This window comes from Engraulis encrasicolus, chromosome 8 (genome assembly GCF_034702125.1).
Source record: "Engraulis encrasicolus isolate BLACKSEA-1 chromosome 8, IST_EnEncr_1.0, whole genome shotgun sequence".
Lineage (NCBI taxonomy): Eukaryota > Metazoa > Chordata > Actinopteri > Clupeiformes > Engraulidae > Engraulis > Engraulis encrasicolus.
In genome coordinates this window covers 17150752-17294930 of record NC_085864.1, presented here as the reverse complement: position 1 = coordinate 17294930, position 144179 = coordinate 17150752, and the positions used below count along the sequence as shown (strand labels likewise).

General features: G+C 42.6%; 5 protein-coding genes and 2 long non-coding RNA genes across 10 annotated transcripts in view; 3 read left to right on the top strand and 4 right to left on the bottom strand.

The window, feature by feature from the left end:
- Positions 1–2284: 2284 nt before the first annotated feature.
- On the top strand, positions 2285–22645 carry siae (sialic acid acetylesterase). Of its 2 annotated transcripts, XM_063205074.1 has the most exons (11): positions 2285–2459; positions 2919–3080; positions 3683–3846; positions 7715–7853; positions 8677–8860; positions 9790–9902; positions 10064–10197; positions 14652–14806; positions 18554–18740; positions 20926–21123; positions 21858–22645. In XM_063205074.1, exons 1-11 carry the CDS (start codon positions 2393–2395, stop codon positions 21972–21974), a joined length of 1620 nt encoding a protein of 539 aa, XP_063061144.1. In that variant the 5' UTR covers positions 2285–2392; the 3' UTR covers positions 21975–22645. The 2 variants fall into 2 exon arrangements, with proteins under 2 accessions (XP_063061144.1, XP_063061145.1); XM_063205075.1 differs by having other exon boundaries at positions 20926–22060.
- An 8460-nt stretch (positions 22646–31105) lies between these two features.
- Positions 31106–65851, bottom strand: tbrg1 (transforming growth factor beta regulator 1). Of its 2 annotated transcripts, XM_063205070.1 has the most exons (14): positions 65193–65851; positions 65047–65104; positions 61507–61589; positions 60992–61028; positions 59810–59872; positions 59192–59419; positions 54350–54420; positions 53375–53628; positions 52262–52401; positions 50397–50543; positions 38797–38894; positions 36328–36438; positions 35869–36035; positions 31106–32002 (listed from the first exon to the last, which is right to left on the bottom strand). In XM_063205070.1, the coding sequence occupies exons 1-14, from the start codon at positions 65318–65320 to the stop codon at positions 31923–31925; spliced, it is 1665 nt and encodes a 554-aa protein (XP_063061140.1). In that variant the 5' UTR covers positions 65321–65851; the 3' UTR covers positions 31106–31922. The 2 variants fall into 2 exon arrangements, with proteins under 2 accessions (XP_063061140.1, XP_063061141.1); XM_063205071.1 differs by lacking the exon at positions 65047–65104 and having other exon boundaries at positions 65193–65279.
- A 532-nt stretch (positions 65852–66383) lies between these two features.
- On the bottom strand, positions 66384–93083 carry cfap45 (cilia and flagella associated protein 45). Of its 2 annotated transcripts, none has more exons than XM_063205072.1 (12): positions 92879–93083; positions 92655–92783; positions 92014–92120; positions 91271–91415; positions 90502–90672; positions 84691–84869; positions 80384–80513; positions 76542–76688; positions 74143–74256; positions 72490–72683; positions 71464–71688; positions 66384–66638 (listed from the first exon to the last, which is right to left on the bottom strand). In XM_063205072.1, the coding sequence occupies exons 1-12, from the start codon at positions 92879–92881 to the stop codon at positions 66563–66565; spliced, it is 1620 nt and encodes a 539-aa protein (XP_063061142.1). In that variant the 5' UTR covers positions 92882–93083; the 3' UTR covers positions 66384–66562. The 2 variants fall into 2 exon arrangements, with proteins under 2 accessions (XP_063061142.1, XP_063061143.1); XM_063205073.1 differs by having other exon boundaries at positions 92014–92117.
- Positions 82064–83668, top strand: LOC134454220 (uncharacterized). The gene is made up of 3 exons (XR_010035809.1): positions 82064–82442; positions 83049–83134; positions 83309–83668. It is a non-coding gene; the product is annotated as an uncharacterized LOC134454220 (long non-coding RNA).
- A 1197-nt stretch (positions 93084–94280) lies between the features above and the next one.
- On the bottom strand, positions 94281–95301 carry LOC134453559 (uncharacterized). The gene is made up of 2 exons (XR_010035653.1): positions 94754–95301; positions 94281–94513 (listed from the first exon to the last, which is right to left on the bottom strand). It is a non-coding gene; the product is annotated as an uncharacterized LOC134453559 (long non-coding RNA).
- Positions 95302–99781: 4480 nt separating this feature from the next.
- On the bottom strand, positions 99782–140704 carry si:ch211-195m9.3 (uncharacterized). The gene is made up of 8 exons (XM_063205978.1): positions 140560–140704; positions 123624–123698; positions 122892–123068; positions 118966–119087; positions 112356–112594; positions 105167–105303; positions 102407–102460; positions 99782–101823 (listed from the first exon to the last, which is right to left on the bottom strand). Exons 1-8 carry the CDS (start codon positions 140702–140704, stop codon positions 101522–101524), a joined length of 1251 nt encoding a protein of 416 aa, XP_063062048.1. The 3' UTR covers positions 99782–101521.
- Positions 140705–142604: 1900 nt separating this feature from the next.
- The window catches only part of gemin7 (gem (nuclear organelle) associated protein 7), a 5453-nt gene continuing 3878 nt past the window's right edge, over positions 142605–144179 (top strand). The window contains exon 1 of the mRNA XM_063204341.1: positions 142605–142695. The gene's annotated coding sequence lies outside the window, so the exon portion shown is untranslated. The remainder of the gene's footprint in view (positions 142696–144179) is intronic.

Below are 144179 nucleotides of genomic sequence, written 5' to 3'. Positions count from 1 at the left end.
ATATAGAGAGGATGAGACAGAGGCATGGCTCTTCCTCATTCTTACCCATAGGATTTGCATCAGCCAATTCAATAAACCTAATTAATAAACAGCATTGCAGTCACTTTGGTGAGCCTGCGTCCAGAGCACAGATTTAATGTAAATAAGGACAGTCATGGGTAAGCAGTTAGAGCGTCAGACTTGTAGCCCAAAGGTTGCCGGTTCGACTCCCGACCCGCCAGGTTGGTGGGGGTAGTAATCAACCAGTGCTCTCCCCCATCCTCCTCCATGACTGAGGTACCCTGAGCATGGTACCGTCCTGCCGCACTGCTCCCCAGGGGCGCCATTGAGGGCTGCCCCCTTGCACGGGTGAGGCATAAATGCAATTTCGTTGTGTGCAGTGTGCTGTGGAGTGCTATGCCACAACGACAATGGGAGTTATTATAATAATTATTATTATTATTATTAATAAAATCTAAGAAGGACTTCTTCTGAATTCAGTTTTTTTCAAAACCATGCCCAAAACCACATGACCGCCCAGTTAGATGTACAGTTCTGTAAGTAGGCCTATTTTTCAGTGTCAGGACCATTCTGAGATCTGTTGTCTCTTTGGCATCCATTGCCAGTGAAATCTGTGTATTTGTAATTATAGGCCTGTAATACTTCCATCCATACATTGTTGATGCAATGGAACACCCTCTGCTGGACAGGTTCAGATGCTTGTGCTTGTCATTCTACTGCAGCACACGGTAAGGACAGGTGAGTGAATTCACTGCTGCAACTTTTTTCAAAATGTAAATTTATACTAACACCTGATTTTATTGCAAGAAAAATGAAGAAAGGCCAGCGGGAAATGTTTAATGTTATTGTTGTTTATATGCATTATTTCCCATAGTTCCCATACTTGCTTCTCATAACATGCTAAGGTGCAAACATGATATTTATTTGGACATGAAGACCATACGGCTCTACATTTGGTTTACATGCCATGGTCATTCATACAAAGACCAGATTAATATACTATACTGCCCTACAATATCAGAACGCAGTATCTTGAAATGGTCGAAAATGGGTTTAGACCGGAAATTGGCTTTAAAATACCTTCTTTTTCTTGTGTTAAAATGTTTTGGTCCAACTTGGTCCCGTTTTAGAAAAAAAAAGATAAAAACTGATTATACTGCGCTTTTTTGTTTTAGGAGGTTATGTCGTACTAGCCAAGAACGCAGTATATCACACAATATACAGCACTTCTCCATTGAAACTGTGGTTTTGCTGTAGACAGTAATACCACAACAGAATGTAGTATCTTGATTTTTCAGCTAATAAGTAATGAGAATGTTGTTTTTTTGCTTTTTTCTTGTGTGCATAAATTTCCACCATTAAAAAGTATTATATGGAAGTGTCATCACCGCTTTACCTCCAACACAGTTGCGTGGCCAGAAAGGAAACTTTAAAGCCTTTTTTCTCAGTTTGCCAGTTTGTCACTGTTCATGTAAAGCAGTTGACTGCTATGCAGAACTATCCATCCATCCACACAGGCTGATGCATACTGTAGCTACATAGGCAGTGTTGGGGAGTATCTGATTACATGTATCCAGATTACAGCATTGAGAAACAAATTATCAGTAACTTTGTATTCTCGTTACTGTTTCTATCAGTGGTAATCGGAATACACTTACTGTGCTAAAAATGCACAGATTACAATGTGGTAGATTCCTGTTTGACGTGTGAAGTGCAAGTCTGCCTCAATACTAGCAGAATAGACGAAGGAAGGCAAAAAATACATAATGCTTGAACACATAGGCATAAACCTTATGTAGACATCCTTGATATAAACACATCAACACTTACAGTTCTACAAACTTTTTTCCCCCAGTTCTACAAACAAGTAAGTAAGTAAGTAAGTAACAAATAAGCTCCCAAAGTATTCAGATTGCCTTAATCACATATACTATATATTGGGAATTTTACAAGTAACCTTCCCGACACTGGCAGGTCAGAAGGTCAAAACGGCAAAGATGCTGAGACGTAGGCCCATGGCCCGCTTTGACAGATACAACCACAAGATGGCGCACGTCTCCCAGATGTTTACCTGATGGTAGTTGAAAATAAATGTCTATCGAATTAATCTAATTTTTTACACGCCTTCTCCAAACACATCCTCGGAATGACAGATAAACTCCAAAATTCGCTAATTAACGCCTTATCATGCAAACTGAAATGCAGACACATACAAAAATACATTTCTGTCATCATGTATGACATGTAAATCATGTGATCACACCCCAGGCTGCACTTCCTTGTTTTGAACCGCGTTTTTTTGGACCGGTTGAACAAGTGAAGGTGAATCAAAATGCTTTTGTCAGCCAATTTAGAAGTCCTCGTTAGGCGTTGGTAATGCATTGAAACAGCTATGCAGCTGCCTTGGCTTGCATGTGTTGTACTTATTCTCAATCTCTTGACAGCTACTTCTGTCGCTGGTGAGTTATCACTTCATTGCCAGCTTTTGAAACATTGTGACACTTTCGCGTGTCATAGAATGAAAAGTAACCATGTTGAGAAACAGTCGTAACAGTTTAGTTAAGCTACTACTACAGTTCAGTAGTAACATTCGTTAGGCTATTTAGTAGATGGGTTAGCACTCAGTGTCGAGATTGGCAAGTGACTATCACTGAACCGACAGGTTCGAATTTATTTGGGCATCTTGCCCGTTTGTTGTTCTGAATCATGAGGTTCTTACTGAAAGTTGAATGAGGGTTGTCGTCACTGGAATTTATCATCCCACAGGCTAGGCGTTCACTTGTTTTTACATACAGCTGAGGAGCCTATTCACATTTACGTCAAACCCTCTTCCCCCTCATCCCCTATGAAGCAGTGTGTGTGTGTGTCTGTGTGTGTGTGTGTTTAACACAATGATAATCTCATATTGTTCTCTTCAGGCAATGATTTCCGTTTTGCTTCATACTACGGCGACCACATGGTGTTGCAGAAAGCCCCAGAGAGAGCCGTCTTGTGGGGCTATGGAACAGAGAATTCCACCGTCGTGGTCGTTCTGCACGGGCTGTCCATAGCAAGGGAATACAGTAGCCACGTAAGCGAAGGTCAGCAATCCCGTCGTTCAGCTAGGGCTGCCACTAACCCTGTCCCAAAAAGGAAATTTCAATAATAATTCACACAATCGGGGAAACCTGGGAAACCACCAATGAGTAGCCTAAGCTGTGAGTCACGAGGAACCCCAAAGCCCATGGGATGCCAAATGAAAGTTGCCTTCATCAGAAAAGATGTTCCCTAAGCAGGTGTTTCCTCAAAATGCATCATATTGGCTGCTGTAATGTGTTTGCGTCATACGTTTTGTGGCTCCCAAACGCTGATGTTGTTTCAAGCTATGTTGTATCTAAGGGGATTGTTAGTCCACAAGGATGTTCCCCAAGCAGATGTTTTCTCAGAAGACATCGTGTTGGCTGCTGTAATGTTAATGTGTTTACATCATGGTACTTTGGTGTACCCCAAACGCTGACTATGTTGTTTCAAGCAATGTCATCATTGACTAAATGCAGCATCATCATGATTAACAACCCCCACACGTGACCTGAGGAAGGCCGACAGGCCGAAACGTTGTCACATTAAAAACAATGTTTTTTTAACTCGAGAGTGTGCAGCACTTCTCTCCTCTAACAACCCCATTTTATCATGATCATCACAGGGGTCTGGAGGGTGATGCTTGGCCCAGTGAAGGCAGGGGGGCCCTACAAGGTGACCGCTGTTCAGATGGGCATTAACACGACGGTGGTCACCCTCAGCGATGTGCTGTTTGGGGACGTGTGGCTGTGTGGGGGACAGAGCAACATGGCCTTCACCGTCTCCCAGGTGAGGATCGAGAGCCACAACTACCTCACAACAGTTTTGTCCTGAAATGAAAAACCAATAATACCAGAGGGGTATGAAATAGACCTGGAAGAAAAATAAAGACCGTCATGAGATGCTCAGTAGGTACATTGGACTAAATGGTGTAACTGCAAGTAACAACTATGTAATATCATGTACCAGTATTAGTGTTGTACTTGCATCACACATTTACTTCTATTTCTACACCTCTGAATAATACTGTTATTCATACTGAAATGAATAACCATGATATTAGTGAAATTTAAGTGCGAAGTGAAAGCCCAACTGGGAAACTCCAACTCCCATTGTCATTGTGACCCAGCACTCCACAGCACACAGCACAGCAAGTGAACACTGCACTCAACGATAGCATTTATGCCTGACCCGTGCAAGGGGCCAGCCCCTAATGACGCCCCAAGGGAGCACCTCAGTCATGGAGGAGGATGAGGGAGAGTTCTGGTTAATTACCCGCCAACACCACCACCAACCTGACGGGTCGGGAGTCGAACCAGCAACTTTTGGGCTACAAGTCTGACACCCTAACCGCTTACCCATGACTGCCCTGTAACAGTGGGTCCGTCCCAGGCCATATGACCTTGTGTGGCCTGATAAGATAAACAAGACAAGTTGTCTGTCGGAGTTCAACTTCTGTCTCAGAGGTCAGCCACATACAAGGATACAAGGCGTTTTATTTGTCACATGCATATAATTACTAAAAGTAAAACATTCAGTGAAGTACAGTTCAGTACAATACAGTTGTGTGTGTGCGTGTGCGTGCGTGCATGCGCACGTTCAAGTGTGATGAGAGCAACAACAAGCAGAAGATTGATGATTCATGAAGTATAGTTAGAAGCAGACCTTATTTTTAGAGCTTGAACATGTTCAGCTTCAAACTAAAGTTCTGAGGGAACTGGGGGCTATCAAACTCTGCTTTCCTTCTACGTATCTCTGCTATGAGAAGTTTACAGACTCTTCACCATTAAGCTTAGAACAGTTTCAGAAATGTGACATGTGACTACAGCAACACTCACTCAAATTCACACCTTGACATACCTCACACCTTGACATCCCATGACATCTTTTGTCATCTCAGGAGGGGTGTGGTCTAATAACTGTATGGTGTGCTCATACACACTGATCTCTTAGGCGAAGCTCCTGGTTGCTTCTTCCACCTGGCCTCCCGGAAGGGATTGGGCCAGGTATTGCAATGACCCTGTCTGTCTGCCTGTCCACCCGTCTGTCTGTCTGTTTGTCCGCCCGTCTGTCTGTCTGTCTGCCTGTCTGTCTGTCTAACTGACTGTTTATCCTTCCTTCTGTCTGTCCGTCTGTCTGCCTGTCCTTCTGTCTCTCGCTCTCTCTGTCTGTCTGTCTTTCTGTCGGTCGGTCGGTCGGCCTGTCTGTCTGTGTTGGTCCGCCTTGTCTTCTACACATACACACTCCCACAGTCACACAACAGCTCTGTAGGCTGCAGCACGGCACCAGTTGTTTGTGTGAGAAAATGCGCACACACACATACGCGCACAACAGCAAGACTACTCTGAAAGTCACCGTGACATGATAGCATAATTTCATAACATCAAGACTTGGCTTACTATGATGATTCACATGTACAGTATAAATGGCTCGGAACATCACTTGCATCTGGCATCTGGTGTTGGCCAGGGGCACAGGTTGCCACCTTTTTATTTATTGCTCTTGTTTTCTCCCGTAATCAAGATGATTTAAAAAAATAACGACTGTGTGTATTCGCTTTTGTGTGGTCTTAGATAAACTGAAGGAGAGCACAAACTCTCTTTCCAAGGCAGTGACCTATTAAAACAAAGTTCCAGTCTGGACCCTTCGTGTAAAGTTTTCTGTTCAGTTTATCTACAAGCACACATCCTGTGAACTAGTGACCAACTTCTCGAAAAAGTACTTCCCTATGTGTTCCCTATGTGGTGTAGACTAAACATCAGTGTAAACTAAAACAGAACATATATGTATAGCTAAGGCACAGCAGACATAATATTGACAAAACTTGGGCAAAACGTGTTTGTATACAAAGTTAATTAAAAGATATGTGTATATCGAACTCAGCTGAAGATGGTACTTAAGCAGCTGTGGGATGGGGTTCACGTACGCAGTAAAAAATACTGGTGTTAACATAACTAAAAGCTAATATAACACAGTTGGAATTCATTCTGGGGGTCATTTATTCCGGGCCCTGGTATAGAGGTGGCCCAAAATTGGGTTTCCATTATATTGCATTTATTGGATAGGGGGCCCTTTCAGATTATTTTGTCCTGGGCCCAACAAAAGCTGTCAGCGACCCTGCTCACACGCACGCCCTGCATAAGCCAACACATGCTCTATAATAATAGTATTTCCCATTGTATACACTGTGTGCAGAATTATTAGGCAAACATGTTTTTTGACCATTTTGTCTTTTTTATGCATATTTTCCAACAGCAATCTATATGAACATGAAAACCTATTTGATTTAAGCATTCCAGGTCATGTATATTTGTATAATAAGATGGGGGTGCGGTCGAAGGTGCCCAACACCTTATATCAGGTGTGCATAATTATTAGGCAACTTTGTTTTCTTCTGGGAAAATGGGCCACAAAATAGATCTAACAAACTCTGAAATGTCTATAAACAATTTTGAAGTGTTCTAGAGGGATGTGGCTGTCTTGAAATTTGCAAGATTTTGGTCAAGTTCGCACAGAACTATCAGATGCACCGTTACAAAGTCATCAGTCTCTTAAGAAATGTCACTGCCAAACATTGAGAAGAATTTAACGTGAAACTACAAAAAAATTATTACCCTGCAGTCCTATCATATTCCAGAACAGAAACCAACACAGAGTGTCCAGAAAAACAGGGTATTGAGCGCTCAGAGACATGGCCAAGGTAAGAAGGGATGACACCAGACAACCATTCAACAAGTTAATTAAGTCAAAACGGGGGGAAAATACCTGGGGACAGAATGTTCAAAGGTTTTATGGACTTGGGAAAGTGACTCTTGACAGACAGGGTGGATGAACCCATGGCTGGATCTTTTAGAGGGAGAAAATTGCATCTTTTACGAAGACAATGGTATTTATGCAGTAATCTGCTGGTATTTGAGTGGAACTCAGCAACTGATCTGAGTGTGCACATTACTGATCTAGCCATAGGCTCATCAACCTGGTCCATTAACAGTCACTTTCACTAGTTCATAAAACCATTGAAAAAACTGTCTAAAGACATTTCTTGACCCAGTCTTGACTTAAGTTACTTGTTGAGTGTCTTCAGGTTTCAGTCTGTTTTACCTTGGCCATGTCTCTGAGTGCTGAATACAATGTTCTTGTGGACAGTCGATGTAGGTTTCAGTTCTGGAATATAACAGCACTGCAGGGTAATAGTTTTGTGGTAGTTTCAACTTCAATTCTTCTCAATCTGGCAGTTACTTTGTGAGCACATGTCATGTGACACTGGTGGCTTGCAACGGTGCATTAGATGGATGTGACCAATATTTCAAGACAGCCACACCCCTCTAGAAGACTTCAAAATTGTTTAGAGTCTTTAGAGAGTTCATTAGATCTCTTTTGTGGCTCATTTTCCCAGAGGAAAACAAAGTTGCCTAATAATTATGCACACTAATTTTTCCCTGATATAGGGTATTGGGCTCCTTCGATCACACTGTCTATTATTATACCAATATGCATGACCTGGAATGCTTAAATCCAATAGGTGTTCATGTTCATAAAGGGTGGTGGCGGACAATATGCATAAAATGGACGATATTGTCAAAAAACGTGTTTGCCTAATAATTCTGCACACAGTGTAGTTTTATCAAGGTATATTACCATTTTCTTTTCATTTCAGATGTACAACAGCTCTGCAGAGCTGGACATGGTCCACAAGTTCCCAAACGTCCGTGTATTCCAGGCCTCTCTGGAGACCAGTGCAGTTGAGTTGATGGACCTGTCCAGGGTGGACGTGCCCTGGTCTGTACCAACCGCTGGTGAGTTTGAGTTGCCTTCACACCTGACTTGAGTGGCTGCCTGCTAGTGCTTACCAGGCAAGGTTGTGCAGGTTCAGCATGACTATTTGCTGTGTGTGTGTGTGTGTGTGTGTGTGTGTGTGTGTGTGTGTGTGTGTGTGTGTGTGTGTGTGTGTGTGTGTGTGTGTGTGTGTGTGTGTGTGTGTGTGTGTGTGTGTGTACACATACACATGTCTATACATGGCAGATTTTTTTTTTTTTTTAAATGCTACATGCTGGTCTATCCATTCAGCTGACCTCTGTGTTTTCCTTTAAAATTCAGTGCGTTTATTGCCAAGCCGGCCCTACCATGGCCTATTGGTAGGGCACTAGGTTACTATGCTGGCAACCCCGGTTAGATTTTAAGTCTGGGTCCTTTGCCAGTCCTACCCCATCTCTCTCTCTCCACTTGTTTCCTGTCCCTCTGTCACTGTCCTGTCATAAATAAAGACAGAACAGAAGAAAAAATAAAAAATAAAAGTTTATTGCCATGCCAACACAGTTGATAGGAATTTGTTTTGCACATCCCCGGCATCAAATGACAATGAGAAATACGACATATATGAAGGTCATACAGTCTTGGGTACAGGGACAAAGACAGTGAACAATAGACAGTATATCGTAGTCTTCAGACAACAGAGAATAACTGATTGGCAAGTAAAGGGCATATTAAGATTATGTCTGTCTGTCTATGTGTGTGTCTCTCTGTGTGTCTGTGTCTGTGTCTGTGTGTGTGTGTGTGTGTGTGTGTGTGTTTTGTGTATGTATGTGTGCACATCTTTGGTCACATACTGTATGTACGTAGCTCTGATAGGTGGTGGGGACTTCACCCACTTCTCGGCGGTGTGCTGGGTGTTTGGGCGTCTGCTGCACCAGGCGTTGGGGTACCCCGTGGGCCTGGTGGAGTCGTGCTGGGGGGGCACCCCTGTGGAGGCCTGGTCCTCCTCCAGACCACTGCACTCATGTGGAGTACCCCAGACGCCAGACAGGCAAGTAGCCCTCAACAGCAATCCACTGTAATAATATGAGTAAGTAAGAGTAAGAGAGTAAGAGTAATTTATTTGTCACATACACAACCAACCTTGTAGGCTAGCTTGCAGTGAAATGACTGTCTGTTTATCTTTCTGCACGATGGAGTTCACCAGACTAACAAATATAGGGTACATAGGTACATTGTCCATTGTCCAGCTGAAGAGAGGGTGGAATCCTATTTGGAGGCGTAGCAGACGGTTGTCTTTTGTCCGTAAAATCCCAGGGAAGGGAGCGCTCCTCCGGGCGAGATGAGCGGTTGTACTCACAGGGTGACAAAACGACGTCTTCGCACCGCTTGCCTTTTACCACGATGAACGCTGAAAAATAGAATTATATATTAATAATAAGTTGTAATATTTGAAATGCTAGAAAATGTTTGCAAAAAGCGTTCCAGAGAGTTCTTTCATCTCCAAGCTCATTGGAAACATTAATATCGATAATGTTTAACATTGTCCTAATGTGCGATGGCCCTTTTATCTGTGAAACGCACATGAAAAAAACAGCTATTATCGTCAACCTAATGCATGGAATTTTATTAGTGACAGCTGTGAGTATCATTCCGTGATTGTTGAAGGGCTATCTCAATTCGTAGGGGTTGCGTGTCAAGCCGTACACCTTTCAGCTTCGTTTGAAAGCACGAGGGGCATGGGGAAGGCGTAGGGTTAGGGGTAGAAATCACAAATGGGAAAGGCCCTTACAGTATTGGCTGTTAACACCGCCTGTCTGGTGGTCGACTGAAAGCCCTCCCCAGAGAAGCATAATCAGACCATTCGAGAATTACAAAGTAATTCAAAATGAATGGTCTGGCTTGTCAGACTATTTTCAATGCATTATTATATAATAAAAATGCATAATTTTAACTTTGAGTGTTGTCTCTGTTGCTCAGCTTTTTGGGTAGCCTGCCATTGTCTGGAGGTCCACAGCAAAACTCAGTGCTGTGGAATGCCATGATCCACCCCTTGCTGAACATGACCATCACAGGAGCCATCTGGTACCAAGGTGAGAACACTTTTACTTGGCTTTCAACTTGCTCTAGGAACATCAAAGGCCACCTATCCATGCATCCATGCATCCATTCATCCATTGGCTTGCACTGTTTGCTCACCCCCCTCTACCTAGATCTGCCCCTGATGTGTGACGTGCTCTCTGTTGTTCTCCAGGTGAGGCCAACGCTGGCCATAACCGTGACCTCTACAACTGCACCTTCCCTGGGATGATTAAGGACTGGCGGATGGCCTTCCACCAGGGCTCCTGGGGACAGACCGCTCCAGACTTCCCCTTTGGCTTCGTGCAGGCAAGTCAACAGGGATATAAAGATTTTATTTATCACATGCAAAGAAGTAGAACAAAATGAGAACATGTAATCACATCAGAGTGTGTGTGCGTGTGTGTGTGTAAGGTAAGGTAAGGTAAGGTAAACGGGCAGCCCAATGTGCTTCACATAAAATAAAAAACATCAGATATATGAAATAATAAAAACAGTGTAACAACTCGCATGAATAAATTAACAGAAATAATAATGATAAAACAATAAAATAATAATAATAAAATCATAGAAAAAGTTAGTCGCAGAATCAAATCAAATGTCGAAGAAAGGTCATGGTAATAAAAAGTGTAAAACATTTACAAAAAGGCATCATAGAAGAGCTTAGTCTTAAGCCTGGATTTAAAACAATCTGTGGTGGGGCATTTCTAATGTTTATTGGGCGTTGAGCTTGGTTGCATACACGCTGAAAGCTGCTTTCCCACACTGTGTGCGTGTGTGCGTGAGCGTGTGTTTTGGAACTTCTTTTTATTTTCATTTAAAAAGTGCAGTCATACATAACAATAAATCCACAGTACAGGTCAAAACTAAGCAGGTATATCCACAGGTATAAGTCTCTTTAGGTGTTCTGCAATTGTTGGAGGTTGTGGCTGTAACCATAAGGTCGTAATAACTTTATTAGCAATCAGGAGAAGCGTTCGTAATAGATCTGTATCATCATTTTCATCAAGATCATCTGGTAGTACCCCTAGGACAAAATATGATGGTTCCCCAGGTGAAAAACCCATATACTTAAAGTGTACTTTTTTTGACCGTACTTAGTACAAAGTGTACTATTTTCGGCGATTTAAAGTGCGCTTCATTGCACTATTAGTGCGCTGAAGCACTACTAAAGCAGTACTTCAGCACACTTGCAGCACACTGAGGATGCTAAATTGGCACCGCTTTTAGACAACTTTAAGTGCACTACAAGCATACTTTTGAAAGTATGCTCCAAACACGCTTTTCATGCATTCGTATGGCATTAATAGTGTGCTTGAGTACACTTCTATAACATTTTATTGTTACTAGAAGTACAATAAAAGTATATTAACTTCATGCTTCTTTGGACTACATTGGAACATTTTAAGTCTGTAAAAAGTATATCATATTAAGTATTGTAAATATATAACAGGTATGCTTGAAGTATATTTACAGTACACTCCCAAGTACATGAAATAATATAAATGTAATAGTACAATCCATGCTGGTCCTCAGAGCTTGTACATTACACACCGCCACAAATCACAGTAGTGATACAGTATGCATGCCTAGCACGACTGACATTTACAATCATTGCATTGTTACAGAGATTTCAGATACACATTTCACTTTATATTATTCTTGTTCCACCTTCCTGCAATTGATCATTTGAATTGATCACTAATGGTGACCCCTTGATTCTTTGTTTGAACAACTAGTTCCAACTTACCTCTCACCATGATGTCATGGGAAGTGTGAGCCTATATATACCAGAACATATACGTGACCATCATAATGACGGTGGGAACATGGTCATTTTTTGTGTACCACTTTAAAATTTTAAAACTCCTACAATAAACGCAGAATATAACAATGAGTAATATTTTCATGCAAACCAAAGATATTCCTTAGAGGTCAATGGCTTTCTGTTTGAGAAATTGAGCTCCAAGAAGTGCATTACATGATGGTACATGCATGATGATGCATGATGGGTAAATGCACTTTGTGTAAGCACACTTTGAATATATTTGGATGAAGCACAATCATGGTGCACTTAGAAAAAGTATACCTCCAATTTGTTAAAGTGATTTACTTTAAAGCGCACTATAGAAAATCACACTTCGAAGTCACTTGGGTGAAGTATAATCAAAGTGCACTTAAAAAAAAGTGCAATTGCAATATGTTATTAAAAAATACACTTTTAGTAAGTTCACTATTAGAACACTATTAGTATATTCCTCTAAATACACTTTAGCCAAACATCTTCTAAGTGCACTTTATGTATGGTTCGCAAAGTGTACTTTCTTTGAGAGCAACTTAATTACATCTAATTTTAAGTACACTTTAAATAAGCATATTGTAAACATACTTTTTCTTAGCACAAAAAGTGTGAGTGCGCTTTTAACATGCTAAGTACACTTCAGTTGTGCTTTTATTGTACTAAATTGAACCACTTTTTCACCTGGGTCTAGAGGCAAGTCTTTTAATAGGCATTTCTTAATTTCTTTTTTGTACATTTTGCCAGTAACCAAAGATAATCAGGCAATCCCAAAAAAAATATGTCTGTGGTCCCCCACCATACCACATCCCCTCCAGCATTGCCTTGAGGTATTGCTCGTGTGTGAGTGTTTTTGATAAGACTTTCTTAGTCCAATTGCCCACTCACTCTCCCAGGGTAGCGCTAGCCAGGGTAATGAACAAGTACCTGACTCACTGACATGCTAGGATATAAGGATACCAGGAAATTTATTTGTCACATTCACACAATTATTACAAGTAATACAGTGAAACCATGCCGTGAAATCACAGTTGTCTGCCTGTACAATGCATAGGCGTGTGTGGGTGGGAGTGGGGGTGCGGGTGGGTAGTAGTATGTGTGTGTGGGGTGGGGGTTGAAGGAACAATAGTTCTGCCATTAAGACTCAGAGAGAGGAATTCGTATTTAACAATTTAATGTTAACATAGTTGACAATGGAATTGGCATAAGTAGACAGTTTTTGGCGTAGGTCCAATCATCAGCCCGGGTCTTGCGCTGGCGTATCCAGTAGAGCCTGCCGTAGCCGTGCTGCAGGATCTGGACCTTTAACCCCCCGGACAGGAAGACTGGACCCAACTGGTGGCGGCGGGGATGGAGGAGGAGATTTCGTACCGGCCATGCCTAAAGCCAGCAAGAAAGGAGAGTTAGACACGTAGCTATAAAGGAAATGGCAGCCGCTGATTGGCTCAGCGAAATGCACAGGTGCTCTGAGTCTTCCTGGCAGAACTAACGCAGGCTACATTACAAAGAGCATGGGGAATATGTTGGTGCAGAATATTAATAATTGTATGTATCTTATAGAAATGTCACACCAAGGATGTCACACCGCAGGGCACATTTTCCCAAAAAAGGCAAAAATCAGGCGAAATTTCACGGACCACTAAGAGCTTTATTTTTTTCTATTTTTTTCCAATTTTTTGTCATCATTTTTTTTCAGGAATTGGAAAAACTTTTTTTTTTTGCGTTACGCCCTTAAATGTCAACCACCCATACGTCTCCTTGGTTAGAGAGCTGGCACTGACGGCTAAAATGACCTTATTAAATCTAGCTTAAACCTTACTGTGTTTCTCAGATTTGAACATACTTTTAACATCACCAAACACTTTCAAGCATAACAATGTAGCATCTGAACTGCACTTGCAAAAGGGCTCATAACAGTCTGATTGTTCAAGAAGCCACTTCCTAGAGCAACCTGAACAATGCAATCAGTCAGGTTCACAGGATAATTCCTGTTCTAGTTGAGAGGCACAGTAATGAATACTCAATGAGAAAAAGGAACCCACCTCGACATAAACAGAAACGGAGCAACCTAGAGCAGTTTAACCCATTTTAGGCTCATGCTGTGTATACGCTGTTTGACCTTTGGGGCCTGGAGTGACATACGCTGCATTCATGCTCTTGGGGCTAAAGGAAAATGTCCTAATGCAAGATTAGGGTTCTACGGTAGCTTTTAAATGCAACTTATTGCACGTTTTCATGTGCTTTGGAGGCTGAGCTATTTAGGTTTTAATAGGCAGAGGGCACCTTTTCCCAAAAAGGACTTAGGCATTCAGCAGGTGTTTTTTGCAGGTGCCTTAGGCTAAAATGGGTTAAATGCAGTATTGTGTACAGACAGGCATTAGGTCTCTTTGAAAACCAAACTTTTTTTTTTCGTTTGAGCTGGAAGACGTCTTCAGTATTTGCGGGAGGGGACACAGCGCAGTACTGATTTTCACGTTGTCTCTCATTCTGACACTGTCACTTCCTGTTTCTGCCATTTGTTTTCAATGGTGTTTATTGTGCATGTTGCGCAAAGGATTTATTGCCTAGGGGCAGCCAAGGAGTCTTGCCACTCATTGGAAATCTTTTTATAATGTATCTAAGGAACTAGCCATCGCAGTGTCTGACGTCTATCTTGTTATGAAATGTTTGGTGGATGTGTGTTCAGTATATTATATCCTTACATATCTTTCTGGAGTTGACACTCTGTCCATGTCTGATTACAGATGTCAGTGCCGTGTATCTGATTTATTGTTTCTGTGGCGTCATCATCACGTCACAATGTGCGCAATCGTGTAGTCTTGTAATCTTCTACTAGCAAAACCCTGTGAAGGGAGCATATCTTTAATCTCTAATGCAGTGCAACACATGCAAACACTTTTCTACCGTGACTCAACTGGCTGCTGCTTGCTGACGCATCTACTCCCCTTCTCCTCCTCCTCCACAGCTGTCCACTTATCAGAAGGGCCCAGTGGATGATGGCTTCCCAGAGATCCGCTGGCACCAGACGGCGGACGTGGGCTACGCTCCCAGCGAGCGCCTACCTCGAACCTTCATGGCCGTGGCCATGGACTTACCTGATGCGCACTCAGCCTGGGGCAGGTAACCGCTAGCCAGGCCGCACCCACCCTCCTAGTGATACAACACCTTCAGCGATGCTTCTTAGTCAGGCCAGGAGCAATACAAAATATTGTTTCCGAGCTCCAGAAAAATCGGGAACTCCTCCTACTTTGTTGGGAAGCAAACAAGCAGTATCAATCCAAGGGAGGCGGGTCATGCATGCCGTTTGGGAAATCTTAATTGTTGTGCTCTTGGTCAGACCAAGTCTCGAAGAGATTTGAAAGTCGTTGGTATGGGTAACCGCCAGAGTTGTGTAAAGCAGAAGTAGAAGTACTTTAGCAAGTGTAATTACAACACTAGTGGTATGATATTACATGGTGTCAACTTCTACTTTGTACAACTCTGGGTAACCGCGTCTTCTACAGACACACACGCGCACACACACACAGGCATATGCAAACATACATGCACATACACGGACACACACACACACACACACTACTCAACATCAGCTTCTGTGTTAAGAGAGACAGTATATGTGGAATAAGGGTGTTTTTGGACCAAACGTCACCATACTACATTACACACACCCATGTGATGTGCTAATGAGCGTCCAGCCTGCAGATATTGATTAAATGCTTAACACCATAAGACTGTTATAAATCAGTTGTTACCAGAATGGCGATGCCCAAGTTGTAATGCCTTACTAAAGGCCCTATGCACTGTTATAGTGGTGTAGTACTACGGTAGTTACGTTTTTTTCACTGTCTGGTTTTGGACCAATTGTCATTATACCCCATGTGGTGTGCTTTTGTTCAGACGATGTTGTCCAGAATGGTTTGTTGTGAAATACGAATGCATTCAATTAAGCCAGCCACTAAGCCACCACATGATTTCAAGTAAGCCCACCAACTCGCCCACATCCGACCATTTCTTGACATTTACACTCAAGGGTGTCACATCTAGAGGTTGTCTGGTGAAGAAAAGCCACACTTAAATGTTATGTATGTGTACTGTGGAAGAATACATTACCCAACTGTTCTGGTAAATGGCATTTCGAAATGCCACACATACATTTTATCTATGGTCTTCTGTGAAATACTCTAACCCTACATAACTGTTCTGTTACTACTACGGGTCAAAAGTTTTAGAACACCACACACGTCCACCACATGTTTCAGCTTATTTGGTTTCACTTTCAGTTTTAGTGTAAAATCAGTTGTATTGATGTGGCATTGCACTCTGAAGTGAATGCATGCAACAAATGAGCTATTTGTTATTGGAATAAGTACCTGTAGTCATAGAATGAATTTATAGATAATGCATAATTATATGCACATTGTTGTTCTGCACGGCTCAATAGGAAATCAAACTTTTTTTAACCTGTTGCTGTTCAGTGCTCACCTTTTTTTTATCATTTCACGATTTCAATTAGGGTGTTCTAAAACATTTGATTGGTAGAGTATATGTATTAATTGCTTCGGTGTGTTTTTGAAAGTTAGAGTGGAGCCCATTTACAACTGTCTATTTTCATAAATATTTTATGTAAGTAATAAGCTAATATTGACTGGTCTGATCAAAGTACAGTAAGTTTTGCAGCAAACAATGTCTATAACTGGTATTGCAAAATTGTGATCCAGAAAGTCAAAGAATGCGCGCACATCAGTGGCACAGGTGCTGGACCAAACGTAAGATAACTGAAAAGAAAATAAAGGTCCGCAACACTGTTAAATGCTCCCAAATATTTAATGGCATGACGTGTCAGACTAATCGTCCTTCATCACAGTGCAACACAGACCAGGTGTAAAGGGTGTGGTATATATACAGTGCCCTCCATTATTATTGGCACCCCTGGTTGAGATGTGTTTTTTAGCTTCCAATTATTATTATTTTTCTCTAAATAATATGGGACCTTAATGGAAAAAAAGAGAAAAATCCAACCTTCAATACAAGTGCATTTATTCAGTGGGGAAAAAATCCCACATAAAGAAATAATTATTTGACATCAAATAATGTGTGTCACAATTATTAGCACCCCTGTTGTTAATATTTTGTACAACCCCCTTTTGCCAACAAAACAGCACCTAATCTTCTCCTATAATGTTTCACAAGATGGGAAAAGACAGAAAGAGGGATCTTCAGCCATTCCTCTTTGCAGAATCTCTCTAAATCATCCAGAGACCTGGGTCCTCTCCTCTGTACTCTCCTCTTCAGCTCACCCCACAGGTTCTCAATGGGGTTGAGGTCTGGGGACTGAGATGGCCATGGGAGGAGCTTGATTTTGTGTCTGGTTAACCATTTCTGTGTAGATTTGGCCATATGTTTAGGGTCATTGTCTTGCTGAAAGACCCAGTGACGACCCATCTTCAGCTTTTTGGCAGAGGGCAACAGATTTTGATTTAAAATGTCCTGGTATTTCAAAGCATTCATGATGCCATGCACCCCAACAAGCATCCCAGGGCCTTTGGAAGCGAAACAGCCCCACAGCATCACTGACCCACCCCCATACTTCACAGTGGGTATGAGGTGCTTTTCAGCATGCGCATCTTTCGTGGCACGCCAGACCCACTTAGAGTGTTTGTTGCCAAAAAGCTCAATCTTGGTCTCATCTGACCAAAGCACACGGTCCCAGTTGAAGCCCCAATACCGCTGGGCGAACTCCAGACGTTTGCATTTATGATTGTGGGTGAGGAAAGGTTTTCTCCGTGCATGCCTCCCAAACAGCTTGTTGGCGTGTAGACAGCGCCTGATGGTTGATTTGGAGACTTTGTGACCCCAGGATGCTACCATTTGTTGTAATTCTGTAACAGTGAGCTTTGGAGATATTTTGATTTCTCTTACCATCCTCCTCACTGTGCGTGGTGGCAAAATAAACTTGGGTCCTCGTCCAGGCTTGTTTACCACTGTTCCAGTTGTTTTGAACTTCTTAATTATTCCTCTCACAGTAGATATGGGCAGCTGCAGTTGAGTGGCAATCTTCTTGTAACCTCTGCCTGACCTGTGAAGGTCGACGCACATCTGCCTCACTTGTATGCTGTGTTCCTTTGTCTTTCCCATGTTTAAGAGTGGATAAGAGAAATGGCCTCGGTGTCACGTCATATTTATACCCCAGGGAAACAGGAAGTGATGAATTACTAATTAAATGTTCCTACATACTCTGGTAAACTTTGTAAACTACTGTAGAAATGACAGAAATGCTTCAATTATATTTATTTCCTGGGAATTGTTAAGGGTGCTAATAATTGTGGAACAGGTGATTTAATGAAAAATAATTATTTTTTAGTCAGGGATTTTTTTTTATTTTCCTACAATTCATTTGAGTTGAAGGCTACATTTTCCTAAAATTTTCAGTGTGACAGTATTCTTCTGCAATAAACACTGAATTTATTTTAAGGCTTTTAACACATCTCAACCAGGGGTGCCAATAATTATGGAGGGCACTGTACATGGGGGGGAGGGGGGGGGGGAGTGTCACATACAAAAGTGAAGGGTAAGCTATATACAAAGTGGGCACCAGAGGGCACCTATCCCAAAACCTTATGTATAATCAGCTACAAAGGGGCTGAACAATATTTACACATATTTACTTCCAAAGTCATCATAAATATAATAATTCATCATCATTGCAAAATGGCGGACATGGAAAAGATCCACCTTTCTATGTATGAAACGTGTACATTTCAGAGTCATAATGTTATTGAATACTTATTGAAATTGATAGAGGTTGTAAATATTCATGAAAAAAACATTTTTGAAAGGGCAGCAACATATTTGTTTCCTATCCTGCAGCATCCACCCTCGCTATAAAGAGGAGGTGTCATTCAGACTGTCCCTAGGGGCGAGGGCGGTGGCCTATGGGGACAAGCAGGTGGCTCATCAGGGTCCCTTCCCGAGTGCTGTCGACGTGGAGGACACCTACCTGATGGTCACCTACGACCAAAACATCTCTGCCACCTTCTCCAAAGACATATTTGAGGTAACATTTTGATGAAACATTCATTACAATTACAATTACATTTTTTCTTAACTGTTTTTTATTTATTTATAATAAACAAGCTCCCAAGATGGGAAATAGTATCATTACAGATGATTTACCATGTGCTGGATCACTGTATCCATCTGATTCACCAGTTAACGTCTCTATAACATTTGTTTGGCTCATTTGTTTTGTCATCTATGACCACCACCATACTGCATCTCTGCCAGCTGTGGTGCCACCATTCGTTACAGTTACTGTAACATATAATACATCTGTTTTACTCCATTGCAAAACAGAATTCTGCCATATTTGAGGTTAGGTGACCTTTCGATAACATGAGTAAGCCATTACACATGTGACAGGAAGGAGTCATAACATCTAAAACATGTGTTTGACCTATGTATCACCTCTGATCAAAATATCTCCACCTGCTCAAAAAAGATACTGCATGTATTTGCATAACCTAGCTGACCTTTCCATAACCAGATCTGTGTAGTTTCCGATAACATGGTGATGAAATTGATTAAAGGTACTCACGTGACTGACCATGTTGGATAGCTGTATCAATCTGATTCACCAGTTAAAATCAAAAACATCTGTTGACTCTATTAATGGTCACAGACTACCACCTACGAGGATCTTAGCTACCTTCTGTAAAGATCATCTGAAGTGAAGTGACCTTTCGATACCATGATTACACATCAATTACACTTGCAATTTACTGGATTATTTCATCTTTTTTTTGACTCTCCGGTTAAGTTTTAAAACACCTCTTTGACTATTTAACCCTTTGAGGAGTACCATCACAAATATGTGATTAGAATTTTGCCAACATTTTGAGTTCTCTTTATGATGTCATAACGTCTTTGCGAGATATTTAACACAGACGTCTATTTGCCTGGTTAACACCAGACCTAATCACAAGTGAGATAAATTCCGTATGGGGCCGGAATACTTGGCTATTATGACACACTGCCCTGCTCTCTGATTGGGCAGAGAAACTGTTAAGGTCGGAATGCTTGGCCATTATGACAAAGATCCCATGATCTTGGATGTTATGAGTCATCCTCCCCAGACTGTCTTTCAGATCAAAACGATTGTGTAGAACTAAAGGCAGTATGGGAGTTCCCAGGCTAGACGTCTATGGGAGCTGTTGAGTGTTCCAGTAAAATTCTAGAAGAACCTCTAGAAATTCCTTACTCCTCATGGTCACCTGTGACCACCCATGATGATCTCCGCTACCTCCGCCAAAAGCATAGTCTATATGTACGTATTTGAGGTTACCTTCGATAGCATGATGAATGTAATCTCATCTGTGGCTCATTTAAAACATCTGTTTGACTCACTGGTTTAAACCACAAGCTCCATAATCAACTCCTCTGTTGCATTCGAGCTGTATTTTTAAAGACCACCACATCATTACACCAGGGCTTTTTCTGAACGGGGAAATAGGGGTGCTCCACCCTCTACCTCCGCGGGTGCACCCTCATACTTCTTTTATATATATATATATATATATATATAACTTTTTTGAGCGCCCCTTGTAAATTCCACCCTTCACCTCCCGCAACCTGCCATGATGCTCCCTCATGCCAAAAATTCCCAGAAGAAAGCCCTGATTACACCATAGCACCACTGGGGCAGAGAGTTGTGCAACACAAACCATCAGTGTCCCGAGATGAACTGCAATTCACTTAGTTATAATTCTGCTGTAGAGAGATGCGCTGCAATTTATCAGAGCGTCTTCCTACCTTTTCACGTCATGGTTTGATCAGAATTAATAACAAAAACTTAGTACGAACAAAAATAACCCCTTCAAACTTCACACTTATCTCTCTAGCACACCGGTTGTTTAAATTGAATGATCTACTGTACAGTCAGACTGATCATGGCAAAATAAAATACATGTATCTGACCAACCTCTCTTATCTTCCTGGATCATGTCTTCATAATGGCTGTCATTGTTTTACTTTCTTTCTTTTTTTTTTTGCTTTACGTAGGCTATATTTGTTGACTCAGGGCTTGCACAACAATACAATTCCAATGTGCCCGGCAACTACTAGTTTGCACGCAAACAGCAAATAAACAATTTTGACGTATTTTCCTTTTTTCCTTTGAGCTGCTACATACATTATAGCAGCATTATATTTTATGGAACTTTTTATTATCATTTGTCTTCCAGATTTGCTGCTCCATTGAACAAACGCCTTGTGACTCTGCAGCCAAGTTCTGGATGCCAGTTCCCATGGTGCCTCAAGGCCCCAGCTCGGTGGCCGTCGGCCTGGGCAGCTGCAGACGGGAGCACGTGGCCTCGCTACGCTACGCCTGGAGGGACTGGCCTTGCGACTTCAAGGCCTGCCCCATCTACAGTTCTGACCAGGTCCTGCCCGCACCACCGTTCTTTCGACATCTGGGACACTAGAGAAGTTTAGCTATTGTTATAACAATCTGTTGTTGTATCTGTGAAGATTCTCATGTCCCATCTACCGCTCCGACCCAGTCCTGTCTGCACCACCTTTCTTTCCACACCTGGGACTTCAAGTTTAGTTATGGCTCTTTTCCACTGCCAGTTTTCTGGTAGGCCTACAGCTCGACACAGTGCGACTCGGCCGCCACTTTTTGCTTTTCAAATAGGCACGTCACGACACAGCTCAATCATAAAACAAAAAGTGGTGGCTGAGTCGTGCTTTGTCGAGCTATAGGCCTACCAGAAAAATGGCAGTGGAAAAGAGACTATACTGTAATATCAGTTTCTGTGTCTGTGAAGATACCAATCAGTTTCTGTGCCTGTGAAGATTCCCATGCCCCATCTACAGCTTTGACCGGGTCCTGCCTGCACCTGGGACGCTAGAAATGTAAAGTTTAGATACTGTAATGACAATCAATCAGTCAGTTCCTGCGCCTGATTGAGAGTCTCAAGGCAATACATTTTTGGGTCTGTTAAGATTCTCATTCATCCATGCCGTGTTTTCCAAAGAGTTCAGCTGCAAGCGTACCTCTTAATCTTTGGGCTTGTGTGCGGAGTGAAATGTCTTTCAATCTCAAAGTGCAGTTGCTTATGGCTCACCATATGCCAGGGTAATCCGTTTCTGTCCTATGTGTTTTGCTTTTCAGATCGACTGTGAAGGATTTGTCCTGCCTTCTTCAGACTTGCCTAGGCCGGGAAATTACAATATAATACCTGTGTTGCTCTTGAATGTGATAATGGGGAAAGGGAAATTTGATGTATGAACACTTACTGTACATGTAGTTCAAGATGGTACATGAACACAAAGGAATCACTACCCTTCATGCAGCCCTACACACGAATGTGAAGTATACAGCTGTTAAGAATACTTGAAATTTATGGTGATGGTAAATATTAATTTAAAGGGACAAATTTTGGAAGGGTTAACATGTTTACACACTGTTCTTTTTAATTACTGCACACTTAATTGTTACAGACGCCTTGAGACCTGCCAACTTCTGAGCAAGTTGAAATTGAATGCATAATGCCTTTTTGTACGAATGTCATGTACAGTACCAATAAATATGCACAATGTTTGATTTTGCATTGCAACAAAGTTGTCAAGCCATGTCATTGTGCCCTAAGCCTCCAGCCTGGTAAGCAAAGCTATAACATGAAATGTTAAGGCTGGCACCACACAGTTCAGAAAGCTGAGAGCAGGCGCGGAGTGCCCGTCGGGAGATCGGGGACTTGTCCCGGTGGGCCGCGGCCGTGAAATGTAATATTACGTCCGCTTTGCGTTCTCAGCCGGCCCTGAAGTCTTGGAATATCACTCATATGCACTGACTAGCGACTTTCCACATACCTAGGAGTGATTCTACAAATCGACTGCGCTTTTAAGTCCATGGATTTTATTTGCCAATTCCACTAACTTTTAACTGCATCCAATGATGTTTTGGACATTAGAAAACATTTATCTTTCATATAATACAGAAAGTGTAGACATGACATTATTTCCCTCAGCAAGAATGAATATATTTAATACTGGTTTTGGGCGTTTTCATGCCGTCCCGTTTTCCAAATGTCAGATTCAGTCTTCATATTAGCATGTAAAGAAACTTGTTTTGCCCAAGACGATTGCAAATGTTGATTCACAGTAATCATCACAATATGACAAAACTGTCAGAAAGACCACTGTCCTTTCCATTATACATGAAATTTACCATTTTGTGTGTGTCCACGAAAACGGTGTTAACCGTGTCACGGTCTGAAACCCCCTCCATAAATCAGTAATGGTTTGTTCTTAGGCCATACGAATAACATCACGTGATGTCGTAACCTCTTTGGCAGGATATGGGAAGACTTTTTGGTAAGTTTTGAGCTCCATCCTTCCATAATTTAATACATTCTTTTTCATGTTCTCATAGCGGGAAAATTGCCTGTCAACTGTGTTATCAACATATTCATAAGAATCTGAATTAGAAATCACATGTAGAAAAACACAGATAAAGTCCTCAGTTAGCACAACACCATAAAAATGGCTGAAATATCAACCGTGTCACCGTCAATGGTGTTACAATTAGCTATGATAGTCAGGGTTGCCAGATGAGGCTGATGATTTCCAGCCCAAAAAATGTTCAAAAACCGCCTAGAAGCAAAAAATCCCGCCCAATTCTATTGATTTCTATGTGGGCGGGTTTTTCTGATAAATGCCATTTTTACCCGCACACGGCCATCCTAAGCAGCCCAATTGTGCGGGAACCAGCCCAATCTGGCAACACTGATGACAGTGGAGGAGGAGTATGTTTTTGCCAATTTATCTCCATATTGACAGACAAACAAACAAAATAATTTGTGTTCTAGGGAGATGGGTTCGTCTGCTCTGTTTTTTTTTCTCCTCAAAAATTGCAGACTTGTTCCCCTGCACTGTTGACCGTAACACAGTTGAGTAACACGGTTGACTGTTTTGAAAGTGTTTTTGAGCTATTGATCCCTTATGTGTTGAAAAAATCATATGAACAGACACTAGGGATTATCTCTGGAGAAGGAAGTCTTGTGTAAGGAGGGCGACTAAATTCAAATCAGACGTTACAGGGATTTATAATGGAAAATGTGTCAGTCTGTATCACAGTGAATCATAAAATCCTACTTATGAAGCTCAACAATCACATTTTCTATATCAGTTGCACAGATTAATGACAACATTATTGCTAAGGGACATAAGCACTTTCAAACGTATGTTGTTTCAACTCTGTAGTATTTATATATATGTTTGAAATGACATAGTTTTTGTCCATAACACTGTTGACAAAATAATCAAGCAAATGTTCGCTTTCATTAGAGTATTTATCAAATTTAAGCTTGGCAATTTATTTGTTTGGAAACTTAAATATATACACTATGTAAACATCTAGGTCATTTAGTTGAAAAAAAAATACTGATAATTGACATTTTGCTTTTGCCAAAAGCGTAGGGCAATTGTAGAATCACTCCTATATATAAGCATAGTTGACTAGCCAGTATTTATACCGTGTACCAGACGGCAATACCTCACTGACGGTGTCAAACAGTAAATTTGCCACACCCCTTCTCTACTGATAATTTTCATACACCGCAGATCGCGGAAGTTTACTAGATCTTGGTAACACAGTTTCGTTTTCAGTATTTGAAGAACCTGTGATATTTAGATTGGTTACCAAAGGATGGAAATATTAATAAGTTATGATTTATTTTCCGATTTCCACATGACTGTTGCAGTTTACAGTCTACACCCCAGTCCAGGGGTCCGTATCTCGAAAGCGTCTTTGCTAACGACGGTAGCAACGTCCTTCGTAAGAGCGACTCAACTCTCTCTCGACAGCGACGCTCACCACTAAATCCAAGGGAATGGTAAGACGGTCTTAAGACGGTTAGCAACGACAAAAATCGAGAAACGGACCCCAGATTCACTTGCTCTGTGGTTATTGACTTGGGTTACGAACAGACTCCACCAAGTAGTAAGGAAGAGAACTGCACCTAACAGAAGCAATGGGTTTTGTTTTGATTTGTTAGAACTACTCGTATATCTCCTTATAGTCGAAATAATATTATTATCATACACATATTTATATATGGCACATTTAGGATGTAGCCTATGTAATGTCTGAAGAAATGGAACAAAATAATTACCACACAAGATTCTGATGTGACCAGTGCTGGGTGTGTAGGCTAAACTGTGGATTAAAGTGGAGTGATTGCAAGAAACAAAAACATTTGCCGCGACGAAGACACCGTTTTAAGGTAGGCCTACACCGTTTGGTTATACATTTTGTTGACTTATGGTTGTGCTTTGAAGTAGCTAGGTTTGGCTTATTTGCTGCATGGTGGGTTTATTGCACTATGTAGACAGCCTTTTTGTAAGCTATACTATACTATATTTTGTAAGCCTACTCTTCTAAAAATCCCCACACTCAAATCTTTGTGCCCGTGCTCATCCTGTCTTCCTTAAACAATATTTCAATTTTAAACTCTCAAAATGACAGTGCAGTGCACATTTGCATGGAACAGTAGCGTGATGTAGCCTAACCTGCAACTAGTCCTATGAATGCTTTGGACTGTGATGATGGCTCCGGTGTTGTAGTCTACTTTTTGAAGTGGGTATACTGTATATTTGAGCATTTTTTGATGTGGGTACCAGTGATGCGCGGGCTGACCCAAAATCAGCGGGCGCTTGCAGTTAACTGCGGTCGACCGCAGGCACGGGTTATGAAATATTATTTTTAATGAAATTCGGGTCGGGTGCGGTCGGTCAGGACCTTTGATATGATGCCGAATTTTAAAGTAGTTTACTTTAGCAGACAGGGACATTTTTTGCAAAATAGATTTATAACGTTTATAAAGTTTATATGACTGAATAACTACGATGGTGCCACGCGCTCTGCAGGAGACTTAAAGGATAGTTCCGGCGTAAAATGAAAGTTTCACCATCGCTTTCTCATGCCACATAATGTATCTAATGATGAGCCATTCTGGGTAATGCCGCGCCGTTATGGAGTTAGCTAATTTTAAGCTTTTTGGCGAAAAACGCAGCCAATGCATCACGGCGGGGCCAATTATAGGCATATTATTTTCTGATGTTTCCCCGCTATAAACAGCTTCAAAAACGCTACACACTTCATCACAAAGGTCTCGTCAATCAAACCGAGGCACAGAGAAGATCATCGGACCACACAAGTCTTTCACTGGCCAGTGTTTTCAGAGGTGTCTCAGAGGCACAGAGAAGATCATCGGACCACACAAGTCTTTCACTGGCCAGTGTTTTCAGAGGTGTCTCACTGTTGCAACTCTCTGACTCTCTGAATTTTAAGCTTTTTGGCGAAAAACGCAGCCAATGCATCACGGCGGGGCCAATTATAGGCATATTATTTTCTGATGTTTCCCCGCTATAAACAACTTCAAAAACGCTACACACTTCATCACAAAGGTCTCGTCAATCAAACCGAGGCACAGAGAAGATCATCGGACCACACAAGTCTTTCACTGGCCAGTGTTTTCAGAGGTGTCTCAGGCACAGAGAAGATCATCGGACCACACAAGTCTTTCACTGGCCAGTGTTTTCAGAGGTGTCTCACTGTTGCAACTCTCTGACCCGGATGCAGGCTACTCAATCAGGTGGCTAGGTAGGCTAAACATGGTCCGCGGTTCTTACACCGGCTGCGACCGTAAAATGAAAAGCTGGAACCCCGACCGTTTTCACCGACTGCCACTGTCATTTGCGCTAGAAAGACAAGCGTTGCCTATAGTGGCACCAGGCGGCGCAGGTTGCGTTTGTGGTTTGTGCACACACATGTGACGCGATTATCTTTCCCAAACTCCCAAATTAACCACTTGGTCTCTGGTGAAGGAGGGGGTGGCCTTGGCACCCTGTCCCTCAACTTCGGGATAGGAAAAAGCGAAACCAATTTCAGTTCAGGAAAAGGACAGAGCAGAGGAGTAGCCTACCAAACCAAAAGAAGACAAAGTGTAGGCTACATTGCCACTATGGGTGTTTTCATAGCCTACCTGTTCCCTATCAACCATTTAAGCGAACTTATACCTGCAGCTCAGCATTTTCTGTGATGTGAAGTGTATCCAGACCCCTCGGAAGTGAACCATGCTGAGACCTTTATTGACGTGATTGCGCTTTGCCAATGACGCTAGGGTGTTCATAAAGACGCACGGCTACTATTTTCAAAGGCGGGTCGGGAAGCGGGCCGCGTCAATATTTTTCATGAATATTTCTTGCGGGCAGGGCAAGCGGGCGGACTAGGAAAAAAAGCGGTCGGGTGTGTCTTGTTTTTTCGTCGGCCCGCGCATCACTGGTGGGTCCCTCCGGGTTTTTATGTCAGTTTTGTCCACTTCTGATGCTATTAGCCATTCCCGTAATATGGCTGGTTTAGACAGTGGCAGTCGGTGAAAACGGTCGGGGTTCCAGCTTTTCATTTTACGGTCGCAGCCGGTGTAAGAACCGCGGACCTTGTTTAGCCTACCTAGCCACCTGATTGGGTAGCCTGCATCCGGGTCAGAGAGTTGCAACAGTGAGACACCTCTGAAAACAATGGCCAGTGAAAGACTGTGTGGTCCGATGATCGTCTCTGTGCCTCGGTTTGATTGACGAGACCTTTGTGATGAAGTGTGTATCGTTTTTGAAGTTGTTTATAGCGGGGAAACATCAGAAAATAATAGGCCTATAATTGGCCCCGCCGTGATGCATTGGCTGCGTTTTTCGCCAAAAAGCTTAAAATTAGCTAACTCCATAACGGCGCGACATTGCCCAGAATGGCTCATCATTAGATACATTATGTGGCATGGGAAAGCGATGGTGAAACTTTCATTTTACGTCGGAACTATCCTTTAATGGCTCCTGCGTCGGCCGAATATCTTCTGCGCGCAACTGGTGCAGCAGGTGCAACCATTGAGTGCATTTTGAAGAACACAGAGGGTGCTCTCTAAACAGTGCAGTGATGGATATAGCCTACATATTTTCTTATACAATTGTAATGGTTTCGCACTCATGTGTTGCGTACAGTTTGTTTTCATTTCCTGTGTCGTACCACGACTACGAGGCAATCCACTTGACGGCTGGCTCCGTCTGCTCACCAACCTACAGATTAATTTCCTCCACAGTTAGGGATTCGAGTGGCTATGCCTACATTGTCGAAATAGAATAGTCTACTATAGCCTATAGCCTACAATGTCCAAATTATTAGCCTATTCCCTTTGAATGCAGTGCTCATTTGAGTAATTTAGCCTACAGTGGAAGAACAATGCCCTCGCCACTTAAAATAAATAAATAGGCTAATAAATAGCCTAAATAATAAAATAGCATTGTATGAAGAGCAAACTTGGTAGTCTGGGTAACAGACAAACATATTATGATCGAAATGCTCATATTAAAAAATAATAATTTGTGAGAAAATGTTATCTAGCCTATTCAACATAGACTAGGCTACTTTTTGTTGGACAGGGCATTATAGCATCGTGAGTGCAACTGTCAATCAGTTGAGAAGGGCTCTGCAGCCTACGTGATCATGTATGGATCTTTACATTGCAGTCATCTAAGATTACGAAAGTTCACGCTTTGTGTGGGCTAAATGATCATTTGCGCTAGAAAGACAAGCGTTGCCTATAGTGGCACCAGGCGGCGCAGGTTGCGTTTGTGGTTTGTGCACACACATGTGACGCGATTATCTTTCCCAAACTCCCAAATTAACCGCTTGGTCTCTGGTGAAGGAGGGGGTGGCCTTGGCACCCTGTCCCTCAACTTCGGGATAGGAAAAAGCGAAACCAATTTCAGTTCAGGAAAAGGACAGAGCAGAGGAGTAGCCTACCAAACCAAAAGAAGACAAAGTGTAGGCTACATTGCCACTATGGGTGTTTTCATAACCTACCTGTTCCCTATCAACCATTTAAGCGAACTTATACCTGCAGCTCAGCATTTTCTGTGATGTGAAGTGTATCCAGACTCCTCAGAAGTGAACCATGCTGAGACCTTTATTGACGTGATTGCGCTTTGCCAATGACGCTAGGGTGTTCATAAAGACGCACGGCTACTATTTTCAAAGGCGGGTCGGGAAGCGGGCCGCGTCAATATTTTTCATGAATATTTCTTGCGGGCAGGGCAAGCGGGCGGACTAGGAAAAAAAGCGGTCGGGTGTGTCTTGTTTTTTCGTCGGCCCGCGCATCACTGGTGGGTACACTGTATATACAAGTATTTGTGCTATTGTAAATAATGGATCAATCAATTTTAAGTGGGTATACTGTAATCCCTGAAATTTTGAAATGGGTGCGTATACCTGCGTTTTACGTAGACTACACCACTGGCTGTGCATTTCATCAAGGTGTAGGCTACAATTCTCCACTTCAGGTTGATATTTTGACAACACTAATGTCCACATGTAGTACAACTGCAGATCTCGTGGATTTTGTCTTTTTGGTTAGGAAACCATGTTGTTCGCTTTGTTTTTTTGTTTGTTTGTTTGTTTGTTTTTTTTTTTTAAAAGAGGGCCGCCAAGGGGAAAATTGTCCCGGTGGGAAAAGGCCTCCCACTCCGCCCCTGGCTGAGAGTGAGTGTGGGACCAAACCATTTGAACTGTCTCTGTGCACACTATTGCCAGTCAGAGTATCAGTAGGTGCATTCGATTGGTTGTCGTTGTCGATCAACGTTGCTAAATATTCCATCCACGTGGGTGGCAACGCAGCGCATTTAAAGTTGACCACAAATTTGTACGAGAGTTTGACCTAATAGCACACCTCATGCAAGGTGTGGGGGGACAGGTGTGGAGGAGGAGCTGAAGTGGGGTGCAGTGCCAATTCTTTAGGGCCTGCACACACGTGAGTGAACTTGTGGCCAACCAGTTCAGTGGTGCGTCAGTGCGGAGGCGGTATGCAGAGGAGCATCAACATGGATAAGCAACTGCAGGAGTTGCAAGGTCCGTCTGCAGTCGCATTGATCGCTCAATAGTTTGACATCACGTGTCACGTCATTGTCACAACATGACTGAAATTTGGAAATTCGGTCAAGATTTCAAACCATCATGCAACATTTTCATCCAGAATGCATTGCTTTCTGCATGCGCATGCTGACGATGCAGAAAATCAAATTCACATACCAGATATGGGGACTTGAACTTGGTGACTTGGGACTTGAGTTGACTTGAGTCCCTGTTTTTATGACTTGCGACTTGACTTGACAAAAGATCAAATACTTGAGACTTGACTGGGAATTGGGAGTTTGAGACTCGGAACTTGACTTAGAGTAAGATTAGTAGGTTAGTTGTGTGTGTGTGTGTGTGAGAGAGTGAGAGTGAGAGAGAGAGAGAGATTATTGTCAATGTCTTATTTAAATGTTTTTAGTTACACACATCACCAAACTGTCCCTGAGTATGTAATTTCACTGAATGTTACCCTTTGTAGCAATAAACAATAAAAGCGTGAATAGGCTTGTGGCACAGTGTACCAGGTGTACAGTGTACAAGGTAGTTGCACCAGCGTGCGGTCAGTCAGAAACCAGAATTGTCATCAGTGCAAGGGTATGGGTTGCTGTCATGTTTAACACATTTGTTTTAGATGACATGTTGTCAAGCATGCACATTGGTAACCAAGCGACTAATATAAGTTAAATTGTCCCATGCTTACAGTCAAGCATGATAGAAGGACTGACATGGTTTTGGGCGGCATGAATGCAGTCAACACATGTGAACTGAATTTTTCACGCACGCACACACGCACATGCACACGCACACGCACACACCCCTGTGAACATGTACCATGACCATTGAGGCAGATCATGGTTCTCTCTATGGAATTTTGAGAGGGGTGTACTACTCACATTTGATTTCACAAAAAACCTGGGTCATGATTTCCCAATTGTTCCCCATCTCTCCCACTACTTTCCAGTTGCTTTCTACTATCCTACCCGAATAAAGGCAAAAGTCCCCCCCAAAATACTTTGAAATTGCTGTGGCTCTGTCAGCTAAGGTGCTGCTGATCTGACTCTGAAACAAGGTATTTACCTCATCCTTCCCTGTCTCTCTCTCCCACTAATTTCCAGTTACCATTCTCAACTTTCTCTCAATAAAGCTAAAAAAAGGGCTTAAATGCCCTGCTGAGGCAGTAGGACACTTGTCTATTATGTGGCCGACCCGGGTTCAATTCCAACCTGGTCCCTTTGCAGACCCTTCCCCGTCTTTCTCTCCCAACATCCTCCCTGTCATTGCTTCTCTGTCCTATCGTAAAAAAAGCCCCCAACATTTTTTTTTTTAAATGGCTTAAATATATTTTGAAGACCACCTAATGATTTTTTTCCTCCCAAAAGACCCACGTTGTTGCATTCAATGCCTGCCTCTTGAACAATCTGGGTTGCATTTCAAATGACCTTCCTGCCTGATGCCCCAAATTCCTCAGTACGTGTTTATTTTAGGACACAGTGCATGTTTACCACACAGAGCATGTTCAGACAGCAAACAGGATGTACCTTAACAAGCAGGATATGCGCATTTTAAGTGTGGGTGGCTCAATGATATTCCGGTAAAACTTGTCTCCTCAGGTTTGTGTGGGTGGAAAAGAAGCTGTGTCTCTGGTGCTGATTAGACCCATCCAATTTGTCTGGTTTGGACCGGATTTGTCAGCCTGGTGGTGGTGATGGTGGTGTGTGTGTGTGTGTGTGTGTGTGTGTGTGTGTGTGTGTGTGTGTGTGTGTGTGTGTGTGTGTGTGTGTGTGTGTGTGTGTGTGTGTGTGTGTGTGTGTGCGTGCATGTGTCCGTCTGTCGATGACAGATGGTTACAGTTTTTTCAGCTGCTGGTCTCAGAACTGCTGGCGAAGCGCATCATTTAAAGTTTTAAACTTGGGTTTGAACTTTACCTTAGGGTCCAGAAAGTTTAAAATCTGCCACAGTTTATTATCCAACCAGCTGTTGATCAACGGGACATTCGAGAAAAATGCTTGTTTGTTCATCCCTGATAAAATCTAAAACCGCAAATTCATTGTTGTCCATCCAACACAGCAGGCGAGCATTCCAAGCATTCCTGAATGTGATGCCAAGATTTCCTGGAATGTTTTACCGGCATTTGCATTGGCACTTCCAAGAGATCTGTCAACAAAACACCTCTGAATAACAGTGTTTGTATTTGCAGTTGTCATTCCAGATGAAATTAAACAGCCATTTCCATGTTAAAGGAGGCACTCCCTGTCTCTGCAGCGTGATGTCTTGATGTCATGTGCTGAATTGTGATAAGGAGACCGCTGATGGTAAGGGGGCTGTGTTCAAGTGATGGGAGACTGTCGATGGCTGACCTGCAAAAACAATCACATACAAACATTGTATTACATTGAGTTGATGTGTATTTTTTACGCTAAGTGTGTTATTTTGGTTTGAATTGATACCATCCCTGGAGCAATGGATGAAGACATAGGGAGTCCATACCCATCTCATATTGTTTTTTAGTGGCACTTGTGATTGCGATTTTGACTATTTCATCAGTTTTTTTTTATCGTCATCCATGTCTGTTTACTTAATCGCTACAGGAAATCTTGAGCCACATGACAGGGTTCAGATTAAGCGAGGCAATACTGTTAAACCATATTATTAATAATAGACTTAAAAAAGTGCCTTGTCAGTGGGCTTTAGAGTCCTTCTACATAACATTTCCCCCACTGCCAGCGCACATGCTCACCAGACGTGGCATTTGCGGCCAGTCATTTGTTAAGTAGACAATTATTGTATTCATAATATTATATATATTTTATAATACTGTACATACAGTATATTATGCTTTATTATGAATACGTATAATATACCATATTTGTAATATATGATATATTCTAATATTTATGGAGTGTTGTGGAGTAGGCATCCCTCACCAGTGTACTATATTTACAAACCCCAACTCCGGTGAAGTTGGGACGTTTGGTAAACAGTGAATAAAATCAAAATGCTATCATTTTCAAAACATTCAATCCATTCATTAGTTGGAGAATAGTGAAAAGACAACATATTAAGTGTTAAAACCGAGAAAAAATATTGTTTTGGGGGACATATGTACTCGTTTCTAATTTGATAAATGCAACACGTCTCAAATAAGTTGGGACGGGGATCAGTGAAATTTAGTAAACATCCAAATAAGATAAAACAACAAAGAAGAACATTTCAAAATGAATTGTACTGACGGACAATATAGGTGTCCAGGTATAAGATCATCACAGAGAGGCTGAGTCACTCAGAATTAAAGATGCAAAGGGAATAATTACCATAGTTATTACATACATTTTTGAATTCTCTTTGATTTACCACGATTGAGTGTATATAAGACATATTTTTGTTATTAAAATCATTATATGGGCTCATGACATCATGAAATATATATTGGCTGTAGTCTCACTCTAGCACTCCAGGAATTAGAGCTATTGAAAATTGACCATATTAAGAATGCTTAATGCGTGCAAATGATACAGGGGGGTAACATTCTCCTAAGCACCTGAGCTCACTTGAAATAGACCCAGAAGACATGGGAAACTGTCCTTTGCTTACAGAAGTCAGTAGAAGTTGTAGAAGTCCATTCTTTTTGACAATAATAGAGCATTGCACATCCTGTGCTACAGTGAAAATGGACCATCCAACTTGTGTTAGTGCTAACTTCAAAAGTCAGCCTCCATGATGGCATGCGGGTGCAGTAGTGCATTGGTTAACCCTCTAGCTACCATAACGGCCGTGAACGTCCGGCTGGATCTGTACCAGAACGGCCGCGGCCGGCCGGAATATTTTCATATGAAAATACAGCTGAACGGCCGTCATCATGCAGTTTTTCCAGCTTTCAAACACTTTAGCTCAATATTACAGACCCTCCTCGATATACTTTCAGTATAAAAACTATATGTTTATATTATAATATTTTTCAGTATTTTAGATTTTATTACGAGATGCGCCGCTTTATGCGATTTGGCAATCTGCCGTCAATTCACATGACGGCCGTCCGAGATTGGATGGCTACAAACACAACCATTCTGTTTCTACAACCAATATACACTAAATATGAAAACTTCCAACCCTCTCCGATCTATTTTCATGGTCAACAGCACATGTGTATGACTATTTAGGCTATTTTTAGATCATGTTGCTTTATTAAGCTTATGAGATGGTGTTCAACTGTGATGAGTTCTGCCATGGTCCTAAATAGCAAACACAACTGTCCAGCCGATGTCTACACGCTACATATTAAACATGTAAACTGTCTTCGGTGTGTTTTCAGAGTCAAACCATATGTTGGTATCCAACTATCTTATTTCCTGGAACAACTTAGAGCGACAGCTCTGCGTAACAGCGCATCGTGAAGGAAGCGCAACATGGAACAATTGGTTAGGCTACTCATTTTGCGTGTCAGCTTTGGCAAAGCAGTCAAGGACTGTTACTACTCCACGTTGTCCTTCATAAAAATGTGCGCGAAGACGTTGAGTTGAATGCTAACTTCCAATAATAGCCTACCAACGTGGTGTTTGTAGCACTTCAATTCCGGTCAAAGTCGGTGATGCCTGGCGCGTCTTACCTGTGCCAAATTGGGAGGGGAAACTTCCTAGAGCTCCATTCATGTCCTGTCTGCTATCGCGGACACTTCTCCGTTTATCCGTACATGTCTTTGGCATGGTTTAGTTCAAACATTATTAGCTAGTGTAGTCCATTACAGTTATACCGCTTGAAACCGCTTTAAAACAGGACTTTTGGGTGAACGACATTTGTTGTCGTCACATGATCATTGTTCAACTTTGACCCTGGATGGATGGATGGATAGACGGAAGGATAGATATATAGATGGATAGAGAGATCGATAGATAGATAGATAGGCCTAAATATATAGATATATAGATAGATAGGCCTAGATAATATCGCATTTTATCACATTTTTATCATTTAATCCACATCAAAGGCACTCTATGGGAATACTGAACAATTAATTATCCATAAATGATATACCATTTGAAAGTGTGTTTTCTCTACTTTAATATGAAAGTAACTTGTAATTGACACTTTTCATTTCTTTTCAAGTTATTTGACATTGTTTAGAATATGACAAAAATGTCAATTTTTCCTTAGAATTCCTGGTAGGATTCCGGCCTATTCAAAAAAAATTCTGGTAGCTAGAGGGTTAAGACGTTCTCACTCATCTGTACAGTTAAATACAGTGCTGAATGGTATAAATGGGTTGTAAACAGCATGAAAATCCACTCATGCATTATATTTTAAAGGGAGATCTTCGATTACTGCCACATAGTAAGGTCAAATTGCATTCTCTACTATGTTTTAACAGTTTGGTTCCATCATAAGGACCAGCAGGTGATAAAATGGTGGGCTTTTGGTCAAGACCTGTCACACTGTAAGCACTACAGAAAGGAAAACATTGCAAAACATGACAAGGAATACGCCCACCATTTAAGCTGGTGAAATCATGTCCAAGATAGGAATTAACACTGTTTTTTATATAAAATCATCTCATCGGTTAATGTATTTAACTGTTAAGTGTTGTCTTTTGTTTTGTTTTTAGTTTTCCTCGACATTTGCTGCCTTTTATTGTCCCCGTCCCAACTCTTTTGAGACGTGTTGCATTTATCAAATTAGAAATAAGTACATATGTCCCCCAAAACAATATTTTTTCTCGGTTTTAACACTTAATATGTTGTCTTTTCACTATTCAGAATCAAAGAAAAGGGGGGCGCACCTTGCATCAATTATTTTCTTTATTTTTCTGTGCACAGACGCGTTGCACACTGAGGAAGGCACACGCCGAAACGCGTCACAGAAAAATAAAGAAAATAATTGATGCAAGGTGCGCCCCCCTTTTCTTTGATTCTAAGTATTCATTTGGGACAGCACCCTTAAAAGTTATCAAGAAACCTGAGTGAAGCCTGCTACCTACCGTACTTGATTTAGTCTTTTCACTATTCTCCATCTAATGAATAGATTGAATGTTTTGAAAATGATAGCATTTTGATTTTATTCACTGTTTACCAAACGTCCCAACTTCACCGGAGTTGGGGTTTGTATAATACATTGTATTCATAATATGTTAGAGAGTGTTGTAGAGTAGGCTCCCGCACCAGTGGCTGTGTACTATATTTATAATACATTGTATTCATAATATGTTAGAGTGTTGTAGAGTAGGCTCCCGCACCAGTGGGTGTTGTGGCCGGTCGTTCTGGTGAGGGGTTGCCATTGTATCCCTGCTGCTGCTGCTGCCGCTGGAAGGCTTCAAAGTTGATCGATGCATCGTCCTCTGCCAGCGTGTGGGGCACCTGCCCGTCGCCCGGACGACACACCTCAAAGCGCACCCAGCGGTAGCTGCGGGGAGAGACACACACGCACGCACGCACACGCACACACACACACACACACACACAGTGCAATAAAGGATTTAATTAACGCAATAACACACACACACGCGATATATAATTTAATAAATACAATAACATACACACAGAAACAGTACATGAGGTATTTATTCTAACACACATATTACTCACACACACACACACACACACACACACACACACACACACACACACACACACACACACACACACACACACACACACACACACACACACACACACACACACACAGGCGTCCGTACTTGCTGCACTTGCGTGCTCCAGGGCAGCTCTGGATCAGGTTCTGGATGGTGGGATGGGAGTAGCCGAAGAAGTCCGCCCCGGACGGCACGATGGAGCCAAGAGACTTGCCCCTGGCGCAAGAGGTACGGAAGGAAGTAGCGTCAGCATTGTTATTTATTGATTTAGCTAGTTAGTAATTTTTTAAAAATGTATTTTTGGACTTTTATGCCTTTATTCAGATAGGGTAGTTTGAGAGTTTGACAGGAAATGAGTGGAAGAGAGAGGGAGGGAAGGTCGGGAAACGACCTCGGGTCGGATTTGAATGAAACACGGGTCACCGCTGTAACAATCAGTGCCTTAGCCGTTTGAGGCTCGGCCTGGGCCGACAATTACAGTAGCATGATTGAGTTTTAATGCCAGAAAATGAAACAATGAAACAATACAACGGTGACGGAGCCCAGAGACTTGCCTCTGATGGAAGAGAAGATGGAGTTGAGGGAATGGGGGCGTAAAGGAGGTGAGGAAGGAAGGAGATGAATTGAACTCATTGTGGAAGATGATACAAAACAAGGCCGACAGGCGGACAACAGATGCGTCCCTCTACGTCAGTTCCAACCTTTTTTCCTCCAAACGCCCCGCTGGCCTCCTCCTAACCTGTCAACGCCCACCTCCCTCTGAGGATGTGCTTTTTGTTTATTGGTCATAGCCTATTGCCCATGGAAACTCCAAATATTGTGGCAGGCAGTGAAATGACGAGACAAAGCTTTATATTTTGCAGTTTAGACTATAATAAGGTCATAATGGTTGGATTTGGAAAAGAAGCATCTAATTTAAAATTTCACATAGATCAAGTGGCTACATTACAAATTACCAGATATTATTAGTACTAGGTTATTTATCAACCTTTAGTAGGCTATCTATCACGCCATTTCAGCGTCATGTGCATGTGGGAAAGAAACTAAACATCGCCAAATAGCCTAATAAATAATAAAACCGTTTGGGTGAATCATGCGCTATGGGTTCACCCTTTGGATGCATTGTGCGCTTAATTGTCAATGCCAGCTTTTTACCGTCAAGGCACAAAGCAGTGAGCTTCAGTGGCAGAGTGTACCAAATTCATACAACTGCAAACCAATGACGAAGCAAAAGACACGTTCTGTCCCGTGCTCTCTCTGAGCGCAAGGAAAAGCACCTGTGGGGTCCACACGCCCGCCAGCAGAAAACGACTCTCCCTTGCAATATTCCAGAGAACATCAGTAACACAGCGTATGTGAAGTGCAAATGGCCCATCTGTCTACTAGTTCGAGAACACTGACCACTCACTGAAACGTAGTGGCAGAATGTTTGCAAACTCACGTTTAGAGGAAGAGCTGTAGCGCTGCTGGTCGCCTGTCAACTTATTACGGTTCCATGTCGTGGAGCGTTATGCAATGCAAACGCCCCTCTATCCGAGCACAAACATCTGTGTGAAATACTGCCTGCTGACTTCTAAATCGTTCATTTCCATTCTGATGAACCAAAATAGCTGCACAACGCGACACTATCACTATCAGCCGAAGTGTAGGCCTATCACAAGACCGTGAACATTAAGTGACACTCACAGTGGTGTTGGTGTGCTGTGGAGAAGGAACGAAGTTGCCTACCACTGTCCAAACGCAAAACAATGCCGAAAATTGAATGCACCCCTCAGTTGTCTCACAATGCAATCAGCTTAGCCTTGCCGGTTTGGTAACATATCGTATACGTTTTGACACGCATCCGCTCCAGGCCAAAATGCCTCTCTGCCTCCGCCTTGTGGACACAGGAAGGAACAATTGAAGAAATGCGTTTCAGACAGCGTTTCAGACAAGACAGCGTTTCAGACAAGACAGCGTTTCAGACAAGGAATGCGTTTCAGACGGACGGACAGCGGACGGACAGACCCTCTTATAGAGATGCTGGGACGCATCTAAAAACAATATCACATCATCGGTTTATTTACACACACAACTTGGTTAATTACACACACACGACATTCCTTAAAACAGTGGACTATTTTTACTGTAACCACTTTCAAAACCATGTTCACACACTGACTTTTCCCATGTCTGAAAAAGACTGGACTTCCATGTCCTAACACTCGTGACGTTTATGCGTGTCTCCAGAATGCGTGTCTATGCGTGTTTATGCGTGTCTGCGCAACTCCAGAAAAAAAACCCTGATAAATCATCAGATGTGTTCTTTTCATCTGTGTCCAACTATGACTAATGACTACTATGATTACCATATAGTGGTAACTCCATTAACGCAGTAGACCCTCAGTGTTGGCCTGCCAAATCACAACAATAAAATGGATTAAATGGGGGCTCAGCTGTGTGTAGTTCATCTTCACTTTGTCTTTAACACCATCATACTATTAATAGCCTCTCAGTGAGCTTATTATCCATTTCTATTTGACATATTCCACTTTGTGTGTGTGTGCGTGCGTGTGTGCGTGCGTGCGTGTTTACCGTGTGGTGGTGATGGCCTTCAGCAGGTTGGTGTGACATGCGAGGGCAGATGAGGCTACTATGGCACTCTGAGGGTCATCTTCTGGCACAATCTCAAACTAGGACAAAGGAAACACAACACATACAAACAGGGATGTCAATCTCAGGCCAATCATTTCATTTGGCCCGCCAGATCATTTCAAATGTGTATTACAGTTGGCCCACCTAAACATAAACACAAGGTATGTAGAATAAAACTAAAACACCTGTCATTTAAGTTTGGGAAGTTTCATGGATAGATTGGACCACCCAGGCGGTCGGTCATCCAAACATCCAAACATCCCTTTCACACAGCTTATGTATGTATGTATGTATGTATGTATGTATGTATGTGAGTATGTGTAAGAACGCCATCTTATGCCCTAGCCTGCTGCCATATAAGGGACCACAATGGAAATAAGTCTTCAGACTTTTTTGTGTACATCCCTGTCTATTTATCCCTTTCAATGTATGGTTATTGTTGCTGTACAATGTTTTTACATGTAATAGACTAAATACATTCATTCATCCATCCATCCATCCATCCATCCATCCATCCATCCATCCATTCATTCATTCATTCATTCATTCATTCATTCATTCATTCATTCATTCATCCTTTAGCGTCCACAGTTAATCCTGTTGGATGTGGCTCATCACTCTTGGTGGTTTGCTGACATTACCTTGGATACTGTGGCTCTTGATACATCACCAAGACTTGCTGTCTTGGTCAAAAATGCACCAGCAACATGCACACCAAGAGTTTCTCCTTTTTTGAAGTCTGATATGTCACCCATAATGTTGTGTGCATTGCAAAATTTGAGCAAAACTGTGCTCTTGCCCTGTTAATTGAACCTTCACACTCTGCTCTTACTGATGCAATGTGTAATTAATTAATTAATTAAGACTGGCCACCAGGGTGGTCCAATTTATCCATGAAACTTCCCACACTAAAATGACAGGCGTTTCAGTTTCATTGTACACCCCCTGTATATAGTAATGTGATGCAATGTGGTGTGTCTGTCACAGGACTATGAGTGGTCCCAGTGTAAAATCTCCCACTCTTTTATGACTACCATGTGAGTGTTTGGGAAATTAGCCCCAGAGTATTTATTGCGCAATTTTTATGTAATAAATGTTGAGCTTGACCAATGATTTCATTCCAGATTTTGACTTTGGCCCACTGCGTACTACATACATCAATCAATTTACCGGTAGCAGTGGAGGCAACTGGGGTACAGAGGACAAGGGGGGATCAGAATTGAGTCCTTGCTCACAACGCTTTGCTGATTTCACTTCCATGGGTCTCTCTGTTGTAACTGAGATGGCTGTCTAAAGACTCTAATGCAACCTACAGATGGAGATAACAGGCACTATTTTGATACCAAAAGGAGGACTCCAGGCTCTTTCATTACCTGATTAACCACTACCTCCAGAATTATAACATCTTGCAATTACTTACCCCCCTGGGATTTCAAATGGTTTAATTAGTGTGCTACAAGTGCTCGGTTTGAACCAATAAATTAAATATAACCCATTAAGGCTGTGTCAACTGTGAAACACAATCCTTGAGACTGTGTGTACAGCATCTATGCCTATTTAACTTCAACAGTGTGGAACATTGTCACAAATTGTTAGGTCTTAAGGGGTTTAAAAAAATAAAGAAAAAAGATTTAAGTCAGTACTTGGCCCTGTTGCTTTGAGATTACATGGTGTTGTGGTAACTGACATTCCACAACCAAAGCCATCCTCCAGAACCATCTCTAATGGCTCGAAACAAATAAATATCAACAGATGGGGAAAATGTGTGGGAGGAAAACTATGCAGCAGAACTATGCATGTAATGAAAGCTATTTATAAAGTGCATGTATCTCGTCATTGAACGCTATTTATAAAGTGCATGTGGGTGAAAGTATGAAGGGCAGTGTAAGTTACTGGAAAACATCTGTGTTTGTTTGTGCATGTGAGTGATTCTACGATTCGACTGCGCTTTTAGCAAAAGCAAAATGTCAATTATCAGTTTTTTTTCAACTAAATGACCTAGATGTTTACATAGTGTATATATTTAAGTTTCCAAACAAACAAATTGCCAAGCTTAATCTTAAATCATTTGATAAATACTCTAATGAAAGTGAACATTTGGGTGATTATTTTGTCAAAAGTGTTATGGACAAATACTATGTCATTTCAAACATATATAAAAATACTACAGTTGAAACAACATACGTTTGAAAGTGCTTATGTCCCTTAACAATAATGTTGTCATTAATCTGTGTAACTGATATGGAAAATGTGATTGTTGAGCTTCATAAGTAGGATTTTATGATTCACTGTGATACAGACTGACACATTTTTCATTATAAATCCCTGTAACGTCTGATTTGAATTTAGTCACCCTTCTTACACAAGACTTCCCTCTCCAGAGATAATCCCTACTGTCTGTTCATAGGATTTTTCCAACACATAAGGGATTAATAGCACAAAAACACTTTCAAAACAGTCAACCGTGTTACTCAACTGTGTTACGGTCAACAGTGCAGGGGAACAAGTCGGCACTTTTTTAGGAGAAAAAACAGAGCAGACAAACCTATCTCCCTAGAACACAAATTATTTTGTTTGTTTGTCTGTCAATATGGAGATAAATTGAACTGTCATAGCTGATGCATAACACCATTGACGATAACACGGCTTGACATTTCAGCCATTTTTATGGTGTTGTGTTAACTGAGGACCTCAGAGGTTCCACCACAACACCTTAATCAATTCATGTATTTGTATGCTTTATCAGTGTTTTTCTACATGTGATTTCTAATTCAGATTCTTATGAATATGTTGATAACACAGTTGACAGGCAATTTTCCTGCTATGAGAACATGAAAAAGAATGGATTAAATTATGGAAGGATGGAGCTCAAAATTTACCAAAAAGTCTTCCAATATCCTGCCAAAGAGGTTATGACATCACGTGATGTTATTCGTATGGCCTAAGATCAAACCATTACTAATTTATGAAGGGGGTTTCAGACCGTGACATGGTTAACACAGTTTTCGTGGACACACACAAAATGGCAAATTTCATGTATAATGGAAAGTACAGTGGTCTTTCTGACAGTTTTGTCATATTGTGATGATTACTGTGAATCAACATTTGCAATCGTCTTGGGCAAAACAAGTTTCTTTACATGCTAATATGAAAACTGAATCTGACATTTGGAAAACAGGACGGCATGAAAACGCCCAAAGCGTATTCATTCTTGCTGAGGGAAATAATGCCATGTCTACACTTTCTGTATTATATGAAAGATAAATGTGTGCTAATGTCCAAAACATCATTGGATGCAGTTAACACATTGACTACCAGCGGTGTTTTCAGAATCATGTCGTAGACTCCCAGCGTTCTAAACCATTTTTAGATGTTTTTTGTACAGTCATAGCATATTATGTGATAGGGCCACCGAAACATGCTATGGCTCATTTGAAAGGTGAGCCTTTCCCCTCTTAGTGCGTGAAAACCGCATGTCTCTACGTGCTTTTATTGCCGAGCTATCGTGAGTTAAACCAAGGCCGGTATCTGCCCAAATCACCATGGAAGGGAGATATCGAGGCTTTTGTCAATCATGCGCCGTTTCAGAATCTGGCGCTTCTTCTTCTTGTTATGAAATGAATCTTGCGCTTTTTCACGGAGACCAATATATACTAGACACATCTCCTGCTCTGCCACCTCCCCCTCCAAATGTATCAACCAACCAAGCGCATTTTCGCCGGAAGTACGTTTCAGTTCCTTGTGTAGGTTACAGTCTGTTCCTGCACAACTAATCTTTGCACACACCCAGGGTGTCTACAGGTTTGACCAAGTCAAAATTAAGACATTTTAAGACTTTTCAATGCCATTTTCCAAATAAAATTAAGACCAACTCGCGGCGTTTACAGGTTTTAGCAAGTCAAAATTAAGACATTTTAAGACTTTTCAATACCATTTTCCAAATGAAATTAGGACCAACTCGCAAGATCATACACAGGTTCAAATGAAGCACAAAAAACAATTGGTTATTTACATTATTGTAGCCGTTTGAAAACACAAAACAATACACAATGAAACTTTACACTAAATAAAATTCAATAATGCGTTCTAAATTACACTACATGGCTACAACTCCCGATTTCCGTCGCAAAGTTCATCACATGGCTGACATAATTATTCCTCCCTAAATTAAGCTCCACAAATTTAAGACATTTGGGTTGAAAATTTAAGACAAAATAAGACTTTTCAAGGCCTTATTTGGCGAAAATGAAATTTAAGACTTTTTAAGACTTTTTAAGGACCCGCGGCCACCCTGCACACCACACGAAACGGGTCGTAGTCACACCACCACACGCAGTAGGCAAAACATATTCAAAAACACGTCACTAAAGGCATCTAGTCCAACGTCAACAACAAAATCCGTTAATCGTATGCATTAATGTCTCCGATCCTGTGGGGAAACAGCAGTGCTGTGCGATGCATGCGTGCGATTCCCTGATTGACGCTCCCAACGCAGGACGCTCCCCTGTCGGCTCGCTCCCACTAGCCAGACTATCGGTCCCACCGCCATATAACGGAGCTAGTTATCTTTTTGATGTTAGTTTTTTGTTTCTAACCCTAAACCTAAACCTAACCCTACATTGCTTGTATGTGGCAGTGTATGATAATACGTGAAATATAATCGGGTGGGACTACACGTCCGGGAGTGATAGAAACACCTGGGACTGCACGTCCGGGAGCGATCTCAGTTGGGAGTGTCCATCTACCACCGCATGCGTGCTACTGTTTACATAGCAATGCTAGCTTCACCGACAGTAGCAGCCAGCTTCTACTGTTCACTACGGCGTCAATTTCATCATGGGGGTAATAAAAGAACAAAATGAAGAATCCAACTTATCTGGTTGCCGATCAAATCCGAGGTAAGGGTAATAATCCAATCACAGTTCACAATGTGTAGGGCAGTAGGATCTGGCCAAGGTTTGCATTATTCCCCAGGTGTGTTCAGTCGAAGTGAAAATGTTGTCTTCTGTACTAATTATTTTGTGAAGCATATTATAAAGCGCCATAGAGTGGACGCTGACTGTAGCCTATTGTAGCACTAAGGAAACAACATACAAGCACGATCCTTGTGTTTATAAAGATGACAGCATCGCAGGCACTTTTGTAGGCTACACAGAGGGCGCAACAGTGACGTAACCGACGCAGACCAACAGTTCCATACAGTAGGCTACAGTTATGAAAAATATTGTTGTGTTGGTGCCGATCCTGGAGTTGTGATTAAAATGTCCAGATGATGACACAAACTTTTGACTGTCATCTATGTCTGTTCTACTTATCACAGAGCTCCCAAAATCACACACAATAAGCATTTAAGTGTCTAGTTATGAAATATGCAATAAAAACTCAAAAACGGGTTTTCCAGTTTTGGGAGCCAACGCATGGGAAGTAAAAACGGGTTTTCCAGTGGTTTGGGAGTCAATGTGTTAATAGTTAGTGGAATTGGCAGATAAAATCCATGCGCAGTCGAATCGTAGGATCACTCTTGTGTTTGTTTGTGTGTGTTTGTATTTGGTTTTAGCACATACTCAGTCAGGGCACTCAGGTTATGATACATTTTTAAACTGTGTGTGTATGTGTGTGTGTGTGTGCGTGTGTGTGTATGTGTGTGCGTGTGTGCGTGCGTGTGCGTGTCTGTCTTTCTGTCTGTCTACCTGAGGGCCAGCTCCTCTGTCTTTGCTCTGGCTTGTGTAGACACTGCTGCTCAGGGCTGTGTGTGTGTGTGTGTGTGTGTGTGTGTGTGTGTGTGTGTGTGTGTGTGTGTGTGTGTGTGTGTGTGTGTGTGTGTGTGTGTGTGTGTGAAACAGCTCTTATCAAAGTTATGAATGACATAAGATTGAATTCTGATGCTGGCAAATCATCCGTCTTGGTACTTCTTGATTTGAGTGCTGCTTTCGACACAGTTAATCATTCTATACTACTACATAGACTGGAACACTGGGTTGGTTTTACGGGCATAGTGATCGACTGGTTAAAATCATACTTACAACAAAGAAGTTTTTTTGTCGCCATTGGAAGACATACCTCATCACCGATGTCTCTGAATTGTGGGGTCCCCCAGGGCTCCATTCTGGGACCACTACTGTTCAATCTGTATATGTTGCCACTGGGACACATTATCGAGAATAACTCCATAAATTACCATAGCTATGCGGATGATACCCAGCTCTACTTATCTATGTCCCCAAATGACTATACCCCCCTTGAATCACTCTATCATTGCATGGACCAAATTAACAAATGGATGTCTCACAATTTCCTCCAGCTGAACACAGATAAAACTGAAGTAATTATATTTGGGAAAAGAGAGGAGAGACAAAAGATTGCTACTATCCTTGAAACGAAGGGACTGAAAGCAAGGGAAACAGTTAAAAATCTTGGGGTCCTCATTGACAGTGACCTAAACTTCAACAGTCACATGAAAGCTATTACTAAGTCTGCATTTTATCACATAAAAAACGTCTCTAAATTTAGGGGCCTGATGTCTAAACATGATCTGGAGAAGCTAATACATGCCTTTATTTCTAGTAAAGTTGATTACTGTAACAGTCTTTTTACTGGCCTCCCCAATAAAACCATTAAACAGCTTCAACTTGTACAAAACGCAGCTGCAAGGGTTCTTACAAAGACAAGGAAGTTCGACCACATTACTCCAATTTTAAGATCGCTGCATTGGCTCCCAGTAAGCTACAGAATTGATTTTAAGGCTATGCTACTTGTGTTTAAATCACTAAATGGAATGGGACCCACATATCTACTGGACATGTTTCAGCTGTATGCACCAACTAGGTCACTAAGGTCAACGGAGAAGAATTTGCTGGTGATTCCAAAAGTCAAAACAAAGTGTGGAGAGGCAGCCTTTAGCTTCTATGCTTCAAAGCTTTGGAACCAGCTTCCAGATGACATAAAAAATGCACCCACTATTGATAGCTTTAAATCTAGACTCAAGACAAAGCTGTTCTCAGATGCTTTCCCCTAACTTAAATTACTTATTCTTATTATTTTTATTTTTATTTAATTTGTTTTATTTTATTTTATTTTATTATTATTTTTACCTTATGTTTTATCTTAATGTTTTTAAATGCTTTTTGACTCTAATTCATTTCCTTCTTTCTTCCCTGTTTCCTTTCATTTACATTTGTTAACTTTGTGAAGCACATTGAGTTGCACCTGTGTATGAAATGCGCTATATAAATAAACTTGCCTTGCCTTGCCTTGCCTTGTGTGTGTGTGTGTGTAAGATGACTGGTACTATATGTAAAAGTGTGTAGCCCCTAAGATCTATCAACATGTCAAATACCTTTTCCAAAATATTTGGATCTTGTACCCTGTTGCTTGTCTCTTGGATCCAAGGGAGTGTGGCGGGACCGTACCATGCTCAGGGTACCTCAGTCATGGAGGAGGACGGGGGAGAGCACTGGTTAATTACTGCCCCCCATCAACCTGGCAGGTTGGGAGTCGAACCGGCAACCTTTGGGCTACAAGTCTGACGCCCTAACTGCTTACCTACTATATGACTGCCCTGCTTACCTACTATGACTGACCCTCATTCTTTCCTCCCGCACTACTAAAATTCTAGCCTAGCGCAGCCAGACCCGTACAGCAAAAAGCTGTACCAGGGTCTAGGAGGGCTGGGCGGCAGTGTGGGCGGGATAAACCGTTGCTTCAGCACTCAACACAAAATGCCTAGCAGGCAGCTTCTGTGGCACTGCTGATGTCTGACGCCTGTCAGTCAGCTGCTAGTTAACAACTACTGGTATTAGCACAAAGCTAAATCAGTTCACCCAGCGTCCATCCTTGCCGCTGCATAAAAATCAATTTGCCGAGATTTGAGATCACGGGCTACAGGTTAATTAAACAAATTAGAAAACAAATAAGACCATGTTGTTGGGAGTCAGGGAAAATTACTACCAGTTGAGAAGTGGCTTACTACCTTTTACTACCTTTTACTGGTCATTATTTTTGACTTTTTCATTTACTACCTTTTACTACTTTTTACTACCCCGCGGGCACCCTGTCAACGTCACGCAATAGGATGGTGGAACAACCAATCCCCACACACTTCTGTGTAACGTCACAGCTGTCTTTCACAACGTACACGCGACACGCCCCTTTGTAGGTGAAGCGGCAACTTCGAGCCGTCGTAGCAGTGAATGCGTGTGATGACCACAGCCACAAACAAGTTTCCTAATAAATCGTGTTCACTTATACAGTTAAAAAATGCATCGTTTTCAACCACATGGCCCTCCTTGATCAATCAGCGAAATGTCGAGCAATTTTGGGCTTGTTAAATGGTTATATTTATGATTGTTGTCAACATGGCATGTTCGGTGTTAGCTAGCTAGCTGTATACCCATAACTAATACATGGCTGGATACGTTGGCAAGCCGCTAGCTCGGTAGACTAGGTGTCATTCCCATCTATTTAGTAAGCGACTTACAGACTTTCAAAGCTCCCAAATGTCTCGTTTTTAATGACATGGATCTTATTAGAATTTGGGGCAGGCATACAATACAAGGCTGGATACCTAGCTCTGTGTTGTTGACGACAGGTTAGCTAGCCACTAGCTTGGTAGACTAGGTGTCATTCCCATCTATTTAGTAAGCTACTCAAAGACTTTCAAAGCTCCCAAATGTCTCGTTTTTAATGGCATGTGTCTTATTAGAAATTGGGGCAGCAATTTCATTCTACTCCTACACTAGTGGTCTGATAATAGCGTGTGACTATCTGGTTCTGTAAAATGCTCAACTTAGCTTACCGAGCTAGTTTAAAACATCGAATGATCAAATGGTAATGTGTTGAGATCTATTTGTGTCCGATAAGTTCATGGTGTATTATTACATCAATCCATGTCAGCCACGAAATGTATTATCATCCAGGCTTTTTAAATTAAGTAAACACTTTCGTGCTGTACGTAGCACGGACGGACACCATGCTTCTTCTTAGAAAGTTTCCTGTTTACTAGATAGCCCGGCCCCCCTCGCGATTTGATTGGCCCTGCCATTGGATAACTTTCAGCCTCGCAAAACGACCGGGGTCCGCTAAACTGCCCCCGGGAGCAAATTCAATTTGCGGTCGCTAGGGGCGTCTAGATTTCTAGGCTACTAAAATTCTGCTTCACCTTTTTCACACAAAGAGCCCACTTTCCACCCAGCTAACCTATGACTCATCATTGGTCCCGTGCTGCGTATTAGACCAATTTATAATTACAGTGAATTCAGGTGGTGCTGCCATTTAGGCCTGACCGTCACAGAATCTCATATCAGCAATGCGGAGGAGAGGTGTTAACGGGGCTGGACAAATATGGATTCAACTTTGAAATAATCACAGGTAAGCGGGCAGGTGGGTACTGTACTCTGAGGACACGGGTGGGTGCTGGTCTTAAAAAATGGACCTGGGCAGGACTCTGACTCAAGGCCAGGGAACAGTGTCTCTCTGTAGCCTCATACTGCAGATGGGCCTGACGACGGGCCTATTCACTCTTTCACTCTATTCACAACATTGCTATGACAATGAAGAAAGTCTCGAAAAAGAGATTAAAACTTAGTCATTATCATTTTGGTGACAATAAGGTTATAATAAAGGCCCTGCACTTAAGGGTTAAAATAGCCCTCACCATCAAATATACGGTTATACAGACATTCTGACAGACATGAGTAAGATAAATATAGCTTTCCTCTCCTGTGTGTATGTGTGTGTATGTGTATGTGTGTGTGTGTACGTGTGCGTGTGTGTGTTTGCTTGTGTGTGTTTGTACGTGTGCCTGTGTGTGCTTGCACGTGTGTGTGTGTGTGTGCACGTGTGCGTGTGTGTGTTTGCTTGTGTGTGCTTGCGTGTGTGTTTGTTTGCGTGTGTATGTGTGTGTGTGTACGTGTGCGTGTGTGTGTTTGCTTGTGTGTGCTTGCGTGTGTGTTTGTTTGCGTGTGTGTGTGTACTGCTAGTGAATGGTAGCATTGGGTTATTAGAGCTGTCTCTTGTGGCCAGACGAGCCACCACAAGGCAACTGAGTGTCTACACGAGATGCACAATAGGCAAAAGACGTGTTTTGACTGTATCTGTAGTTCTTTAGTGTTTGTGATGTGTGTGTGTGTGTGTGTGCTTGTCTTGTGGCTTGTGTTTCAGCATGATGCGTTGGCTTGGTCTTTCTGGGTGGTAGAGGTGACTGTGAGTGAACTAAGCTACCTAACCGGCCCACCGCACCCCAAATCCTGTTCTCCTCCACGACTATCCCTTGCTCCTTTGCTTGAATTTCAAAATTTCCCTGAGTATCAAAATGTTTTTCTGGCTTTCACCTGGGCAAATTTTGAATAACCGCAGAAATACACCAGCGGCGATCTGAGCGAGTCGAGCGACGGAAGTAATTGACTTTGTATTGAGTCGAGAGACAAAAGCGATTCTGGAGACAAGAGCGATTTGCGCGACGAGCGCGACAATTTAAAGTTGAAATCTTTTCAACTTTCTATGACGCGGTTTGGCGACAAGCCGCGACAGCCAATGACTGCATAGAGGTCAGTGACCACAGCCAATGGGAATGCTTGAATGCTTTGCCTTCTGCCTGTACGGACATACTCTTGTCTCCTCAATCGCTTGTATCGCTTGCTGCTACACTCTGTCGCTTGAATCGCATCGCCGCTGGTGTATTTCTGCGGTAAGGTACATAGTTCACTTACGGGAACTACCAAGGAAAACCAATCGTAACCAAACTACCCGACGGCGGTCTCAAACTTTTTTCAAATTGGAACCCCGCAAATCCGACTATTTAGAGAACATGTTTTAGTTTTGCATGGCAGAGTGCAGTACAAAGCGCGCACATCCAGCAGAAAAGCATCAGCAGGTGCCAAATCAAAAAAGTGTCACATGTAGGAGCGGGAAAGGATCTGCACACTGCATGCAAAAGACTTAATTTATTTGGAGCAACGTTTCGATCAAGTGAGTGAGAGAGAGAGAGTGTGTGTGTGTGTGTGTAGGGTCAGAGCTGATGTTTTTGGCTGTGCTGGTGTTGCCATGTCAGTCCAAGGTGGGAAGACTGTGGCCACTGATTTTAGAGGGCCTGAGTACCACCTTCTCCGGATGTGGCTTATCTTGGCTGGTGGAGCTGCCATACCGGACCAAGAAGAGTACACTCTCCCTGCGGCCTAACTGTGAGGAAGGAGCCAGGGGCCGAAGTTTTTGCTCTCTATGAAAGAAATGATTGACCCCCCCCCCCCCCCCCCGCCCGAGCGGCCAGGAAAGTAACCTCGGTGTTGATTTGGTCTCTATCTCTATCTACCAGGAACTCAGGAAAGAGCGAACGAGAGAACAGAGAGAGAAAAGAGGGAGAGGGAGAGGAGAGGAAGAGAGAAGGGAGGAGAGAAGAGAGAGAGTCAGAGAGGGGGTAAAAGGAGTGGTGGCTTCTTGGGTCTGTGTGTGTGTGTGTGTGTAAGTGTGTGAGTGTGAGTGTGAGTGTGAGTGTGAGTGTGAGTGTGAGTGTGTGTGTGTGTGTGTGTGTGGTTGTGTGTGTCTACCTGAGGGCCAGCTCCTCCGTCCTTGATCTGGCATGTGTAGAGACACTGCTGCTCAGGGCTCTTCATGCTGGCGAAGATGCGCGTGCTGCAGAAACCAGCCGGGTAGATGGCACCCTCGTCATGGAAGTGCAAGCGGTCCGTGATGATCTGTCTCGCAAACACACACACACGCACGCACGCACGCACACACGCAAACACACACAATGAGGAGCCAAGCTCGTTGGCATCAGTTGACAGTCAGAGCGCATTCGCCACAATCTCTCAGTCCATCACTAAAAAAAGATTACTACAGTATTAGAGTTTAGCCAGTGTATTCTATTACACTGGTACAGATAGTGTATTCTCATTTTTCATTTTACTTCAAGAGAAAACAAATAGTAATTGGTTATTATATTATGGTCAAACACAGTGATGGGGCACTAACTTGTTTAAAACATCAATTTTGTTTTAAGCTTTGTGTATACGTCTTAACTGTGCCTGTGTTCACACACATGCTGCACATGCTATCTTGGCCAGGACTCCCTGGGAGAAGAGATTTTTATATCCTAATGGGAACCTTGAGAATAGACAAGATTCTCATCTCATCATCTCATCACATACTGTAGGGTCTCTCGTCGGCCCACACACACACACACACACACACACACACGCACACGCACACGCACACGCACACGCACACGCACACGCACACGCACACGCACACGCACACACACACTTGAAACATGACAATGTGAAGGTGGGCTTGGGGCTGATTATTTGGGTCAAAATCATAACCACGATTTTGCTGATTTAAAAAAATATATATAACAAAATGAAATATAACCAAGAGTGAATTATATACGGAATGAGCAAAATAAAATTAATTGTAATAATTATGTAAAAGGCAATAGCATGAAACTTAGGTGAACAGATTTCTGGCCAGAATATTCTCGCTTCAAGGAGGCTCTCGAAGGTAGGTCACTAATGTCACGATTAAATCCCGATTTCGATATCACGATTATATCACAATTTTCGATTATTTTCGATTAATTATGCAGCCCTAGGTGGGATGACCTTTTCCCTAAAAAAAGGCTTTCATGTGTACAAGGGCCCAGAATGGAACGTCTGATCCCCACCCCCCTAAATATCTGATTACAGCTGGACCGAAGCCGATCCAAACTTTCCAACTGTTTCCATGCACTTAATCCCAGGCCTGTGCGTCCCCAAGTGGGTGAAGGCGTTCCACTTCATTGCATTCCACTTAACTGACACACTATTATCCAAAATGGCTGACACTTATTTAAGTGAAAGGCCGATTTGTGTACAGTACCTGGAGCAAATGTATATGCTTTCTCAAGGGCACTTCAGCCATGGCGGGAATGGAATTCTAACCTGAAATCTTACAACCTCAAGACACATTCTGTAACACACTTTCGGAAAGCAAATGTGGGCGAGATAACTGAAATTTGCCCATTCCTTCCTATGAGATATGCAAAGTGGGGCAAAGGCAAGCAAAGTGGGGTAAAGGGCCTTCACACACTGGTTACGACAGCACTGGAGTTCTATCGGTACCCACAATTACGGTTACCTCCCCCGCCAACCACACACACACACACACAGACACTGGCGCAGACGTGCTATACTGTAGCAATGAAAGGTTCACTTAATCACAGCAGAGCATGGGTAAACAAGTGGCGGCAAAAATAGAGCCCTCCCCTTATCGGCAGCCAACATCCGCAGACATCGGCGCCGGTGTGCAGGGTTGTATCGAAAACAGTGAAATGGTAGTATTGAATCAGTGGAAAACAGTGGAACGGTAAACAGTGGAAACAGTGAAACGTTGGCAGAGTGTGCGGACACCCCAAGACCAGTCGCGTCTTACTTACCTCGCCGAGGCTGTAGACGGTCAGGCCACCCAGCACAATGGGGAAGACGGGCCTCCCAGTGGAGTCCAGGGCGATGGGCTGCACCAACCGCCGAGCTCCCCCCTCCGCCACCTTCCGCTTCTTGGACATCTTCCTGGGAACTGAAGGAGGGGGTGGAGTACAGAGACAATGTGTATTTTACATAAACAAATACAGAATGAATAGAAAAATGATTCTGCACAGGTGCAGACCATTTCCAACAAAATACCTCCAAGTCAAGACACATAAAAATACAGAAGGTCTTTTTTTATATATATATATTTTTAGGGGCTTTATGCCTTTATTTGATAGGGCAGTCTGAGATGGTTACAGGAATGGTGCCGGACTCGAACCGGGGTTCCCATGGGCATGCAAGCCCAAACGAGCCCAAACTAACTAGTTCCTCCCATTCTTCCCTGTTGCTTGCCTCTTACAGTAACAACAGTCGATGTCACTGATGATTGAAGTCGTGATGGACATCTTGCAAAAGCACAGTTTTAATATCATCATCTCATTTATGGGGAAAAGCCCCAAGACACTGAACTTGGCAGTCACAAGTCACAGGAGGCAAATCCGTCTGAAATGGTCAAATGGTCAACCTGAAAGGTTACAAACTCACGGAAATGTTGTTTTGATTAAACCATTATGTATTGTATGTGTGGGCGGGCGTGAATATGCACTGACGTGTGCGTGCGCACGTGTGTGTGTGTGTGTGTGTGTGTGTGTGTGTGTGTGTGTGTGTGTGTGTGTGTGTGTGTGTGTGTGTGTGTGTGTGTGTGTGTGTGTGTGTGTGTGTGTGTGTACACCCATCCATCTGCTTTGACGTAGAGAGAGGGGTGTGTGTGTGGGTGAGAATGGGTGTCTGCGCTAGCGAGTGCTGCAAAAGGAAGTGGGCTTTTCCAGCAGCTGCCTCCAAAATGCGTCTGTGTGGGTGTGTGCGACTGGGAGGTTCTACCATGACTCAGCCATTCCAATGCTGGCAAAGCACACAGACACACAGACACAGACACAGACACAGGCTCCATTACCGCCACTGTACGTCTCAAGAGGACTACTGTCGTCTGCCTCCATCCATCCATAAATCCACCCACCCACCTTCCTCTCTTCCGTTCTCCCGGCCACGTTCCTTGCGTTCCTTCTTGGGCTTTTTTGGAGTGGCTCCCGAGTCCTCGGAAGGACAGGGCCCCCCCTGGGACCCCTGGCTGTGGTGGGGCCCCGGGGCGACACTCGGGCCGGCTCCGCAGTTGGAGTTGAATGCGGCGGACAGGTGGGCAGTGCCGCCGCTGGGCATGCCGCCAAACTCAACATCCGACACGGACTGATACTGCAGCAGAGTCTTAAGCAAGAACCTGGTGGGAGCCACAGAGGTCAAATCATTATCATTGGCATCCATTAAACGGAGTTTGTAAATCATTTAGCAGACATGCATAGTTTAGTCTAGACTGCATGTTTCTGGGCAACACCTTTTCCACATTAGGACATGAAAAAGGCCACGTTTTTTTCCATCTGTGGTTCACATTTATTTGCAACAAGTCCTTAGAGATCGTTAAAGAGGATGACTTTGGTTGTGGAATGTCAGTTACCACGACCCTATGTAATCTCAAAGCAACAGGTCCATGTATTGATGCATATTTCCGTCTAGATGGCATGTTGCCGGTCAGCAATTGAATCTTATTAAAGACATGCATATCCCAGTCTAGACTGCATGTTGCCTGTCTTCGCTTTTTCCTCCCATTCTAAGGTGCCAAACAGCATTTCCCAAATGGCCTCCCTTGGTTTGCTAATGATTGTTTGCTTCCCAGCAAAGTGGGAGAAGTTCCCGTATTTACGGGAACTCAGAAAGTACTTGCATTGACTCTTGACCTGACTGGTAGCAACGCTGAAGCTGTTGCGTCACTAGGAGGGCACGGCCTGGCTACCAAACTGGGGCAATGACTTCCACACCAAAGAGCCAGGTTCGTTGGCATCAGAACACACCCAGAACTCTAGTGATGGCCACTCCATCACACTACACTGCCTTCCCCTTTGGAAAGCAGACCCGTACATTTTACACATGCACAGTGTCCTTACCTGCGCTCCTCTTTCACACGCACAAACTTCTCCTCCAGGTGTGCCACTTCGTCACACAGAGCCGCATTCTCCTGAAAACAAAACAGAAGATATGTTCCAATTAGCTTAACTACAGTCAATCCGGAAAGTATTCACAGCGCTTCACTTTTTCCACATTTTATTATCTTACAGCCTTATTCCAAATGCTACAAATGAATCTCTGTTGTCAAAATCCTACACAAATTATTCCGTTATGACCATGTGGGAAAAAAAAAGTTGTCTTGACAGTTTTGAAAATTTATAAAAAACAAAGAAATCATATTTACAAAAGTATTCACAGCCTTTGCTTAATACTTTGTAGAACCACCTTTGGCAGCAACTATTCATTTTTTCAAGGGCGGTCCTCTGTGTGTGTTTCAACCTTTCATTACATTGAAATTGTACATTTTGAGTCTGCACCTGGCTAAAATAGATGGGTGTGAGTTTTGAATGAAATCCTATGGAGAGTATCATGATCTGCTTCTGTAGTCACAGTGCATGTTGACATGCATGCTTCTTTAGGTGTAATTCAGATTTCCAATGTTGACGGCATCCATACATCCATAAACCATGTCAGTCCCACAGCCAGATGATGCACTTTTTGTGTAAAACTCACTTGTTTACCACCACACATGCTTGACGCCATCTAAAGCAAATTTGTGTATCTTGGTCTCAAGAGAGATGAACAGACCAAGGATATGGATCACCGGAACCATGTTGTGTGGTCTGATGAGACCAAGATAAACAAATTTGCTTTAGATGGTGTTAAGCATGTGACCGAGCAAAGAAGATTTAGCCCAAATCCCTCCACCCACTCTTAAGTAACCTTGTTCACATTCCATATCTGCAGGTGCATTGGCGTGGTGGTGGAGGAGGACACAGCTGCAGAGGACACAGAGGGGGCAGTTGGGGCAAAACCACAACCGCAACAGAGGAGCTAGCCACAGCTGCTTGTCTAGTGGCCAGGAGCGGGGTACCCGGCATGTTGAATAGGGCTTACAGTACGCCAAAGTTCACCACCTTATACAGAGGAAACAGTGGGGGCAGTCAAAGCAAAACCACAATATCCGTGCCCTACCAGTAATGGTAGGGCACTCGTCTATTATGTGTCCGACTCAGGTTTGATTCCCGGCCAGGGTCCTTTGCCCTTCCCCATCTCCCTCTCCTAACTCAAATCCAGTCTCTCCTCCACTGTCCTGTCTGATAATAATCAATAAAGGCTTGAAAAGCCCCCCAAAAATACACAATAAAAACACACAAAACCACAGTATCCCTGCCTCTTCTCGATGTTGTTTAATCAGACCCTCCAGGAATTCGCAACGTTGACCTTTCATCACAACTCACAACAAAGGACAGGGTCAAGCAGCTCCCTTCACCAAGGCGGAGGCAAGCTATTTTGCACACCGTGGTGTGTAACCTGGTTGTTGAGCATAAAAAAGAAGTCTTCAATCCACTAACATTTCGGAACCGCAGAGTACATGGAAAATGTATGGAAACGCAGCAAGCGGAACAGAGGATGATGAGGCAGATCGGTCACATTGGTTTGTCTGTCTGTCTGTCTGTTTGTTTGTTTGTCTCTCAGCATGATTAATGACTATGGGAGTAAAGAATTTGGTGCTAAGCCCCTGGTAAGCCCACTGGACTTTGTTTTCATTTGCAACAAAAATGTAAAAAACATCACAGCATCACTTTCACCACAATTTTCCGGAAAACTTCATGCAACATCTGGCACTTAAAAAAAAGAATTCCATGGATATCCATCCATTAATTTGATCAACTCTGAGACCCATTTATCCAGAGCCAGGTCTCTTTTCGTCAGCCAAACTACTGAAAGTGGTTTGTTTACTGCCTCATGTGCTGCCGTGTGGGCGTAAATGTGGAGGCTGGAGGCTGGAGGCTACTCGTAAATGTGCTGGTCTGCAAGCGTTTTATTCAATTGTCAACAAGCTACAAATGTATGCGTGATCAGCATGACGAAAGGAAGTTGCACAATCTGTGGGCCAGAACGGTTAACTGCATGTGAAAATGAAGGCACCCTTTCCCGGCATGTTCACTTTTAACGACACAGGACAGAAGAGGGCGTGGAAATGACTAGGAGATCTGGGAGACTTGGTAATCTCCAAAACTGACCTCCGACTTAGGTCCGACATAAATCCGCATCGCCAGATTTAATATATGGCCTGGTTTATCCAGCCTCCCCCTGATTCCCAGCAAGTAAAATATCCCTGAACTGTTAAAAGCCCTTTGAGTAACATCTATTAAATAACATTTACCAGATGTTTTCATTCAGTTCAACTCCAAAAGAGGACACAATCAGCTACAAATGTATGGAAGAAAGCAAAGCACAGTGTTAGTTTTTAGACCATTAAAGTTTAGCTAAGTGGAGAGGGGAAGCATTCTCGTAAAAGATTTGTTTTTTTTTCATGAAATGGGCTGTACAAATAATGATGATGGTTATACATGTAATTATACTATTGTTATCATTGTAGCACATCATCCTGGAGTCAATCAATGAGTCAACACATCCACGCTCTGGTGGTTGATGCAAAAGGTGTTAACCAAACAAGGTCTATCTGCCATGCTGTCTGGTGCCTTTCTCGATGAAGTCAAACTCGTGCGTGGGCTGTCAACATGTTGTAGCAGGCGGCAATACACACAGACTAATCGGCAATTGTCACCATTGCCTCACCCAACCCCTTCCTCTTCCATCACACTGTCAGAGAAACCATAACTGTTTTTATATAGGCCTACGTGTTTGGTTCTAGGCTTCATAAATATTCATGAAGGCTGACGTTGAGGTTGATGGAGCTTGTCTAGAACACAAATTAATATAACAAGGTTCTTCACCTGAGCCATAGGCCGTGCTTGAAGTGGGGGGGAACTAAGGGGAACCCATAATTTTCATCATCAGCGTTCCGGCAGAACTTATCTTGTGCACCGGCGCATTGTATAAGTTCAAAACAAGTTTTTCAAAATGCGTGCAGGCAATAGGCCTACAAAAACGTGACTTGTACTGATTTGGTACTGATGAGACTGTCAGAAAATCATGGTTCCTGCACTTATTTTTGGACGGTATTTTTGGATGATTAGGGTTCCTGCACCTCTTTTTTTCCACTTCCAGCACTGGCCGTAGGTGAGCAGCTGCTGGGGGTAGCCGTGAGAACACAGTGCTTATGTCTTTCACACCATGGGTTAAAAATACGAGCAGAAGAGTCCCCATCAAAACGATCACAGTAACTCATTATGTGAACTCAAATGGCAAGGCCAGTAGTCTAGTGAATTGTAGGCTATTGGATGTTGAGGTTGAACTGTAGCCTAGATTTTAGTTGAAGTAGCCTAACTGTAGCCTATGCCCTCTGTCTAGCCAAAGTGTGCCACAAACCAGGAAGCAAAATTATCAAACTGTCTTCCAAAAACTACTTTCGAGGAGATGTTTATCATAACTACACAGCATGCAAACTCTTCCTCTGTAACGGCCTGTGAAATCTAATGAAAGTAGAAGGCTCCTCTTGTCTGCATGTTCTCACATTGGCAATATTGACATTGGTCGCACAGCTTTTTTTCCTTCTGTGGCTGCTGTAATATCCGTCCTCCATACAGAGCGAGCCATCCCTGTCTAAACAACCTCTACGCCTTCGCAATTTTTATGCTCTCTTGCCATAATGATTAAAAGCAGCTTTTAAGAAGGATGTGACATATCAAGGCCCGCAAAGAAGAAGGAAGCAATCTGTATGGAAACCCAAACTGTTTATGATTAACACTAGGCATATTGCTACTTCATTCAGTCATGCCGAACAAACCTTTAGCCTACGGAGACCCGAGGTGACGTATGAAAACCGATGTGCAACGAAACGGAAGGAATTTGACACTTGTGAACTGATTAGTGTGCATTTTGAAGATGGGGCGTGTTTTTATGTATATTTCTTCAACGGTTTACAAAGCCATGTCTTGCAGACGAAATATACGAGCGCTGATTCAGCAGATCGATCCATAACCATAATAATCCATCACATGTTCACTACAGCCACAAAGTGTGGTGAGGCAGCCTTTAGCTACTATGCTGCAAAGCTTTGGAACCAGCTTCCAGAGTAAGTAAAAAATGCCCCTACTGTTGATAGTTTTAAGACCAGACGTAAGACAAAGCTTTTCTCAGATGCCTTCTCTTCGAGATCAAAATGTTTTTGATATTTGTATTCGTCTTTGGTCCTTATTTCATGATTTTTTCTTAATCCTTTTTATTCCATTTTCACCTGCTATGCCTTGTGCTTTTATTTTTATTTTATTTCATTTCATTTTATCTTACTTTTCTGTAAAGCACATTGAATTGTATTTATGTATGAAATGTGCTATACAAATAAAATTGCATTGACTTGCCTTGCCACCTTCCCAACTCTGACATAATCCCAACTTTGATACTTGCTGTATACTGTAGGTGTTTTCAAATGGGTAGAAATTCACACAAAAGCACTTCAGTTCCAAGTGTTACCGGTACTAGTACAGGAACCAAATCCGGCACTTGGCCATTCTATGAGCTGCACATGTTGTGGTTGTGAGTGGTGCTAGGGTTAGGATTGCATATGGGTCAAATGTGGCCTAATGCTCAAAGAGGTGTTTTTTTAATCAAGGGATTAATCATTACAGGCTTGCATCCCACTCTTACTAGTACGTGTGGAATGTATTACACCTTGAAGTGCTCTTCAGCAAGGCACATAGCCACATACAGTATTACTCCAGCCAGGGACTATACCCAAAACTGTGTAATCAAACTGAAAGTTGCTTTGGATAAAAGTTTCAACCAAGTGTAATGCATTGTGCTGAACTCACAAAGATCATGGCCCGTGCAGCCTTGCGTAGCCTCATGTACTTGAGGCGGTACTTCTCATTCTGGCTCTTCTTGGCAATTTTCTTGGCTTTGGGTCGCACCTCAGGGGCCCCTGTGGAGTGAGAGGGGGAGGGGGACGGGGAGGGCATCGAGGGCCCCCCAGATCCCCCAGACCCGGAGCCAGAGCCCGAGAAGGCTGTCTGCAGAGCTTGCTGACGCTCTTCATCAGTCTGGAAAAAAAAAGAAAACACACACACACACACAGACAACCACGAACACCGTCTCACATAAAAAACACAGTTGAGTGGAAACACACACACATACTTGTACAAAGTAGTAAAAGTCTAGCAAATCTAGCAGTAAAGAGACAAGCAAATCTAGACTATAGACACAATTGACTGCTTCCCTTGGAACATTAAGTTCCAGTGCTTCATAAATGATTGGTTGGGCAACTTAAAACATGAGTCAACATGGCAACACAAAAGAGGCGAGTAAATAAAAAACAGAAACAAACCAATAAAAAAACCTTGATAATAGACTATAGTTTAACTGGTCCTAGGCCTTTCACAACGCTAGGCACCCAAACGATATTTGTCCCACGGTGACTAATCAGCACTTACCAACAAGGCAAAGACTCCATTCCTGCTTTCTATCCTCTTGAAGCGTCTGCTGCCCTTCTGAGTCTGGAACATAGTAGGAGGCTCAGGCAAATTGGACTAGGTCACACATACTCCCCCATTGACATGTAGATTCTCCATATTCCCCTACTGCCACCTCTCATTGACCATTTACCCAGAAATTTCTAAAATAGCTCAAAAAATATATATATATATATTGTGGGAGCTTTGGCTTTATCCTGAGCCACCTCTTAGCACAGAAAAATAATATTGTTTCTACAGGTAAAATAAACCTTGTAACAGAGGCTCACAGATTTAAGTGATTCAACTGTCACAATAGTCACTGAGGTACCAGAACACTATGCCGTGTCTCCCACAGCTTACATGGAATGGGTTCAGCAAAAGGCTACAGTTTCAGTGTGCGTATAGTGTGCCTTGTAATCACTATAGACAAATAAAAATCTCTTTCGCTTCTTCCAGTGATGAATGTTGTAGCTGGTTTGAATTAGCAGTATGACAAAATGCCCCCAAGAGGACTAAGACCGGTGGACGGCAGTAAAGAAGGACAACAAGAAAAAAAAAAGGAATGACTTTGAAGTACACTGAAGTCTCTCTTTTCCAGTTGAAATTATTTTTCAGAGCAAAAAAATAACAATTATCCCATGTGAAATGTAATTTCAAATTCTTTGTATGACCAGTGCATGTAAAGAAATTGACAATAAAACCTACTTGACTTGAACGTCAAGTACGTAACAAAAAATGTGACCTCCATCAACAACTTGGATGGTTTTCAAACTTTTTTTTTTTTTTTTTACAGTAAGTCCTTACTGTCATTTCCAGTAAGACTTTCATCCGGTCCAACATCCTGAGCTTCAAATGTCACCCCAAGGATTTAACGGTACATCAGTGAATAGCGCATGTTAACGCATACAACTTTCAACTGCGGTCGATGAAACAAACCCTAATTTATCTCTTTTTTGGAAGAAAAGGTTTAGAAGTTAAGAAAAGAAAGTGTTAATACAGAAAACAAACTGCCAAAATATGAAGATGGGTTAAAGAAATAAGAAGATGTTTAAAGAAAATCACATCGCAATCACAACTAAATGTGCACGATATGTGAAGCTTTATGTCATGACAAACAGACAGAATAAGAGTGTGTTGTGTCATTCACAAAGTCATGCTTACCTCACGATACATTACTGCTTCCAAGCTGGACTTCGCACTGTTGGAGGGGGATAAATTAAATTTGTTGACCGATTAGCTTACTTCTTGGACAAAAATGACAATCAAAGTGAAGCTGAATGGTGGGACCTAAAGAATCATTCTGATGTATTGAATTAACACCCAAAACCTTCTCCACTGACTAATCATTTAAAAACTCTTTTTTCACATTTTTATTTCTATGATATGCACCATTTATGTGAAGATGCAATCAACTGTAAACAGAAATCCTGACCAACAATGCAGTTGATTACTACACCAGACATCACCTAAACAGATGGATGTGTAGGCTATGGGTGATGCTTTCCTTTTCAGAAGTGAAGTGTTATATATAAGTCATAACGATTTGCAGCCAGGTGTTGTTGTGTTGCTTACCAAATGCAATTAATTGCCATTGTAATTCTAGTAATAGTAAGGTGTTATGTTGACATTGTATGACATGGTGTCAAAATGTTAAAAGTAATCTAGAAAATATTTACTTGGACTGCACCAGTCCCCGGTCGATGATTCTCTGCTTTATTTCCTTTATGTGCATCGGACGTCCAGCCTCTTCAAGTACTATCTACAGGTTACATGAACAAAAAATGTTTCTTCAAGACATAATGTTTTAACACCACTACAAATAGCACGTCAGTGTTTCCCATAGTAGGGTAGTCATGGGTGAGCGGTTAGGGCGTCAGACTTGCATCCCAGACGTTGCCGGTTCGACTCCCGACCCGCTAGGTTGGTGGGGGGAGTAATCAACCAGTGCTCTACCCCATCCTCCTCCATGACTGAGGTACCCTAAGCATGGTACCGTCCCACCGCACTGCTCCCCATGGGGCGCCACTGAGGGCTGCCCCCTTGCACGGGTGAGGCATAAATGCAATTTCGTTGTGTGCAGTGTTCACTCGTGTGCTGTGGAGTGCTGTGTCAATGGGAGTTGGAGTTTCCCAATGGGCTTCTTCTTCTTCTTACATTCAGGAAACTATGACGCACCGCCATAGTTTAAATGTGGCCGCCATAGTTTCCGAAAATGTAAAAATAAATAATAATAATAATAATAATAATAATAATAATAATAATTATATATATATATATATATATATATATATTAACCGTTTTTTTTTTTTTAAACGATTTCCGCTTTGTTTAAAACTATTTGAAAAACGATTTCATTCGCATTTTCCTCCTGGAATAAATACATCCTATAGAGAAAACCATGAGTGCTTGAAAGACAGAGGGATCAAAAGTAAGTTGTTGTTGGGTTTGGAAGCAATAAAAAAAACCTTCAGACAAAAAGCTTAGTCAAGTTATTGTAGTTAACTTGGGTTTGGGTTAAAAAAAAACCTGCAGACAGTTGGGATGAGCTTACTGACACTCCCCAGGCTTTGTTTTACAGTTGTATTATGAGTTAGGCGACAGCAGAGGAGACATCGGGCTGCATATAGAAATTAATGTGTAATGAATGTGAATATACACTGTGTGCAGAATTATTAGGCAAACATGTTTTTTGACCATATTGTCCATTATATGCATATTTTCCGCCACCAACCTCTATGGACATGAACACCTATTGGATTTAAGCATTCCAGGTCATGCATATTGGTATAATAGTAGACAGTGTGATCGGAGGGGCCCAATACCGTATATCAGGGCAAAATTAGTGTGCATAATTATTAGGCAACTTTGTTTTCCTCTGGGAAAATAGGCCACAAAGGAGATCTAACAAACTCTGAAAAGTCTATAAACAATTTTGAAGTCTTCCAGAGGGATGTGGCTGTCTGGAAATTGTCCAGATATTGATCATATCCGTCTAATGCACCGTTACGAAGTCATCAGTGTCACATGCATTGTGCTCACAAAGTAACTGCCGAATTGAGAAGAATTGAAGGTCAAACTATCACAAAATGATTACCCTGCAGTGCTGTTATATCCCAGAACTGAAACCTACATCGTGTGTCCACAAGAACATTGTATTCAGCACTCAGAGACATGACCAAGGTAAAACAGGTTGAAACCTGAAGACCACTCAACAAGAAATGCAGTCAAGACTGGGTCAAGAAAGGTCTTTAGACAATTTTGTCAATGGTTTTATGAACTTGTGAAAGTGACTATTAATGTACCAGATCGATGAGCCCATGGCTAGATCGGTAATGTGCACACTCAGATGAGTTCCTGAGTTCTACTCAAATGCCAGCAGAATACTGCATAAATACCATTGTCTTCTTGAAAGCTGCAAACTTTTCCCTCACAGATCCAGCTATGGGCTCATCCACCCTGTCTGTCAATAGTCACTTTCACCAGTCCATAATACCTTTAAAAACCCTATCCTAGGGTATTTCTTGACCCAGTCTTGACTTAATTAACTTGTTAAATGGTTGTCTGGTTTCATCCCTTCTTACCTTTGCTATGTCTCTGAGTGCTCAACAACCTGTTCTTCTGGACACCTGATGTAAGTTTGCATTCTGGAATATGATAGCACTGCAGGGTAATAATTTTCTTCAAATTTTTGGCAGTGACATTTCATGTGAGACTGATGACTTTGCAACGGTGCATTTGATACTTCTGTGCTAACGTTACCAACGTCTTGCCAATTTCAAGAGAGCCACATCCCTCTGGAAGACTTCAGAATTGTTTATAGACTTTTCAGAATTTGTTAGATCTATTTTGTGGCCCATTTTCCCAGGAGAAAGCAAAGTTGCCTAATAATTATGCACACCGGATATTGGGTGTTGGGCTCCTTTGATCACACCCCCATCTTATTATACACATATGCATGATCTGGAATGCTTAAATCCAATAGGTTTTCATGTTCATAAAGGTTGGTGGCAGAAAATACGCATAAAATGGACAATATAGTCAAAAAACATGTTTGCCTAATAATTCTGCACACAGTGTAGGCATTTAAATGTGTAATATATTTTTCAGCCCTTTTACTGGGAGGAATTTTGGAAAACTGGCCCTGTGACCAGCACCCCTCGTGTAGAATGTGTACGCCTATGTGGGGGGAAAAGGCATAGCCTACTCTCTTAGACCTTTTTTTTTAACAATTTCACAGTGCTCCTAAATTCTTATCTGTGCTCCTATTTTTGTTTTGCATGAGGGACATGAGGGAAAATCTTATGTAATTTCTCAAAGCATAAATGAAATGTATGTATTTTACTCATTGTTTGGCCGTTTTGTATTTACGCCGCGTGAATTTCCACCTCCCCCCATACCAAATGGCCCACATGAAATAACCCACAACACCCCACCCCACACCAAAAATCCCGGCCGCCCCCATAGACTAGTTTCCAAAATTTCTGTGGGAAAAACTGCACGCACTTATATTAGGCTATTATTACAGTAGTTGTAGTTCTTATTAAACACATAGGACAGTCATTGGTAAGCGGGTCATGGGGGCTGCATTGCACGGGTGATGCATAAATGCAATTTCGTTGTGTCATGGGGGCTGCCTTGCACGGGTGATACATAAATGCAATTTCGTTGTGTGCAGTATCAAAGACAATGTGAGTTGGAGTTTCCTTTATTTCCTTTATTCCTTTATGGATGGAGTTCATTTATCTTGTAACTGTATTTGTATCATTTATTTTTTAAACTGTGTGACATAAATTTGACTATAATTTTACAACTGTGTACTATAACTGTGTATATTTAGTTTTGTTTTAACATTGTTTTTCTTTTAAGGAACATCAAACCTGTCAAGGGACAAAAGATGGAAATTAGCCACATGGCTATAATCTTGTGTATTTAGCATTTTTGTTTAAATGCTGGTAATATATGCTGTCCCTTTTTAAATAAATAAACCTGAAACCTGAAACCAGGTGGGCTTTATCTATCTCACATCCAAACAAGAACAATAATCGCCAGACGCTGTAGCGTGTAATTGATGAAGAGGGAAGGCCTCGCGGACATTACGCAAACATAAAGGAAGCCTTATCTGTGGTGGTTTGGTTAAGACTGACGTCTAAAACTTCTTGTCTTTTTTTCCAGGAGAACATCTGTCATTTTGCATTTTGTAGGGAGAGTGCTCCTACCTGTGCAGCATCCAGCCAGGTAAGGTTGGGTTTGTCAACAACATCACTGCTTTGTTCCCTGGGAGATAGTCAAAAAAGCTCGTGGGTTTTATATCGACACCAAGTGCTTTCCAAAGTTAAGTTGACGTGAAATAAATGTAACTTACGTCTCGAGCGTGTCCGAAGTTCCTACAAGACCAGTCATGCTGTCTAGGGCAGGGAACAATGAATAACTGCTCTGACTATCGGGCTCCATCTCTGATTCAAAATTTGACAGACTATTCAAGGGGTCCATATTTGTGCATAGGTCCTAATGTAAATGCTTTGCATCTATAACATGTGCAACAACCCACACAACTCGATAAAGTGGTCTCAAAACATAGGGGCAGAATTAGGCTACTTAGTTAGCTATCCAAGTGACAATCATGTCATTCTAAACTGAGGCATGCTACGGCAACGGCACAATCAACCACTGTTAATCTGTTAATACTTGAAACACCGATTCGGACAGGGTGTTCAATAAATCTTCGGCATGAGCCTTGCAACTGCTGTAAATCTTTTTGACTTTAAGCATCCTCCGTTCTTCCAGCATCTGTTTACTGTAGACATACCGGATATGACGTAAGATTTCCAAAATATTTAAAACTATTTAAATTGTATTACTGCCATCTGCTGGACTGGAGTAATACTGTAGCTGTAGCGCAGAGGCAGCGAAATACAGGTTTTTGAGAGAAAAAAAGTCTGACTCAGCTGATATCTTTTGGATGGAATTTTCAACAGCATGACTATCTACAGCCAAGCGTCTACTGACCCATCCCGACCAAGGCCCTTCGAAAAAAAAAGTTAGTATCAGACTACATTTTTGACGCTCTTGTTTGTTTTTTAGTCACATCGTAGATCGGCGATGAGACTTTAATTGGAAATTGTGAGTGCTCAACATTTCAAAGGTGACTTTCAAATGAGTCTCTATGCAAAAGCGAGAGGAAGTGAAAGTGAAAGTAGTTCTCGACTTAGAGCATGTTGTCATATAGGCGTGGCCAGCAGCAGTGCGCAGTTGTTTTTTGGAGACAAGTATTTTCTATGTATAGAATTTCCAAAAAAGTTGTTGTTGGAAAAAATGTCACACTACTACTACTACTACTTTTTTCACATGGCACAGGAATTGCTACCAACAGTAGACCTACATATCCTGAAATACAACAGATAGTAAGCACTAAAACTGCAGCATGCAATCCCCCCCCCCAAAAAAAAATAAATAAATAAATAAATAAATACAATAAAATAAAATCTTGGGCCTATGATAAGATAAGAGGCAATTAAGAAACACATTGACCTTGTTTTAAAAAATAAAGAATATGTTGCTGAATAGTGCTTTTTTATTTTACTTAAGAAAACCTCTACCAGATGCGGATGAGGCAATGAACAATGCTTGCTTGGACTTGTAACAAAAAAAAAAGGGCACAGAAACCACACATAGACCGCAAATGCTTTCTTCTACTAGAGCCGGAGTGCCATGATTCATCCTTCTGCCTGCAGATCACTGGGCCAGAGTGGGGACAACGTGCAGCTTGCGCTCCACTTCGTTGCAGTATTTCTCTGCCAGTCCTGCCGCCCTGTTAAGAGAAGAAATGATAAGAAACGAAACTACTGTCAGGCGGATGACCATTGTTCGTATAAACAGCCTTGTCAGCCTTGGACTGGCCTGGGACAAAGTCAGCCAACCACCCCCAGTCAATGCAATGTCATGGGGAGTCAATGTGATCATCCATAGTACATAACCTCATGACCAGGAATAGGTCATGACTGACATACTTTTTGTAACAGAACAATTACTTTCTCATTTTTCTATGTGTGATCTATTTTTCATTTTTCTATGCATTTCTATGCAATTTAGAATGTTGTGCTTTACTGCAGTACAGCTTGATAGCAGCCTCTCTGCTAAAGATCAAGCAAAACTCCGACACCAAATCAAAATCTGCTTTGAGATCATTGTGCTGCCCATAGCAAATTTATTCCAGGAAGCTCACAAGAACTGTATGCTTCGACTGGTCACATGCATCTCAACTGACATCCCACACATTCTTCACCAAGAATATCAGCTATTACCTTCAAGTAGGCATTTCAGTCCCCTCTTTAACGGCAACAAACTCAAATATTCAATCAATCAATTCTTGTGCTGAATCAGCCCTAAGACTGTGTGTATAGTGTTATCACATGACTCCACAATGGTAATATCTTCTTTTCAATTTTTTTTTGGTCTTATTTACTTTATTTATGATAGGACAGTGAAGGTGGTGAAAGGAAGCGAGTGGGGAAAGAGAGACGGGGAAGGGCCGGCAAAGGACCCGGGCTGGGAATCGAATTTGGGTCAGCCGCATGGCAGCTGAGTGCCCTACCGTTTGGCCACGGCAGAGCCCCACGATGATAATATCTTCAAGGTATGTGGGTTGTATGTAATGAATAGAGATGTACAGGATCCAAGATCCGGCAGGATAATAGGGTTTTTCAGACTATCCGGATCCGGCAGGATCTTAAGCAGTGGATCCGGTATCCGGCAGTTACCTAAAAATCAGGATCTGGGGCATCTCTACTTTTTACGTAGCCTAGGTTTTTCAGTCAGTCTTTCACAACCCCAATCGCTGCATGGAGTGAAAGCCCTTTGGAAGCGGCCATTGCAGACAGTGTGGCAGTAAGCCAATGAGTCAAAAAAATAATTTGAGCCAGCATAATAAAAAGGGCCCACGTGTGCGAGTAGGCTATGTGTTTCAACCCATTCGTAGGATCCGGTATCCGGTTCCGGATCCGGCAGGATCTTAAGCAGTGGATCCGGTATCCGGCAGGATCCTAAAAATCAGGATCCGGTGCATCTCTAGTAATGAATGTATGTGCAGTATGAATGCATGTCTGTCTGTCTGTACTAGTCCAAGGTCCCGTGTTCTGTTTTTTGTCTAATGCCGTAATCTTGTCATGCTATGTGTATGTCGTGTCTTAAACGAGTCTTGCTCTGGGATGCAAAATTAATTTCAGTGTAAACTGACAAAGTATCATGGTATCGTATTTTTGTTATTTATTTTCATAATATTGTGTTTTTTTGTTCTACTTGTTCTACAGATGTTCTGACCTTCATTGATTAGTGTTTCCCAGTTGGAATGTTCAGAAGAGGGGATATTTTAAAAGGGCATGTTCGGACATGTTTATAGGTGAATGTTCAGCTCTGCTTTATCCCTCCCCCTCTCCTCTAGGGTTTTCCACCGGACATCTCGGCCATATCTCGGCAACAGTCCAATCTTGACGACATAGTACGATGGGAAAACCCAGTGTCCGCCAAACCTCTTCTTTAACCTCTAGACGGAAGCAATCTGTGATGAGATAATGCATGCGCACGTTGGTTGTTGTTGATTTTTTTTTTTTCAAATTCTGTTTTGTTTAGTTTTTTTGAAAGAAGTTTTCTGTACAGGACAATACTAGAGAACCAAAAAGTTCAAGTTGAAACAATGCATACCCCCAACCTCTTCAGCATATTAAACAGCTTTTAACTTGAAAAAAATGTATACTAGGGCATACAACCATTTCTTAAATGTACCCCACTGTCCTGAAACAGATGTAATGTCTTTTAGCCCAGTACATACATTATCAATATGATTCCTAAACTGTTTAATTTTGATGTGGATCCAGTGGTTTAGACCTGGCCATATGACAACAGTCCAGTCTTTGATTTCCAGCCCATCTCTCTCTCCCACTCGCTTCCTGTCACCATCTCACACTATCCAGGCATGAGCTTTATATGGCAAGATGGTGTGAGATGGTGACAGGAAGCGAGTGGGAGAGAGAGATGGGCCAATACTAGGGCATACAACCATTTCTTAAATGTACCCCACTGTCCTGAAACAGATGTAATGTCTTTCAGCCCAGTACATACAGTGTAAATATGATTCGTAAACTGTTTAATTTTGGTGTGGATCCAGTAAAAATTGATCTGACTGAAAGTCCTCAATTGGGGCTGCACAATAGAATTCTTAATCCAGTAGAGTGGTCTGTGGAGCGACATATACGCTGCATTCACGTTCTTGAGATTTGAGCTGTTTTATTAAAAATGGGGGTATGTTAGAGCTGAATGAACACTATACTAGTGCAAAATGAAGGTTCTAGATTTTAAATGTAACTTATTTTATGTTTGTATGTTCTTTGGAAGCTGAGATATTTAGGATTTGATAGGCAGAGGACACCCTTACCAAAAAAAAAGGCTTAGGATGTATGCAGCTGTTAATCCAGAAAAATAGACCAGTTTCTTGGGCTATTTGGTGCTAAAGATTTGTAAATAACGGAAGAAGAGGTGACCAAGGCACTCAGATGATTCAAATGTCTTAATTCACTGGTGACAAATCCAACTTGGTACGTGTGAATAAAGACATTTTCCGGTAGTCTTGTTGTACTCTTGAAGATGGCCATGTGCCACTACGTGTGTGTCTTTTCACGTCTGCCTGCTACCATGTACAGTCACTGTTGGAGGTACATTAGCGCTACAGGGGGAGGAAGAGCTACTGACAGCATTGGCCCTTGGCCGGGCCTGGGACAAAGTCAGACCCCCACTCAATACATGCAACGTGTCATCATCCATGATGATCATCCATAGTACCGGTACACAAGACATACTGTTTAGGTGACAGTTCCGCTCTGGTTTAGCCCTGACCCTCTCCTCCAGGGTCTTCCACCACCTGACATATTGGCCGTTTGACAACAGTCCAGTCTTTGATTCCAGCCCATCTATCTCTACCACACGCTTCCTGTTCAGTAAAAATATGTCTGACTAAAGGCCCTCAACAGTGGCTGCACAATAGAATTCTTGGTAACACTTTACTTTACGGATCGCTAATAAGGTGGTCATTTCGTGTTAATTTCATTGTTATTTCATAGTTATTTTAGGGTAATAACTGTTTGTTTTTAATAACAACAGCAAAATAACCATTCAGTTTCCAGTGCATTGTGTGTGTGTGTGTGTGTGTGTGTGTGTGTGTGTGTGTGTGTGTGTGTGTGTGTGTGTGTGTGTGTGTGTGTGTGTGTGTGTGTTGTGTGTGTGTGTGTGTGTGTGTGTCAACAAAGTGTCACCGTGCTGCGAGTCATCAGGGTGTCACCACAATGCGCTGGAAACTGTATGGTTATTTTGCTGTTGTTACTAAAGACAAACAGTTATTACCCTGAAATAACTATGAAATAACTATGAAATTAACATGAAATTACCACCTTATTAGCGATCCGTAAAGTAAAGTGTTACCGAATTCTTAATAAATTATTTGTGCACACGCACATGCACACTCTCACACACACTCACACACACACACCCGGGTTTGATTCCAGCCCATCCCTCTCTCCCACTCATTTCCTGTCACCATCTCACACTATCCAGGCATGAGCTTGACATGGCAAGATGGTGTGAGATGGTGACAGGAAGCGAGTGGGAGAGAGAGATGGGCCAGAATCGAACCCGGGTCCCCAGCGTAGCAGTGCAGTGCCCTACCGTTTGAGTCACAGCAGGGCCATGTCTTAATGACATAAAATGGGAAAACCAAAGTGTCAGCCAAAACTCTTGTTTAACCTTGTTTAATCTGTGATGAGATAATGCATGTTCATGTTGGTTGTTATTTTATTGTTTTGTTTTCTGTTTTTTGAAATTACGTTCTTATGTAGAGGAATATACCAGAGGATGAAAAAGTTCAAGACGAAATAATCCATTGCCCCCAACCCCTTCACCATATTAAACAGCTTTTAAAGGGGCACAATGTAGGACGACGCCGCCTGTGCGGTGCCTGAGGCATGCCTGTCTCAAAAAAAATGCAGTTTAAATAAAGTCGCTGTGAGAATGTTTTTCATCACGGACTGACGGCAGTTGATACAAATCTGAATACGGTATGTAAAGCGATTTTCGTATGAGAAGTGTTTCCCTCGACACTCGTTCGGACCACTCTGTCAAAAGTTGCATTCAGGGTTTTCTGACAGCAGACCATGGAAGTGGTCGCCATAGTCATCGTTCACTTACTAATGACTCAAATAAGCATCGGCTGACTCGGGACAGTGATTAATTCATTCTTAATCCTACCTAGAGCCCCTTTAATATTTAGACAAAATTGAGAAGAATTAGAACTATAGAGTAAAGAGTAAAATTCACACTACGTGCCTGTATGAATGGGCAAACAGTAGTACTAGGGCAGACTAAAGCATTTCTTAAATGTTCCCCACTGTCCTGAAAGAGATGCAATGTCTTTCAGCCCAGTACATACAGTATAAAACAAATCTGACGTGTCACGTGTGAATAAGGACATTTTCTAGTACACATGTTGCACTTGTAAGCTTTCTTTTCAGTCCAATGTAGCAAAATAGAAACAAATTGAAACACACATACACACACAACCAGAAAACCACCCCTCTACAATATAACCCGACCTGAGCTCCTGCAGTTTCTTGTCCTTGATCTCGTTGAGTCGCTGGCGCCGCTCTCTGGCCTGCTCGTCCAGCCTCTCGCCCTCGCGGAAGAGCTCACGCCGCTTGGCCACGACGGCCATCTCACGCTCGCGCACCTGCTGTCGCACGCCCTCCGCGTGCCGCGTCACTCGCTGCCGGTGCTTCTCCTCGCGCTCCTTCTCGCGCTCGATGGCCTCCAACTGCACCCTGGGAATAAACCAGGATTACAAACATTTTCAATAACGCAGACCAAGACAAATTGTATGCCAATGTTACTTTTGCAACCGATGTTACTTTTGAAACCGATTCCAGACACTTTCAATATGGTGGTGGTAACCAAGATAACTGGGAAAAAATGACCATATGCTAGGGAAGATAACTGGGAAAATGAAAAGGTTTTCGGTAAGACTTTATTTTAAGGGTCACATGTTCATTCACTAACACCTGCCTAACTGTCTGTGTAAGTGACTTATAACACGTGTTAACCAAATTCAATGATTTGTTAGGGATGTATTCACAATTCTCTTGTTCATAGTCAATAAGGCCTGTATTACTGATCTAGGCCTAAGAAACACCTAGCTAGCAGACCCTTAACACATGTCTTGCAAGGCAAAGCAAGGCAAAAAGTCACTTAAGTCATGTAAGTCACTTATACAGATAGACAGGCATGTATTAAGGCTAACATGTGAATCTTATTCTAAAGTGTTGCAAGATTTTCAACATGTTATCCAAGAAATGTTACTTTTGACAGTATTTACATGTTTGTATTCTGTCTGTCTTCTCCTTACTATTGTATTGTATTAGCTTCTCCTGGGCCTAAGACAGCTGACCTCTTTGTCCCTGTATGCACCCATGTATGTGTGTGTCCCATACACAGTGCCCAACTCAGCACCCTGTTGAACTCAGCCTTTTGAGAGTGTGTGTGTGTGTGTGTGTGTGTGTGTGTGTGTGTGTTTGCTTGTGTATGCATGTGTGTATGCCCTGTGCCCATATAGAGAGTATACCCACCTCAGCACCCGGTCAAACTCGGCTCTCTCGCGGCCGGCCTCGACGGAGAGGAGGTGCTCCTTGTGGGTGACCTGCTCCAGCCGAGCCTCCCTCAGGCGCGCCTCCTCCTCCGCCTTACGCAGCACCTGCTCCTTCTCCTTGCGCCTCCACTCGCGCTCCGCCGCCTCCTGGTTGCGCCGGGCACGGATCTCATCCTAACACCCGATGGGAGGGGAGAGGAGGAGTAAGGCCGGGGACATGCGTGCTGTGAGCCTTAACTTACACACGCAACTGCGTGCGACCGAGTGCACATACTTGCTTGAGAACTATCGGAGCAGAATGTTGGTATTATTTAGGGGGCAGACGGCCAACGGGGCTCTCATTAATATTTTCCATCTCTGTTTGACTCTACAGCGACCTCAAAATGGAAGCTCAGGGCCCTACTGTGGCTCTAACAGTAGGGCACTGGGCTGCTGCGCTGGCAACCCGGGTTCGATTCCGGCCAGGGTCTTTTGGCAATCCTTCCCCGTCTCTCTCTCCCCAAAACGTTTCCTGTCTCTCTATACTGTCCTGTCACTAAAGCTTACAATACAAAAAAAAAGTCTTTAAAAAAAAGTCTGTGTACATTGTATCTGGTGCTCTACTGCATGCAAAATTGACATAAAATTTGAATGCCAACGTGTTCATGTATGCTAAGTGCACGCGTACCCGTATCCCGCAGCAAGCGTATCCCTGGCCTAAGGGGAGAGGGTGGGAGTGGAAGATTGTAAGTATTTTTTTAAATTCATACTAATAGGTGGATCTTCTCCATGTCCTGCATTTTTAATTACCAGTCATAGACGTCTTTAGCTGCAAAACTCACAGATCAGTGTAGTGTGCAGTGCAGTGTACGTGTACTTTCAGACCCGTAAATATAACGTACCCAATAACATACTCTATCTCAAAAGTTCACTAGAACCATTGACAAATTTGACACCACCTGGATAACATTTACAGTATGTCCCTCTTGGCCCTCCTTGGCCCATTTCTAAACTCTCCTCTACTGGCAAACCCCAAGCCAAACACTAAAGGCCATGATACACAGGGCAAGTTTTCTGTGTCTCACCTGGTTGCCTGCTGCCGGCAACATTGCCCAAAAAGTTGGCTTTATAGCTCATTCTTTTGAAACTCGGTAGTTGGAACCCCCGGTCTCCGCCTCGGAAGAGTGCAATAGAACGGGTACTCAACTCGGGGTTCCGAAACACAAACTCGGAGCACTTCAGTGTACTCCGAGTTCGTTTGACATTAGTGTTTTTAGACATTTGTATTGTCCCCAGCTGTTGCAATAGAACGCATTCACAACGGACATTGGGAGAACAAACTCAGGTCTACTGACAACGGAGTTTCAAAAGAATGAGCCATTAACACTAGGAGGCCTTAACACTAAAGGTGATGAGACACAGGGTAACTTTTTGAGCAATATTGCTGGGCAATGACATGGTTGGCTCCTAATGACTCCTAAAAGGACAAAGGAAATGTGTCCTGATAAAGTGTTGTAGTGATAAAATAAAATAAAATCTTATAAAAGAGTTACTCAAAAAGTTGCCTAGTGTGTCATTATCACCTTAACAGTAACACTGTCCTTCACTCCAAGTTACGAGTTGATTTTGAAATGGCATAGGGAGGGAGTCTCACTTGTTCGGCTTTGTAGTCGCGGTCCTTCTCCTGTAGCGCTCTCATTCTGGCCACCTCCTTCTCCTTCTCCCTCTTGATGCGCTGCTGCTCGGCCTCGTACTCAGCCTCCCGTTGCTGGTAGAGGGGGAATAAGGAAGCATCAGTTAGGGATGGGTCAGGGTTAGATTGCACAGGTGGGTGGGCAAACTCAGACCCCCTGATGCAAGGAAGGGAAATCCCCCAGAAAGTTGCTCTGCCTAGGTCAGTGGTTCCCAAATATTTTCAGAGGGGACACCCTTTTGGACTTTAGAATATTTTCGCAGCCTATGCATTTTTTTCTTTTTCATTACTATTGCTACATTTTCCATTACCGTAATAGTTTGTCCGCTAATATTGCTAGTAATGCAAAGGACAACAAATACATCTATTAAACATAAAAGAGAATGCTGTTGCTAACAAAATTATGGAATTATGTTAGTATGTTAACCTGTGGATTTCCCATTTCTATGCAATGTCTCTTTTGTCTGCGACCTCCATTCAGTAACTCCACGAGCCCCTAGGGGTCCCGTCCCCCAGTTTGGGAACCAGTGGCCTACGTTGTCTGTGAGAAATGTGAAGTGGAAGTGAAGTGAAAGAACTGGGAAACTCCAACTCCCATTGTCATTGTGACACAACACTCCACACAGCACACAAGTGTTCACTGCACACTGCGCACAACGAAATTGCATTCATGCCTCGCCCATGCAAGGGGGCAGCCCCAGTGGTGCCCCAAGGGAGCAGTGTGGCAGGACGGTACCCTGCTCAGGGTACCTCAGTCATGAAGGAGGATGGGGGAGAGCACTGGTTAATTACTCCCCCCACCAACCTGGCGGGTCGGGAGTCGAACCGTCAACTTTTGGGCTACAAGTGTTTTTTTTTTTTTTTACCATATGTTTATCTTAAAGGGACACTGTGCAGGAAAAAAAAAGGTACTGCAACTATGCTGCACATTGAAACTGGGTTGCGTTTGATCTTTTCATGAAAGTGTAGTGCTTTCTCAACTGACATAATTCACTTAATCATTTGTGTATTCGGTTATATGTTATGCTGTTCGTCATCTCCACTGTTCTGTTCACTTTATAGATGCGGTCCCTTTAAGAGTTCCGATGACGATTAATGTTGCCGGCTTTTCTGTCATGCGCGGCGCCATGTTTTTAGTCAGTTATAATAACTTAATAAACGCGACTCACAGAGTCTTAATGTGAGAAGTTGTACGGCTCGTTTCTTCGCCTTAAGGCAACTTCCACAACTAAGTAATAAACTAATATTTTCTAGTATGGGCCAAGTACAGTGAGTTTTACAGCTAAAAAAAATTCCAGTCATAATGAACACTTTGAATTTGATGGTGGTGGTAAATATTCATGAAAAAGGTAACATTAGTGAATGGGTAGCATGGATTCTGGAAATAAACAACAAAAAATCCTGCACAGTGTCCCTTTAATGTTTTAAATGTTCTTTGACTCTAATTCCTTTCTTTCGTTCTTCCTTGTTTCCTTTCTTTTTGCATTTGTTTATTTTTGTGAAGCACATTGAGTTGCACCTGTGTATGAAATGCGCTATACAAATAAACTTGCCTTGCCAAGTCTGACGCCCTAACCGCTTACCCATGACTGCCCTGTATTTGTTTTCTCCATGGGGACAGGACAATACTGAGGCAAGACGCAAGAGGCCACAGGCAATGTGTGTGTGTGTGTCTGTGTGTGTGTGTGTGTGTGTGTGTGTGTGTGTGTGTGTGTGTGTGTGTGTGTGTGTGTGTGTGTGTGTGTGTGTGATTATTGCCAATGTGTTGTTATACAGTATGTTTAGTTTAACTGCACATTGCAGACTGGTCAAACGCGATTTCAAACTTCATTGCTCAAGTACACTTGACTAGACCTGACTTGACTTGGCAAGCAACAGGAATTTCATCATATTCATCATATTCGTGTCGCATGCAGGGATGGCAAAACTTGAAAAAACTCTTAACCGGCTACTGAGACTCATTAACCGGTGGTTAACCGGTTACCGGTAAACTTAAATTATACAACGTTCGTGTGCCTGATATGTACAGCACTGGGGTTTTTTATTTTCATTTTTCACACAAGCCTTTTTTTTTGCTGCGCAGACAGGACCTGCCATGTTCAGCCACTGTTGCCAGATGGAAAATGCTGAATTATCGTACTAAAACCTCAAAATTATCGTTTTTGGGGGATTTTTGGGAGGAAATTACTTTATAATTATTATTTTTATTACAACCGGTTAACCGGTGGCAGAACATTTTAACCGGTTAAAGTTGATCCGGTCAACTATCGGTTAACCTGTTACCGGTTAACATCCCTAGTCGCATGCAGATGCAATGAAATGAATGGCCGGTAGGTATCATTTCACAGCGCGCCACTGACCAGCTTCTGGCGCGTGTACTCCATGGCCCGCAGGTCGGTCAGCCTCTCCTCCTCCCTCTTGCGCTCCTTGGCCAGCAGGCTCTCCTCATTAATGCGCTTGATCTCCTGCTGCAGACGATGCTGGTCATCCCTCTTCCTCTCAAGGGCCTGCCAGGATGTGAGAGAGAGAGAGAGAGAGAGAGAGAGAGAGAGAGAGAGAGAGAGAGAGAGAGAGAGAGAGAGAGAGAGAGAGAGAGAGAGAGAGAGAGAGAGAGAGTTTGTGTGTGTGTGTGTGTGTGTGTGTGTGTGTGTGTGTGAGAGAGAGAGAGAGAGAGAGAGAGAGAGAAAACGTGAGTTAAGGCCTGTTTATATCTACAACTGTAGACCATAACAAACAGACTTTTCTTTTCACACTTGCCAACAATAACGCCGCCTGTTTCTCAAGAACCTCAGCTGGCAAGAGGTCTATACAGCACATTCTAAAAGACATATTTTTGATATAATTTATATGTAAATGGTTAGAACATTTTTGAAAAGTTGTAATTACTGTCTTTATAGTTATCATTGTGCCGTAGATCTGAATGGGAACGAGAGAGAAAGGGAGAAAGAGAGAGACAAAGAGACTGTTGACGTTTAAAAAAGGCTATACAAAGGCTACATGAGGAGATGGCTACAGTACTGGTACATGAAAAGGCAGTACATTACCAAAAGTGCAATTGTGCAGTTTGTGTGTAGAGGTAGCGTGGCCCACGTTCTTGTTTATTTGGGGGGGGGGGGGGTTACATCTTGTTTTAACCCCTTAGTGTACAGCCTATGTTATAAGCTTACTGTCACCAAAAATTGCAATGGCTATGTCTTAATCTGTTACTTAATGCTCTCTGTAATGTCATACCAATGTTGCTATGATGTAGTTGAGTATTTTCAGCAAATGGTGAATAGGCCCACTGGTGACATTATCTGCACTAAGCTGTTTTTCTGTAGCCTGACAAGCCAGACTAAATGTGAGATTAAATGTGAATATTTAGTGCCTGATCAATGACACATCCCTCAAACCCCTGTCTGCTTTGCATCCAAAGATTCAAAACAAATCAAAACAAATCTCCTGCGTTGTGATTGGTCTGCCAGATTCAGGGCATTGGGGCATTGTCCGAGGCTAGACCCACTCGCAGGCAAAAATAATTTTGCCTGCTGGCGGGTGGGGCTAGTTTACCTGAGTATTTTTTCTGCTATTTGTTCGGTAACTTGGTACTACCAACCTCAATCCATAGGGCTTTCAGGCCGACCGGAACAGAGCGGGTGCCGGTGCCCGCACCGGTTACGTTCGGCACTAAAATAATTATCTGCGAACCACCCGTGTTTACACTGGGCTCTGAACTTTTTCCGCACGTGACTGTTACCCGGATGAACTTGCTGACGGCCACGCTGTCGTCACGGTTCGCGGGAAAAAACCTAGTATTTTGCGGTTCGCATTGTGAACCAACTTTCCGGTTCGCGAACGCTAAAATTATGTGGCGTGAACACGACGGCCGATTCACGATTAGGTGCGGGAACGGGCACCGGCACGGATCTGAGTCGGCCTGAATGCGCTACCAGAGGGAAAGTACTGGAGCTCACTGTTCAAGGGGTGTCGGCTATCATCATAGAGGGGAGGAGGGGTACAGCTGTGACTCACCAGTCAGTTTGCTTCACTGCTATGATTTAGGCAGTTCTTTTATAAAAGGGGAACACGGCCAAACCATGACAAACCAAAAAAAAAGGACAGAATTGAGTCCCAACAATGGGGTGGGGGTGTTGCCCCCAGCCATTGGTGATGAATTTTCAGACGGGGCGGATAACTATGCAGCTGTACTGTACTTCAGTATCCTCCATGTTTTGTTTTAGTTGGAGACAAGTGTGGGAAGGAATGCTGGTGGGTGTGGGTTTGCAAGAGTACAGCAGTGGTTGCACCAGCTGATCGAAAGTTCCACCGTGTGTGTGTGTGTGTGTGTGTGTGTGTGTGTGTGTGTGTGTGTGTGTGTGTGTGTGTGTGTGTGTGTGTGTGTGTGTGTGCGCGTGCATAAGCACCTCCAACTCTTTCTGCATGCAAAGCGAAAGTCCACCTGGGAAACTCCCATTGTCACACAGCATACAGTGTTCACTGAACACAATGAAATTGCTTTTATTCCTATTAACTCATGCAAGGGGGCAGCCCCAAATGGCGCCCCAAGGGAGCAGGGCAGCGGGACCTCAGTCATGGAAGAGGATATGGGAAGAGGACTGGTTAATTCTTGGGTTGCAGTTGACGTCATAGGGCTGTCTCCTGGTGATGATCTACCGCTGCTGGTGGACAACCCCTGGCTTGGAGCCATTGAAACCCATTCAAAAGTACATTTTTTCGATCTCCCACAGAATATTTTTAATTAGACCTAAAGACACACCATGTGTGGTCTTGTTTAAAAGCTGAGGCTGCAACAGGCGGCCAGCGGAAGCAGTGGTCCATGCTGGTGGTGCTGAAAAGTGAGCGCCTCTGTCTCGTCATGGAATTAAACTCACGGCGTATGTGTTTCCTTCTGAATTTGACATTTATTATGAGCCTCAGAGATAATGTCGCCACCAAAAACGGAAAGGACGACTGGCATAAGAAGTTATGCTACATCAACAGTAAGTTTTAAAGGGCTTTAGCCAACAATTAAGCCCAGGCAGATACATGTAAATAAACATGGGAAGGGTGAATGAATGAGAAAGTCATGTGAAGATGCTGGAGATGCTCCCGTTTGAATTAGTTGTTGTAGCGTGGTGGCTATCCACACACCTCACACAATGCATGCCATAATGTGCAAAACATTCCGACTGTCAAACTACTCGATAGCTAAATGCGATTGATGCTTGCTCATGTCGGTTGCCGCGTGCCGCGTGGGCCGCATGTGCCGCATGTTGTACAAAGTTTGGCAAAAGGAATTCATTTCAAGTTGTGATTCCTCTGACATTCTGAGAATAAAAGTCAGGTTTTAGATATTTCCTGGCTAAAATGGTTGTTTATTCTCCCAGGACAAAGGGGATCGGTCTTGATGAAGCTTGACTGCTTTTGCAGAAAAGAGCACAAAAGTAGCCCACGTCTTTAAAGGAGCCGCTGCCCTTTTAATGTCACTGGCAGATTCTCTCTCTCTCTCTCAGAAACAATGTTGCTTACTTATAGGCCCTAGTCTTTCGGTATAATTTCGGTAGGGTGCATATTTTGAATGAGCCTAGATTAATTTCATAATACCAGTCAGATTAATCTAGATAAGGAATCTTTTTTTATTTTATTTTTTTGGCGGGCGGGGGTGTCCCTACCAAAGCTCAAGCAAAACCTACGCCCTTGCATACAAGTCAGACGCCTTAACCACTTACACATGACTGCCCCCATGCGCTGCATGTTCTCCAGAAATTGTATGTGTATGTGTGTGTGTGTGTGTGTGTGTGTGTGTGTGTGTGTGTGTGTGTGTGTGTGTGTGTGTGTGTGTGTGTGTGTGTGTGTGTGTGTGTGTGTGTGTGTAAGCACCTCCAGCTCCTCTATCTGCATGCACTTCAGGGTTTCCAGCATCTGTGTGTGTGTGTGTGTGCGCATGTGTGCCTGCGCGCGCGCGCGCACGTGTGTGTGTGTGTGCATGCGTGTTTGTGCGTGCGCATGTGTGTGTGTGTGTGCAAGGCACCTCCAGCTCCAGTGTGTGTGTGTGTGTGTGTGTGTGTGTGTGCGTGTGTGTATTATGCACCTCCAGCTCCTCTATCTGCATGCACTCCAGCATCTGTGTGTGTGTGTGTGTGTGTGTGTGTGTGTGTGTGTGTGTGTGTGTGTGTGTGTGTGTGTGTGTGTGTGTGTGTGTGTGTGTGTGTAGTATAAGCACCTCCAGCTCCTCTATCTGCATGCGCTCCAGGGTCTCCAGCATCTGCTGGCCCTCCTGCTCCCTCAGCTCGTCCTGCAGCAGACGATCCTCCGTACGCTCCTCAATCTGCTTCAGGATGCACATCTTACCCCTAGCAAGACACGCACACACAAAGACAGGCGCACACACGCACGCACGCGCACACACACACACACATATCCACATATCCACACACACACACACACACACACACACACACACGCACACGCACACGCACACACACACACACACACACACACACACACACACACACACACACGCACACACACACACGCACACACACACAGATAGACAGTAGTTATATACCACAGTTATATACCAAAGTTATACCACGGCAGTCTGGAATCTCCCATTGTGATGCGCTAAATGGGGTGTTGATTAACTGTCTTTATTATATGGTGTGACGTCATTGGTCGAATGCTCCATTCATTTCAACGGGGCTCCCCAACGTTCGCACGTCTGTTATTTTTCGATAACGGACGGGTTGGTCTATAACAGACCGCTGTCAATGGCAACAAGACTTTTCACTGCTAAAGCGACTTTTCAACAAGACTCTAATCAGCTGCTGTGATAGACAACACCTGTTGTCCTGGCTACCTAGCTGTTGCCGCGGTGTTCCACAACGGCACTGTTTTGTTTTGCGCAGCGAGTGANTCATTTAAGTATATCCATATAATAAGCGGGTTAACTTTCGGCGAGTCGGTCGCTTTGTGGAATAGCAGCACTTCAGAGAGAACAAGACCCCTCCGCTCCGCGTCGGGGTCTAAAGATTCTCTCTGTCGTGCTGCTATTCCACGGTAGCGACCTTCTCGCCGAACGTTAACCCTTACATAAATGCACACCTAAAGTAGTCCCACTATTAGGGCTTCCGCACACCGGCTCCGACAAAGTGCTGAGCACTGCTCTGCTAAAATTCGATTCCATTGTTTTCAATAGAACCACGCACACTGGCGCCGATGTCCGCGGACATTCGCCGATGTCGGATAGCAATTAGAGACAAGTTCTATTTTGTCGGCGCCGCCCATTGACTATCAATGCAATGTTCGTGTGAAATTGGGTTTGGGTGTCCGAATTCTGTCGGAAGCAAAAGTGCGCCGCAGTGCTGTCGGAGCCGGTGTGCTGAAGCCCTTAGGTCACTTTTCTGACCGCATAACTCTAGAGTATTAATGCGCTAAGGCTCGTTCATAAGTTAGGCAAAGAAAGTTGCAAAGCATTACGCGCTGAATTGACACGTCGCATGGCGCGTCTGGAAACACCTGGGCAGCCTGGAAGCTACAATGCACCCATGCAGAGCCATATTTTCCAAATGGCCAGGATGTACCTGTCTAATGGCCCTAATAAGAAAGGTATACCAAGTCTTTTGGAATACGTGGCACTGGATTGTAGCTTCAGATTCCAAGTTGCCCATCGCCCATCACTGCCTCTAACACAGGGGTGAGGAACCTTTTTCATTCGAGGGCTCACTTCAAATTTGATAAACTCCTCCAAGGGGCGTACTATGAACACAAAGCAGGGTTTCCCACTGCACTTTAGGCCTATCCATCATTTGCATTGACGTCACAATATTACGTAATCGATTTTGCTGGACGGCAGAAGTACACATTCGTACATAAGAATTATATGTAGACGAAGACAACTTTGACCATAAAATACCAAAGAAACACGTAGTTCTTGTATTTTTTTTTAAACGGGATATGTACCTGGCGTTATCAGGCTAGGTTGGCCACGGTGGATGTGTTCAAATCATAGATTTATTCAAATGTATTCTGCTCCACTAGATGGCATAACGCGGACGGGCGGTACGAGAAACTGGGAGAAGAAGAGAAAGTTGTTGCTTGCTTCCAGCCATGAACTTACTCTGCCTGCGATATATTTTTTTTTATCCCGTGTTTATTTTCTTCAGTAAAGTTGTGAACTTAAACCAAACCTCTACATTGGCAAAATAAGCACATTTATGCACCGTTTCTTCATTGGTGGCTGGGCACCGCGGCTGCATCCTCTTCTTCGTGGCATGGCACAGGTAATAATGCTGCTAACCTAACTTACTAGGCTACAAGACGCACGGTACATTTTGTGTCAGGCATTTCGCAAAGTGGTGTTTTGAAAAGCATATCTTTTCATCTCAGATGTATCTTGTAGGTTAACTTGAATTCTCTCGCTTCGTTTCATCCAAGTGGATTTCATTGTTGTTTCAGCCACGTCTGCACAATGTAGGCAAATATGAAATATAATTCTATATCTTATCTTCTGTTTACATATCCAATATGTTCATTTGTACTGTATTATTATTGACCACTTATGTTACCAGTCCATCACTGCTACCTGTCCTGTCTTGCACTTTCTGTCTGTCTGTAATTGTCAGTCCTGTCCTGGTAGAGAGAAAACGTCGTTTCCCTTGTATGACCAAGTGACAATAAAAGCTGACTTGACATACTTCAATGTTTCAAATCGGTGTTGCATTACATTGCACATGTAGAAACACATAGGACAGAATGTCGGTTACATACTTTGATTAAATAATTTTGATTTGATTTGATTAAATAAATAATTTGAAAAGATGACCTTCACAAGAGAAAGAAAAGCACAACAAACCTGTTATTTATCTTTTATTGTTTTTATTGTTTAGTAATTGCAGGTTCATCAGTCAGGTGGTCAGCACCCAAACTAAAACCATGCGTCATGGTGGCCAGGAATTGCATCCCAGCAGCACAGGTAAATACATGACTAGTACGTTGGGATGAGTGTTATTTTCTGACATTTTACATCACATTTTAATTCAGACAATATTGCCAAGGGAGTCAATTATTCAGTACTGTACCAATACATTACAATGCATGGCTAGATTCATTTAAATAGCATGTTTGTCTTTTCTTTTTTTCTAATTAGATGGGGGAGCCAACATGAAGAGGTGTCCAGAGAGGCTTCTTCCTCTTTGGCTTTGCAGCAGCACCAGGACCTCACCATCAGTGATGCTGTTCATCCATCGGGCCTACCCTTTCATTCCTCCCCTGATGCACTGATCACCTGTACCAGTTGTTGGAGTTTTCAGAAGGGCTCTAAATTAACTTTTTTTTATTCACTAGTAGCCAAAATGGCTAGTATGTTAATCTCCAAACATACCGGTACATTAAATAATGGGTCAAAGTGCCAAGTATGTTTTCTTTTCTACCAGCAAAACTTAATTTTCCCCAGCATTTGGCTGGTGAGCCCTGGTTGTCATTGATGGTGAGTGGCTGTGATAATAAATAACTGAAATGATGAAGTCCATCCAGACATGTCTTGCTTATTTTATTGTACTAATACAACAACGTAGAACATTTTCTGTGAAAGCCCAACTGGGAAACTCCAACTCCCATTGACATTGTGACACAGCACACAAGTGTTCACTGCACGAAATTGCATTTATGCTTCACCCGTGCAAGGGGGCAGCCCCCAATGGCGCCCCAAGGGAGCAGTGTGGCGGTACCATGCTCAGGGTATCTCAGTCATGGAGGAGGATGGGGGAGAGCACTGATTACTTAACTCCCCCCACCAACCTGGTGGGTCGGGAGTCCAACCGGCAACCTTTGGGATACAAGGCTGACACTCTAACCACTTCACAGTGTTTAGTTTATCGGCGATCTATGTTACGTTATGAGTTACTAAACGTTGCGAGTCCCATAGGAATCCATTCATCAATGCGGCACTCTTGCCGTCCAGTAGCCGTCCACTAGAACGTTTGACGTCACATGCAAATCATGGATATTGAAGGCGGAAACTTTTTCAACAGACCCCACCTTCACTGGGTGAACACAAGCACATCTTGACTTGTGTGAGAAGTGTTACTTTTGTGTTTGTAGTGTGGCTATCTGTGTTAAGTGTGTGCCTTCTCACTGGATCCTCTGGTGTGTGTGTGTGTGTGTGTGTGTGTGTGTGTGTGTGTGTGTGTGTGTGTGTGTGTGTGTGTGTGACGTGTGTGCGCGTGTGTGTGCGTGCGTTTGTGTGTGTGTATGTGTGTGTGTGTGCATGTAAGTCTTCTTACTGAGTGTGCGTGAGTGTGCGTGAGTGTGTGCGTGCGTGCATGTGTGCACGTGTGCATTTGTGTGTGTGTGTGTGTGCATGTGTGCATGTGTGTGTGTGTGTGTGTGTGTGTGTGTGTGTGTGTGTGTGTGTGTGTGTGTGTGTGTGTGTGTGTGTGTGTGTGTGTGTGTGTGTGTGTGTGTGTGTGCGCATGCGTTTCTGTGCCCGTGTGTGCACGTGTATGCATGTGTGTGTGTCTCTCTGCTCACTGTATCCTCTGCTGTTTGCGCAGCTGATCTATCTTGTCCTGGGTCTCCAGGGCCCGGAGCCTCTCCACCTCCATCATGGCGTCCAGCCTCCTCTCCTCCTCCATCAGCTCCTCCAGGATCTGCTGCTTCTCCTGGATCTGCATGTCCCGCACCGCGTGGCACTGGGCACCCAGGATCAGCTGCGCGGGGGGCAGACGGGTGGACAGACAGATAGACAGACAGACACACACACACACACACACACACACACACACACACACACACACACACACACACACACACATATACACAGACTCACACACACACACACTCACGTGCACAGACTCACACACACACACACAATACATTTAGTAGGCCTGAATATACAAGCAGAGACACAGACACACAAATACCCATGCATGCATTACACACACACACACATACACACATACACACATTCTCTCTCTCTCTCTCTCTCTCTCTCTCTCTCTCCTCTCTCTCTCTCTCTCTCTCTCTCTCTCTCTCTCTCTCTCTCTCTCTCTCACACACACACACACACAGACACACAGAAGAAGTAACATGATGCACGATCATTCCGACAAACATGCTCACATCCTGACTGAGATATCAATGATATCAAATTCCAAATAATAGCAGAGTTCAATGATATCAAATTCCAAATAATAGCAGAGTTCAATGATATCAAATTCCAAATAATAGCCAGGGCTTTTTGTAGGATTTTTTGGCATGAGGGAGCATCATGGCAGGTTGCGGGCGATGAAGGGGGGAATTTGCTAGGGAATTTACTATTTCCCCGTTCAGAAGAAGCCCTGATAGCAGAGTTAAATGATATCAAATTCCGTTATGCTAACACTATTCACATTTTTGTCTTGTTATTTGTATGCTTTTGCAACACTTTATCGTAACAGTCATGCTAATAAAGCACAATCTGAATTTGAATTTGAATTCGGAACTCCAATGAATTTAAACGGCAGAGTAAGGACAGACCATCTCCCCCCATCCATGGAGATGGATTCCTCTTAGCTTTCGCCAGACTGTTTGACGGAGTCAACAGTCAGCTTTGCCCAGGCTACAAATAAAGGCACTTTGCTTTCAATATACGACTCATAGTACCAGGACTCTGAGAGAAAGAATGCTTGTTCTTGAGCAAGCAATTGCGGACCAAACAAGTCGTGCACAGGCAAACTGGGATGAGTCAAGGACTGATGGCGTGAATAATATCAGGCTCCTCCTTCAAAACATCATGGAGGAGAGGGGGAGTCGGGTGCTGGTTAGGGCCCACTTTGCCCAGTTCAATGACGTGGATGCCCTCACATCTTTCTTTTTTAGGTTGGAGAAAAAAACCCAGGAGAAGAAGGGCATCTCGCATCTCAAGCTGCCAGACGGCAGTGAGATGCTGGACAAGTGGTAAAGATGTTGTGAAGGAGAAGGTTCCTCCCTTCTTGCACTGCGTGCAAGGGGAACATTTATATGGAGTGTAATGTATCCGTCTAACTAGTGTCACAAAAATCTCTCACACACATGCACACATGCGCGCACGCACGCACGCACACACACACACCCACACACACACACACACACACACACACACACACACACACACACACACACACACACACAGGAAGTAACAAGGTGCAAGATCATTAAGACCAACATGCGCACATCCTCAGATATTAATATACCGGTACATCAAAAGAATTCTTGAGAAGAAAAGAATTGCCTTCGACAGTTTTGTTTGGCTCCACACCATGGGCGTAATTTTAGGGGGGGGACGGTGGGGACATGTCCATACCACTTTTGAGATAAACATAGCTTGTCCCCACCACTTTGTAAATACAATGCAAAAACAGCATATCCGGACAATTTGCCATTAAAATGTCACCACCACTTTTCGAGCCAAACCTATACCTCTGCTCCACACACTGGCAGTGCACAACAAGCATAGCAGCAGCTAAATTGAACAATGGATTTAATTTTACAAATGGCTCCAACAAAAATAGAGTTCGAACTTGCCTTTATCCGCAAGCAGGACACAATTCAATGTTCTGAACGTTTAACCTTCCTTCCCTAACTATATAAGTCTATCCAGGAAGAACTTTGACAGAAATATCGCAGCCGGTGGAAAGAAAGCTAGCTAGCTATTCACATGGTTTATGTGAGCTGCCTCTCACGTGCTGTGTGGGCCGACTATCAGTGTGTCATTTACAAGAAGAAAGTGATTACGTCTTTTTAAAATCCTTTTCGCGTCCGTCTGACATCTTCACCCCACCAAAAGGGAAACATGTAATGTTTCCTGCTGTAGGAAGACTCTGCTGTTGGTTTTAATGGAGCATATCCACATCTGAGATGACTCAGCCGAGATACAAAAGGCACTCTAATGGAACAGGACACCCGCATTTCCTCAAATACTGAATTTCCCTGAATTTCCCCCCAGGGATTAATAAAGTTCCTCTACTCTAAATACAGTAACCACCGGCGCAGCAAAAATTAGTTTGGACCAGGATGCCAACAGAGGCTGAAGGACGCTTTTACAGAAAGAAAAGAAAAAACAGTATTAACCCTTTCATTCAGAGCCACTTTTATAACCTTATTATCACCAAAATGGTAAAGCCTTAATGACTCTCTGTAATGTAATAGCAATGTTATGATGCAAATAAATATTGTAGTGGATGGACTGTGTGTGATTACTCATATACTGTATGGCACACACAGGTACTATAAAAGTGGCCTGTTGTCATTCTAATCATATATATCACATAAGCCGTCGAATCACACAAACTTCCTGTATTACAAAACATTTTGGATTGTTACTTTACAGGCTACCAAACTGCCAGGACTCAATGACGAAGTGGATTTTTTACTCTTTTTGTGTCAAAAAGAAAACAACTAACTAACAACTCCTTGGCAGACCTGTGTCCTTTATTGTGATTGTGCCTTATGACAGTGTGTTAATATCAGTTTCTACATAATGGACCCACAAAAAAGTTTCATGATTTGTGTATATGATATTACTCTGATACTTACCTGAACAGTACTTTTCTAGTCAAGACTGGTGTTTTGTGTAACTTAAATGTTGTTCATGCCTTGTGTGATCAAGTTTCATACCTGTTTGCTAATTTTGGTTAAATGGATGGGCTACGTCCACCACCAATGACTAACTGACAAGCTGTAATATATTGTGCCTTGTGATTGAGTGACTGCACCCTGACAAAGACCTCGTGGTCAAAACGCGTCGGGCAGTCGATTTGCCTTTGAACTATTAAAAAAATAAGAAAACTGAGTGCCACAGTTTCCTGCTCTTCATTTTTTTTTTATGTCAACTTTATCCACTCACCGTTAGAGCACCCGTGTCAAAAGATTTGGATCCACGCAGTGCTTTAGTTTTTTTCCCTTTTGTCCTGTATTTGGTCTTTGTATGGGAGTGTGATGGACCATCTCTAGGGTTGTGGGTGTGTTCTGATTGTCATGCCAACAAGCCTGGTTCTTTGGTGTAGTGGTCAGAGCCCTAGTTTGGTACCCCAGAAGGTTTGGGTTCCAGTCCTGGCGGGGCAATTCTTTTTCTGTGTGTGTGTGTGTGTGTGTGTGGGATAGGGGGGGGCGTGTGGCTTTTTGGCCTTTATTATGACTGGACAATATGACAGGAGTGTTGGTTGTGAGAGAGAGATGGGGTAGCGCTGGGAAATGACCCCGGCTGGACTCGGACCGGGGTCTCCATGGGCAATGTAAGCCCAAATGTGGGGGGCTTGGCACACTGCGCCACAGCGCCCCCCATCTGCCGGGGAAATTCTACTCCCCTTCGCTACAAATTATGTGAGCCGCAGGATAGCTGTCATTGTGTGTGAGCCGTAATGCCATGTAAGGGACCCTCAGGATTGGTGACCCTGGTGCGAGCGCCCCAGTGATGGATGAGGCATAGATGATAGGGCACACTGGATGGCAGAAGCATGATGTGCGTGAGGGACACCATGAGTGTGTGAAGCCCAGGGGTGTGCTTCCAGAGGCGAAGGCAGTGTGATGGAGTAACCATCACGAGGCTTGTCGGTGTGTCCCAGCAGGTACTTTAGCGCAGCGCGCTAAGCCGCCCACATATAGGCTTGCATGCCCATGGCGACCTAGGTTCGAGTCCGGCCTGGGTCCTTTGCCAGCCCTGCCCCATCTCTCTCTCACACTCTCGTCCTGTCATACTCTCAACTGTCCTATATAATAATCAATAAAGACACAAAACCCTGTAGCCCCATAATGCTGTAATAGTCATTGAAAAGTTAACTATGATAGTACTAAACTACTATGACACAACACAGCATCAATTACTTGGTCATTTCATAATAATGCATATTAACGTAATTAAAGTTTTAAAAAAAATGAATGGGGCTTGCAGCCCAAGAGGTGCCGGTTCTATTCCTAACACTGCCAGATGGGCGAACAACCAGCACTGTCCAGCCTCCATCATCCTCCTTCATGAAGTCTCCTGCATGAATCCCTCACTAAGCAATGCTCCCTGGGGGAGCATGGGGCATAGAGTATTGTATGCAATTTTGTTGTGCACTGTGTTGTGTGTGTAAAAATAATACTGGGACTTTCATGACCCTTGATTCCTTTACAGATAGTGATGGAACATTAATATCAAGCAATTTAGCAGGTCAACATTGCATGATTTCATTTTTAAAAAGGAAAACAGGAAGGATGTCATCATGTGTAATCTCTCAGACAATCAGTCAGTAATGATCCATAATGTCAGTAAATAGTAGTAGGCCGCTTAGAAGACAGGTTGTACGTGTGGGTATGTGTCTGTGTACGCGTGTGTGTGTGTGTGTGTGTGTGTGTGTGTGTGTGTGTGTGTGTGTGTGTGTGTGTGTGTGTGTGTGTGTGTGTGTGTGTGTGTGTAGTACGTGGGTGTGCATGTGCATGTCTGTGTCTGTGTGCCTTTGTGAGTCTGTGTGGGTGAACTGTGCCTCTGTGTGTCTTCCTGTGTGTGTGTGTGTGTGTGTGTGTGTGTGTGTGTGTGTGTGTGTGTGTGTGTGTGTGTGTGTGTGTGTGTGTGTGTGTGTGTGTGTGTGTGTGTGTGTGTGTGTGTGTGTGAGAGAGGGGGGGGAGAGAGAGAGAGAGAGAGAGAGAGAGAGAGAGAGAGAGAGAGAGAGAGAGAGAGAGAGAGAGAGAGAGAGAGAGAGAGAGCTTCCTGCCAATTAGGTAAAACCATGCTATAATCCCTCAGCACTCCCACACGTTTCCCCAAAGTCGTGTCGTCTACAAGTTCCGACGTGTTTTACCGTTCCTCACGTCCTGTGGGATCATCCAGCTGTTGGTATCTTCTGGAGGCACAAGTGGCAGAATGCCTGTGTATTTATTAGAGATGCATCGGATCCAAGATTCGGCTGGATATTGGCCTTTTTGACAGTATTCGGCTCTGGCCGAACCCATACCTGTCAACCCTCCCGTTTTTCACGGGAAACTCCCTTGCCGCTCTCTTAACGATTTGGTATTTTCCTGCCAATATCCTGATGTGTATGTGTTTGATTCTGTGTGTGTGTGTGTCAACACTGCATGATTTCATTTTTTTAAAAAACAGGAAGGATGTCATCATGCGTAATCTCTCAGACAATCAGTCAGTAATGATCCATAATGTCAGTAAATAGTAGTAGGCGGCCTAGAAGACAGGTTGTACGTGTGGGTATGTGTTTGTGTACGTGTGTGTGTGTGTGTGTGTGTGTGTGTGTGTGTGTGTGTGTGTGTGTGTGTGTGTGTGTGTGTGTGTGTGTGTGTGTGTGTGTGTGTGTGTGTGTGTGTGTGTGTGTGTGTGTGTGCGTGGCGCACCTCATTGAACTTCTTGACTTCATCCTCCTGCTCCATGCGCATGGCGTTGGCTCTCTTCAGCAGGTACTGAGCGCGGTCACGAGCCTCCGCCTCCAGCTCGCTCAGTGCCTGGTTCTTCTGCCGCGACAGATCAGCCTGGCGCATCCGCGTCTTCCTCTCCTCGGCCGCATCCTTCAAAAGGACAGGACAGGACAGACAGGAAATGAGGATTATCTTTGTTTCTGGCTTCCCCAACGGATTTCTGTCTTCGCCTTTTATCTTTATTTTCTGGCTTTTCAAAACCGTTTTGCTTGAATTGCACCCATCCCGTGTGCGACTCCTTTCTCCTCCCTGCATTGCTCCTTTGGAATGTCTTTGTGTGTGTATGTGTATTTATTGTCCATCAGTATGTCGGTTGTCTTATTGCACACTGTGCATGTGCATGTATGCGTGCATGTGTGCCTGTGTGTATTGTAAATGTCTGTACATCTATTCCATATTGCATTGCAGTGCACAAAGCAATGAGAAAATCCACAAACTTAAATGTCTGCTCTGCTCTAATGGTTTTTTGAACTCCTTATTTTATTTTAAAGTGATTCCCAACCAGGGGCATGGGTAGCCTACCTCTAGAGATACACAAGCACACTGCAGGAGAAATGTAATAGTAACACAGTCACATTTGGATAGAGAAATAGATATACAGCATGAGCGAGAGGGTACTCATGGTATGACAAAAAAGGCTTGGGTGGTACACAAGACAAAAAAGGAAACTGGGCTACATTATCCTCACCACTATGGCCTCCTTCTCCTTGCGCTGGGCTTCCAGGGCCGCCTCTTTGATCTCCTTGGTGGCCACGCGTGACTTGCCCGTGATCCGCTCCATCTCGGCCGGGCAGAGAATGATGGATAGGCCGGAGGGGTCTTTGTTAGGGATCCTGCTGAGCAATTAGTCTGTTATCATCACCATCATCAGTGTGTGCACATTTAACGGGATGGTCTCATACTCATGAATTGCTTTGTGTTTGTGTATAATGACAATCAAAGAGTTTTCTATTCTAATTATACTTATTCTAAACTAAGGGTGTTTTCACACCCTTTCAGCCATTTCAGCAAACTCCAGGGACCAGAAAGAGCAGCTGGTTCTATTCACAATACACTCACAATATGAACACACACAGAACTGAGTCCTTCTTTGGTTCACTTTTTAGTCCACTTAAATAGGACTGAGTTTGGTTCACTTAAATGGGACTAGGTGTGAAAATACCCTATTTCAATCTGCTCTACATTTTCACCCAATAAGTGCCTCCATTCCAGTTCAGTTTGTTTCAACTTTTTGGTGGGCCTGTATGTCAGACACTAGGCCTACCTATAAGTTACAAAAAAGAACACCACCAACACCAAGAACAAGAATTGCAACTAAACACTTGTAGGCTAGTACAAAATAAGAACAAAGGTAAGCTAAGAAGAAGGGTGGAAATCATTGTCCTCTATGTCTGACTGGGTGCGAAGACAAAATGTAAAGGAAACACTTGCTTTAGGTCACGGATGAGATCCTTGGTGATTATTCGGACAGCTTCCGGCTTGGGTGTTTTATTTGATGGTGCACTATGAGACCTGCTTGAAGTGTCATCGATGCTCTGCTAGGAGAAAGGTTAAAAAAAGAGTCAAACAGACATATTTCTTTAACGACAGTACTATTTTTGTATGGCCTGCTGTCGATTTCGGGTCAGCTCTATGCTCCTACGGCCCATTGGTCCCACAGCCCATTCCGCTGCTCCATGTTCCCACATTTTAAAGAAATTATCCAAATACAGTGCCCCATGTTCTACAACTCAATTTCCCCACATTTCTGAATAAAGTAGGAGAGCATGCCTTTGTAACATAGGGCCTAAATTTGAATTCTTAGAAATGTGTGAACATGGAGCAGCAGGAATAGGTCTATGCTGTGGGACGGTAGGTAGCCTATTACCAATGAGCTGTGGGAAGTGGGAACAGACGCTCCCGTCGATTTGCTTGCGTGGGCATAGCACTGTGGTTACATAGTTGGCCTACTGTGAAACAATATTATCATTTGTAAACATTGAGTATATTCAGCTTCAGTGAATGTTGGTTACATGGTTGCCGTTATGATAGAATAGGCATAGGCTAGTAGAAACAATTTATCATTCGTAAACCTTGGGTTTGGGAACGCCGAAGAGCGTCTCGTCAACATGGGACTTCACAGCGCGGGTGCGATACCGGCGAGAAAGCGAGCTACTCCCAGACCCAGACCTCCGCGCCGAAGATGACATCAAACTCCGGGGCTGTAGATAGAGACATACATCAGTGAAGTTAGTCATGCAACATGTCTTTTTTCACCTGCCCTTACACAGGGATGTAGGCTAGCGAGTCGACTTACCATGCTGGACGAAAAGGCCAATGAAAAAGTAAAACGGAAACCTTAAGCAAACTTTCCGAGTCGTTGAATTGTTTTGACTTCCAGGGTCATTGCGTATTAACAAACGTCACTCAAAATACATAAATAAATAATGGTTTGCAATATGTAACACTCCCAAACAAGGTTACGAGTGCATGACATGGACGATGTTTTGTTATTCCGTTACTATGCCTACTGTCCCCATAGAAACGAGATCCCCGATAGCTCTTCTACAACCTTGTTGCAATCACTAATCCTTTTTCCATCCAATATAAAGTCGCTTTAAATAAAATCGACACAAGGTACAAGTCGCTTCAGAATTGGATGGAAAAAGGATTACTGAGAGCACAGACTTCTGAAGTCAGTGACTGAGACTGTCAATGGTCGCAATGCATTCATCGTTTCATTATTAGTCCATGGGGCATGTCGGTCGGTAGGCCTATCTCCGGGTTAATAATATTTTTTGAAAAGATATCTGTAGTTCACATTTTGTATGATAACCCTAGCCTAGAACCATAGTGTTATCAGCTGTTAAGTGACACGCGCGCCCCCATTAAAAATAATCTTTTTTTTTTTTTAGATGGGTGCATAGGTAGCCTAGCCTATCTAGGCTATGGGGCTTTGCTAAATATGGACTAGGCCTAGGCCTATTTTGTTTTATGTTTGGCATTATTGTGAAGTGGAGGCTCTGAGCTTTCATTCAAGTGCTTGTGAACATTTTGGATTAGGCCTATAGATCAGGGTCGATTATTGCACAGGCTAGGCCTAGGCCTAGATAGCAAAATGTTTTTGGCAGAGTTTTGGGCCAAATTGTGTCTTGGCCTTTTGGCTGGCTTCGGTTTGAGTCCCCGGGCCAAAAGTGGCCCAAATTTGGCATGCCAAAACCAACCAAACCCAGCCATAAATTGACCAAAGTTCACCCAAAACCTATTTGGGATTTCCACGTACAGCCTTAAAGGCCCCAAAAGGAATTCCAGACCCCACCCTTCAGCCAAAATGCAGCCATAAAGTACCCATAACTGTCCCAGAACTGCCATAAATGAGCCTAAATACTGCCATAATGTACCCATAACTCTCCCAGAACAGCCATAAATGACCCTAAATACTGCCATAATGTACCCATAATTGATCCCAAATGTAGCCATAATGGGGCCAAATGTCACTTATTTGTCTTATAAGTTTCCCTGTATACTTAAAATGTAAGTACCGGTATACAGAGAAACTTATAAGACAAATAAGTGACATTTGGCCCCATTATGGCAACATTTGGGATCACTAAATATTACAGTTTTATTGTTGAAAATCGCACATTTAATAAATGCGTGATTTTCATCAATGAAACTGGAATATTTATGCATCTAGAAAAAAAACCAAGACAATTAAATACATTTCATTATACTTTATTGCCTCCAAATGCTGTGACTGGTTAGGGTGGGCAAGTGGCTGGATTTGATGGATGGGTATAGCTGCACGGCAGGTGGTGGAGGACTGGGTGACTTGATGGGTGCTTGGATGTCTGGGTACAGGCCTCTTGTTTTCATCTTGGTCCCCTGGCCAGTAAAAGCAGGTACTCTATTGCCACATAGAGGTAGGTAGATCAGATCAGATTCGCGACATCTAGGAAAGAATAAAAAGATAAACCAAATTGAATTACTACATGCAAAAGTAACTTTGAAAACAGTGGCATTACATTTTTTTTCTTCTTTTATTTAACCTTTATTTAACCAGGAAAATAAACCTGTTGAGATTAAAAATCTCTTTTAACAAGGGTGTCCTGGCCAAGTGGCGGCACAAATGCACTTGATTAATAGAGTAATAGACGGGAGAGGGGGGAGGGGTGTTATTAAAATTTGGTACCTGTTTTTGAGATCCGATTTGATTGACCCCTCCCACAGGTGACTGCAGTGTCCGTTAGCAGCACAGCATCTGAAGAGAGAATGTAGATGTTATTTCATATTTTATACATTTTAAATGACACGAGTAGTAGGCTACAGTAGATTGTACAACCATCTACGGAATTGTCAAAAGTAAAAGGGAGAAAAAGAATAGGAAAAAAAACAATACTCAATCAAACAAAACCCTGCCAAAACATATAACTTGCACTTGAGTATATAGTAGCCCACTGATTCTAAGATCAGAGTACTGGTCAAATTGGAGGTTTTTTTAACCTAGCTTTTAGGTTTTTCAATAACAACAAAGCAGTAGGCTATCTATCTCATTGGGTGTGCCTACAGTAGAATAACTGGTGAAACAGACTGGTCACTATGTTATATCATGTGCCATTGTTAAAGCTTTCTGCTAATTAGTAATGCTCCCACTACTTGTCAGTAGGCCTATCTGAGGTGTTTTTTCCCCCTTATTCAGTCTTTTCTGAGATCCTGGTCTGGGGGGCAGGCGTTTGTTTACATTTCACCATGAATTCACTTCTACTTTTACCTTTGACACCTCTAGTAAGCTACTCTCTGTGTTGAGGTATTACAAATGTTAGAGCAAGATTACATAGGCCTACATGGGCCACATTTCTGTATACGTTTTACCCCCTGTTGTTGATAGCTGAACAATACACACTGCCTTGACAACTGATCTTGTTAAATAACCGGCGCTTAAACACAAACCGACCATTGCATTACCCAATACAGACGTATACTTAAAAGCAGTTACATTAAAAGCAAGGACTTTCACAACGAACGAAGATTAGACCAGAGAGAGAGGATAATAAATTGTGGAACCAACCTGTAGTAATACGCTATGCCTGTCAAAAAACAAGTTCCTCCACCGGGTGACTACCTTCAGCAGCAGCACATCTGAAAAGACAATGTAGAAAAAAAGCAGATTCACTCGATTGCTTCAGTAGTAGGCTAGAATTACAGTGAGTCCAACACTTTCCGTGACAGACAGATATTGCTAGATAGTGCTCTGCTTTGTGCCAAATAGGTAGAAGATGCTCCATGCCTGAGTTAGCTAGCTCCCGGCTTTTGCTAGCTGTCGTTGGCCAGTTAGCTGGGATTGCTAGTGTTGTTGTTCTTTGATTGAAATTCCCTTGGCATTGATATCTGAAAGTGAATTTCAACCACAGAACAACACTTAATCAACCGTTACTGAGTATGAGGGTAGTAACTAAGATTAAATGTCACAGTTGTGTGTCACAGACGTTTGTGTTTTAGCTCCTGTTAAAAGGGTATCAAAGTTTCAGCGCATAACACGGAAACCGACGGTCACAGACCTATGAAATCAACATGAAAACCGATAACACAAAATGCCTCATCTCTTAAGTCATCGGCGGTTGTATTTAATATAAAAACGTGTCAACTGCACTTACCTGCATAAACTGAAGTCTGACACACACTGGCGCTGGGCAAACTGAAGTGAGGCAAGCACGAGTTTCTCTTGACAGTTGATTTTGGCAGTCTTTTGGATTGCCGTAAGCGCACCAATGTAGAACGTTGCTGTCCCGCTCTCCACCCGAGGTTCAGATTAACCTGACACATGCCATAACCTGGCCATAACTCATTCATTCACAGTCCGCGCGTTTTAATGTGTTGTGGGAAGCCATAAACAACCCATATTTTAGCCAAATCTTGGGGTTTTTTTGCTTTCCAGAGGAACGCCCCAATTCCTGGCGCCCAGGTCAACCATAACCATGCCAAAATTTTGCCAAAAGCTTATGGCTTGCCGAAAGGAAGCCATAAATTGCAGATATCTGCCAAAACAAAGCCAAAATATCTGCTATCTGGGAGGGGCCTCTACCTGCTAGGGGGCCCCAGGTAGCAAAAGGGGAAAAAACAGTAGGCCTATAAGTGGGGGAATGTAAGATGTGGTAGGCCAACTGATTTAATTCTTTTTAATTCTAAAGAAACTCCAACTCCCATTGTCATTGTGACACAGCACTCCACAGCACAAGTGCACACTGCACACTGCACACAACGAAATTGCATTTATGCCTCACCTGTGCAAGGGGGCAGCCCTCAGTGGCGCCCCATGGGGAGCAGTGCGGTGGGATGGTACCATGCTCAGGGTACCTCAGACATGGAGGAGGATGGGGGAGAGCACTGGTTGATTACTCCCCCCACCAACCTGGCGGGTCGGGAGTCGAACCGGCAACCTCTGGGATGCAAGTCTGACGCCCTAACCGCTCACCTATGACTGCCCTAACTTAGTCTGCTGTGCTGAGTAGCCTATTAAATCTCATAGGCAGGCAATCAGGCCAGCTCATCTTGGGTTGGAGTTATGACCATCTGTGTTTTTCAGAAAACGCTTCCTGATAGGCTACAAGACTAAAAATCACCCCCTCCAAATGGGATAATATAGGTAGGCCTAGCCTACATTGTCTGATTTTGTTAGACTCAAGACAGTATTTTAATGTTTGCATTTTGTTTCTCTGATGCACCCTGATGCCAAAGTAGGCATATAAGACAAAAGATTATTTAGGCAAAAATAACCAAAAAAAAGTGTCTGAGAAAATGTTTGAAGAGCTACAAGGATGGCTAGGCTATAGGCCTACTTAGGTCTACATCCAAAATGTTCACAAAAGCACTTCAATGAAATAATTGTATCCTAAATAAATAAATGTAACCCATGTAATAATGTTATGTAACCTACAGTATATACCAATGACTGCACACAAAACAGGTATGAGCTGGCATGACTGCACAAAAAACATAAAATCTAGTCCAAAAAAAAATAAGTCGCCTAAAGCAGGACTCAAACTCCACAAATTGGCCTGATTACTGGCCTTCTGTTGTGGTTGCTTGAGACCAGAATGCAGACTTTCTGACCTAATTTCCATAGATCTAACTTGTTAGTGGGAGTAGGCTAATGGCTCTTTTTTAACTGCTACCTGCATGCAGGCCCCATGTGGCTGCCAAGAAACCTAACCTGTTGGTGGCCAGAGTGGCTCTTTTTCACAACTGCAATAGGCCTAAGTTTATATGTGTAGCTCTCAGTGAACTGTTTAATCACCACGTCCAAAGGAAAGCGCTTGCAATTTAAGAGCGTGTGATCACCCTCTGTATGGGGAGTTTGAACTTCTAAATCAAGTAGGTAGCAGGCTTCACTCAGGTTTCTTGATAACTTTTAAGGGTGCTGTCCCAAATGAATACTTAGAATCAAAGAAAAGGGGGGGCGCACCTTGCATCAATTTTTTTCTTTATTTTTCTGTGCACAGACGCGTTTCGGCGTGTGCCTTCCTCAGTGTGCAACCAGTTTGAGTTTGAACTTCTGCCATCAGACAGAAGGTTTAGAGTTCCCACCCAAAGGACTAAACGATAACCTAATGCTCCTTTATTTGCAGCACAGCTATAAATACGTTGAACCTGCATAATTAATACCTCCTCCTGCACTTTACATCCTTGCATTTTTGCACATCGGACTGATATTTAAGTCTTGGTCTGACCTTTTATCTCATTCTTGTAGCCTCTTACTTCTTATTTCTTTTTATTTTATTGATTTTTAAGTCTGTGTATTGGTCCCAGTCTCATGCCCTTGTGCTGTGTTGACCCCAGGTCCCTGTCTTTATGTTGTTTTTATTAGCCCATTTGTTGTCTGTCCTGAATGTTTTTAAATAGTCTATGCTACAAACCCAAGTTCCCCTTTGGGGACAAATAAACTGAACTTGAACTTGAACATGGTGTTGCGGAGAATTTGTGAGGTCTTTCATGAGGACTACTTTCGTTATTGCAAAGCCAAATGACATGATTGATGGCTATTATCCTTATAAACCTTTCATGTGTGGGTAGGTGTGTAGATGCCGTAGGCTATATGGTGTCAAACTTGTTTTGGTCCAGGGGACACATACAGCCAATTTTATTTTACGTGGGCTGGGTTATAGTTATACACCAATGGTTTCAATATAGACTCATATTGCCTTCAGGCAGTGCTTAATTTGTCAAGTAGGAGGTTCTGGAGTGCAGAGGATGGGTGGCTCCCCCCCAAGGGGGATCTGTGATGTCTTTCCCTGAGGTTCCATCCAAGGTTCTGGCGCTCTCGTCTGAGGTTCTGGAGCTAGCTCCCCCTTGCTCTCCCTCAAATTAAGCACTGCCTTCAGGACTCCAAAGATCAGATTAGTGCACAATTTGCACGGGCGGTCTGTGTGTGTGTGTGTGTGTGTGTGTGTGTGTGTGTGTGTGTGTGTGTGTGTGTGTGTGTACCTATGTACGTACAGGTATGTACGTGTGTACGTGTGTGTGTGAATGCCATGCAATCATGTTTGTGTGTGGGTGGGGGTGGGGGGTGGTTATTTTTGCCTAAATAATCTTATCTTGTATTCTTATAATCTTGTCTTATATGCCTACTTTGGCATCAGGGTGCATCAGAGAAACAAAATGCAAACATTAAAATACTGTCTTGAGTCCAACAAAATCAGAAAATGTAGGCTAGGCCTACCAATATTATCCCATTAGTCTTGTAGCCTATCAGGCAGCCTTTTCTGAAAAACACAGATGATCATAACTCCAACTGCAGGGAGTGATTCGCATTTACCAGCGACCCTCATTGGCAAATTCACCAATGGTGCCCTGTGCTCTTCACAGATGACAACAGGTTCACACTAAACACATGGCAGACATGACAAAGTCAGGAGATGCCATGGAGAATGTTATGCTGTCTGAATACACGGTACTAATGTTGATTTTGCACATTTTTTTCTTCCCTGGCTTATGCAAATCGCTCCCTACTCTGCATGTCAACCACTGCTAAACCACACTATTGGAGAATTTCAATACCTCTCAAATGGGAATTTTCAAATATCTGTAAAGAACATCAAGTTCCCGTTATTTCTTAAAATTTGTCTGCAAATGTATTGATTTTTTTATCAATAGTTCAAATGAATGACACAAGCCTCAACTTACATGATCAAATCTTTATTCAGTGAATACAGAACAGGGGCTGTCTTACATTCTGCAGTCCGTACAGTCTATAATGTGGGAGCAAAACAGTTAGACCCACACTCTTGTCAGTACCCAAACATGAGGCATCTTTTTTCATGTTGCACATTTTCATGTTATTGCCGTGTTGTTTGTGCTGATGTTACATAACTTTGGGATGATATTTGCAGTGTGTTGTCCCTTATGATGTCTGACCCATATGACTTCTGTCAGAAATAGCATGACTTTTGCTGATAACTCTGTTAAAAAAACATAGGCATATCCTAAAAGAAGAAGCTTATTATGCATTACACATGCTTATAAATAATAATAAAAAAAATCAGCTCAAATGTAACATAATGTAAAATGAAAGTAAAAGCTGAATCTACCCAGCCAGATAACACACTCTTAGAATCTCTGATTTAGCCCTCAAACTGTTTTAGCTTCATACTGTATTTAGCTTTAACTTCACTTTAGCTTCCTTGTGAGGTTGGATAGCTTAACAATTATTGTAGGACCTAATATCATCCTCAGGTGCAATCTCTGACTTCATCCCGAATTCTTCGTGAACTATCATCTAATCACCTTTATCAAACCACACCACAAGACACGCAAAAGGGGATTAACTACATTTGCCTTTCGGCAAAAATTCAGTTCTTTGGCAGCTTGTCAGTCAGATCAACACGTGGTCCTAATGGTTAGGGTTAGGAATTGTTTGATTTGGGCATAGTTTTAACGTGTGTGGTCGGACTGTGGTCGGGATGTCTGACTAATGGACTGTCAGACCAATGGGATGGAACTGTGATTTTGACATGTCTAGATGTATTTAAACACAATACTTTCTAAAGTTGCTTTGGATTGCATTTCATCTGCTAAACAATATAAAGTTCACCTTTCCTTCAACCAAGCCTGCTTCAAAATACATACACAACATTAATATAAACAACCTGCATTTCATGGCTGGACACCTTTTCGTTATGTCTGTAACATATTTGATCTCTTCAATTCATCGTTAACTGCCATAAATCTTGTCAATACACGGTAGCCTAGCCTATATGCATATAGTTAGTATGGGTTTGTGCAGTATAACATTTAGCTCTTCTACATAGTATAGGGCATCTAATAAAAGGCATGCATTAGGCAAGTAACATTTGTATAGTTACAATACTCATGTACATTAAAATCGTTTGGCATGCATGGCTCAAAGTTGTTCTGTCAAAATAGCCTACTTAGCACCATTTCACAACAACAAAACCCATCAAATAGTTTTATAAAAAGGTACAGTAACTTGATAACCCACAATCTACTTGCATTTGATAAAATATAAAAAGTGAAAAAAACCTTAAAATTAAACCTGAGCATTATACGTGTACAGTATGTAGTTTTTACGAGCACCGCCTGCGATGCGCACCAGTTGTCTGCAAATGCCTTAAATTGTGCTTAAATGGTGACAGTAAAAAACTGCACTATACCTGAGTCATAATAATAGTTATTAGGGCTCCACTTGGCAGACTCTTAAATCGTTTCACAGTCCATAATGGATGTAGCCTGACCTGGCATCTGATTTTACCTAATGAATAATGTTTGATTGTGACATGCAACATGTAATGCGCCATCCCCACCCCGTCCCTCCTCAGTTCACTGACTGGGTGGTTGTTTGGCAACTCAGGACCCAACCCAGACTGAACCTGGTGGGAAACGTGAATTGAACGGAGCTTTACGGACGGACAAGGCCAGGACATCATGTATGAGTGCGGTGCCACATTCAAGAAATGTCCTCCTCGGAGGCGCAATTGAGGCTCTGCCTTCGGGACAGCAGGGCGTGCACAGGGGACGATAGCCCAGTGATGTTGGAGACCAGCCTGGCTGGACAGTTGTCCCCCTCCGTCCACAGGTACGCCTCGCCTGGCCGCATGGGAGTCGGGTCACAGTGAAGAGACATCCTCAGGGGTCGCGGATGGGGCTCCGAGGTCACCTGGGAACTTTGGCTGACCCTCAGGATATGCGCCATGACAATGGTCAGCTCCTGAGTTGTTTTGGCCACACTTTCCACCGTCCCCAAAAACACTAAAAGGAAAAAGTGTGTAGACACATATTTGCACGCACGCACGCAAACGCACATGCACACACACACACACAGACATTGAAATAATAAAGTTACTATTAAAATGTACTTGTACTGTCAATACACAAAAGTCTGGTGGTCAAGATTGTCAAAAACAGCGAAGCCCTTTTAGCAGCAGTAGGCCTACTTCTTTATGGTTAGGGTAAGGGAGAACCACAAATTTGCTCCCTTTCACTGTGGTGGCCCGAAACCTCACAAAATAAAATTGGATTAAAAGTGAGCTCATCGGTGTGCGGTCCTTCCTTACAGTACATTAACTTTACGCTTTGACACTGCACCCGGATAAAGGAATTGGATGTGCGCGAGATCTGACTGCTACTTCTTTTTGGTGCCTGAGGCCAAAATGTAATGCTACTGTAAAACATGTCTATTGCCTACAGCTCTGCTGATCCAGAAATACGATACTAATGGTTCTCTGTCATCCAACCAGAACAGAAGAAGCACTTTAGGTGAAAGATTAAACTTGAACTTTAACTTAAACTTAAAAAAATGCATCTTGTTCCCCTAGTCTAGTGAGTGTCTTACCTTGGCAGCACACATCTTCTTTCTTCCAGTGGTTCAAAAGACGCCGCTGGAATCCTGCAAAGGACATAATACTGTACATGAGAATGTTTAAGGATGCAAAGTATTTCCTTTAACACCCCAATAACTTACTATACGTACTTTGTGCCACCTAAAGAAGTATGAAATCCTGCAATACAGATACTTGTTATTCATTTTTACACATTTTATTTGACTTATTCTTGATGTTAAGACCTTCAATATCAGTGACAAAGTGATTGAACAACCATTACTGTATTTTAAGTAGAAGGCTTTCTAGACAAGATTCATTCTTTTGGTCTGAACGTTAAGTATTGGCCCTCAAGGCATAGCATGGAAACAGCAATAATACAGGTGTTTGTGAGAAAGGAGGTGGTGTTCCTTAGTGTGCTATGCCACCCAGAGGCGCATCTTGTCACCAGGCTAGGCAGGCAGCCGCTTGGTCCCCCAAGCCCCTGGTCCTGGATGGTGAATAACAGCTCACACTTTGCCACAGTAGTGGCAAATTTCTTTCAAATGTTCTCTCCTTTGACATTTCACTTGGGCCCCCAGGTGAACCTAGTTGCGTCTGATGGCACCTATCCATAAATGTGTTTGTATGTCCATGTGGCCCCAGCCATTTCTCAACTCTTCCTCTCTCCTGCGCCTTTCCTGTTTACTCTCACAGTTGAAAAAAAAGTCAAACACAATATAAATCCGAGATGGATCAGGTTCTAAGTCATCTTTTTTTAAAGATAAAGATAGAGACTAGAGAGTAACACATATAAATCCGCTTACCCCTTCCTTGTGATGAAATTGAAACACATACAGTATTTACAGAGAGAAATGTTTTCGGATCTCAACTTTCTCTGAAGCACCCTTTCATCACCTCTTCATGATAGGGTGCCTGCAATGCCCTCAATTTGAACTATGAAGTCACCCGTAGGCAGCTACTACATCCCACACATTTCACACGGTCTGTTGAGACAGTGTTTTGCTTGTGTTCTAAACTTAATAACACTTTCACTTATCATGTCTCAAGGCACTTTTCCACATACAACCCCGCCATGTTGTGCTGTGTCATGTCAAGTTGAGTGGTGTTGTTCAGTCAGCCTGTTTTTTTCCCCCATTACAAATCGTGAATTATTTCGCAATATTCTGACTTGTGTCGTCGACCTGTGCTTGTGGCCTTTGTGTTTCACGTGATGCCCCACCTCCGTGGAGAAAATAATAAAGGTTCCCTGGTGTCAACCTAGCCACAACAGCTTTTGGGGGACTTTTCCACATACAAAATCATGCTTACAAATGAGAAAATGTCATCTCAATTGCGGTTTTGCGAGGCCACAAGCAATTGGGAAGAAGGGAGTTAGAACCCTGTGTTACCCCGAGTATGGTTGGAGTTATGTTTTTGGTGCTGTCACGTAACATGACTTAGTTGACTAATGTAGGGCCGACAGATATCTAATAAATCGAAGTAGGCTATACATAGTTTGAAGGACATCATATTTGGATGCTACAATGTTGATGTCTGCAGATTTTAATATTTTTTGTGGTTTTATTTTATTTTATCTTTGCAGGGACTGACATGACAGACGTTTCGGCTGCACAGAGCCTTCTTCAGTGACACTGAAGAAGGCTCTGTGCAGCCGAAACGTCTGTCATGTCAGTCCCTGCAAAGATAAAATAAAATAAAACCACAAGAAAGAAGAAAAATTGAGTGCGATCCATTCCCTACTACTAGATTACTTCAGAGACGCACCAACAAGACGGAAGAGCGCGGTGTGTGGAAGATAACCTTGTGCAGATTTTAATATCAAAGAAGTTAAGTGTCAAACTAAAGGATTGTTTTTGGATTCACCGGTGAGGGCGAGTTAACACACACCATTCTGGCAGCGACATACCCGCTCAGCTCGGTTCAGCTGGCCAAAAAAAACGAGGGCTGGTTTTCAAGCTGCGCCGTGCTGTACTTGAACTTGACAAATCGAAACAGAATATACGTTTGTTTATCTTGGTCTCAAGAGAGATGAACAGACCAAGGATATGGATCACTGGAACCATGTTGTGTGATCTGAAGAGACCAAGATAAACAAATTTGCTTTAGATGGTGTCAAGCATGTGTGGTGGTAAACAAGTGAGTTTTACAAAAAAGGTGTATCCTCTCCATAGCCAAGCATGGTAGTGGGACTGACATGGTTTGGGGATGCATGAATGCTGTCAACATTGGCAATCTGAAATACACCTAAAAGAAACATGCATGTCAACATGCACTGTGACTACTGAAGCAGATCATGATATTCTCCATAGTATTGCATTCAAATCTCACACTAATCTATTTAAGCCAGATGCAGACTCAAAATGTAAAAGTTCAATGCAAAGAAAGGTTGAAACGCACACTGATGACCTCCCTTGTCATCCCTTTTCATTTCGTTTCATTTCGAGACAATTCGAGCCAACATAGCCCCTTCTCTACCGGATTTTAATCTGGGGTGTACTCACTTTTGTGAGTACATGTTCAAACATTAATGGCTGTATTTTGTTTTTTTCTGAGTGAACAAGAAATTTAAGCGGTTAAATATGTTGTTAAAAGGTCACTAATCATTGTGTCAAAGTTACATTTCTGTAATGCTTTTCCTATGAAAAGATATACTCAAAAATCTGCAAAACTGTGAGGGGTGTAATCACTTTCGTGATATACTGTATCTAAAGGCAGCCTATCTATCTTGTGCCTCATTTCACTCTTCCCAGCGTGCATCTTCTATCACAAACCTGAGTCACATTCCGCAGAGGCCGTGGGAGATCTCTGCATCGCCCGGGTGGCTCTGGAGCAGGATGATGTTGTCAGATCGCTCCAAGGGCTGAAGGCATCAGCGCCGCAGCAAGATGTCGCAGGTGATCTCCTGTGACTGAATCAACAGAAGCGGAAGATACAACACTTGACATGAAAGCACCCCATTCAACTTAATACACACTGTAAACAGTAAACACAGTGTAATGATTTGAGTGACCTTAGATAGGCTGCATGGGCCAGATAGCGAAACACAAAGACATATATTGTACATAAAATGCCAGTTTTAAGATTGGCTGCCAAGCAAACTGCTGTTTTACTGCCAAAAGATAACATAGCAGAGTCACAACATTTGTTTACACAAACCGTCTGGATGATTATTTGCTGTTAAGCACTTCACTGCATTATTCCACAGTTAATCGGCCCACCTCTCAACATGAGCATACCTCACAGTTGGCCTGGCTGTGTTTTTCCCAGGGGTTAAAGTAGTTTTCGTTTCTTATCGGTGCTACCCCCCCACCACCACCCGCATGAGCATTACATCTATAATCGCTGCATGACTATTTCAAGTGTCCTCATAGGAGGACACTTGTCTCAAATGGCATAGTGTGGTTGTATGTGTTTTCTAAAGTAGCTTTTTGGTGGGGGGCCTTTATTATTACAGGACAGTGTGAGAGTAGACAGGAAATGATTGGGAAAGAGAGATGGGACAGGGCCGGGAAATGACCCTGGGTCGAAATCGAACCGGGGTCCCCGTGTGCAATGTAAGCCCAAATGTGGGGGGCTTAGCACGCTGCGCCACAGCGCCCCCTGTTGTATGTGTTTTCTACTGCAGATCTTAGTTTTTTCAAAGGTGGGATTTTGGACAGCATTAAATCTATTCTCTTAGGTACTGCGCACCAGCAATTTTATACCCGTGCTGCGCACCTGTGCGCACCCGTTTACTTTCACCACTGTTTTTTTCCTCACAGTGTATCTGACTGTAAAAAACAATAGCATCCATTCCAGCTTAGGAAGATACGTACGGTAAGCGGCAGGGCAAGTTGTCTTCACAGTTGCCAATAGAGGCATGCTCAGACAGTACGCTACCTGGAAGCAGTGTCAAAATGTTGCAAATATTCCTAGAGACATGCTGTCTACCACCAACAAGCCCAATGCAGGTGGCACATTATGAAAGTGACTGCTAGATTTTAGGTGCAAAAAAATTAGTGACTGTTGAATGAATGGAAAATGATGCAACCTCCTTGTCTGCATCTCTGACTCTGCTCCCTTGACAGTTTTTTGGACTCGTTTCAACAAAACCTTAGGCTACTACAATTGGTTCATAAACGTCAGTAAATATTGGGCTAAAATGTAGTGGTTTTCTGCCCTGTATGTCTATATATTTTAAATTGTCTGGATGGTCTTATCTGCTGTCAAACACTTCTCTGATTTATTCCATGTAAGTAATCGACCTGGCTGTCACACATGGCTTACCATGATAGCCAGGTTTCAACAAAAACAACATTCACATTCTAGATTATCTGCAAGAAGATAACTGATAAGTCAAAATGTCTTCACAGTGGCAATAAAAGGCATGCCCGAACACATGCACATGCGAATGTAATGTCAGAACATTGTATGTGTCAGTTAAAATGTATATAGGCTACACTGTATTTATCATATGTTTCATATTATTCCACTACGAGTTTTCCCCTAGCAAAGTTTCAGTTGTATTTAAACTGAATTTTGATAAGCCCTGATAACTTGGTGGTGATCTGTAGTTTAAGAGGGGCATTTTCCCTAGCATGTATGTCTGCCAAGAGTGTCATGCCGTCTGCATAGCACCCCCCCAGTGGTGGGGTTGGCTGGTAGATTTCCAATGTTGCTGGTACAGTAGATATATGGCTGGTATATATCCAATGTTGGCTGGTAGGTTTCCAATGTTGCTATACATTTGTTCAAGGTTTCATGCACTTTGCTGTAAGTCCATTGTTGTGTTCTTCCACACACAGAGATGACTTTTAACTCACACATGTTTTTTTAAAGGTGTATAAGTGAAATACATAACAGGTGTGTTTAAAAGAAAATCACCTTAGGTCATGTGACCAGGACATAAATTGACTGCTCATGGACATCTTTGATGTTTAATGCTACCAGCCCTCTCCCCTTGAAGAGCACATGGGATAGACAATGTCTACGACCCACGGCAATCCTTGCCCATCTCTGAAAATAATTATTGACTGTTGAATTACACAATCTCCAGCTCTGCTCACTGCCTCTAATGAGAACTAATGGCATCTGTAGACTTTTTGTATGTTCAATGGATGACCAAAATCACATTACTAATGGTTTTATGAACTTCTGTAAATATTTTACTAAATCTGACTAAATTTGACTAAATCTGACTGAATTTGACTAAAGTTGTTGTTTCCTCTTCTTTATGGGACAACAATAACAATACGTAGATAAATAAGCCATTCTTTTTGACATGCATCATGTCAATTATGTTCATCTGCTGGCAATGTCTCCCCTTCAGGGGATTTCAGTGTCTCTTCTGTGACCCGAAGTCCTGAAGATGCTTGTCTCTCCAGTCTTACATTATGTGCTGTGGTGTACATGCCAGCCAAAAACAAACAATCTTGTTCTCTAAACTGTTCTGTAATCTCTTATCGTCAATGGTCTCATTGTCCCATGGGCACGTAGACAGACACCTTACAGCTGCAAGCCCCTACCCCGCCCAAACACTGTGCCCACACAAGCACACACACACACACACACACACACACACACACACACACACACACACACACACACACACACACACACACACACACACACACACACACACACACACACACACACACACACACACACACACACACACACACACACCACTTGGTCCTTCCATGGCTATAGGCATAGCACTGACATCACCCCATCCTGTTCCCCACCCATACGCACGCTGCATGACATCGCTTAGCACACCCATGTCTCATGACTTTCTCTCTCTCTCTCTCTCTCTCTCTCTCTCTCTCTTTCTGTCTCTCTCTCTCTCTCTCTCTCTCTCTCTCTCTCTCTCTCTCTCTCTCTGTCACACCCACACACCCACACACACACAAGAACAACTGTTTCCCACTGCTGCACAGGCACGTACTCCTTACGGTAAAATGCTCCGGCTTTCGCGTGACACTGATATCATCGCACCTCTTCCCCGTCCCATCCATACCCACACTCACATTGATGGCTCCATCCATGTCCCAAACCCTCTGTGTGTGTGTGTGTGTGTGTGTGTGTGTGTGTGTGTGTGTCTCTCCCTCTCTCTCTCTTTCTCTCTCTCACACACACATACTGTACACACACCAACTGCCACCTACCTCCTCTCAGGCACGTACACCTTACAGGCACCACCCATGTCTCATTGCCTCGATCTCACTCACTCACTCACTCACAGGCACGCACGCACGCACGCACGCACACGCGCACGCACACACACACACACACACACACACACACACACACACACACACACACACACACACACACACACACACACACACACACACACACCAACTGCCTCCTACCGCCTCTCAGAAACATACACTTTTTACTAGCTGCAGGCCTCTGCATCTTCCCCCGCCCACTCTCATAGTCACAACAGTCCCCTATTGGCACTCCCTCTCCCGGTCACGGCACGCTTCATTTGAAGCAGAGGGTGTACATCTCTATGCAATCACCCGTGTCTAAATGCCTGCTTATATTTCCAACCTCTTGTCTATCTTGCAGACTGTTGCATCAGATTTTTTTTTTTTTTTTAAACAGCAGATGCAACACAATCCCATAGAAGAACATTAAGTGACGATTGTTTCTGTTATTTTAGTACATTTAGTACATGTTTTTTTAAATTGCTTAATACTTTTTTACTTACTTGATTTTTTAAAAACATTTTTGTAAACCAGAATGACAATGGCAAAAGAGCAAATTTGTAGGTAAGAAAGACAAAATATTTCATACACACCATTATATTAGTCAGTCGGCCCAAAACCACTTTGATTTTGGAGGGCTCCCATGTACAGGTGCAAACTTATAGAGTTTGGTGGTAGAACCTTTGTAAACCTCCCTCCCGATGCCTCACACAGTATCAGTAGTTGCGCAGAGCCATCAGTCTGAACTTTAAGGTCAGCGGTATCGTGCCGTGTCTCCTGTGGGGCACCTAAGTCACGCCCTTCTACTTCCGAGTCGTGAGACTGAAGCACTCAAAATTTTGAATGGGAGTTAATGGAGCGAGTCAAGCTAAATCCTCATCCCGTTTGGCATGTGCTCCGGATTTCACATATGACGGCAGTGAATTTTAAAGGTTAAAGGCACTCATTTTCGGCACGCATGAAGGGTTATTTTAGCTTTTGCGCAAAACTGTGTTAGAGACTACAACGTGCGCCTCGCATATTTGACGTGAATCGAGGCACAGCCAACCCTGCCGCTGCACCGCGGCTGAAGTGGCTGCACGTCGGACATGCGACTTCTGTTGTGTAGTCCAAATAATTACATATTTTTGCACGCACACAACTCAAAAAATGTTTGCTAAGTGAAGTCGACAATCACACCATTGGCTATCTTTAATTCTGAGGTAGAGCATATGCGTGATGGACGGAGGAATGCGAGCTTTGATCATCAGTCCATTAAAGCCCAGTCAAAAGTTTTGGCTTTCCCAGCCCCATGAGCCGCCCGGAAGGGGTGGAGACTTAGGTGCCCCATGTCCAAACTGGAGAGTTGACAGGTTCAAGCCCTGAGTGGCGGACAAGCGCAGATGCCCTGTAGCCTACTTCTGCACTATACATCTATCTATTTATCGGTGTGAGTGTATCCACTATTATAATGATTAGCAAAAGTGCTATTTACATGACATGCAACGATTCTATGTAAGTTTAAACTTCAGAAAACATTGCACACTGGTTACTATTATTTTTGGAGCCGTTTCGCCCAATGTGTCTTCAGGTTTGCTTTTTACCACCCCCGACTAACCAGTGCCACACCATCACATTAGTTGCTACCAATTTGCGTGTAGTCTCTACCACCCCATTCTCTTTTTTACGTCTTTTCTTTGGTCTTTTTTGACGTAATTGATGACAGGACAGTGTGAGAGGTGGACAGGAAGGGAATGGGGAGAGAGATGGGGTGGGGTCTGCAAATGACCCGGGCCGGGAATCAAAACCGGTTGGCCACCCTCACACACATTCTCATAGGTGCGTCAAGACGGTCCAGCATGATCACAGGATCAGTTCACAGGAAGACACACTGTGTGAAATACGCTGTTCTCTCCAAGAAACACAATAAACAGTAATCATTGTGCAGTGTTTTCTGTACTTTCATCCTTGATGAAGTTTTCCTGTCCCACACCTGTGCCTGTATTACCGCAGGCTTACGCACAAGGACTCTCTAGAACTCTGATTCTATTTAGGTGTTGGACAGATGCCTAAAATGTGGCTTGAAAAGGCACAGGGATTTCTGACATACTGCATGACACGAGAAAAGGAAATGATGATATTTCACGAACAGCGGAACATGCACTTGACCACCCGTCTTCAAATTGCACATAAACAGACTTTAAGTGTATGATGGATGACTCCCAAGACCTCAAAGCCTGTTTATATGATACGGCTACATTAGAGTCTTTGATCCCTTTAAGCACATCAGTGATAAGTGTTTTTCTATTTTAAGCAGAAGCCTCAAGGAGGGAAAGTACTCATGGTGCATATGGTCCTGCAAGATGAGGGCGGTTCAGCCAAAACACACGCACACGCACACGCACACACACACACACACACACGCACACGCACACACACACACACACACACAAACACACGCACACACACACACACGCACACACACACACACACGCACACACACGCACACACACACACGCACACACATACACACACACACACACACACGCGCACACACACACACACACACGCACACACACATGCACCCACCCACACATGCACACAAGCTTGTCAGACAATTTTTTTACTGGAATTCCCAGTGGCAGCGGCAGGAGCAGCAGATCAGGGTCGAACTCAGAGAATACAACTCCACCCATGTCTGAGTATGCGGCAGTGTCTACTTCAGCACACAGCCACTGGGACATCAACACGAGTGAAAAGTGAATAACAAACTCAATAGCCTGTCTGATTCCCAGCTCCAGGCACTGGGAAAAAATAGGAAAGAATGTGTTTTTGTCCGAATCTGTCTTTAGGAATGCATCTGCAGTAGACATGATCTCATACCGTCTACTAAAACAGGATGTGTTTGTCCACTGTGATACTTGCACCAAAAGGAAGCAATGTTGTTGCCTGTAATACGGTAAATGCCCCTCATGTCCATGGATACAAACATTTGTTAAAGGGAAGCCACGAATCTCAACTCTCTCTATTAAGTGGGATAGCATGGAGGTCTTAGCCGAAAGCCATCTTCAGCGCTCCTCTCCATGAATACTAACACACCTCACCCACACACAAATAAACACGTTTGTAAAATACACCTCAAAACCTCGGGCCGGAACTAATATTCAATGGGGTTTTTTTTCAATCCAGGCTGACACAGCACAGCACAAAACAATATTTTGTATCATATATTGTGATATAATTACAATATAAGATTTGTAACATAGCTCACGTTAACATTCTGATACGTAAACAATAATCAACTGAACCTAACCCTTATTTCTACAGCAGGATGGAATTAACGTCATTATCCTGTTGTGACATGACATTGCATGCATTGTATGATATTGTATGACATTGCATGACATTGTCCATAGTAGTTCAGCAGTTTCTATATAAAAATGTTTGCCGCAGAGCCCCCTGTTGGCCTGCATGAGTAGGGCCTGTAACACTGTGCGCTGTGCAACACCAAGACCACTGCACTGCACTGCACAGCACACCAGCTTATATATAATAATCACAATAGCTTATACCATGGATAATGGTCACACACCAATGTGTAGACGCTCTCTCCAGTTGTACATCCCATTGCACATCTTATATGTGCCCTTATGCCTTTATGCGTTTTTATTATGCATTGTTTTTTCAAAGATAGAGGATATCAAAAAAGGAAAAAAAGTTTTTCACTGGACAGTAAAACACAGAATATGCGCATGACAATCAACTTGAAGCTGAACTTGAATCATACCTGCATCCACTGCAGCAGATTTGCTCGACGGGGTCGTATTCGTGCTGCCCACAGCAATGTGCGCCATGAGGACGGTGCATGCTGCTGCCACTACTGGTGCCGCTGCAAGGTCCGCTTTGGGCCGACGTGTGGCGGAGAGGCTGGTGGCGGGTGCAGCCGAGGGGGCTGTCCGCAGCTTCATGGAGCACTCCGTTGCAGCAGCGATGTGTCACGTTGCTGTATTGCACTCTGCCACAACACTGGCCAGGCATACAGAGCGAAGAAGAGGGAGGAGTGAAAGACATAGAGAGACAGAGACAGAGAGAGAGAGAGAGAGAGAGAGAGAGAGAGAGAGAGAGAGAGAAGGAAATAGAGAGGAGTAGGATGTGAGGCCCAACTTGACTTCTCTTCTACAGCATGCGCTCCACCCATTTATTAGCGTATCACTCAACCTCTGACGAGTAAGCTGCCTTACTGCTGCCACAGTGTTATAAGGCACTATCACTTAAAATGCTCCAAGTAGATAGAAGCACTGGAGACATTATAGATTCCTTTTATAAAGTCTAATTTGATATAAATTATGGTAACACTTTATTTTAGGGACACATCTATTAGCACTAATACATAAAATATTAATGCATGTGTAAGTAACTTGTAAGGCATGTACTAAGCAAAATAAGACAGTTGTTAAGCATGTATTCACAAATGTCTTGTTCATGCACAATAAGGGATTTATTACCAATATAACCTTAGTAAGGACCTAGTAGACCTAGATTTCTATTTATGTGTAAGCAGTAAGGGCCAGAATACAATGTGTATAAGCTCCTGGTACACTGTGTGAACAAACCCTGAACAGTGTGAAAACAGATGTGGAATAAGGGTCCCTATTCTAAAGTGATGCATTGCTCAGCCCAGATGGCTTAGGGCCCCCGCACTACCTAGGGCCCCCACTCTACGTCCCCCGCCCCCAAACCCCCCCGCGGGAAGCAAAGTGTAAGAGCATTTCAGATTCTATTAGTCTCAATAGGAATGAAGATCTCACTTATTCTACTCACTATGTTAAGGAGTAATTGGAAGCATTATATAGCAAGGATTGGACGTAAAGTTATCAATGACGGTGGGTGGTGAGATGTCATTTTTTCATACACCAATTAGTTTTAATTGTAAAAACCCTACAATAAATGCAGAATATAACGATGAGTAATAGTTTGGAAGCGAAACTAAGCTATTCCTTTCTGATAAATAAGTTAAAGTGTATATCTCAGGTTAATTTTTATTCAAAATAATGGACTTCCTTTGATAGTTCTACCACTTGAACAATTATCCATCATTTTTTTCATGCAACAGGACATCAGAAAATGAAATATAATGAGGAAAAGTGTGTATTTTCAGTAACATGTTCAAAGAATTCTAATCTATTGTGTGACGTCAGGCGAGGCCATTCAGTAGCCCGCAGTAGCGGTAGTCCTGCATTCTGTACGGTGTGTGATTGAATTATGCCGTACGGGTATGAAATAAATATCATTGGCAATATTATATCATGACCGCTACAGGGTGCCATGTGACCGTGAGGCAGTAAAAACCAGTGTTCGAACTATGCCACAAAAAAAAAATGGGGGGGGGGGGGGGGTTACGATTGCGCTTGCCTCAAAGTGCGAGTCTCGAAAGCTTGAATTTGGAGAAGTAGGCCTACCATGTGATTTCAAATTTCAAGTAGACACTACACTACAAATTACCAGACATTGTTAGTATCAACCTTTAGTAGGTCTATCACGCCATTTCAGCATCATGTCCAAGTGGGAAAGAATGTAAACAGCGACAAATAATAAATAAATAAAACCGTTTGGGTGAATCATTCGCTCCAAGCTTTTTAACGGCAAGGTGCAAAGCAGTCGGCTGCATTGTAAGAGTGCCAGAGATTACCAAATTCAAACGACTGCAAAGCAATCTGTCTGGGCACAGCGGAAAGCACCTGTGCGGTCCACACGGCCGTCAGCAGAAAATGAATGAATCCCTTGCAATATGTCCGAGAACATCAGTACGCCTTATGTCAAATGGCGCATTTGTCTACTTGTTTCGAGCACCACGCTTCATTGCCATTGCCGCGAGTTTCTGACAAACCACATAGTTGAGCTGCACAACGTGACACTATCATACACAACATGATGAAGCGCCCCCCTCACGTTTGACATCCTCGGGCCGAAGTCTCATAAGGGGGTAAAGACCGTGAACATAGTGACACACACTTCACAGTGGTGTTGGTGAAAACGAAACGAAGTTGCCTCCCACGGCCCAAACGCAAAATAATGCCGAAAATTGAATGCCACCTCAGTTGTCCTGGCAAGGGCAACTGGCGCGTTATCACTGCTTCTTATTCAATGCAGCAGCACTTTCATTGTACTCGCGCTGCACTTGTCTCACAATGCAATCAGCTGCGTGCTCCGGGCCAAATAGTCAACTCTCCCACCTTGTGGACACAGAAGGGAACAATTTGAAGAACGCGTTTCAGACGGACGGACAGACATAGCCTACCCTTTTATAGAGATGCTGGGACGCATCTAAAAACATGGATCCAACGCGCGTAGTAGGAAAATAGAGACTGAAAAGATACAACCAAAAGGCTCTACTCGAAGGCTCCAGCCAACGCTGTTGAAAGATTGTTTGCCTCTCTCCCTGGCCATCTGAATGAGATGCTTTTATCAAACAAATCTACATTGGCCTATAGGCTAGTTTTGGTATTTATGTTTGATCTGGCGACTATTGTTGTTTTACTGTCTTGCTTGAATCGCTCTGTTTGGATTACTTGAAGACTTTCCATGGATTATCCTGCATCGTCTCAGTGCCGTGAGTAACCTGGAACATAAGTACCGGTAGGCTATATCATCAGAGGTGATCTGAGTCACTTTTGGCCGCGAGAGACTTGGAAGGCGCTACATTTGCGCCACACAACGTGGATTATTGAAACTGAAGACTTTATTTCTTCTATTGGATAATTTCGTTTGGTAGGCCTATAATTACGGACAGTGTAGTTTTTTTGTGACACTCGGACTTTTTTTTTTCAAGGAATATAGGTTACCCGAAATAGTCCCGCCGCCGCGTGGGTTACCTATTATTGATTTGTGATACGCATGTGGGTGACCTTTATTGAAGTTGCATGTAATTCTATAGAACAGTCAAAGGAAATTGAAAATGTGATTTTTACAACAGCGACATGACTCGGGTGGTATAGGCCTACTTTAGCCTACTGTTTTGCACCTTTGAAAAGTTTGACGCGATTTCAGCACCACGGACAGTCCCTCCCCAGTCGGGCGAATAGCACCACATTTTAGGCTACGCAGATCATTTCCCGTTTGTGCTGTTTGTAATTTAGGTAGCCTATTGCATTTAGCTGACACGATATTGGCAGTTCATTAAACATGATTAAAGGTAAGCCCAAACATATGAAGGGACTTGTAAAAAAAGAAGCCCATGTCGCATAGTCTAGCCTATAGGTCCAAGCAGAATTTGCAACCCTGCATGAATAGCATTTCTACTAAAACTAGTTGGCCAAAAGTTACTAAATCATTTGGAAGTTGTTACAGTGCCCTGCATGAGAAAAGCCGCACGATTACAGTTGCGATTTCTATTATAGGCCTGCAGACCACGGCCATTTATATCATTAGTGATCGTCTCCTCGCCTATGTAAAATTCCAGGCAAATAAAATTAGAACGTTCACCCATGGCCTCGCCTGACGTAGTCGCCAGGTTACGGTTAAACCCACATTTGCCACAACAAAAATCGTTGTTTAACATCGTTTTTGGAGGGACTTATATATGTGGATCATTTATTGAATACAGTGTGTACACATTGATCCAAAGTAGTGGTTAACCTGCGATATAGGGTGACATCAGCTAAAGTGGGCCATCAGCCAAAGTGGGCCGCTTAAGGTTTCGAGGTCCCAGCGCCTATGGAAATGAGAGCCAATGTCTAAAAAGGATATTAAATTGTTGCCATGACTGTGCTTGACAAGTAACACTTAATTTGATTGGTTTTTGTTTGTTATTGTGGGAGGGGCAGTAATTCAAATGTTGTTTGCGCGAGGAAACTGCATGGTAAGTAGGTTGGCATGTCAAATCTGGCTGAATATTATAAGGATCATATAGTTATTTTAAAACATACCTACCTACAGATTTAAAAAATGCTCATGTTATCAGTCTTGGTTGTATAAATCAGATCAAATAGTGGTAGTCTGATATATTAACTTAATTTAAGAAAAAAAGGGTTTATGTTGGTGGCCCAAATGACTTTAACCCCCTATGGTAAAGTGGGCCACGCGTCTTCAGCTAAAGTGGGCCGCCATTATAACCAATGGGTGTTTGCTGTTGCTGTGGAGATAGCTAGCTGGAGATAGCTATGTTTGTGTACACTTTCGAAGAAAAGATGAGGCAAGATGGCAGGTGAAAAGAAATTAATATATATGAAAAGATAGGAGACAGAAAAAGTGAAAAAATGGGATGAACATTGTCCAGAGACATGTGGCTGTACAGCATTGTGTTTTAGCATCGAAAGTAATGATGAATTATTGACTTTTTCCCTTTTTTATTTAACCGGCCCACTTAACCTGATAAGGTGGCCCACTTTGGCTGAAGCTGCCCATTCAAAAAAAGTTGTCACAACGAATGTTTAAAGACTTATAGGGCCTAAATAATGATGTTTTATAATATAATTCCAACACAAAAATATGGAATATAGTAGCTATTAATTATATATGTACATTTAAAATGCACAGATGTTATTTTGTTATTTTCCCAAGCGATCTACCAAAAAGCGGCCCACTTTACCTTATGTCACCCTACACTTTAATGTTTGAGAAACTTAGCTACAAGAAGTGCAGTGCATGATGGGTACGCCCTTAGTCAGAAATGCAATGCATGGCCAATGCAGCAATATTTCTGTTGTTACGTACATGGCAAATTGTTTGGATAGCAACTAAATTTCACAAGTGAGGGGAGGAGCTAAGGACGTAGGCTCAGAGCTGGGTAGGTTGTCTGTTGGCCTAGATTGCGTACCCATCATGCACTGCACTTCTTGAAGCTAATGTTCTCAAACATTCACTTAATTATCACAAAAGAGTAGTTTAGTTTTGCTTCAAAACTATTATTCTAATGTTCTGCATTTATTTTGGGTTTTTTTTACAATTAAAACTCAGTGGTACATGAAAAAAAATTACATCTCACCAACCCACCGCCATTGACAAGTGTATGTTCAATCCTTGCTATATATAGGCTCTTGTTACCTCCCTCTCATTGATATGAACAAGAGAAAACTAGATGACTCAGTTGGGAATATTTTGATTATTTGATATACCCTTACACTTTGTAGATCGGGGGGGCTAGGTAGTGCAGGCCTGGGTGGTGTGGGGGCTCTAGGACTTTGGTAGTGCAGAGGCCCTGAGCCATCTGGGCTGACCAATGCATCACTTTAGAATAGGGACCCTTATTCTGCATCTGTTTTCACACTGTTCAGGGTTTGTTCACACAGTGTGTCGGGAGCTTATACACATTGTATTCTGCCACTTACTACTTACTAATAAATAGAAATATAGGCTTACTGGTCCTTACTAAGGTTATATTAGTAATAAATCCCTAATTGGGCATGAACAAGACATTTGTGAATACATGCTTAACAACTGTCTTATTTTGCTTAGTACATGCCTTGCAAGTTACTTACACATGCATTAATATTGTATGTATTAGTGCTAATAGATGTGTCCCTAAAATAAAGTGTTACCTAAATTATTAATCTCCTCCATCTATTTATTTATATCTGATGTCAGTTTTATGACATGCATTAAGAAATTACATAATCATCATAATCAAGATGCGATTTGGCGGGAAATAAAAAACATCTGCATGCCCATCTGCACAAAGATGTTATGCAAATATCAAAGGAGCGGCATTAACCCCATAATGCACGCCATACCTCCTGTGGCGCGTTGTAATGGTCATTGAAAAGTTAACTACCATAGTACTACACTACTATGACATGGCATAGGGCCTTAAGTAATGCACTATGACTTGGTCATAGCCATTCTGGTAATAGCTAACTTATAACGGCATGTCTTTACAGGTTAGGGCTCTTACACACCAGAGCGCTAAAGCGTCGCGGAACGGCCGTGATTTTTACCGGTGTTGGTGAAAATACATTGAAACATATCTGTCCTTACACACCAACCGGCGGTAGTCGGGCATCAGCAGCGCGGGAGCCGGCTCAGCGCCGTGCTGCATTTGGAAAATAGAACTCGAGCGTATTTTTCACGCCGGCGACCGGCGGTGTCTCATTCAAATGAATGGCAAAGTAGCACGCTAGCTTTGGCTGTGGGGGGGGTTTGAACAGGACTGGCCGTGCATGTCGACGCTCTCAGTGTGAAAGGCAGAGAAAAACACACTGGCCGAAACTAAGCAGAAAGGCCACGTTCATCTCGCGTCCGTTCCGTTCAGATTTGGTATGTTTGACCCCTTAAATGTGGATCTGAATGGAGATTATCTAAACCATGAAGGAAAACTCCCCCTACATCATTTGTGAGATTTCCCATGCAAAAAAAGAAAAGATGGGAAAAAATGGGAAACCAGATCAGAAATGCTCACTGACCTCAGTTTGGCCATTCGTGGGCCTTTGGAACAGCTGGTCTACACAGCAGATGTGGGTGACAGTGTTGTACCTCGCCAGGCCACAACGAGCCTCCTCCACCACACTCCTCCTCCTTCTCCTCACTGGAAAGATCAAGACAGAGCCAGAGAGCACTGGAGACCCAGAGCAGAGGTGCATAACGTAGAAGTAGAAGAAAGTTCATGATGTATGTACAACACTAATATGGTACATGATATTACATAGTTGTTACTTGCTGCACCATTTATTCCACTAAACCTAATGAGTAGCATTTTCTTTCAGTCTGTCTTTTCTTTTAGTTCTACTTCTACCTCTGACTGACAGAGAGGGGGAGGGGTGGGGGGTTAACAAGGTAGACAACCTGTGATTATTCTTGAGTATGGTTGGGAGTTAGAGATGTATGTGATATGAAATATGATGCTATTAAGTGCATCATAAAACCTAGCCTAGCAACATAATCGTTTACAATGAAGTTCAGGAAAGGAAGACCCTTTTTGCTGGTCTGTTGCTGGTAAAACACACCACAACTCCTTCTAACAACTGTTTTGACAATAAAACGTCTAAATTCAATTCAGTTATTTTTTTATCCCATGATACTACAAGCAAACCGACCATGGCCGTAGCCACATATGAGGTAAGGGAGGTCCGAACTTCTCCTAATTTTTTTAGAGAAAATAATATTTTTATTATCTCAGTTTTCGCATACACGTTTAAACTTACGTTTTTATTTACATAGCTTTTGTGTATGGGTGAGTGTGTGGTACCATTGGAAAGGTCTCTTTCCAAGAGTATGTGTAGGCTATTACACGTGTGTGTCCCTGACTCGGCAATTAACATCAACAAACAGTAGGCCTAGTTGCAAAATTAAGTGGTCACCAGTAGTAGACAATCGATTTCTTCGGCCATCCTGCAGCATACAGGCCATGTCATATACTGACAGAATATTTATGCCAATTGATCAATATCAATATTACTTAAAGGTAGAGTTTGTTTTAGTAGTTTATATCCAGAATTTATGCTGCCCATTCACAAGTGTTATCGTTTCTATTTATCATCGTCATCTATTTCTGAGTAGCCTAGGCCTATGCCTGTTAAAAATGTAAAAAAAAAAAATAATGCTGTGCTACGCGCGCACAATGGACCTCGCTTATTTCAAACTCCTGGCTACGGCCATGAAACCGACATATACTGTCCGCCCAAATTTCTCAATATCAGACAGAGGAGAGAGGAGAGTACAATCAAGATCACAATCACTGTGTATGATGGTGGCCTCAGTAAGTATTGCAACTATGCTGCTCCTTGAAACTGTGCTGCCTATTTCCAAATTAGATATCTTCATGATTATTTACTAAATAATTAACTAATATTTACTAATATGACGAAAGTACAGTATGTTTTGCAGCTAAAAAAATATATTTCTGGAAATTCAAAATGGCGGACAATGGAGACGATCCCCCTTTTCATGTATGAAAGTGCAATTCATAATGAATACTTAGAATTTGATGGTGATGGTAAAAATTCATGAAAAAGTAGCATGTGTGGATGGATATCATGAATTCTGGAAATTAACTACTAAAAATATTACACAGTGCACCTTTAAGTGCTCTTGTGTGATTATGAATAGTCCCTGGTGGTAGTCCTACGTAGTTCTGGTAGTGTAAATCAGTGGCAAGTTGAGTGTCTTTGCTTGCCTGATTATCATCACGACTTTCAAATCTCTTCGAGACTTGGTCTGACCAAGTTCATAACAAGTAACATTCTTAAACAGAATGGTTGACCCACCTACCTTGGTTTGATACTAGTGGAAGGTAGAACAGGCTGAGCCAAAGTTTAAAACAAACATTTCTTAGTCCCAAATAGAACGTCTCTGCTTAAACAACGTCACTGCTTTGAACACGCCTCTACCCAGAACGGTTGGGAATGCTCAAAGTTGATTAGTTCCCGACAAAGTGGGTGGAGTTCCCACTGTAGCCGGATCCAGATTCTACCTGAACGAGCTCCTGGCCTTAGTGAGTGTAGCTGAGCCGAAGGCGTTGCGTCATCACTAAGGCGGAGCCTTGGTATGGCTTTGTACGATGAACAAACTGTGCACCTGGAAGTAGACCTCCCTTCTTAATCTTATCACCACAAAACATCTTTTATGGAAATGGAAATCTGAATGGATAAATGGAAATGGAAATGCTGTGACACAGCAAAACATTACCCTCACCTATAACACGTGAAGCTGATGGCAGCTGGCTGTCAGACTTGTCGCCCGGGGGTTTCTAGTTCAGCTCAATATATGACGCAAAGGTATATTTATGACCTCAGTTTATGGCCTCAGTATATGGAAAATTAATTTTAATGTGAACAGAAAAGCTAACAAAACGGACACAAAGACTGGCAACATGAGGACAGAATCCTCATATCAGAAATATATATAATTTAAAAATATTTTTAAAAATACTTCAGCATCTCAAATACCACAACTCTCTGCTTACAATATTGGGCCAGATACACACAAAGTTCCCCATTCATGCCACTGCTTTCTCCATACATTTGTCAATCTTCTGGGCCTCAGTTGGCATGCACAGCATGCACATTATAAATTAGTCTCATTTCTGGCTCTGCACCCTTTGCTACTTCAGACATTACTTGTCTCTTCAAAGACACACAACCGAGCAGAATAACAACTGACTGGATTCATCCATTGACATGGTGGCTTTCCCATGTATGCACGAGACCTGAGAACCAGGGGACTTTCCGGCAAAGCGCACAGAAGGCCACAGTACATTTGGCCACTTTGCAGTTGGGACGTGCATGTCTGAAGCAACCAGGTGCGTGGCAACATGGTTGCTACAACAAGGATGAGATAGGGATGTTTTTTTTCTAAATAGGGCTCACAGGTGTCTTCTGTAGCTAAGGGAAGGCATGACTCTGGTCTCGGAGGTTCAAGTCAAACCAGTTCCTACAGTGTTTTTCACCCAGAGGAAGTTTGTCAGTAATGACAAAAAAAAATGTGTGTGTTTTTTTTATCCTTACTTTGCCAAGACTTCTGTAATTTTAGGCATCTCCATCAAACCACAACTGATTAAACACAATTGTTCTGCAGTTATTTTTCAGCATGAAAATCCAGCCTTGACAATTCTTATATGACATAAACAAACAGTCATTAGGCCTACTTTCAGATTGATACTGCACACCAAGCATTCACATTGTATCAAGCCCTATGTCAACCCTAACAAACAAACAAACAAACAAACAAACAATACAACACAATACAGTTGGAATACAGTTAAGCCATTACCTGTTAGCCTGCCAGTCTTACAGCATTCACTATCTGGTGTACGAGGCTTCAGCCAACTCTCTCCATTGTCATCCCAACAGCAGCACTCGGTTGTCCTTGTGTACGCCTTTTTGCCACAACAGATGTGGTGTTTTGATGTCTTAACCAAAGCAACTTTGTCACCATGCGGCCCACAGCATAGCATTTCTTGAAAGAATGATGAGGTTAAAAAAAATTGTTACATACTACAGTAGGCCTATTACATGTAAGCGACTGTTCTTTTTTTGCTATATGGTCACGACTCACGAGAATGAGTAGCACACATAAGTAGAATTATATTTATTCTGCAAAAACTTTTTTAAGAATAATGAAAATATGTTTCAAGGGATCAGGGAAAATTTGCTTGTGTATTACTTTACACTCTTCTCAACCACCTAAGGAATACTATGTTGACTGTAATACATGTGTTCAAAATATGTCACATAAATCACTGAACTGTCTTCAGTCTGCACATTGAGTCATAAAATCTAACTATGGTGTTCACAAATAATGAAACACCCTGTCCCTCCCTCCCAATGTACGACCACAGATTCAAGAATAGGCCTATATCCACAAATACCCGGCTCGTTTTGACAGCATACACCATCCAATGGTAGAGGCTCCACTCGAGGGTGTGTTTTGCAGCCCATGTCCATTAGGGGTCTATGAAAACAGCAGCACTGCTTTGATTTGTTGTACGTCTGGTTGCCACAACAGATGTGGTCAGGTGAAAGCTTTGGCCAAGCTACTTTGTGGTTGTGGGGTCCACAGAACAATGTTTCTGGTAAGGAAAAAAGAATATTTTATAATCACAAACAGACCAATGATATGTATGCATGCACCTAAATGTGATTAGGTGGCCTGAAACACAACACTGAGGCAATATAGAGAATTACCTTCAAGGGAAAATTAAATCCTACTGTGGATGTGCAGCATACAGCAATGCTTTTATGACACTGACTTGTTATACGTTTTTATGACACTAACTTATTAAAGCTCTCCCAAAGTGTGCACTATAACGATATCCAACATCCTTTTCAATTTGCACCCATGAGTTACTCTTACACCTCTTCCCATACGCCATCTTGCCATAGTGGGAGGTTTCACAGTGCATGCAATTACAGGCCAAAATAACTACTTGCAAAACATTGGTGAAGGCGTTAAGGTGTAGGCCTACCTGGTAGGTCGTTTTGACAGCATCTACGATCTGATGCTTTACGCTCCACTCGGGGCTGGTCACCGCTGTCAAAACAGCAGCACTGGGATGAGTTTGTGTATGACAAGTTGCCACAACAAAGATGGTCTGGAGACATCTTTGGCCAAATGACCTTATGACCATGTTTTCCACAATGCATTAACCCTTGGCTGGTGCTGCTGCTGCTGCTGCCAATGCTGGTGTCGCCCTGTACACCTGAAAATAAGCAGTGGACACAAATAGAGTCATCTTTAATGCAAACATGGCAGCTATAGTGGATGCAAACCACTGTCTTTGTTATTCTTCATACAAAAGACATTGCAGGTGTTGTGCCCTTTTTGGAAAGGAAGTCATGTGCTGGGTAAGGGAGTTGCACCCCTACACTGTGCACCTTGTTTGACAGGCAAAAAACATAATCTTATGCTATCTTTGACTATGTATTTTTATATTTTGATAGATAGTACATTAGATAACATTCATGTGGACTGCATTGTGGTGTTCTTTAAAAACCTTTGGTATAATGTTAAGGCTACAAACAAACAAACAAACAAATTAATGAATGAATAAATACATTGCATTTCCTCAGAGAAAATGTTGGACCTTGCTTGCCTTTCATGCATGCGTAATACCGACACATACAGTGCAACACGCCTCTACTATTTCCGTGGCATCATGAACACAGCCATAGGCTGAGGATGGTCTGAGGCAAACTGTGAGGGAGTTGAAGTTTTATTGATTTTCACAAAATCCAAAATGGCGGAAAAACTATCTTGGCTGAAAATGACATAGTTGCATTCAACTCTGCCCAAGTATTTCAGGATAATTTGCATTAGGACCTTCAATTAAAAGGTCACAAGTTGTTCGAAGTTAAACCTGTTGATGGTAGGCATTACTTAAGCTCCATTTTTAACCTCTACGATTCAAATTCAGTGAAGCAGTCATTGGCATGTTCCATGTTCCAAAGGAAAGATAATAATATCACATTTGCCATAGCTCATGATATACCAGGCTACCATTTCTATAACTGCTTGATTAGGCTTATATGCATAACCTCCAGACAGTGTGGAAGCTAAGATGCCGTACTGTATAATTTGTTTATAATCTGCAGTTAGGGCTAGTGTAACATGGAGCCAGGGCCGCTGACAGCTTTTGCTGGGCCCGGGACAAACGCATATGAAAGGGGCCCCTACCCAATACATACAATGTAATGAGGACCCAATTCTGGGCCCCCTATCTCACTGGGCCCAGGACAACATACCCCCTGTATGTGCACTCTTTGGGGGTAGGGGAGTTGAAGTGTACCAAATGGCCATAAGTTCCTTGGTTTATGTCCCGGGGCCAGTAAGCTACTGGGCCAATGGGTTATGTGTGCCAAAAAAGCAAACAATTATAAACAGCATATTTATTTTTACAAAATTTTTGATTTTTACAAAATTCAAAACGGAGAACCATCCTGGTGTAAAATAATGCCATATGGTGCGTTGGGTTTGTCTTGGTTCAAGGATTCCAGGGATGCCATGTTTTTGTAAATTGAACCAACAGTTGAAAAGTTAGCTTTCCAGTAGGTGACGCTAGAGAGTTCAAGGGACCTAGCACCCTACCCCTAAACAAACTACAAGCTCACAACTACAGGCCGGGCCGAACATTTTGGCATTGGAACAGCTAATTCGTCGCTATTTCGAATAGGCCCCCCATAGAATAATAATAAGTAGTAAACAGTCACAGTTCTATAGTAATGCATAGACTACGAATGAGCAGAGAAAGAAAAATAAACCCTATTGCCTCATATAGTATAGTGTACTTCTAACAATAAACACATTCACAGTAGGCTCTCCGGGGATGTGTGCACTGCTCAGCCCTTCACTCTACTCCCTTTTCGCACATGACTGTACAGCCAGCTACAGGTCCCATCATCAAGTTCGCTGACAAGGCACTGCATCAGAAATGGAGATGACTCTACCTACAGGGCTGAGGTGGCCACCTGGTGTGTAGATAACAACTTAGTCCTAAATGTCACTAAAAACAAAGGAGTTGATGGATTTCTGGAGGAGTCAACAAATGTCACACCAGCCAATTTACATACAGTAACTGATGATACTGCAGTACAGAGAGTTAACAGTATAAGATTCACAGGAGTCAACATCAACGAGTATCTAAGCTGGTCGCACCATAACGACTGCTTGACGAAGACGGCGAGACAGTGACTGTATGGCATGCCACAGTAAGACACTGGCCAATTGCTATAGGGCCTATGTACCATAGAAAGTAGCCTAGCCTTGTAATTTTACAGCCTGGTATGGTAACACCACTGCCCAAGACAGGAGAGCCCCCAATTGAGTAATCAAGTCCAATCAATGGGTAATAACATCTGAGCTACCCAGCATCCATAATCTCTACAACCAATAGCATACTACCATCTAGCTAGGCTACAGGTGCATGTCCGCCCATACCAGCCAACTAAAGGACAGCTTCTTTCCTCAAGTCATCAGGCTACTTAACGCCAAACCACCATAGATAAGGTCATGAATAGGCCTAATGCATCTCTTCTTCACTCATCATCACTCTCTCTCTTTTTTTTTTTACAACCTGAATTTTTTAATGCAGATATTTCTAGAAACTTTTTAAAAAAAACTTTTTTGAACTTTAGAACTCCTGCTTTTTTTTTATTTGTTTGGAACTCTGAGCAAAAAAAAAAAAAAGTTTCATTAGGTCTCGTGAATTCTTGAATCCAAGATCAAATGACGATAAACACCTTGTACAGTGAGTCCAATATGTATTTGATCCCTTGCTGATTTTGCCGGTTTGCCCACTAATAAAGACATGATCAGTCTATACATTTATGATAATATGTATTCAAACATGGAGAGACCGAATATCAAAAAGAAATTCCAGAAAATAACTTAAAATAATATATTTTAATTTATTTGTATTCAATTTAGGCCAATAAGTATTTGACCCCTCTAGCTAAAGAGGATAAAGTGCTTTGTGGCAAAGCCCTATATGTCTAGCACTGAGGTTAGATGCTTCTTTTAGTTAATGACAATGTTTGTGCATATAGTAGAAAATATTTTTTGCCCATTTTTCTTTGCACATTATCTCTAAAACATTAATAGTTTGTGGCTGTAGCTTGGCAAATGGGAGGTTCAGTTCTCTCCATAGAATTACTATAGGGTTAATATTTGGAGACTGTCTAGGCCACTTCACGACTTTAATATGCTTCTTATTGAGCCACTCCTTTGTTGCATTGACTGTATGTTGTGTATTATTGTCATGTTGGGAGATCCAAAAATGGCCCACCCTTCAGTGTAGTGGTGGAGGGAAGGACGTTTGCACTCAGGATTGCACATTACATGTCTCCCTCCATCCATTCATTGACGATGCGAAGTTGTCCTGTGCCTTGCCCAGACAAACACCCTCAAACCATAATGATACCACTTTCATGCATGATGGTGAGGAGGGTGTTCTTGGGATCATAGACAGCAGTACTCTTTCTCAAAACACATTGAATTGTGATAATGTCAAACAGCTTGATTTTGGTTTCATCTGACTACAGCACCTCCTTATCATATCCTAAACCAGTCTGATGTCTGTTGGCAAACCTCAAGTGGGACTGCGCCAGTTCCTTCTGAAGTAGAGGTACCATGTGTGCACTACAGGATTTTAAACCTCTGTGGCATTAAGTGCTACCAGTAGTTTTATCAGTGATTTTGGTCCCAGTAGCTTTGATATCATTGCCTAGTTCATCCCGTACAGCTCTAGGGTGATTTCTTTCTGTTCTCATGATTATCAAATCCCTACAAAAGGTCAAATCTTGTATAGAACACCAGACAGGCTGATGGATAGTCATTTTGTATTCCTCACATTTTGGAAGAAATGCATCAACAGCTGGGTCATTAATACCCAGTCTCTTCCTTGTGGCTTTGCAGTCCATTTAATCTTTGTTCAGGTCTAACATCGTGTCCCTGATATCATTTGACCACTCTTTGGTCTTTCCCATGCTGGTGAGGTTGGAGTGTGACTGATTCACTCATACTATGGACTGATTCTGCTGATTCAATGTGTCTTTTATGCATGTTAGTATGTACAGGTGTCTTTAATTCAGATGACAAGTTGATCGGAAGTGCCCATCTGGTCTGTGGGCCCGGAACTGCAATCAGTTGGCAGGGGATCAAATACTTATTTTGCTCGATGAAATGGAAATAAATTAATATATATTCTCTTCAGTTAATTTCTGGATTTTGTTTTTGATATTCTGTCTCTCCATATTAGAATACATATTATCATAACATTTATTGACTGATCATGTCTTTTTTAGTAGGCAAACCAACAAAATCAGCAAGGGATCAAATACATATTGGACTCACTGTATCTATTGTGTGCGTGTGCACTGAGCGGTCAGCGCGCGCGTAGCGCTGCACTGCAACTTGCATAGCCTACCGCTCGCATACAGCCCACTTGTGTTTCACGTGTCTAGTCTGTGCTCACTTTGCCAGTGCTGGCTCCCGTTTCCTTTTAGCGTATACTCCGTTTGCTTGCGATGGCCAAACTAGGCATTTTTTCAATCGCTGTTGTAGCCTATAATCGCTATAGGCAACACGTTTTCTGTGTACGCCCCCATTCTTGCAGAGTAGGTTAATTTAACACGTAACGAGTCAGGCAACTCTCTGCTCTGAGTGTTGAATTAACACTGCAGAATTAGCTGATCATTGTGGCGGGAACTAAAGATGAAAGTTTTAAAAACCGTTGCGGCAGATAGCCCTTTCAGTAGGCCACACAGGTAAAAGGATTGGTCTGAACGTCGGTGTTCAACAGCGAGCTTGGGTCTGGGAGATTCACATCGCAGGGATTGGCGAACCGATAGACCTTCCGTGACGTAGCATGCCTCTGCGCGCGAGAGACACTTGAGATTCTTCTGCAGCCAATTTTCCCCATGAGTGGCCAAATGCACGTTTCTGACATCACCAGTTGCCTTAGTTTTAATCACGCAGGAGGCGTCCCACTTCATCCTTATAGGCCTAAACAAAAATAATTACGCCTAATATTTAAACACACCCATAAATAAATAGCCTAAATAAAAAATTAAAAAGCCTAAATAGGCTGACCATTAACCTACAGACGTCAAATGCAAATAGGCGACCTTATAACAACCTTAAAATAGTCAAAGGCAACGCAAATACCGGCGACCCCCCCCCCCCCCACACACACACACACACACACACACACACACTCGCCCACATTTTCAATCAATAAAGCCACATTTACAAATGTGAATGCAAAAAAAGGAAAGAAACCCATATTCTCTGCAATGCACTCCGGTTGTCCACGTTGACACAGCAGGCAAACATGCAAACTTCAAGTCGAGTTAAACATTTTGGAAATAAAACACACTTGCCTTGGAAATTAAGAAATATTCACTGCCGACCTGATACCATTATGGCATTTCTGCCATCTCCACAATCACTCACCTTTTAACATCAAAGACAGGAACATAACCCCTCCGAGTAGCGACGTCCTATAGTTCTCCATTGCCACTTCTATCTGGTGTTGTGTTGAGGACCTAGACAAGTAAGCAAATGGACTAAGGGCCCTAATAGGACCTGTGGGCTATCCCTTATATTGGCAACCTGTCAGTCTACCACGCCCCCCTCAAAATACTCCTTTTTTTCTGGCAAGTCGCACACACTCTGGCTATCCATATGAGATGTGTCTATTTCCGCAATGCACCCCCAGCATCCTTTTCCATCACTGGCTAATAGGAGCCAATTGAGCGAGAGAGATTACAATGTGAGCATTGTTTTCATTAAACAATATATAGGCAACTGCACTAAATTTAGCACTATTAATAATTTAGCTAGTGTTTTGCCCAATAAATGGCAGGCTACTGATGAAATCTGCCGAGCTGAACAGAGTGTGTGAAGACATCTGGAATGCGTAACAGGATATCACACGCTCAGAGGCATAGGCTATCACTGAACTAGTTCTATTTCATTTGCCTGCTATGTTCAATGTTCCTAACTGGTCCTCTTTCAAACCATCCAGGTACAATGCACAAGCAGTAGCTTAACTTTGACGCATTAACAAATGACTGTGGAAAGTGGGATATGCTACATTTTTTATGGGATATTGAGATTAAGTTCACACTTAAAATGTCCAAACAGAACACAATGAGAAGATAGTCCGTTGCATGTTGATACATTTTGGTAGGCTAAAGGCGTAAAAGAGGGTTCAGCCTTTCCATATTTCTTGCATCATATACGACATACGACATGTTCTGTTTTAGAAAGAGAATTACAGAAGACATCAAAATTCGAAGGGAAAAAGATCATTATGGGCCTGCTGTATGTCGTGGTGATGAACTAATCACAGACATATGCAGTAGCTAGTAAACTTCTCAAGCCTGAAGGTGCCCACGCTGAAGTATACTGAGAACCAAACTAACTGGTTTTGTTTTGTTTGAAATTATCCCGAGAAAAATACCGTCAGATGAGTCACTGATTGACTGCATGATATGGCAGGATGTCCCTTGGCTAGGGGTAGATCTATGCAAAAATGTGCCCATATTCCCAGATTTAAATCGGATAAGGACCTCTCCCACTTCTACCTCTCTCTCTTCACTCCATAAAAGCTATCCGTCAGAATGGATTAGGCTACTTGGTGAAGGAATAGTGGTTCGTGTGAAAATTAATACACACCTCATTGTCTAATAATAATAATAATAATAATAATAATAATAATAATAATAATAATAATAATAACAATAGGGCCTAATAATATTAATAACAATAATTTAAACTGAAATAAGTTAGGCCTAAATAAACAAATGATTCTAAAATCACTTTCCTTTTAGTGACTGGATGAATGAGATAAACGCTGCGAGTGTGACGCAGTCACGTCTTCCTTTTCCCTTTTGAAAATCAACCGGATAAATTGGATAAATCTGTTTTTAATGTCAAATGTAAGGTTTTGTCGTTATAGACATGCACACATCGCTCCACTGCGTTGGCATTCTGGCGTTATAGGGTAAAATCCAGCATGGTTTCCCCAACAGCGGCGCAGCACAGCACTTGAGAGCATTTTTTATTTCCGACAGGAGGTCATGGTTTAGGCCAACTTTTTGATTGCTTATGGTTTTATTATTATTCATTATTTAGAATGGATCAGTTGGCACTATTTCGAAACGGTCTTGCAGTTGTTTAAAACAGTTTAAATGCGCCCTAATTTGGGCTATCAAAAACGCCGTTCTCGTGTGGCAAAACGCTGTATCAGACGGTTCTGAGAGTGGGTGCAACTGTCATGGACACTTTTTTCGTTTTTAATCATTACCAGTCGTGGTGGGTAATTATAATCTCCTACAATGTGGTAGCCTACAGGCCTACTACAGAGTTTGTAGGCCTACACGTGAATGCGTTTGCAAAGCTTCGTGAATCATTTTAATGCGTAGACATGAGCATGCAATGTTGCAATTTTGTTTACAAAAATACTGTATAATTTAAATGGTATTAATTTTAAATGAATTTCACATTGGGCTACAGTGTTAAGTAGCTGCCCTGAATGGGTCACTATGCCCTCCTACAGGCACAGATCTATGTCCATCCGTTTTAATGGTGCCAGCGTATAGGTGCACAGATCTGTACATTGCACTGCGCTGAATTTTTCCAATTTCAATGCCCAGGTGACAAAAATGTAGCTTATTTTGCTGCATCTGTGGCTATATTGTTTTGAAGAATAAGACTAGGCCTATAGGTCGAAGAAATTCATTCCGATCAAAATGTATATTCATTTCTATTCTATTCATTTCAAACTCCTATCCTAATTATCTTATCTTTTACCCTGGCAGTTATTTTTATACCACCTTTCTATAAAAAAAAATCTCATTTAGCGTGCTGCCTTCACACACGCACACGCACGCGCACGCACACGCACACGCGCACACACACACACACACACACACACACACACACACACACACACACACACACACACACACACACACACACACACACACACACACACACACATCCTGGAATCCTGGTAGCCTGGGAACTCCCACACTGCCTTTAGTTCTACACAATCGTTTCGATCTGAAAGACACTCTCACTTGTGATTAGGTCTGGTGTTAACCAGGCAAGAATCCTGGAGCGTTTAGCCAAAAACACTCTGACTGGATAAGAATAATAATACTATAGCCTAATACATACATAGCCTACTCCTTGAATCTCTACTCTAGAATCCCTCATTTATGATTCATTTCAAATTCTAATGCAAGTCTCCCAATCACATGCATGCTAGTCCTTGAGGGATTTTATATATTTTTTATAAATTTTATATATTGTTTTAAATTCTTTTATGTAGGCCCTCTGGATTTATTGACTTCGTATTATAATTTTAATTTCGATGTAATGTCTATTATTTGATTGTTCTGTATCTTGGCTGCATTGGTGGGGGGGGGCTTTTACTCCATCATCATTTAATAGTAATAATATTTGAATAGGCCTATATTTAATAGCACCTTTCAAAACACTCGCGCACTGTACAAAGACAAGCAATAATGCAACAGCATTATGTGGCAGTAGCCGGTCTGTCTGTTGGTCAGTGTGTTCAACGGAAACATGCTTTTTAGGATGTCAGCTCTTGGTCCGAGATGCATGGTGCTTCCTGGAGACCTTTTTAGTTCCTAGGTCCTTTCCTGAAGTCAGTTGGTTTGATTAGTCACCATTGTGACCCTATTGTTAGAGCAACCCTAATAAGGCAAGGCAAGGCAAGGCAAGGCAAGTTTACTGTAGTTATAGGAAAGGCCCAAAGTCAGCCTTATGGTAGCAACCAGCTTGTTGTGTGGATGTGTGTTCTCTACTTAATCCTGGGCGAATACTTAAAAAAACAGACTTGGCATCTGCACTTATTGTTCTGTATATTGTCTATGCACTTTGTACCTGCAAGTGTTGTATGATATGAAGTCACTTTGTAAGTCACTTTGTAATGTAATGTAATGTACATAACGTCACTCAAACGTAAGGTAAAGTCCTTTCTGTTTACAACCCCTCTTCAGTAAATCTGCGACCTCACTAGGGATACTGACGCCCAGCAGTGAAGCACTGCAGCAGAGGTGGCCAAAGTAAAAATAAAAGTAAAAAACAATACCTGCCATAGTTTCCTTCCAACATAAGTAAGTAACTGGTAAGTGAGTAAGTGAGTACCTGGTCTGCAGTTACTATTGAATGATGTACCTGATTCTGCACTGGTTGGATCAAATTTGTGGCTTTTTTATTTAGCGTTTTAGCTTTTTTCGCTAAAAACAACATCTATCCACCTCATTAGGTACAATGGAATAACTGGTGTAACCACTATGTAATAACATCATGTGCTAGTGTTGTACTTTCACCAGAAATGTACCTCTACTTTTACTTTGGCCACTGGACTGCAGTAATGCATGCCATGCTTGGTGGGTTACGAGAGCCATCTTGCATCAAAGAGAAATAAAATTTGCTTTCGAACTTTGGCCTACGTGATACCAAACGTGCTCACTATGAAAAAGGCAGACCTCGCATGGACTCACTCATTGATTCTGTATTTTTAACTTTTTTTATCTTAAAGGGACACTGTGCAGGAAATGGTCAAAAAAGATACTGCAACTATGCTGCTCATTGAAACTGGGCTGCCTATTGCCAAATTTGATCTTAGTAAGAAACAAATTTGTTCTAGTATGGTCCAAGTAGAGTCATTTTTGCAGCTAAAAATGGCTATTTTTGGAAATTCAAAATGGCGGACCATGGAGAAGATCCCCCTTTTCATGTATGAAAAGTGCAATTTTTCCAGTCATAATGAATACTTAGAATTTGATGGTGGTGGTAAGTATTCATGAAAAAGGTAACATTAGTGAATGGGTATCATGAATTCTGGAAATTAACAACTGAAAATCTCACACAGTGTCCCTTTAAGTAGCTGCTCATCAAAAATGTCTGACATGTGTTTCCCCAATCACATGCAAGGATTTTTTGGTCATCATCTACCTGTCCCCTGGACCCTATGCCATCTCAAATTGTCAAAGACTGCTGCACCCCTCTCGCCCGAGTCGCCCCTCTCATCACAGACATCCTGAACTCCTCTCAAGACCCCCCCCCGCCTCCTCCAGGCAGCCGTCATTCCTCTCCTCATAAAAAGCTGGCCTCGACTCAGATGATTTCAATAACTACAGACCCATTTCCAACCTTACATTCCTGTTAAAACTCCTGTCAAAACAATCTGTATGAAACACCGATAGCACTGAAACGGCCCACATCAAAGTTATGAATGATCTTCCTCTTTCCTTTCACTCCGGCTCTCTTACCATCCTTCTCCTCCTTGACCTCAGTACTGCCTTTAACACAGTCAATCACTCCATCCTCTTAAACCATTTAGAATCTATCGCCAACCCCACCGTCTCCTGGTTCAAATCCTACTTGTCTGAAAGATTCCACTTTATAACCAACAACCATTATACAGGTACAGTATATCCCACTGTCATACACGGAGTCCCTCAATGCTCAGTACTGGGCCCCATTCTCTTCCACTTGGACACTTCATCCGCCGCGTTTGACTCCAATTCCACTGTTATGTCGATAATACCCTTGTCTGGTTACCACCAGACCTAATCTCAAATGAGAGTGTCTTTCAGGTCAGAACCATTGCGTAAGGCAACATGGCCATCACCACCCTCACTGGCTGCCTTACTGACATTAAAACCTGGATGAACCACACCTTTCTTAAACTAAACAGCAATAAAACTGAGAACATCATTTTAGGTCCAAAATCCATCCTTCCGATGGCTGTCACTCCGTCACTCCTTATCACGTTGGGATCTACAGGCCGAACCGCGAGCTCTCAAACGCGTAAGTTACTATAGGCCCTAAAAATCCCTCTGGGTGCTACCCGGGGGAGTGTCCACGGCGGGTGAAGTCGGCACGGTGTGTTCGTGAAGCAAACTGTGCCCAATCAAGCACGAGGGGAGCAGACAGACAACTGATTAGTTGGGACGTCTGGTCAGATTGGCTAGGTGTGCACTCGCCTTTACATTGTGCAATATTGACCTTTGGCACCTGGAGCTGCATGACGTAGTATTCAGGCTCATGAGATTTGAGATATTTTTTTAATTAAAAATGTTGGTATGTTAGAGCTGAATGAACACATTCTAATGCAAAATGAGGGTCTTAACATTTAAATGCAACCTATTTCGTGTTTTATGTGCTTCAGAGGTTGAGATATTAACCCCTTAGTGCAGCACCTATGTTATAACCTTACTGTCACCAAAATTGTAATGTCTATGTCTTAATCTGTTACTTAAGGGTATCGGCACTGTCATAGCAATGTTGCTATGATGTGGTTGAGTATTTTCAGCAAATAGTGAATAGGCCCGCCGGCGGCCCCATCTGCAGTAAGAGGGTACGTTTTTATAGGCTGAGGGCAACTTTTCCCAAAAAAAAGGGCTCAGGCATTCAGCAGGCGTTTTTTGCAGTTGCTTCAGTCGTCAGTGGGTTAACCAAGTAACTAAAACATCCTTAGTCCACCTATACAAAACATGTCATGTCTGCTACCCACTCTTTCCACCCCAGCTGCATTAATCATCACCTCCAGACACGACTACTACAATAACATCCTGTATAGCCTCCACTGCACTGCTCTTCAAAAATTAAAATGTATTCAAAACTCGCTTGGCTGCTCAACCGCTCACCCTTCAGAGAGCATATCACTTCTGTCCTCTGTCAACTTCACTGGCTTCCCATAGAACAACACATATTTCAAGATATATTTCAACAACCTTACCCCCTCGTACCCAACTGACCTACTCCATCGCTACTCTCCCACCCATCGATGCTCTGCAAACGCCACTCTCATCCCTCCCATCACCATGACCAAGTAGGCCTACTTGACAATCTGAGACAGAGCCTTCACCAATGCTGCCCACACCTTCTGGGACTCCCTCCCTGTATGTGCGTGCGAGTGTGTGTGTTAGAGGTGTGTCGTTCATGAACGAGCCGGTTCTTTTGAGCGGCTCCCTGAAGTGAACGATGGGAACCGGATCACAGCTGGGGGAGCCACTCGACCGTTATTTCGTTCATTTTTCATTCATTTTAAGCATGTGACCTCGACCAGAGTAATTAAATTCAGGGAAAAAAACACAATTGTTTGCCTCAAAGAGAAGCAAAAACGGTCTTTAGAAGCAGGAGAATAATCAGTTGTTGTTTGGACAACATTACCTTGAGGAGGAGTCAAAATATTACATTCTTAACACTGAATAAATAATTTAAAAAAGAGCCAAAAGAGCCAGTTTTTTGAACGGCTCTTTGAAAGGAACGAGCCACTAAGATCCGGATCCCGAAAAAGAGCCATAAATCCCATCTCTAGTGTGTGTGGCTGACGTTTGGTTGTAGCCATGTAATCATATATGATGTGTCACATCCCACACCCACCACCTCACTGCTTGCTCCAGCTTTTGCTTGGCAACTAGAGTAACATTCTCCCAAAACACTGAGGCCAGGTTTTATGTAGAGGGAAATGTAGGCTATTGACAGGACCGCCATACAAAGGCAAATTGCAATAGCTGCGTTTCTTTGTTGTTGCCAAAATTGAGTTTAGACTGAAAATAGTCTTCATTTCACCTCCTTTTATCTTATGACAAACCCTTATTGTTCAAATGTGTCCCATTTTAGAGATATTGCTACCTCAAATGTACAGTAACTACAATATCCAACCTTACCCAATCCCATTCAATCCAACATCTCTCATTGTCAATGTTTGTGTGTAGTTACTGTACTGTGCCTTTAGGAGCTCTATGGATGACACTAAATGCCCCTGTATTGTGGAAAAAAGGTTCTTCGCACACTGCTTTGGATTTTCTCTCTCTACGTTTTTATTTTATTTTATTCATTCACTGGCAAATGGCCAGAAGAAAAAATCCAAAGCAGCGTGCTAACCTTTTTTCCACAATACTGTACATTACTTTTTTGTTCAGCACCAGGGATTGTGCCCAAGTAACTCTACAAGTGACTAAATGTCCCTGCCATTGAGAGATCACTGTATTTCATTACACATAGCTTTCATCAAAAGCAACTTGAAAGTTATTACAAAGATAGAAGGTTCAGGTAGCTTTCACAAGAGCACTTTGACATGCAAAATGTTTAGGGAGACCACACACAATCTTAATGATAAGGGTGGTATACGAACCGGGCAGGATGATGACTCCATGTCATGGGCCCCTGGGCCAGACAACAAGAAAGGCTCCCCCACGGGGGTTAACAGTCAGATTCAGGCTTCGGGGTTTCAGTCAGGCCAGATGTTAGAGATGTGGCTTTGGGGGTATGTCCCCAGGGAAAATTTGGAAATACACTTGTTGAAAGTGTGATTTCAACGCAGTGTGACAAAGGAAAAATAGAGGCTTGGTCTTCACGGTGTGTGTGTGTGTGTGTGTGTGTGTGTGTGTGTGTGTGTGTGTGTGTGTGTGTGTGTGTGTGTGTGTGTGTGTGTGTGTGTGTGTGTGTGTGTGTGTGTGTGTGTGTGTGTGTGCGCGTGCGTGCGTGTGTGTGCATGTGTCTGGCTACCTGCCACACGTGTGTGTGTCTGTGTGTGTGTGTGTGTGTGTGTCTGTGTCTCTGTGTGTGTGTGTGTGTGTGTGTGTGTGTGTGTGTGTGTGTGTGTGTGTGTGTGTGTGTGTGTGTGTGTGTGTGTGTGTGTGTGTGTGTGTGTGTGTGTGTGTGTGTGTGTGTGTGTGTGCACTCAAGTTCAAGGAAGCTATCCCTAATGGAGACATTCGTGGAAATACCACACTGGCCTTCATTAAGAAGCCTAGCGGGCCCAAATTTCTACAAACAGAAATAAATGTTGACGTCAGTGTTCGGATGTTGGTGCCTTTGGCTTAACGGTTCTGAGAAAAAAGTCCGCTGCACGACCAGGATTTCTTTTGCTCCCAATATTTAATTTTTTTCGTGACGTTTCGGGTTTTACCCCTTCTTCAGACGAGACAATACACAGAAAATACACCCCATATATACAAATTCCAGGTGATCACATGATCCCATTGCAGGTGTTAACAATTGCTATGAATAAATTGGCTCACTAATCCCACCACTCATTACTCACAGAGCTGGTGACATCACACACATATTACAAGTGACTCTCCCCTACAAACACAGGTGACACTATACATTATGTTCCTATACAACAGAAACACCCATAAGGAATGCTAGATTGTGAAAAAAGGAAAAAAAATTATATACCCATTATATACACATGTTGGCAAGATTCAAGCATAGTCAAAAAATGTGACAGCAAAACAGAATTAAGTCGGCTATAGAGCTCACACTATAGGTTGGCACAAGTAACATTAAGTCCATCAAAGGGGCATGTGAAGAAAAGTCCATTTTTTGCACACAGTTTCAGGAGACACCACATCACATACAGCTCCAGGCCTTCTTATTAGAATACCATGAAAAAGTTGATTTATTTCCATAATTCCATCAATAATGTTAAACTGTCATGGATTGTAGATTCATGGCCCAGTTTTTTTTTAACTATTCCAATCATTAAATTGTTTATTTTTACACATTTTGGTCTTCCAGCTAAAAAAAAACATGAATTGGGGAATTCACATCATTAGAATATTGTAATAAAATCACAATTTTCTTCATCAAAATTTGTTTCACATCAGTGCACATCAAATCAGTTGAACTTTGGTACTTTCTACACAACATGCAATGTTCAATACTTGGTTAGGACTCTCTCTGTCTTAATATTATTAATAATAACGGCCATGATGCGTTTAACATTGAAGTCAATGGCAGAAACAGTGCATGGGAGTAATGGAAGGCCAGATATCCTTGATGCTTTGCCGTCAGCTGTTTTTGTATAGCTGACCTGGTGTCCCACACTTCACTCTTCAATATACCCTGTAGATTTCCATGCCACGTTTTGGCGCTAACTCACCAGTTTAATTCTAAATAACCAGAAATGAAACCCCATTGAAAATGAATGGGGTTTTATTTCTGTTGAGTTAGAATTAAACTGGTGAGTTAACACCAAAACGTGGCATGGAAATCAACAGGGTATATTAAAGAGTGAAGTGTGGGGCACCAGGTCAACAAACAAGAACAGCTGACAGCAAAGCATCAAGGATATCTGGGCTTCCATAACTCCCATGCCCTGTTTTTGCCATTGACTTCAATGTTAAACGCATCATGGCCATTATGAAGACAGAGAATGTCCTAACCAAGTATTGACCATTGCATGTTATGTAGAAAGTACCAAATTTCAACTGATTTAATGTGACCAGAATTTTGATGAAGAAAAATGTGATTTTATAACAATATTCTAATAATGCGAATTCCCCAATTCATGTTTTTTTTTTAGCTGGAAGGCCAACGTATATAAAAAGAAAAAAAAAATGATTGGAATAGTTAAAAAACTGGGCCATGAATCTACAATCCATGACAGTTTAACAGTATTGATGGAATTATGGAAATAAATCAACTTTTTCATGGTATTCTAATAAAAAGGCCTGGAGCTGTATGTATACAGTAGGGTCGCAGCAGTAGAGGAAAGAATCCCTCTCTAGAGTCACAAGTTGGCGGCAGGAGACACCACATCTAGAGTCACAGGTTGGCGCTGAAAGACCCCACATCTACGTCACAAGTTGGCGCTGAGAGCCACTACAACTAGATCAGAGGTAAGCCTTGAGGGACCTCACATCTGAAGTCACAGGTGGGCCCTGAGAGACCGCGCATCTAGAGTCACAGGTGGGCGCTGAGGGATACTATGTCTAGAGTCACAGGTCGGCGCTGAGGGATACTATGTCTAGAGTCACAGGTCGGCGCTGAGGGATACTCCATCTAGAGTCACAGGTTGGCGCTGATGGGTACTACATCTAGAGTCACAGGTTGGCGCTGATGGATACTACATCTAGAGTCACAGGTAGGTGCTGAGGGACCCCACCTCTAAAGTCACATGTTGGCGCTAGGTCTAAGAACCAGGAGCTAGTAAGATTGGATTCACAGGAAAGGTCTCAGGTCAAAATCTTCATTTAACCCTCTAGGAGACAGAGTCCCCAATGTGTATATCCAGAATGCTTCTCTCTTTAGTAGTAGGGAATTCACATCCCCTCCACGACTTGGGCACTTGACATGTTCAATGCCTATGTACCTGAGAGTTGAGACGTTGTGTGAGGCAGCTGTGAAGTGAATCGCCACTGGACTCTTCTCGTTGTGGTTGCGGATATTCGACCGATGTTCAGCTATCCTGGTTTTCAAGCTCCTGGTTGTTTTTCCAATGTAGGCCAGCCCACAGGGACACCTGAGCATGTAAATGACATTGTTACATGTAATCACACCTTTAATGCGCAACTGTTTCCCTGTGAGGGGGTGATGAAAGGTCTTTGTCTTGATAGTGAAATTGCATTGGGCACACTGGCCACATTTGTAATTGTCTTGGGGAATCTGCCGCAGAAAATGTTCTGGTTGGGGAGGGTGGTGGGCTCTCACCAGTAGGTTCCTCAAATTGGGTGGTCTTTTGAATACCACCCTTGGGGGTGATGTGAAACAGCTTAGAGAAGGGTCAGATGTGACTATATGCCAATGCTTCTGTATAATTGACTGGAACTCATGGCTGAGCGGTGAATACTGTACTATGCAGTTTAAGCGGGCTTCTGTGGCTTTGCGTCTTGTGGTGTATAAACAGTCTGTTTGGGACATACAGTTGAAGCGCCTCCTAGCGCTTGTGATCCACTCAGGCTTGTATTGTCTGTCTCCGAACCGGGTCTCCAGGTCCTGGGCTTCCTTCTGAAAGTCCTCGTCTTTGCTGCAGAGCCGTCTGATGCGGCTAAACTGTGAGATGGGTAAACTTTTTTTCAGTGGAACTGGATGATATGAAAGGCCGTGTAGGATGGAGTTTTTGTCTGTTGGCTTACGGTAAAGAGTGGTACCTAAGTGTTCTCCATTCCTATACACCAGTATGTCTAAAAAGCTCATTTGATGTTTGTTGTATTCCATGGTAAATCTAAAGTGTGTATTACATGAATTTATGTATTCGTGGAATGTTTTGAGCTGACTCTCTGTACCTTGCCAAATAAAGAACACGTCGTCGATGTAGCGTTTCCAGTTAGTGATGTGTTGAAGATGAGGGTTGCATTCATCCCAGATGTATTGCTGTTCGAAGAGGCCGCAGTACAAGGAGGCGAAGCTCAGGGCCATCTTAGATCCCATGCTGGTCCCTGAGATCTGCAAGTAGAAATCCGATCCAAACATGAAGTAATTAAACTTAATGACTATTTCAATCAGGACCACAATGCATTGTGTGGGGGGAGTGCAACTGGGGCGCTGGTTTAAGAAATGCTCGGAGGCTTGTAGGCCTCCTCTGAACGGTACATTGGTGTAAAGTGACTCAATGTCCATAGTGACCAGAAACATCTCCTCCACAGGCATAGTAATACTCTGGAACATCTTGATGCACTCAACTGTGTCTTTTATGTAAGAGGGGAGGGAGGTGACTAGCGGTTGAAGTAAATGGTCAACGAAGGCAGAAATGTTTTCTGTGAGAGACCCTATGGCAGCTACTATCGGCCGTCCGGGGGGTACATCTGTATATATTTTGTGGATTTTTGGAAGAGTGTATAGAATGGGTATCACTGGGGTGTTGACAGTCATGAAAGCATGCTCACGTTTGCTGATGTGATTGTGCTGCAGTAATGAATTCAAGTGGGTGTGGATAGTTTCTTTAAATTTCGTAGTGGGGTTGAATGTCAAGTGGTGTTGCCCAGCTGCCTGGCTATTTCCCCTTCATAAGCCTGGCGATCCAAAATGACAATCCCGCCTCCCTAGAGAGGGATTCTTTCCTCTTCTGCTGCGGCCCTACTGTATGCATATGTGATGTGGTGTCTCCTGAAACTGTGTGCAAATGGACTTTTCTTCACATGCCCCTTTTATGGACTTAATGTTACTTGTGCCAACCTATAGTGTGAGCTCTATAGCGGCCTTAATTCTGTTTTGCTGTCACATTTTTTGACTATGCTTGAATCTTGCCAACATGTGTATATAATGGGGAAATGGAATTTCAAGCATACTTGCCTTTTTGTTATTTGTTTATTTTTTTTCCTTTTTTCACAATCTAGCATTCCTTATGGGTGTTTCTGTTGTATAGGAACATAATGTATATAGTGTCACCTGTGTTTGTAGGGGAGTGTCACTTGTAATATGTGTGTGATGTCACCAGCTCTGTGAGTAATGAGCAGGGAAGCTGACAGAGGGGGACAAAGGGGTCACTTGTCCCAGGCCCAAGGAGACAGGGGGCCAGAATTGGATCCTCATTACATTGTATGTACTGAGTTTGGGGCCCTTTCAGATGTCTTTGTCCCGGGCCCAGCCAAAGCTGTCAGCGGCCCTGGTAATGAGTGGTGGGATTAGTGAGCCAATTTATTCATAGCAATTGTTAACACCTGCAATGGGATCATGTGATCACCTGGAATTTGTATATATGGGGTGTATTTTCTGTGTATTGTCACGTCTGAAGAAGGGGTAAAACCCGAAACGTCAGAAAAAAAATAAAATATTGGGAGCAAAAGAAATCCAATGCCTGACTTTTTTCTCAGAACCGTCTAGTCACTTGTGGTCCTGCTTCCAGGTCAGACGTTCCTGTGGATGTGCGAGCTTTCCACCATTACCTCAACCGGTGCCTTTGGCTTAACCATTTAGCCATGTCCCATTGGGACTAGACATATCTCTTGTCATAAAATACAAAATACAAAAAACACATTATCATATAATACATTACAATGTACTGTAACAATAACACAATGAAAGCATTGTGGGAAAAAGCAACAACATTTAATAACATGATAGCCTATTCCTCAGTGAATACAAATATTCCATCCTCCATGTAGGCCTACACTCCAATGCGCACAGGAGGTGTTGTTATAAGTCAGCAAACTAATCATTTTTTAGGCTTTTCTGTTATTTTTATAAAGAATAGGATTTGGATATTTGGTCACATTAGAACACTGACGTATATATTATATAAATTATTGAATATACCTCAGCGCATTATTTTAGACAGACAGAACACCTGATTGACAGAACTAGTCCTCCTATTTCTTTGTCGCTAGAGGGCGCTGTATCTTTCAGGCGGAACTTTATCATCATCGTCCTCAGTTCTCCCCCGGTTCTTTTCGTGGTGGGACGGCTCTTCTGTCATCTCTCTAGTAGGTGTCCTTTTAATGTGTATAGTTAACTTATAAATTGCCTTAATTGAGCTATGGGCGAAAGAAGTTCTTTTTTCTAATTTGAGGCAATAGTTTGAAACTTGCTGTTGACAGCTGTTCCGTACCTACATGTGAAACAGTCATGTAGGCTGTGTTTTACGTTGTTGTTACGTTGTTGTCCACTGCTCACAGTGTCGCATGTTAAACCAAATGTACCCTCTTGTTAAAATCCTGTTTTATTTTATTATATCTCCACGGTCTTCATCGTCTGTTTACGCATGTAAGCTAACCAGAGTAGACTCCGCTGGCACACTACGTCGACTCGTTTCTAAACTGGATTTTGTTCAATAATACCACAAGTTTTGGGCTGTGTCCCAAGAGGGCTGTTCGGCTGCTCAGAAGACACATAGGCCTAGTTGTCACTGTTTTGGATTCTCTTCAATAGTTATGGTGTGTTGTTTAGCCTTAATAGTGTGGTATGAGATGTCATTCCGTAGGATTTCGATGCTAAAATTTATTTTATTGCTTCATTTGGGGTCCTACTATTGAAAAATGATGGGTTTCGAATTTTCTGACCCCGTTATACCCCTCCTCTAGGGGGCGCTTCTTGGCCCTGGCCAGTATAGCTACCGAACCCATATATCTAATAATAATTATCACATTTTCACAATCCTGGTGTCAATGACAGGGTTATTGATGATGCTGAGTCCATTTATGACAGTTTCATTATGGTCAGAAGTTGCTATTACACATATTTACACACACACATTTATAATATGCGTTATTATTTGCATTGTATGCTGACAATGTGTCTTATGAAGTAGTGAACCGGAAAAGGCCTAAGCGTACCCATTAAGCCCAACAAAATCTAAATTTCTTTATTTAAATAATTTGATAAATAGTAAGATTTACCTCTCCTCTCAATGTTTGTCACTGAGTTGATGAATATTTCAAAGTACAATATGAAGATTTTTAACGAGAAAAGTGAAAAGTCTGAATGGGCTTAAATGGTACCATTGGTACCATTTAAGCCCACTTGTGTTTCAAATAAGCTCATATAGTTATTTCTCTATCAAAATACCTGGTGAGGTGTGTGAATTGAGTTTAAACAGTGTCGCCTACATGGCATAAATGGTTTCAGACCAAAATATTAAGATTTGCTCACAAAATAATGCATAAAACCTAATTAAATATTACGGCATCTCTTACATCATGTACTTCATAAAATTCTTCATCGAAACAGATAAATTAATTTTTTCTTATTGATTATTGTCAGTTCATTACATTACGCCTTTTAACCAACAACTTGAGATTGTACAGCACTTTTTATGTCCCTAAAAGACATTTTTGGTTAGCATGCATGCCAACTTGCATGCATTTCAATGGGCTGTACCATTTAAGCCCACCTAGTACCCATTAAGCCCGCCTATACAAAAAGCTATTTTATGGAAATAATCAGCTCCACAAAACATTTTATGATTCAT

Coding starts and splice junctions, on each gene's coding strand:
- tbrg1 (XM_063205070.1), bottom strand. CDS start 65,320: ATGGACCCCTTGAATAGTCTGTCAAATTTTGAATCAGAGATGGAGCCC. Junction 59,420..59,809: donor ATGGAGTCTTTGCCTTGTTG/GTAAGTGCTGAT, acceptor TTTTTTTTCCAG/ACTGATGAAGAGCGTCAGCA. Junction 36,439..38,796: donor AAGGCCATCACCACCACACG/GTAAACACGCAC, acceptor CTCTTGCGCCAG/GGGCAAGTCTCTTGGCTCCA.
- siae (XM_063205074.1), top strand. CDS start 2,393: ATGCAGCTGCCTTGGCTTGCATGTGTTGTACTTATTCTCAATCTCTTG. Junction 8,861..9,789: donor GTACCCCAGACGCCAGACAG/GCAAGTAGCCCT, acceptor TCTGTTGCTCAG/CTTTTTGGGTAGCCTGCCAT. Junction 14,807..18,553: donor GCGCACTCAGCCTGGGGCAG/GTAACCGCTAGC, acceptor CCTATCCTGCAG/CATCCACCCTCGCTATAAAG.
- cfap45 (XM_063205072.1), bottom strand. Junction 90,673..91,270: donor AGGAGAAGGAGGCCATAGTG/GTGAGGATAATG, acceptor GTCCTTTTGAAG/GATGCGGCCGAGGAGAGGAA. Junction 71,689..72,489: donor GAGTTTGACCGGGTGCTGAG/GTGGGTATACTC, acceptor GTTTATTCCCAG/GGTGCAGTTGGAGGCCATCG.
- si:ch211-195m9.3 (XM_063205978.1), bottom strand. CDS start 140,704: ATGGGATCTAAGATGGCCCTGAGCTTCGCCTCCTTGTACTGCGGCCTC. Junction 123,699..140,559: donor CGTGTTCTTTATTTGGCAAG/GTACAGAGAGTC, acceptor GCTTATTTTCAG/GTGTACAGGGCGACACCAGC. Junction 102,461..105,166: donor CTCTGCGGAATGTGACTCAG/GTTTGTGATAGA, acceptor TGTCCTTTGCAG/GATTCCAGCGGCGTCTTTTG.